General features: G+C 28.7%; 7 protein-coding genes and 1 long non-coding RNA gene across 13 annotated transcripts; 3 read left to right on the forward strand and 5 right to left on the reverse strand.

Moving 5' to 3' along the window:
- The first annotated feature begins 20,498 nt into the window (after nt 1–20,498).
- Nucleotides 20,499–33,129, forward strand: LOC114187802 (probable LRR receptor-like serine/threonine-protein kinase At1g06840). 2 transcript variants are annotated; one of them, XM_028076175.1, is made up of 22 exons: nt 20,504–20,655; nt 20,748–20,767; nt 20,971–21,144; nt 21,808–21,958; nt 22,566–22,637; nt 22,817–22,888; nt 23,151–23,294; nt 23,440–23,511; nt 23,631–23,702; nt 24,380–24,454; nt 25,567–25,635; nt 25,769–25,837; nt 25,980–26,051; nt 26,555–26,641; nt 26,782–26,850; nt 27,071–27,558; nt 29,187–29,345; nt 29,879–30,162; nt 30,626–30,677; nt 30,886–31,136; nt 31,763–31,897; nt 32,429–33,129. In XM_028076175.1, exons 3-22 carry the CDS (start codon nt 21,039–21,041, stop codon nt 32,780–32,782), a joined length of 2,853 nt encoding a protein of 950 aa, XP_027931976.1. In that variant the 5' UTR covers nt 20,504–20,655; nt 20,748–20,767; nt 20,971–21,038; the 3' UTR covers nt 32,783–33,129. The 2 variants fall into 2 exon arrangements, with proteins under 2 accessions (XP_027931977.1, XP_027931976.1); XM_028076176.1 differs by lacking the exon at nt 20,748–20,767 and having other exon boundaries at nt 20,499–20,655.
- An 878-nt stretch (nt 33,130–34,007) lies between these two features.
- On the forward strand, nt 34,008–40,830 carry LOC114188040 (60S ribosomal protein L10-like). Its single transcript, XM_028076526.1, has 5 exons — nt 34,008–34,115; nt 34,714–34,851; nt 39,407–39,770; nt 40,308–40,389; nt 40,535–40,830. The coding sequence occupies exons 1-5, from the start codon at nt 34,106–34,108 to the stop codon at nt 40,601–40,603; spliced, it is 663 nt and encodes a 220-aa protein (XP_027932327.1). The 5' UTR covers nt 34,008–34,105; the 3' UTR covers nt 40,604–40,830.
- Nucleotides 40,831–40,947: 117 nt separating this feature from the next.
- Nucleotides 40,948–45,543, reverse strand: LOC114188039 (metal tolerance protein 4-like). The gene is made up of 7 exons (XM_028076525.1): nt 45,168–45,543; nt 44,434–44,603; nt 43,843–44,041; nt 42,924–43,102; nt 42,693–42,843; nt 42,272–42,402; nt 40,948–41,310 (listed from the first exon to the last, which is right to left on the reverse strand). The coding sequence occupies exons 1-7, from the start codon at nt 45,397–45,399 to the stop codon at nt 41,131–41,133; spliced, it is 1,242 nt and encodes a 413-aa protein (XP_027932326.1). The 5' UTR covers nt 45,400–45,543; the 3' UTR covers nt 40,948–41,130.
- Nucleotides 45,544–51,677: 6,134 nt separating this feature from the next.
- On the reverse strand, nt 51,678–55,483 carry LOC114188667 (KH domain-containing protein SPIN1-like). Of its 4 annotated transcripts, XM_028077249.1 has the most exons (9): nt 55,271–55,483; nt 55,031–55,157; nt 54,681–54,884; nt 54,477–54,565; nt 53,412–53,557; nt 53,005–53,121; nt 52,586–52,702; nt 52,307–52,450; nt 51,678–52,135 (listed from the first exon to the last, which is right to left on the reverse strand). In XM_028077249.1, the coding sequence occupies exons 3-9, from the start codon at nt 54,770–54,772 to the stop codon at nt 51,989–51,991; spliced, it is 852 nt and encodes a 283-aa protein (XP_027933050.1). In that variant the 5' UTR covers nt 54,773–54,884; nt 55,031–55,157; nt 55,271–55,483; the 3' UTR covers nt 51,678–51,988. The 4 variants fall into 4 exon arrangements, with proteins under 4 accessions (XP_027933050.1, XP_027933053.1, XP_027933051.1 ...); XM_028077252.1 differs by lacking the exons at nt 55,031–55,157; nt 55,271–55,483 and having other exon boundaries at nt 51,680–52,135; nt 54,477–54,561; XM_028077250.1 differs by lacking the exons at nt 54,681–54,884; nt 55,031–55,157; nt 55,271–55,483 and having other exon boundaries at nt 51,680–52,135; nt 53,412–54,288.
- Nucleotides 55,484–62,084: 6,601 nt separating this feature from the next.
- On the reverse strand, nt 62,085–63,913 carry LOC114186993. 2 transcript variants are annotated; one of them, XM_028075088.1, is made up of 2 exons: nt 63,802–63,913; nt 62,085–63,650 (listed from the first exon to the last, which is right to left on the reverse strand). In XM_028075088.1, exon 2 carries the CDS (start codon nt 63,256–63,258, stop codon nt 62,326–62,328), a length of 933 nt encoding a protein of 310 aa, XP_027930889.1. In that variant the 5' UTR covers nt 63,259–63,650; nt 63,802–63,913; the 3' UTR covers nt 62,085–62,325. The 2 variants fall into 2 exon arrangements, with proteins under 2 accessions (XP_027930889.1, XP_027930891.1); XM_028075090.1 differs by having other exon boundaries at nt 62,085–63,195; nt 63,404–63,893.
- Nucleotides 63,914–65,838: 1,925 nt separating this feature from the next.
- On the reverse strand, nt 65,839–74,419 carry LOC114188051. The gene is made up of 6 exons (XM_028076546.1): nt 74,144–74,419; nt 73,537–73,713; nt 71,481–71,606; nt 70,933–71,133; nt 68,974–69,141; nt 65,839–66,485 (listed from the first exon to the last, which is right to left on the reverse strand). The coding sequence occupies exons 1-6, from the start codon at nt 74,417–74,419 to the stop codon at nt 66,093–66,095; spliced, it is 1,341 nt and encodes a 446-aa protein (XP_027932347.1). The 3' UTR covers nt 65,839–66,092.
- A 3,778-nt stretch (nt 74,420–78,197) lies between these two features.
- On the reverse strand, nt 78,198–82,698 carry LOC114189233. The gene is made up of 4 exons (XR_003605582.1): nt 82,399–82,698; nt 81,903–82,053; nt 81,456–81,520; nt 78,198–78,955 (listed from the first exon to the last, which is right to left on the reverse strand). It is a non-coding gene; the product is annotated as an uncharacterized LOC114189233 (long non-coding RNA).
- An 18,664-nt stretch (nt 82,699–101,362) lies between these two features.
- On the forward strand, nt 101,363–103,132 carry LOC114189245. The gene is made up of 3 exons (XM_028077967.1): nt 101,363–101,433; nt 101,820–102,639; nt 102,733–103,132. The coding sequence occupies exons 1-3, from the start codon at nt 101,419–101,421 to the stop codon at nt 102,972–102,974; spliced, it is 1,077 nt and encodes a 358-aa protein (XP_027933768.1). The 5' UTR covers nt 101,363–101,418; the 3' UTR covers nt 102,975–103,132.
- Nucleotides 103,133–111,279: the final 8,147 nt, after the last annotated feature.

Raw genomic sequence — 111,279 nt, forward strand, 5'->3', positions numbered from 1 at the left:
TAGAAGTCATATAAATGTTCCATATGAGTTTTATAAGATTTCTTTTAGTTGGATATAATGTAATATTTAAGATCATGTATATAATATAAAAATGTATAATTGTCAATTCTTTTAATAATTCAATAAATGAAGCGATGATTACAAAAGTGATTTAGCGATATATTTAATATTTGTAGATGATGCTGAACTTTTACAATATTTTCTATGTACAACTTTCAGAGTACTAAACCTTTCATAATTAGGTAAAATACAATTATTAGTCCATCTCATTTAATAGTTTAAACTACTAAATAAAATATTAAATATTTCATACAATAAAACAGATAGTAGAAGAAAAATATTAAATATTAATACAGTTATCCATCAATAACCATAGTAATATAAATATTCACAAAACCAAGCAAAAAGAGTCTAAGAGTTTTCAACTAAGCAGACATGGCTGCCTTACAACTAACGACCCTACTAGGCTACTTCATTGCTATCCATCAGAGATGTATCCTCACTTGCATCCTTTTTTACTCACACAATTGAGTGATCAATGGAAAAGAAATAATCAAGCACAAGCACACAAATACATAACCAAGTAAGCTAATGTGAATAAGGAGTATTCATATACAATCAAAATCAAGTTACAAACCTCATACCACAAGTCCATTTATACACAAAAATACAACTTACACTAAACTCAATTATCTGAATACATGCACTTGACATTGGATTCACTAGATGTGTGCACTAGTGATAGTTTCCAAACTCTGTAAAGTTTGACCTCAAGGGGTTATCATCTAATCACTCACAAGGTAAATTTCTTTTGCATCTAGGACTTGATCAAGTAGTGACAAGGACCTCCTTCTTATCTTCACTACATAACCTACTCTACTTCACTTGAGTTGACTAGTTATTTAGAGAAAGGATACCTCTATATTGGATCTTTATTTTAATGCATGCACTAAATACCACTATCATAGAATTTCTCCTTCAAATCCTCACAACCTCGTCATTTATCATATCCACAATCATATAATAATTCTCAAATCAATCACATAGACCAACCATTATTTAATTAACAGCCCCAGACTCTGGTGAATTTGCTCAACAAGACCATCCATTCATTAGGCGTAAAGTGCACAAAAGTTTAGTCGTCCAGCAACCAGGTGGCTTACCTAGCGAGTGAATCACTATAACTCTCAGAGGTAAATTCCTCCAAATTTTTCGTTGGCTTTTCTTACCTAAATGATGACTCAAAATGCTCAAAGAGTATCAAATTCTCCCTTCAAGCTATCCTACCACACATACACAACCTAGGATAACACACCAGAGCATATCATTAACACCATTGATTAGTAGAGACTCACTAGAAGAACTCAGAAGTCACATTCGGGCTAAATTTCTCACATGCATGTCTAAGAACCACTAACTCAAAGAAAATGAGTTGAAAACTAACTTACTCAATTAAAGAAACTAATCAGACATAAGTGGAGATCTCACCACAAGGATGACTCTAGCTATCTCTAGTCTTCAAATAGGATGAGAAACTTTAAACAGAAGGGAGAGAGTTTTTAGAAAGGTGTTTTGAAAGAGATAAATTGTGTTTTAAATAATGAGATCCTATTATAAAAATTCTATTATACTTAAACTTTTTATTATTAAAATAATAAAATTTTATTCTTTTAAAACACATTCTTAAAACATAATTTTCTAGATCATCAGAATTATCATAAAATATATAAGAAAAAACCTACAAATAATTTTTTTTTTCTAAATATAGAAGAAGAATTAAAAAATCATCAGATGATCAATATAATTCATAGAATTAAAAAATATATTGGAAGAAATAGTGTTTGATGTGCATTCCAAAAGTTGAGTGTATAAATAGAAGAGGAGAACCGTGAACAAATAGAGAAATGGATAAACTTTCTGTTACCACCCATTACAATTTGTTTTATATTTTCACTTGAACTTTTTGAGTCTTCTATATCTCTTTAACTCTCTAGGTGGTGATGGAGACATGTGTCCACCAAACATTTAATCACTGTTCAAGTGCATTGTTCACAATAAGATGTCTACCAATAAGATCGGTAACCTGTCCACGTGACATTTGACCAGGGAAGGTTCTTGTTGTTGAAATGACAGAGAAAAATAGAAAACACAATTACACAACATAGTAAAGTAAAATATAGTGTACAGTAAAACGTATAAGAATTACATCTATGGTGTTTTTGCTGTAAATAATTAGCATTTTTCTTTTCAGCAAAAACAATAAACTCTTGATCAAGAAATGGTTGTACAGACTCTATGTTAAATGTGTTTTGTTAACCAATAGTCCCGAAAGATATTTTGGTGTCAAGTAGGTTCCAAGTTTTAGTGTACACAAGAAACAACTGAGAGGTGTATAAAAAATATCTGCCTTTCCTTTTCTTTAAAAGAAGATAAATCATTACTATAATAAATGCTTAAGTTAAGCACAAGTTGTGACCAACTCAATGCACCAGACATTCTTGTAGTACCAAAAAAATATCTGACATAGTCTGAGTTTCTCAATAAATAAAGATCCAACAAAGTAAATGTATCTTTTAAGATCTATGCACTTGTTTGTGTTTGCTTGCATATTTGTGGTTGCTATGTATATGTTTTTTCCTTTCATGATCCCAATCACTGAAATGAAAATACCAACTTGTTTCTCCAAATTTAAAAGATCAACAAAAAATATCTATAAAAAATCAGACAACTAAAGTCAGATCTTCAGTTTAAATTCTGTGAATCAAAATAAAATAATTAAAAGAAAATGTCATTAGAAATAGTCAATTGGACTTCTCAAGAAAAATGAATAAATCTGATATATGCAGTATACAAAAAACTAGAAGTAAGATATGGAGGCATACCAACTTACTTAAGAGAGGACACATCATCTCTAAGTAAACAATAAATGATATAAAGATCACTTAACAGTTCAACTCACATATTACTATGGTGCTCAATTTTTTTATATTTTATTCAATGTGTGAATTTAACTTTTATTTTGATTCTCAACACTAATATACTACGAGTTGTAAAAACAGTGATTTTAATATATTGTAAAATATATGATATGCTGGAGTGTCTTTATCACTTGCATCAAATTTTGATTTTGACTATTAGCTTTTTGTACAGCAGTTGCTTTTGTTTTATGAACATCTTTTGACTGCGGAGTTACTGCTGGAGAGTTATTGTGAAACTGTAATTATCATTATTGGTCATGGAATTTTTTTAGTTCATAACAACCCTCATTTGCACCTATGAACAGGTGGTCTAGTACTCTTCTAAGAGTCATTTCTTAATTCTCTTAGTTCTTCTTTTATTTTCTTCTACTATTCTGGATCATTTATAAAAAAATATATTTCTTGCTAGTAGTTCTGAGATTCTCTGTAAAATTTCTTGTTGTGTCAGGAAGGGCTCTTTTAATCGAATTTTCAATGATTACCCGTCGCTATAAACACTGTAGTGGTAAAATTGAAAAAGCACGAGAGTTCTTCCACTGACACTTAAGACATATAAAATTGTTTTGATGCGTTTGAAAATGGACGAAAGAAGTTATAAGTTCAATCTCTCCTAACAAATACTAACAATTAATATTGTGGAAAAAAAAGAAGAAAAATATAAACAATAAACAGATTTACTTTCGTTACTGATTAATGTGATTTGCACGCTTTGCAAACACTCCATATGCAGATGCAGATGGCGAAAGGGAGAAACATACAAATGAATGTTGGTGGTTGTTTTCACGAGGAATCCGGGTAATGTAAAATTGTGGGTGTCCAGTGCCGCAGACTATGAAGAAAATAGGTTGGTCCCAACCCTGAATTGAGGAGTGATTTTGTGGACAAAATGAGTGACACTGACCCAAATTGAAGGTCCAAAGCAAAGCCTATATTTTACTGGTCAAACTCAGCATTGATTGTAGAGACACCGGCCACCCACACCGTTTCCCTGCTCTGAATTAGGCATAACTGTATACAGTGACACTTGGTAGCAACTTTATAACTTACGCTGTATTCAACTGTCTTGGAGAAAATTATTAGCGTGCAGTGTGGTAAAAGCATTGAGATAAGATGACCCTAGAAAAAGCGACTTTTGGATTCATCTCATTGGATCGCACTCTTCTATAATTGCGAAAACACGTACAAAGAATCATAACTTCACTGATATAATCAGTTTTATATCCAAACAATGTATTCAAACATTATGACATATGAAAATACATGTTTGGTGGGGTTCCTATGTTTCAGATAATGTAGGGCATTGTTTTCTATTATTATCATTTTATTTTGTCCATAATTTGACTCAAAACACAACCAAGTCTCTCACCCCAACTTGCACCTTATTTGCTGATTTTTACACACAAATGTGGCTACCATTTTTTTTGCCTCTTCTTTCATATATATTCTACTCACAATATTTTGACAATTAAATTTTAATAATTTTTTCTTTTAATCTGAAATTACATTTTTAAGTGATTTAAAAAAAAATCATTCAAAAAAATGTTGCTACATATTATAAGATAAAGTTATCAAAATTTAATTGTTAAAAAATTATTTTTTTTATAACAAAAGAAATATAATACAGATGAAAAGGATGAAGTAGGTATGATTTAAAATTTATTCCTACTTAAAATAGTCCGTAGTTCCAAAATTGCTTTGTAAGTGTTTACATATTTTATATATATATATATATATATATATATATATATATATATATATATATATATATATATATATATATATATATATATATATATATAAAAGTTGGGCATATGTAAAATAAAAAAATTATTATTAATGTAATATATCTTTTATATCATGCATTTAGTTATTTTTGTAAAAATACATATTATATCAATTTTATTCTTAATTAATATGATATATTATGTTATTTTTTTAAATTATAATATGATTTATACGTACATCAACATGCAATTGTAAATAAATAGCAATGAACTATACCAAGTCATCAAAATTAAAATTTAATATTAGTTCAAACTAATATAAGATTCTACTTAAACATTAACATCAAAATTATCATAAACTTAATTATATGTAAACTAATCATAATTATTAATAAAAAAATAAATTAACTAGATAAAACACAAAATTATATCGTCTAAATACTACAATATAACATAATAAATACCGATTACTAATATGTAAAAGGTTTAAGGTTTAATTAGTCGGATGGTATCCACTTTTGTTTACATGTGTCAGTTTGGTACCCACTCTAAAAAAAGTGTCAAATGAGTCTCAATTTTTGAAAAAATGTTTCAATTAGGTCCATTTCAAAAAAAAAGTTATTAACATTGTTAACGGTATTGTATTGGTATTTAAAATGTCTTACAAAATTAAGTATTAATATTTATATTAAAATTTAGTGGTAAAAGTCATGAATAAAGTTAACGACATTAATATTTTTTTGCTAAAATGAACTTAATTAAGTCACTTTTTCAAAAGTTGAGACTCGATTGACACATTTTAAAAAGAATGTACCAAATTGACATATCTAAACCTAAACGAAAATAGGTACTATCCGACTAATTAAACCTATATAAAAAATAACTTATCAATTTGTAACAAATGTTTTCAATTGCAAATGTGCTCAATAATTCATCATAATAAGAAATAAATACAATAGCATATATGAAATCATAATATGAGTTTTCTATAATACTTGAAGTAGTTTATTAAATATTTCCAATAATTAACAATATTATATAAGGTATAAAGTATTGTTCCAAATAATGTTATATTAGACATCCCTATAAACTTTAACATAGTAGTTATGTTCACACTTCAAAGTTCATATATCATTTGTCATCAAATGAAAATTTTATTAAAAAAAAAAGAATACAAAGCATGCAACGACCATACAAGATCCATGATAAAATTTATACTTCACAAAAATAGGCAAATTATACATATTATGAAACAAATTTAAATAAATACATGGAGGTAAAATATTAAACCACATTTTTATTATTCTGTATGATTAGCCAACTTATCAGCACAATATTTTTCTAACAAAAAACATGAAAAATTTTGAATTGTATATGCTTACAAAATTGTAAGTATCAACTCCCTTTAAGAATCCAAAAAACTACTTTTTGATCCAAAGAATCATGACAAACTAAAAAAAAAATCATTATTCAACCAAAGTGTTTAAAAGTCTTCCCTTCAAAAGCATAAATAATGTCATAAACCCAACATAAATAGTAGTTTTCTATCGATAAAAAATTGAAAAACTATTCACATATTCATCTCAACATCCTCCAAAAATACCACATGTGTATAAGTTATAATTCATATAATGCATGTTGTAGTTGTCATTCTCTAAACTTTCTTTTTGTTTGTTGCTCTAATTAATACATAAAAGTTAACTATGTTAATTTATGAAAACATAATAAAGTGATCATAGTAGTTTCAATACAACATTAAATATTTTAGGATAAATCCAATGCAAGCTATAAAAAAATTTAGAATTGCTATTTAAGACATTACATATACTATTAAAATTAAAACAAAAAGTTACTAACACTAGTACAAATATATAAATTAATTACACATATTAACTACGACTATAAGGATATGCTGATCCGAAGACATTTTTTTAAAATATTGTTAAAATATAAGGTATGATTCATATCATATATCATATTATAACTGTAGTATATACTAGTATATTCGGTACCTTAGAAGAAGTGTAGCCTAAACTACGGTTATTAATAAAAATTATCAGGTCATCACCGATTCAACCAATTTCACTTCTAAAGCTGCTTCCAGTGGTAATGAAAATATAAAATTAGACAAGATACATATTTTTCTAAAAATAAAAAAATTTATAACATATAAATGGATTCAAATTTTATCTTACAAATTAATTTTTTAAAATTAAATTGAACTTAACTTATATTTTTAACTTTTAACTTGACATCAGAGCTATTTTTATAGATAATAAAATTATGTATTTTGTTTACCACTTTAAAAAAGTGAAGTGCATTTTTATTTGACTTGTTTTTCTATTATTCATGTTTGATTTCTTGTAAATATTGATTTAATAAATTAAGGGTTTTAAAATTAACTTTCATTTTGTTGGTGATGTGACAAATTAAAAAATTAATCTAATATAATGGATATTTATCAGTTCACATTGCATTATTCTGAACAACGCTGTCATAAAGTTTGAAAAGGAGTTTGAGCAAAAGAAAAGAGGCTTTGATTTTAATAAACAATTTTCTAATACGCTTCTGAATTCGTTAATTTACAATGAATTGTGATTGGGAATGTTGCATCCTCTTTATTTTCTATAATATTTTGTAGATGATAATCCTTCTTATGTGGACTCCAAACTCAATTAATATCATTAATTCAAAGATTATATATTTTCAACTGCTATATTGACAAGGCCTACAATAAATTAATAAAGGTTCCTCTTTATTTATATTTTTAGTTTCATTTTTGTAAGATGTGTTTCCTTTTTAACAATGAATTTTATATTGAAAATTTGTTTTTTCATGTTGTAGATCCTTCATGGTAACATTTTCTTTATTTTGTAATCGTTTTAACTTTCCTTTCACTCTAACTTTTTGGATAGCATTTATGTTTTCTTCATATTACAAAATTCTTTTTGTTGCTAAAGAAAAAACTGTCTTATGCTGGACAAAAGTTTAAGGAGTTTATAGCCTCTTTCAACAAAATTTATGACATAAAAAATAACATTATTTTTTTCTTTTGATAATCTCATTTTCTAAATAATTGTACGTAACACCCTCCACTCAAATTTAGGTGCTTAAAGCAGACTTATTGGCACTTGTGCATCTTGACAAATTATTTTAAAATACAAAATAACTCGTTCAAATTAAATGTAATTTTAATATTACACTTAGGTATGGATTCTTTAAAAAAAAAGGGTCGATTTGACTCATTTATTATAAAAGTATATTAGTTTACTAATTAATTATAGGCAGAGAAAATTTATTAATGATTTGATTAGTATTTTCAAAAAAATGGGTTATTTTGATTTATTTATATAAAATGTAATAATAAAATTTAATATAAAATATAAAATTTTATTTATATAAAATTGTAAATTTTAATATAAAATGTAATAATAAAATTTAAAATATTAAGTTTTAAAATATCAAAATTTTAATAAAATTTTATTTAAAATATTTTTAATCAAATTATTAAAATTTATTTTTAAAAAAATATATAATAAAACTTTAGAAATTATATAAAAGTTAAAAAAAAGTCTAATCATTAGTAAACTAATCATGTCATGTAATTAATTGATAAACTGGCCAATTTTTGTAATAAATGGATAAAAACAACCCATTTTTATAAAAGAACCTTTAGTTATGATAAAAAGATGTATATCAGATAATGGAAAAAATATTCATATATCTGAGTATATGCTGATAAAATTCGTGACAAATATCTTAATACTCATTTATAAAAGAGTTGTGTGCGGCTAGCTATTATACTATCTACTCGCATATATATGTTATATGAAAAAATTAAAATTAAAATTAATTTATATTTTATTAAGTTAAATTTAATTTACATTAAAATTTAATTTATATTTTATTAGTTTAAATTTAATTAAAACTAAATTTATATTTATATTTTAATCTATTTTATTTTTAAATTTTAATTAATATATTTAAAAATTTTATAAATATTATTTTTAAATATTCACAAATACCCACGAGAACTCACAAATTTCAATAAATTTGCATGTATTTTTTAAATGGAAAATGATATTTTAAAAACTAAATTTTGACAACTTTCTCTTACAACTTGATGTGTTATTTTTTAAGGAGTTTCTCATCTTTCATTTTTTTCATTTTTTCTATATTTTTAAACCAATTAGAAGATATCACTTCTGATTGTTAGAAAAAAGTTATTAAAATTTGATTGTCAACATATTATTGTCCTTTTTAAATAGGTACGTGTACAAATAAAAATATGGATAATAGATAAATTTTTTTATTACATATCAATTTACAAATAAGCATTGTCCATATCCGACTCGTGACGTGTTGCATTCCCTAAAACACTCATCTTACATTGGAGAAGATTTTCACTTTCTGAAGTCTTGCTTTTGATTTAATTTATTTGTTGGTGACAACTATGATAGACAATAATTTCACAATTCTAGATCTTTGCTTTTGTTAATGGATTTTAAATGGGGTTTCAGAAACAACCCACTTTCTTTATTGCATGCTCAGAAGCAGGAAACATGGAAGCGAATTTCCGAAGAGTGTTGAAGACACTGTTGGAAGAAAAAGACACAAGCAAGAGCAATGAGAATGTTGTAAAACTTTTTTTTAAATAAAAAAAACTAAAAGGAAAAGGAATGAGTTGTTATGTTTTCCATGTTTTAAAAGCCATAAATGCGTAACCCAGAGACTCAATCACAGAAACAAATCACTACAATAATATTGCTGTCATTAATTTAATAAAAAAATTACATTGGTAATACTAGGAAAAAAAATATTAAAATTAACTTTTCTAAAAAAAATACCCTTAAATAAAAAAAATTCAATTAAAAGGAATTAAACCAAAATGGACTGATATTAATTTCAACCAATCAATTATCGTTCCAAAATCCAAGTGATAGATTTTGTTCCTATCTCCTTTGCTTCTTTTGTTTTAAATTTATTTAAATTTAATTTAAATATCTCTAATTTTAGATTGTTGAATGTGACTGAAACATGAATGCACATAACTTTTAATTATAAAACTCCAATAATGAAATGTGTGGACGATATAAAAAATAATTTTGATATAAACTTCCGCAAGAGCATTTTTTTTTTTGTGGTCTTCCGCAAGTGCAAACACGTCTTGTTCATTGGTAGAGTAATTGGGCCCATTCTTAATTTAGAAGCCCACCATTTATATGAATGGATAGAGAGAGAGGACAGAAAGCTATGTGGCCCTCGCTATCCAAATCTAACAGCTGGGCATTGTTGGGCCATCTTGATAAAAAAAGAAAAAAAAAGTGACCACTAGAAAATGGCCTAAATAAATTTTTATTTTTCTTTTGAGTTAAATCCTCTTTGATAATGATGTTAGTTTTGGCAGGGATATCCCTTTTATTGAATCCTCTTAGTTATAATTCTATTGCTTTAACTTAATACTGTGTTTGGTTTCGTATCTTACATGGAACTAAATTAAATAATTGAAAAAGGATTTGAGTGCACCAAAACAAAATTTATTTAAATTAATTTGATTCTAAATGAATTCAAATCTATACAAAGGTTCAAAATGTTTTTTTTTTTTGTGGTCCGTGAAATCAACTCTACAAATCTTAAAATAAAAGTCCACTTAGGACACGAATGGATGCTGGGCTTTTATTGGGCCATGATAGCAGCAAAGCCCATCCACAAACGTTATCGATCTCGTATTCGTGTTGTCCGCTTATTGTTCTTGCCTTATGATTGCAATAGAAACGGAAAGCAACATATTAATCTCTCTGTGTAGTCAATTTCATTTAGTTATCATTTTTTTTAAATATTTATTATTTTGAGAGCTTAAAAGAATATTAATCATTCTTTGGGTAATTATATTGTCATTTTTACATGATTTTTATTGTGATATAAAAATGAAAAAATAAAAATCTCTCATAATTATTTTATTAAGACTAGCGAAGATTCAAACGCCATTATACCACTGTGTTTACATTTTTTAAGTTTTAAAAATAATCTGAATCATTAATAAATTTTGTAATTAAAAGGATAATAAAAAAACAAATTAGATTTGTTTTCTTTATTAATTCTATGTGTGAATATGTAATAAAATAAAAGTTATATGTAACATTGCTTAACATTTCTATATCTTATAAATAGAGAAAATAAATATATTTAAAGATTATTCAAAAAAAAAGTGTAAATTAGATAAAAAAAAATTATTATTTTATATTACTAGCGGGAAAGAAATATCTTTGTTTATTTGTAAAGTTAATAATGATTATTATATAAAAACAATGGATAATTAGTCATTTGTGATGTTTTTGTTATCGGCACTCATAACGCATTGTGTTGTTAAAGTGTGTGAAGTTACTTTAACATTTTGATAGTCTGTTTTTATTTTTATTAATTTTTAAATTAAAAATATAGTTAATAATAAGTAAGATTATAACATATGAATACTAAAAATGAATTTATAATATATAAATAAATATAATTTTCATTTCATAAACTAATTATTATAAACATAAAAACAATTCTTTATTTTTATAATATATATTTTTTAATATATTTATTTTCTTAAAAATATATATTTCGAATATAAAATTAAATATTAATAAATTACGATGACTTTGAATAACTCTGTCTTTAATATATATCACTTTATTTTTAATAAATATAATTTTATTTAATATATTAATTTAATAATATTATAATATCATTACATACTAATATAATATTATATATATTTAAAAAAATATATACACATGCCTGTATTTATGATAATTGTGGATTAAGAAAATTCTTAGATACCTTGAAAAACATTATGGAAGGTGACAATTTTAATGGTGGCGGTTGGTAGGGACCACAACATTGAGTTTGAATAAACGTATGAAATTGAAGAGAGTTACGTGAATTTGGCTGCATCCAAGTTTGAAATCAACGACCACACTTAAAACCACTTTAATTTTGTTTGAAATTCAAACTTTGTCATCAGTGTAATTGTGACATGTAACCGATTGGGGAACCAGAAAATTTTCAAATGTAATCATAATTCAAAATTATTTCTCATTCTTCATAATAGAGATCATTAATCCATTCTTTGAATTGAATATATAATTTTCTTTTATGAGCTGGTTTTTAATTGAATATTCGTGTGGGGAATGTTGAATTTTCTGGAAGAGCCGGCTATGAATATGTTTATTATAAGTATTTTGTGATGATGGCAACAAATAAATTATAATATATATTTCTTTTGATGAAGTAATAGTGTAGAAGCTCAAATTATGATTTTCATTGTACACCTTATATATGTGTATTTAATATGTGGACCTATGTGTATATATTCCAAATAATGTGTTGTGAATTATTTATAAAGTATTGATGTTTGATTTGTATTGATAATAGTTTATGTAACAAAGAGGGCAATCATGAATTAATGTATAGAGTGATAGAAAGTTTCCAAAATTTAATTGCTCAAACTTTATTTTATCTGATTTTGAAAAACAAAAATGTTGTAAATCTAGTTATAAGTTTTTATCAATATTTTCCCCTTTGTTTTTCGTTTTTACTTTCGGTATTTTTGGATAAAAATTTTCACGAATGATAAAATAAAAATGAAACAGATTTTTTCGTAATTTCAGTTGAGGTGCGAGTTTAAGAAAAAAATTTAAAGAAGTTATTGTAACATTTTTTACAAAATTAATTCATGCAAAATATAGTTTTACCTTTTTGAGAAACTTATTTGGTGTTTTCCTTTTGTTTTTCCGTCTTAAATTGTTTTAATTTTTTTTTTCAAACGTACCCTTTAATTTATTTTATGTGAATTAACTTCACTCAAATATAATGATAAACCATAAGATTTAAACTTTAATCTAAAGTGTAATCAAATTACTATCTTTTAGCACCGTTTTGTCATATCAAAATTCAGGTTAAACACATAAAAAAATATAAAAAATAAGATGTTTAACGATTTTATTGAGTTCATAAATAATCCAACATGAAAATTCTCGATAAATTACAAAATTAGGCTTTAAAATTATGAGTAAGAATCACATTTATTTTTAAGTTTTTTTTATCGTAACTCAATCTTGACTCCCTATAAAAATAAAGAAGTTATAGAAAGTTATATACTAAATTTAATCTATATATGAAATTATTAAATAATTTCAAATTTAAATTTTAAGAAGAGAGAATTGAATTAATATCATATCTCTCTCTGTCTAACTCTCTCGTTACAAACTGATTATGCGCAAAATATGAATAATAATAATAATATATTAACCATTAAAATTACATTTCTTCAATAATAACGTATAAAGATAGATCTATCCACTTACATATTCTTTACACATGTAAAACACCATATAATTCATTAGATATTATTATCAATTTCTCTTACCTATAGTTAAGGGTGATAAAAGGAACTAGTCCGGCCAATTTTGACTTCTCTCGTCCTTGACTTGTCAAAAAAGATGGATCAGCTGGTTTGTCATTGAAAATTTGGTTAAAAACTTTAACAAGCATCATCGTAGGGGTGGACTTATGGGCTCTCCCACCGCTTGTTTTTTATATTTTATATTTTATATTTTTTAAATTTTATTTAATCATATAAATATTTTTTAAGCTTTTAATTGATCAATTCATATCTATAATTGGATAAATTAAAATAATTATTATATTTACATGCTAAACTACTCTATTATAATTAATAATTTGAACTTAATTTGTAAGTGTCAATTATTTAAATTAGGGTTAAACATGTTTTTTATCCTTTAAATTTCATCAAAAATTAGAATTAGTCTCTTTTGAAAGTTTTGGTCCAATTTAGTTTTCAAGCTTTATAAATGCGTGAATTTAATTTTTTAAACCAAATTTTATTAAGTTTATTTCACGTTTCAAACGTGTTTCATGATAGTATAGGTTGTTTACACTGTTTGACACATATTTGCTTCAATATTAACTAACAAATATGTTTGAAACGTCAAATAAACTTAATAAAATTTGCTTTAAATGACTAAATTCACGCAATTTAACAAGTGAAACTAAATTGGTTCAAAGTTTTAAAGAGGAACTAATTCCAATATTTACTAAAAATTAAGAGACAAAAAACATATTTAAATCTTTAAATTATAATAGTATTACATATTTACATTTATATAAAAGTAAAATATAGAACAAATTTATATTTTGTTATTTTTAAAATAATAAATAAATAAAAACAGACCGTATGTCAGGGACAAACTAACTTGCCTTCTGACCTACACCAACATTTTAAGTTTGGTGAGCTACATATAGGACCTGCACTGAAATACTTGTTTACAGATAATAATTGAAATATAACTTTTAAACACAGTTTAGGTGTAAAAGAAATAAAGAGAAAATTCAATCTACGCTAAACCAAACATGTAAATAAAGAAGTAAGTAAAAGTGCAAAGTTGATTAAACGTTAAATTATGCCAAATCACACAGGATTGTCACAACCATTTTATGAATCATGTAGGTTTGCAAGATGAGACCTTGACGGAACTTTATACAAAATATCGAGGGTTGATAAATTAATTTTTTTTATATATAAATTACTTTTTTTAATTAAAAAAATATTTGTATTTTTTAGTTTATTCAAAATAAATATATATAACGGTGGAATTAAAAAATATGATTATATTTTATTATTATATCATAAAATAATGATAAAAAATTATTTTTTAGCGTAAAAAATTACTTGAAATTAAGTAAATTGAAATAGTTGAAATAATCTTAAAAATAAATTTTTAATATATTTTAAAATTACATTTATAAATAATATAATAATATATTAATTTAATTTTAAAAATATATAAAAAGTAACATGAAAATTTTTTGGAGATTTGTGGCTTCCGTGTCATAACCAAGGTCGAGGAGACATTAGCACACGTTGAGAAATAAAGTTGTGAAGGAGCATGTGTGCATGCAATGAAGAGGAGGACAAGAAGAATATACTACAAAAAAAAATTGATTGAGAAAGATAAAACATATGAAAAATAATAATCAATAAAAAAACTAATTGATTTTGGAGACATTATTCAATAAAAAACATTACACAATAAACTTTCTAATTAAGAAAAATCATCAAATAATAATCCATTTCAAAGACAAAATATAATGAATCATGACTAATTTATATATCAATTTATAAACTAAAGATTAATTGTATATAAAAGAATCTCTATTATAAATAAAAATTATAATTGATTTGTAAATTAGAGTCTAAATTGATATATTGTTTTCTAACATTAGTTGCTATTTAATGATTTTCTAGTATTGTATACATAGAAAATGTATAAAATTTTTTACATTTTTCAATATAGTATTTGCTCTTTAATATTTTTGTTAATTGTGTGATGTATGTTATTTTATCTCGTCATCTTACTTTTTTATGTCTTATATTGTCCTACAAAAACTGCTATTTCAAGTTGGGTCCTCATCTCACTTATATGTTGTGAATTGACTTTATCTATAGTCGATGTGAGACTTTCATAACACCCCACCGAGGTATATTCATCTTGTGTGTGGATTAGAAATTAGTGGGTGGTCCGATAGCGGGTGAAACAAAATGTCAAAGAAAGTTTGTTATAATAGACTCTAACTTGACTCTGATACCATGTTAGAAGTAAAATTTAAGCCTAACTCAACCCCAAAAAATCAGCTTGTAAGGTGATAATTGCACCCATTTATATATTGTAAATTAGTCTTATCTCTATTCTCGACCTGGGACTTTCAACAGATGGATATATCATATATTTTATATTCTTGTATTATTAACAAATATTAATGTACTATAATGATATATTAAGTTTTATTGTTTTCCTTATATTATGAAATATTGTACTCTATATATCGAACACGTTTTCAATAGATCAATCTGAAAATTATATTTTAGTTCCTTTTCATCATACACCACTTAGGAATATTTTCCTTTTCTTATACATATCTAACCGATTTTTGTGATTAATATAAAATAATATTAAAATAATAAAAGTCTCACTTGTTTTTACGCTAACAATAATATAATTTTATTAATCAGAAAACCTTATGATAATATTGGTTTTTCATTTTATAGGTAGTGTTTGGGTGGACTACTTATAACACAAAGTGTCTATAACTTTAACTTCATCGGTTTCAGTTCCAATTTTAATTAGTGGACTTTGGGTAGCCCACACTATTAGTGTCAACTAACTAATCCACACTCCATTTAAATATTTTAAAATATTTTTTATACTTAATGTCAGTCACCCTACACATCATACAAATAGGTTATGAATTGCATAAATAATCTCCTCATCCTATAATCGTAATTCACATCAACTAAAAAAAGCTTTGTAACATTTGGATAGTTAGGTAATTAAGTAGAAACCTAATCCGATGTATGAGTTGGATATTTGTAAGTTCAAACATTGGATTTTATCAACTACTTTCAAACTACCTGCTACAACTCCATCAATATCATCAAACTTGACTTTTGTGCTTGATGTGATGCCTCTTACTTCAATCTCTAAATCTCAATTATGCATCAAACGTTTTCCATTTTGAAAGAGACAGCTACAGATACATAATCAAAACTCCAAACCCTAGTTAGTTCACTAGTACTTGGCTACAAATAAATCTCATCTTCAACTTTTGGGAACAAAAATTAAAACATAAATTATATTTTCTTAAAATTAACTTCTTTTTTGTTATTGCAAATAAAATAAATTTTTATTACCTATTTTCTTCATTTTATCCGAACATATATAATTTTAGAATGTATGGTACACACCATTTTGGTCAATAAATCAGACCGATTAGTGAGTCGATTGTCTTGATCAACTAACGAATTGATTTGTACATATTTGGGTCAATTATCCTGATCAATTAACGGGCTGATCACTCTGATTGACTGGCGAGCCAACCCACACACCCTTAGGTCGATTACCCTGATCGACTGGTGGGCCTATCATCCTGACTCATTGGCAAGTCGACCAACACACCTTGATAGGAATCTATAGACTGACTATTGCAAAATAAATGTCATATTAACACTAAGTCAATGATAATAACGAATCAACCAACTAATGTTAATATATGATTGAGCCATGATTAGGCCATCAAAAAGGTAAAAGTTCATAACAACTACTATAAATAAAAGAATAAAAGATTAAGGTATGGTTGTCGTGACAGATGCATTACAACATTTAATTCTCATTTACTCATACCTTATTTGACTTGAGTGTTGAAGTTTCCTTTGCAAGTACCTTGCAAATAGTGTGAACGATCAACAAAACATAAAACTTGAAGAGCACTTAAAACAAGGAATGTCTAATGAACTTTCAAGGATCAATAGAAAATAGATCATTCGACTTTACATAAACATAAAGTAATTGTCTTTCATTTTAACAAACAAATTTAAAAATTTATTTTTTTCATGATTATTTATATTAAATATAGATATGTTTAGAAATACATAATTTGACTAGCTATTTGTAATAAAAGAAAACTTCAATGGCGTGTCATAGTTTTTTTTTGTACACCCAATTGTTCGTCTTAATGGTTCCCTGGTAGTGCAACGAATTAAACATTTACTCATAAAAAAAAGGTATATTTAGATATTTTTTTCGTGCAATCTTATGCAAAAAATAAATATTAGTATAATGTACTATTGGTAGTTTAATAATTATAATAATCCTTTAAAAAAATATTTCGTTTGACTTGTTCTATTTGGTTTCTTAATTTCATATTTCAACTTGACTCATGTATCACACTCATGAATTCTGAACTGTGTGTTGACTCTTGCTATAGATAATGAGTTAGTGTACAAAAGCCACCATGCCAGAAACATGCACACCTTAGATTATTCAAACAATACAATTCTTCAAAATTAAGATCTGCAACTAATACTGTGGAAAAAAAAATGCAAGTATTGCATATATATATATATATATATATATATATTTTACAAATGTGTGTCTGTGTGTGAATGTGGAAACAGAACTTTAGCATATGTCAATTGGAATATTGTTGCTAATTTGTATACTAAAAAAATGATAAGTGAAAAAAATAACTATTCTATTATTATATAATAATAATAACTACTACGACAATTAATTATTAATGCCGTGTTCATAATATTTAATGCATCTAACTTACACTAACTTTATTAAAAATGGATATGTTAAATAGCAACTATTATGTAGCCTGTAATAAACAAATGTTGGACTAATGTTTTTATTCAATAACAAAATAACTTTGACAGATCGAGGGATTTAAGTTTTAAATATATTTAATGAAAATTTTCTATATGTAATTATATTCAGCAGAAACTACATGATCAATACACGTCTATTTATCGTTTAATTATATAGTTCATATTTGCATTTTTATTTAATACTGATTATGTAAATGTAAAAAAAAAAAACTATATTGATAATATACATGAAATATACACTATAAATTATTGTTGGTATATTTTTCAATAGAATAATTATACAAGTCACTAAATAAACTAACAATTAAACGCCTTCATTAATTTTGGTCCGAAATTTAATAATCTTATATAACTTTTAATGGTAGAACTGAAGTAACACTTATATAAAGTCGATGTCATAATTATGTGATACATTAAACTGACATGCAAAAACTAGGAAATAAATTAACAATTAAATTAATTAAAATTTAGAAGTGAGAGAAGGTGTTTAATTTTTACCAAAATTTTAAATATTCATAAACTTTTGCATCTCAATTACAATGGACACTCAAAATTCATTTATCACTAATTTTTATTCTTGCATATTTTTTAATATCTACGGATATTCACAAATATCTGCAAGTAGTTACAAAAAAATAAAAAAATATTTAACAACATATTTTAATTGTAAATTCAAATAAAATACAATACATAATATTCATAAATTTTAACCAAAGTTCAAATAATCCATTTAATTAGTGTTGAATGACAGTTTACAAATAATTTTTTTTTAAAGTAATTGATAAGAAAATAACTCATTCAAAATCAATATGTTAATATTTTAATTATATATATATATATATATATATATATAAATTTAAATTATAGTATAACGGGTATGAGTATCCACAGGTATGAGTATTCACTGGTACGGATACTATGATACCCGTACCTGTCTCATTAACATGCGAGTATTAAAAATACTAAAAACACCCGTATCCGTTACCTGCAGATATCTATTTATAATATACATTTCTTACCTGTTGCAGATTTCATTCACAGAGACCCGTATATACACATTATTTTTTACATCCCTATTCCCGACGTATTATAGCTTTTTACCTAGACGGAATTTTACACCATCATTTCACATTCAAGTTGCATTATTGTATCTCTATTAGGTTAGTTATCACATCATCCAAACAACATTTTCCATTCAACTTTTATACGAACTATTCAATAAAATCAACAACTTTATAATCAAAAGACAAACATTAAAATAATAAAATATTTCTATATACTTTCTTCACAAGCAAATCATTTAAAACCATCAAGCTAAAAAAATAAAATAAAAAAGCACAATTGCACAATCTGAGACGAAGAAAAAAAAATTCCAAAACTAATGGTTAATAAATAGATTTTAAGCTTAACTTAATTCTACAAAACCAATTTATACAATAAAATTACTTTATCTTTAATCGATGTAGTATTTCTAATAACAATTATATATTCCGAGAGTATTAGTGGGATTATCTTAACTTTATGTATATATTAATCAAAGTTTAACCAATAGTTTGAAGCTTCTAAAAAATATATAGTGGCATTTGGTATACTTTCTCTTTCTGCAATTGCACATGTTTGACAAAGGTGCGAATTTAACAAAAAAGAGTAACATTAAAAAGGAAAGACTAACATAATCTAATTTGTATTAGTTTCGTATAGTAATTACTTATGGTTGCTTTCTACACAAGTAGTAGAATAATTTTAGGTTTGCCTAATCCCAACTATTGGTTCACCTATTTCACATTATTTTCTTTTCAGACTAAGTAAAATATCCACCAATTTCATACGATTAGGTCGTAATCCAAAGTGTGAAACAATATGAACACTTTCAACGAGGAATCTAGAAAGTTGATTCAGTGATTCATGTGTTTTCATCAATTACTTTCATCAAACTAAGGTGTTTTTTTTTTTAAAATGATAAATTTAAAGAATAATAAGGTTTTCAACTTTGCTACGTTTTTATATTTACATGTATTTTTTTGAATGACACTAGTGAAATTATTTTTTCGTTTCAATTTTCAACTTTGCTGTATTGACATCAACACGTTTACTTTTTTTTTTCTTTTCTTTCTAACAACAACAATTAGTCAATATTTGTCATGTACATTAAAACAACGACACAATATATACAAAATAATTGCCAATATTTTATACGAGTGTTAATTTGGTTTTTTAATATCCTGTATAAGGAATATAATTTCAAATATAATATTTAAACTCTCTTATTTTCTTAGCTTAAGAAAATTTAAAGAGATAAAAAATGTTTTGTTGGTGAAACAACGACATTTTTCAAAAATTAATATTTAAGTGAAACAAAAATAAAAGAAAAAAATATATTTAAAATTTTTCAAGCAAAATCGAATAATGATTGAATATCTGGGTGGTAGTTGGTTGTTGTCTCTTGCGAGAGGCATTTTCATGGTGATTTTGGGTGTAGTGAATGTCTCCTTCATGTATCCTAAAAGTCAAATTCGCCCACCCTCTCATTTCAGAGCTTCTTTATTCGTTTTTTCTTTCATCAATTTTTTAATGCATTTGGTTCAAATCCACAGTTGTGAAAAGCATGGCCTTCTCACATTTTCTGCTGCATTTCTTCTTGTGGCGACCTGGTCTCCCAGACAAGACAATACCCACGAACCATCCAATACTGTGACGCCCTTTCACTTTCACCTTCCCGGTACTTAACATGTCGCACACCCATCTGTTACTTTTTTATTCTAATTTATGTATTTGTTTCAAAGTTTGAGTCTTTTAGTATTTTGGTTTCAGTTTTGCTTCTCTTGTCTCAGGTATTCTCCTCTACTTTCAAAGGGTTGTTTCTGAATTTGGTTTTGCTTTAGTGTAATAGCATGTTTCTTACTTGGAATGAGATAATTGTGGTATAGATGTAGTGTCAGTCTATACTAATGGACATTAATCCTTTATTTTAACTTATCAATGAAAAGTAGAGATTCTTCTCTCGATTTTTCACAACATGGTTTGTTGTTATCAGGGAGAGAAAAGTACACTGCTTAGTTCATGAGAGATATTTGAGAGTTGTAGTGCTTTTGCATTCTTGGGATGTATCTTTCAAAGAGTTTCAAGCATGAAGTCGTTGTCATCCTGTGGTTTTGCTGCTATTTGCTACATGCTTCTGGGCAGAATAACATCACTAGTTATGTTGAAGGTATGTTTTTCCTTCTTTTTTTTTTTTTTTTTTTTTCTGTTAGGCATGCACTGATGTTTTTGGCTAGTTGGTTCATGACATTATGTAAGAGTCTCTACAATTAAATTATTTAGTCTAGAGTCTTATTCTTGTCTTCTTTATTCCTCTACATGATTAAAAAGTGCAGTTTAAGCACAGGGTAGCTGGACTTGTGCACTAACCATTCTTTAATCTCAAAGGACCCTTGTATGAAGGGGCGTGCCAGGGATGTACTATTAAAAAAACCCATTTATTTTCACCAAACAACTTAAGATTTTGAGATACTTGATTCGTGATCGCTTCTCTTTGATGGTATACAAGTGTTTGTGGAAGCGGTAGCTCTTATCTTGCAGAGTGATTTTTGTAATATGTCATAGCATATGCTATTGTTCCTATTATAACTATCATCTGAAAGATCACGTGTGAAATTGCTATAAAATATGAAAATGTGATATGTAAGTGTCTCTTACAACAATAATACCCAGATTTTTTTTTTTTAAAATAAGAAGAAATGAGAACAGAGAATCCATAATTTCAATAAAAGAAAAAAAAACTAGGTAGTAGCTGTGAAGTGTTGCTTGTAATGTGTACTGTATTTGTTGGTTCTATTGATGATATGATGTTCGCATTTGAATTAATGTGCAGTTGAAGCATTGAGAGCCATTAAGAGTAGTTTGATTGATCCTAATGGAAATTTGAGCAATTGGCATCATGGAGACCCATGTACATCAGGGTGGAAAGGAGTTTTGTGCTTCAATGAAACACAAGAGGATGGCTATCTGCATGTTCAAGAATTGTATGAATTCTATCTTGTACTCGGCATTTCTTTTTCATAATTGATATTAGCATTTCCTTTGTCATTCTTTTACAAGAAAAGTGCTTACGGCACTCTCTTTCTCTTCTAAGATTCTCTCCATTACTGACTATAATTTAATGGAAATCGCAAATTTTGGTGGGTCATCTTTTTAACGAGTCCCGTTCTTGATTTAGATTTGGAATCACCAAAATTAGTGATTTTCAACAAATTTCAGCAGAGGAGTGTACAGTGTTGCTAGTCTTTCTCCTTTGTTGTTCTCTCTAACTCTCCTTCATAGGTTGCAAATAGATTCAGTCGTTATTGTGGGTCAAAAACCCTTCTACTCTATAGTTTGTACGCTGTCCTCTAGAAATCAGTATAATCACCTAAACAGGATGAGAACTTGGGACACAATAAGTGAACACTTCTTTATGATGATCTTTTCAGCATATTTCGATGAATTTACATGTCTTGATCAATAATCAATTTCCTTTTATTTCTAACATCAATAATTCAATACTTATAATGCATATCTATCAATGTGTGTGAGAATTGAGAGCTTTCTTCTCACTTCTACTCTATTAAGTTTGTTTTTTCTTGTCTGTAGGCAATTACTGAGTTTGCAACTGTCTGGAACCTTGGCACCAGATCTTGGCAAATTAACATACATGCAAAGATTGTAAGAAAATATTTGATCTGATGTTTGAAAGGACAAATATTCTGAACAATATTCAGTTTAGCATTTGCTTGATACTATTTTCACTTGAGTAGGGGATTTCGCTCGTTTGAGTTTTTTACCCCTTTGTAGCTTTTAGTTACCTACTTCCTCTGATACATGTTTTTCTTTGTATTCTAAAGGAACTTTATGTGGAACAACATAAGTGGCAGTATTCCGAAGGAAGTTGGCAATATCAAATCCTTGGAACTTTTGTAAGTTGTGCCCTTTAGGCATGTATGTTAGTCATCAAATTGATTGAACAATTGGATTGTTTTATTACATTTTAGACATATTAATGCATAAACATCCTTGTCATTGCTTGAATTCAGAGTTGATATAAATAAATTGAATTTTAAATATTGTTTCCTTAAGGGGTAAAAGATAAGTTTGAATGGTTGTATGAATAAAGGTGTAGTAGCTTAACAAGAGTTGCATAATTTCTGCATTATTTATCATTAAATGTGTTTTTTGCAGGCTCCTGAATGGAAATAATTTAACAGGTCCGCTACCAGAGGAGATTGGCTATCTTCCAAACCTGGATAGAATACAAATCGACCAGAACCATATATCAGGACCTATACCTACGTCATTTGCAAATCTGAACAAGACAAAGCATTTGTAAGTTTTTGACAACAAAAATGTAGTTCAAGAATGACCATCCTTTATCTTTTTACATTAACTCTTTTATTTCTCAACATTTGTTATCATGACCTAAAAAATAGAAAGAAAATAATGTTTAATCCCCATCCCCTCAATGGAGCAGTCACATGAACAACAACTCACTCAGCGGACAAATTCCACCGGAGCTTTCCCAGTTACCAAATCTTGTTCACCTGTAAGTTGGTAATTGGATATCATTGACATCTGTAGCTACTAAAATTTTTCTCGTGTTTTTATAGTTCTTAATGGTCCTGCCTTATATCTTGCTCAAAAGATGCATCTCTGTTTCTGCAGTCTTCTCGACAATAACAACTTATCTGGTTTTCTCCCCCCTGAGCTGTACAAGATGCCAAAGTTACTTATCATGTAGGTTTCTTATTGTTTAAGTAATATATATATCTAAGCATGTATAGTTTTATTTAATTATTTATTTATTTATTTTTGGATGGAAAAACGCATTGAGCTAGTTTCAAGGGACATCTTGTAAGATTTCAGAGAAAAAACAGAATGTGTATTGTATTGATTTTAGTCAAAATGTACAAGATGATCTAGTTACTGGCATACAGCACTATACATACTAGTCAGGACTAGGTATCAGTTATAATTGTCTGACTGCTACAGTTGTAACTTACTGTGACAGCTAAGCAACGAAAAGGAGAAAAAAGGTCCTATTATTCTTTAAAAAGGAAGAATTTAGAATACTTGTGAAAGCACAAGGAAAATGATCATGATATGAACACCTTGTACCAAGTAGAGAAATGAAATTTTGTTTCAATGCCTTTTGATGGTTTAGTTTTGATCAATCTTAGGTTATTAGAAGTGAAATTGCTAGGCAAGTAGTGGAAAACAGGGCTGGCTACTTTGCCAGCTATGTCATCTATCATAGATTTTGTTACATCAATATTTGAAATTTGCTACATTTGTCACTGTAGAACTTTTAATCCTTTTCTGATGTGTCTACTTTTCAATTGTTGTTTGTTTTAATAAATATTCCTTGATGTTTAATTAGATTTTTAAAGTGGTTCTTTATCTTGTTTTTGCAGTCAACTTGATAACAATAACTTTGAAGGAAATAGTATTCCTGATACGTATGGCAACATGTCAAAGTTGTTGAAGATGTAAGTGAATTCTGTAATTCCTTGTTCTTTAGTGGGTTTTGCAAGTTCAGGTGCCCGAGTCTTTATTTTAAATGTTACTGGTGAAGGACCAATTTGAGATACTATAACCTTTATGATTGATTTCTTATAGTAGGAGTGACAATCATACAAAAGGGAGAAGTCTTAGACATGATATGTAAGCACAGGGAAAAAAAATGTTTAAAAAAGAAGTGCTTGTGGAAATCATATTTAGACGTTTGAATCCTTGGTAGAGCACCATTTATTGTTATGCACATATAGCATTATGAATTTATGACTCAATGAGTTTGACACGAACTAATGTTCTTTCCCTCAAATGAGTATGGTCTAACTCTATAATATTCACTAGCAATGATGCTCTGTTACTAATTCTTATGTGTGATGTTCTCATTGTTCAGAAAGTTTCTTTTGGTTCCATTCTCTGTTGTCTTTATTTGGAAGGATTTCTGTAGTTGACTAAAGAAAAAGCTTTTGGTATCAGTTCTAGAATAATATAAAGACCATACTTACCCACCCAGTCTTCGTTGTTTGGATCAGTTTAGATATTTTGGTTTTTTGTCTCTTTTTTTATAAAAAAATTGAAAAGAGTATATTCAGTCACCAATCAAATGAAATTGCATTAAATATATATTAAGTGTAGAGCCCCAAAGCGATGCATGGATTTCTATGACGCCTATTCTTTCATTTATGGGCAACTCTTATCAGATAAAAAGTCAAATACATAATAAAATTCCTTTTTATTACTGAAACATAATAGAATTTCTAGAAGTTTAAGAGTATAATATGGAAACCACTAAGTTTAGTATGTCTGTGGTTCGGTTTTGAACATGAGAACCAAAAGCAAAACTTCACTGTCAGTTTTTCAGTTAAGGGTTTGTTCAATATTTGGTTCTTTAGATTTGTTTTACGGTTTGGAATGATTTGAATTGGCTCTTGCACACTATTGGAGGAGAACACCCAATCACTATATATTTCTTCTATCCTCTGCTCAATAAATTTCTCACCAGAGAAGAAAATTTAATTTGGTCAAGACGAAGGGCTTGATATCAAGATTGACTGTCTAAATCTTGTTAATGGTTTATTGGTATTATTAGGAGCCTTAGGAATTGCAGTTTGACAGGACCAGTTCCTGACTTAAGCAGGATACCTCACCTTCTTTATCTGTAAGTTCAGTTATCTGTAATAAGAGAAGTTTCTTTTCCTGAAAAAATTAAGGTTCTAATATACATGTCTGGAAAAGAAAATTTCTAGTGCAGTTTGTAACTGTGGTTATTCTATTATTTGTGTAAATTTCAGTGACCTCAGTTTCAACCAGTTGAACGAATCGATTCCTGCCAATAAGCTTTCTGAAAATATCACAACCATGTGAGAGTCTATCATTTTGTCTGTTGTTTGATTTTATGTTTAATTATTTGGATTCCATGTCATTTTTTGCCCATATTTGCCAAATATGTTTTTTGGTAATACGATCATATTGTTAGTTCTTGACCTCTTGAGATATGTGCAGTGATTTATCAAACAACCGCCTAACTGGAAATATTCCATCTTACTTTGATGATCTTCCAAGTCTTCAAAAGTTGTAAGTTGTTTTCTGTTTTGTCCTCTTTTCTTCTACATCAAGCAATATTACATTGTACATTCTATAAGCCAGAAAAGAGTTACTACTGTCTCCCGCCTTATGTCACTTACAGATCATATATTGGATTACTAATGACTCTTACAAAAGGAATTCTCAAATGGAAAAAAATGAGTTTTGTCTATTTCTTTCAATTGCACAAAGTGTTCGTAATACATCCACTGGCACTTCGAGGGTCTAGCAACCTTCCCCCATACGAAAACTCCTATTTATACACAACCTCCCTTCAACCCACAACTTAACTGTTAACAAATTTTACACCTGTTTTAATTAAAATAAACAGCTGCATTTTCCTTTTTCCTTGTTTCTTCTTTAATAGACCTTTGTAATAAGAGGTTGTGTCCTAACAGATGTTTTATATCCAAGTATTAAACGTTTATATTTCTTATTTAATCAATCATGTTATAAAAATTGTTTTTTTCTTCTAATATCATTCTATTGGGCAGGTCACTTGCAAACAATTCATTGAATGGAAGTGTTTCTTCCTCTATTTGGACGAATAAGACTTCAAATGGAACAGAAAACTTTCTTGTGTAAGATCATAAGTGATAAATTCCCCAATTTTTGGGAATTTCACCATGCTAATATCATTTGTTTATCTGTATGTCCCTCTGTGTAGTAGATGCTACTCAATACATTCTGGTTTGCTGAGCATTGGTTTCTGATCATGCAGGGAGTTGCAAAATAATAACCTTACAGTCATATCAGGAACTACTGATCTTCCTCCAAACGTCACAGTTGTGTACGGTTCTAAACTTATCAGCTATTATTGTCAGTTTGTTCTTAAATCATTGTGGTGTAGACTGGAGATTTTAATAGTTTTTCTCCTTGTTATGTATGTTCTAATCTAAAGATTACAGTCACTAGGCCTAAGGTCAAGAATATTGGCATTGGATTTAGCATCATCCCGTCTTTTTTAAATATCTTCACATTTCATTATTTGAAAAAAAAATGTATTTCAGGCTTGATGGGAATCCCCTTTGCCCAAACATAACCCTTGCTAAGTTCTGTGGATCTGAAGGTGCTACTGTAACAAATGGCTCATTCACTACAAACTCCATTTCATGTCAACCTCAAGCATGTCCTCCTCCTTATGAGTACTCTGTTGATTGTTTCTGTGCACTTCCATTGCTTGTTGCCTATCGGCTGAAAAGTCCTGGATTTTCCGACTTTATTCCGTATTTGGATGATTTTGAGACCTACATGACTACTGGTCTTCAATTATCTACTGATCAGCTAGAATATACTTTTTATTGGCAAGCAGGACCTCGATTGAGAATGGACTTGAAATTTTTTCCTCTATATGTTAATAACACTAGCAATCATACTTTCAATAGAAGTGAGCTCCTACGGATCACAAGCATGTTCACAGGATGGCTAATTCAAGACAGTGATCTGTTTGGACCTTATGAACTGCTTGGCTTCGATCTTTTGGGTCCTTACAAGGATGGTAAGTCTTGAAACTACTTAGGATCTGCTAGAGTGCTTTGATGGAATAAGGATTGATGCATACTTTTAATAAAACTACTTGTTTCATGTTTGATTTTATACATACTGTGCGTTAGGACAAAACAGAACAAGATAAAAGTTTAAAAGTTATGTCGAATCTGGTAGATGAATCTGTTCCTGCTGTTAGGATTAAGTTTAAAGGACCAAATATGAACCAAATCAGACTGGATATTTTTAGGAAGTTTTCTATCGTTGTCTTGTTTCCTTTTTCCCTTCCTATTCATGAATGTAGGGGATATGTCTCCTTAGTTCAAAGTCCCGAACTATCTCTGATGGGGTGTTTATTGGGTCGGATAATCCGTGGTCCTAATCTAATCCAAACAGGTTGTGTTTTGTTTTTTTGTGATTGAATCAAACCTAATCCAACCCCATCCAAACTGACCCAATTTCTTACGGTTAGGTGACAAGTTTAAACTTGAGACCCAACCCAACTCAATCTGACCAAAGTTATTAAATAATGTTAATAGCTGTAGTTCTGTAGTTATTTAAATATTAAATAATATAGTCTTCTTTTTAAAATATGTAACAAAAAGTGTTTTGAAATTACAAAATTTAGCAAAAAAAATATTTTAAAACCTGTGACCCAATTAATGGACTTGATCTAATTCAACTCGAAGAAGGGTGAGTTAAGTTAGATTGAGTCTAATAAAAAATGTCAAAACCTGACCCAACTCCATATATATTTTTGGATGTGTAATGGGTTTGTCCAAACACAACCTAACCCGATAGAAACTCAACTAAAATTCCTTCCCTTTCACACAGGTTTTGCATTGAATTAGCCAATAAAATTTTCTCTAGACACTATTTCAGTACAATCAATAGTTTAACATTTATCGGAGTTGAAGCAATGGCAAGGATTGAAAAAAAGAAAGTGTATTTAAATTGCTTTTAACTTTGATTTCTAAGTGATGTGAGACTATTGGATGTACGATACAAAAGAAACGCTATTAATTGAGAGGAGTCAATTCCTACCAAACAAGATTTCATGAATCAGAGCTTTAAACAAGAACCCAAGAAAAGTTGGGGTTGAAAAGTGTGAAACTGAAAGTTCCTAGAGCACAACAAGAAATTTAGGTTTTAGTTAAAACACTTGTATCATATCAAATATGTCTGAATAATACATGACTAATTTATAGCTATTCAAATCTGTCAATTAATGAAAGAAAACAGAAAATATTGTAGGGAAATTATAGAGGAATAAAAAAGGAAGAAATAAATCAAGGATTTAGCTAGTCCTTCAACCCACCAACTCCATAAATTCTTGTCCTTTAAATAGTTGCATTTCCTGCTCCTCCTTGTTGTCCTAGTGTATCTATGAAGAAGATGAAGTGCCACTTTCTACCAATACCCTAATGCATCATTTTTTCTAACTCCTGACAGCTTCCACATGGCCTTTCCGTTTTAGGTAATTGGAGTATTAGGAGTCAAAAGGAGAGGATCTTGTATCACACACATTATGTCCTCTTTTCCAATTTTGTTTGGACAAATATGTGCCGCACTTCCAAATGTTGAATATCATATTTGATAACTGTCACAGGTCTGTCTTCATAATGCTCATTGTTGTTGCAGAAATTGGCAAGGATTCAAAATCAGGAATAAGCACAGGTGCACTGGTTGGCATAGTTGTAGGGGCAATTGCCTGTGCAGTGACATTATCAGCAATTGTTACCCTTCTTATATTGAGAATCAAAATGAGAGGTTATCATACTGTTTCCAAGCGGCGTCAGGGTGAGTTCTGTAACATGAATTAGCGGCTGTATTGCTATTTTTCTCTTTAAATTGTTTTAAGTGCTCTTCCTCTTCAACATGAGAAGTATTGGTGTTATTATTTTTGCCTGAACCATATCTGAAATCTAGTTTCTTTTAATGTCATATTTACCTTTGGGATGGCTTCTGTCGACATGTCATAATAAATTGATTTCCTGACATAATTCTAAGATGTTCTGTCTCTTTTCGTTGCATTCATTGATAAATGTCCTTGGATATTTTTCTTGGATTTTGTTTTGATAAGAGAAAATTGATTAAATACAAAAGAGAGAAAATACACTGTAAAATTACTAATATTTTAAGTTTTTCCCATCAGAACTTCAATATTCTTTGTGGAATTATATCCATTTTTCTTCCTGTTTGAACTTGGTATGCATGGAATCAAAAAAATTATGTGGTACTATGTATGTACTACAAACCATATCTGATTGGTTACAATGAATGGTTTATTAATAAAGTCTTCTCTATTCATATTGACTTACGTTTATTTGCAGCATCTAAGATATCTATAAAAATTGATGGTGTAAGGGACTTTACTTATGGAGAATTGTCCTCCGCCACAAACAATTTCAGCACTTCTGCTCAAGTTGGACAAGGTGGCTATGGGAAGGTTTATAAAGGGACTCTTTCTGATGGCACAGTTGTTGCCATAAAACGCGCACAAGAGGGATCTCTGCAAGGTGAGAAGGAGTTCCTTACAGAAATATCATTACTATCAAGGTTACATCATCGCAACCTTGTTTCTCTGCTTGGATACTGTGACGAAGAAGGTGAACAGGTAATTCTTTTTCCAAATTCATAAAATTTAACACTACAATATTTTACTTTAGTAATCTTAATGATTATCTTGATTCGTGATGTCCTTTGTGGAAGTTTAAATATCCAATAATCCCATAGATTTGTACCCCCCTTTTTAACTCGAAGAGGATGTTATTTGTACAAAAATTAAGAAACAAGCCCTCACCAGCTTGGCTAGAACCACTTTAAACAAAAACAAGGAAGTTATTTATATGTAGGTTGTAACACACATCCAGTTGTTATTGAAATTTGGATTTTGATATTCATGTACGACTTAAACTTTCTTTAGCTGCTAACCTAGAGAGGATGTGTTATCCTTGTCCTTATTCTTTTTCTTCTTGTCCTTTAAGGAAATTTTGGCTTTATAAACTCCCTTTCATTCTTCTTTCTTTCTCTGACTATATTGAATTCCTTCCATTTGGCTTGCTGCTTCATGCTTGCAGATGCTGGTTTATGAATTTATGTCTAATGGCACATTGAGGGATCACCTTTCTGGTATGCATTATGTTCTTATTTTCTAATATTCTGAAATATAGTTAAGATTTTGGTTTCATTGCGTTGCTCTGATGAATGAGTAGCCACATATGCTGTGAACATTTTCCTTGTCTCAAAGCCCAACAACATATATCATTCTTTTTATGCAGTTGTGTGCCTAATTTCCTTTCTACGTTGTCTCTCTTAAGAGTATGCCTATTGTTTACAGTTACAGCGAAAGAACCCCTGAGTTTTGCCATGAGATTGAAGATTGCACTAGGGGCAGCTAAAGGTCTCGTGTATCTACACACAGAAGCTGATCCTCCAATATTTCACCGAGATGTAAAGGCCAGCAACATTTTGTTAGACTCTAAACTTTCAGCGAAAGTGGCTGATTTTGGACTTTCTCGTCTTGCCCCAGTTCCAGATATGGAAGGAGTTGTGCCTGGTCATGTATCTACGGTGGTAAAGGGGACCCCGGTAAGGATTTCATGTTTGGATTTGGTTTTGCTAAATAGTGAATATGTATAATAAATACAAGATTAGAAATCATTTGTTGCATTACTAATCTATCTTGGGCACTTGCATAATACTATTAATGTAAACTGTAATGGATAAAGAAGTCTAGGGATAGCAGATCAATGATCTCGTAGCAACTATCTGTGTACTGTATTATTAACAAGCCAAATTCATGCCATGGAAAAGGCTACTGGCATCGAGCAGTAGTATACAGAGCATATAGAAATGAACAATAGGAAATAATGGTTTTGTGAAAACTATAGAGGCTGACCTAGTTATGGCCAATGTTAGGAGTGTTTCTTTTTGAGAAAATAACAGGTATTAAAACTTCAAAAGTATCAGAGCTTGCTGCTATAGCACCAAGTCGTACATTGATTGGAGATTATATAATGGTATATAACTTATAAGGATGACTAATTTAGAAAGATGGGTTAACATGTTAGGTTATATCATGCTTCATTCATGCAGTTGTCTCGGTCCAATTAAGCTTCAGTAATGAAATAGTACCTCAGCATGGTTTTTGGAAGGTTGACTTTTATTTACTTGGTGAGTTTTAATCTATTTTTCTCACTGATTTGAATATGCAGGGTTACCTTGATCCAGAGTACTTCTTAACGCACAAGTTGACTGACAAGAGTGATGTTTATAGTCTTGGTGTTGTGTTTCTGGAACTTTTGACTGGGATGCATCCTATCTCACATGGAAAAAATATTGTTAGAGAGGTATTTGCTTATCGTAGGACCTGTTTTCTCTCCCTTTTCCCTACTGATAACAGCTGGAACTTTTTCTGCCGTCTCATTATATTTCGCCCTCATATAGTTTGATTGTTGTTTGTAATTGAATCATGTCACCTCAATACAAAGACAGAGAGAGCCCTTTCTCTCCACATAAATTATTTGATTCTTTCTGTCTTCTCGTCAACACAGGTTCTGTTTTTTGTTGTCAAATCTTTACCTGGATCTTTTTTTTGGTTATTGATGTCCAATTATTATTCCCTTAATAGAAGATTTTGGGTGGACAGCATAACTAAGTATTTCACAACATCATAGGTTGAATCAAATTAAACAATTTTCAAATAATGTCTGTCTATCCTATGCCTTAAGATATCAAATAATAGAGAGTTTGACAACTTACCTTTCTAAATATTTCAGTCTTCTAAATTAATCTGAGTCCTTGGTGAGATCAGTCTCTAGCTTTCGTCTTGGGGATACCTCAAATTCACCTTGACACTCGCTTTTCTGAACCCTTTTCAGGTTAATATTGCGTACCAATCAGGTGTAATATTTTCAATTATTGATGGACGCATGGGGTCTTATCCATCTGAGCATGTGGAGAAATTTTTGACATTGGCCTTGAAGTGTTGCGAAGATGAACCAGAGGCACGACCTAGAATGGCAGAAGTGGTTAGAGAGCTTGAAAACATATGGTCTACAATGCCAGAATCAGATACCAAGAAAGCTGAATTTATGTCCAGTGATTCTGGCAAAACAGACAGTCACAGTATACCATCTTCATCCTCTTCTGCTATGAAGACTCCTTTTGTATCAGGAGATGTGTCTGGTAGTGACCTTGTTAGTGGAGTAATACCAAGCATCAAGCCAAGATAGAAACTATACAAGTTAAAAATGATTACCTTCTGCAATCATCCTGTGCATTAAATAATGTGGCCATATGGTTACTACTTTTCATTTTCACCCTTTAAATTTTCTTCTCTGTATAATATGATAGACTGATAGAGCTCTAGCTGGTAAATAACATCGATTTTGTACACCATTATATGCTGACTGGTTGTTTGTATGTAGTGCTAGATAAGTACTAGGGAGTTGAATTCTGTTTTGAAGTAGCTTGTTCAAATCTTTGTAGTGCTCTCTCTTTATTTCGGGTGAGTTTTGTATTGATACTGGATTATAAAGATTTTATTTTATACTATAAATTGGAACGATTTAAAAGTTGAGATTTGTTTTCAAAATAAAAAAGAATTCCACTGCTGTTTAAAAAGTTCATAAGGTATATTGATCTGAGAATATTTGCTATTATAAATTATTTATAAACTAACTTCAAATGATAAACAATTATTTATCTTTTCCTAGAATAGTTATGGAAGAGTATGCCAGAATATATTTCAAGATAATTTTTTATGACAACTAGCACCAGGGTATTTCAGTCCTACAAACAATTTTAATACATCGGTGTCTGTGTTGTGTTGTGGATGCGTGCTACAGTTAACTAAATTTTTAGAAATTACATTATTTTGAAATGTTTTGTATAAAATTGTTGCAGGTTTTTTTTTATATCTTTTTTTTGTTATTTTATTATATTTGTAGTTTCTACCTTAAGACATTTTACTACTCTAATTATTTTTCTCTTAATCAATATATATATATATATATATATATTATTAACTTATAATATAATAAAATAATTTTAAAAAGTGTAAACAGGCGGGTACTGTCACGTTTGTGTTTACGGTAATCTAGTATTTATAGAAATTAATTGTAATTACATTTTTTCTGAAACTATTGAATAATTTCTCAGAATACTAAAATTTTGTCAACAGATCAGTGGTTAAAAATGTCTAATAACACTTTATTAATAAGCAATAACACATTTGAAAATCAACCTTATTCAAATGGAGATTAATAACCTTTTTATTCTTTTCTAAATTTTTACCAAATCATTTTAAGTCGGTGGAAATTAAAAGGCTTGCCTGAGAGTGGTAGTTTTGGGCCTCAATGACGGGTCCAAAAAGCTAACCTCTTCTCGAACATTCTGGGCCGACACGCAAAACGGGCCCCCGCCAGAAAACATGACGCACGCCCATACGCACACCAACACAAACCGCGTCCGCCTCCGAAGAGTATAAAAGACCACCATCTTCTCTCCCTCCTTCTTCAACTCTTCGACTATTTCATCAACCCAACGCAAACATAATGGGAAGAAGTAAGCCACAACAATCTCTCTTTTCTTTCTTTCGGTTCCTTCTGAATGTTAAACCTGCTTCTTAAATGTATTACGCCAAACATATTATCATTGAATAGTGTAGAAATCAAGTAGAAGTAGTTAGCTGGTCATATTTAGATAAATTTTTTGATGATTTAATTCATTTATGTGGTAGCATAGAATATTCATCCTTTATGTTCTGATTCAGTAAATTTTCTTACATTTCGTCTTTAGATATAACCCTATTTTTGTGACAGTTATATAATTAGAAACTAATAACAGGCCTAGAACTTTTTGAAGTATAATATGAAGCGATTAGTTAAACTAGTTTTCCATCAACTTTAGTTTAACTTTAGGGTTTAGGTATGATTTGATTTTACATTTAAAGAAAAATTCAAATGTTATAGGTGTGTAGAATTTAATAATTTTACGCTGTGTATTAAAACTTGTAAACAGTTTGGTTAATAGAAATGATTGTTCAAACGTACCATATGATATGATATGATATGATATGAGCGAATCAATAGTTAATGACCGAAAGAGAATGAGAAGTTGCGTTACCAATTTCTGTTAACGGTGAGCGTGTGATGTGGTTCAGGACCGGCGCGTTGTTACCGTCAGATAAAGAACAAGCCGTATCCGAAGTCGCGGTTCTGCCGCGGCGTTCCGGATCCGAAGATCCGAATATACGACGTGGGGATGAAGAAGAAAGGCGTGGACGAGTTTCCCTTCTGCGTGCACTGTTGGAACTGTCTAACACTACAGGTCACGCACACACACAATATGCAGAGAAAAACAGGATAAAAATTTTCTTATTAACTGCAACAGCAATACACAAATTATATAAACTGTCAGGATGACAGTTATTACAATCACACACGAAATATTATAGTTATTGCAACTATAAAAGAAACAAACAACTCTTTGATTAATTTCAACACTCCCTCTTAATCAAAGAGTCCAAACACCTTACACCCAAGAACTCTCTCAATCTTTCAAACCTCGTCTGTTTGAAAGATTTTGTGAAAATATCAGCAACCTGTTCTTCAGTACCACAATGCACCAGTTCAATTCTACCTTTGCTGACTTGATCTCTCAAAAAATGAAATTTGGTCTCAATATGTTTACTTCTGCCATGGAAAACTGGATTCTTGGAAAGACATATTGCAGATTTGTTATCTACAAACAACTGCACAGGTCTTGCACACTTCACCTTAAGTTCATCCAGTAAATTTTCCAACCACAAGCACTGACTAGCAGCCTCTGCAGCTGCTATATATTCAGCCTCACAGGATGACAAAGCCACCACGTTTTGCTTCCTAGAGCACCAAGAGATTGGTGCATTTGCATATCTGAACAAATAACCATAGGTGCTCTTTCTCTCAACCTTATCTCCACACCAATCAGAGTCAGAAAAAGCTTCCAGATTAACTAAAGTGCTTTTATCCCCTTTAGGAAACAGTAGACCATATCCCATTGTACCCTTTAAATACCTTAGTATATGTTTAGCTACAGCCATATGTGGCACTCTCGGATTGTGCATGAATCTGCTAACAAGACCAACTCCATAATTGATATCCGGTCTACTGTTGCATAGGAATCGAAGAGATCCCACAATTTGCTTGAATAGAGTTACATCTACTGGTTTTGCACCTCGCTCCTCAGTCAGCTTCAAGCCTGCCATGACTGGTGTGCATGTAGGGTTACAATCCTCCATGCCAAACCTTTTTAGAATCTCACAAGTGTATCTCTTCTGGTGCAAAAATATCCCTTCACGACAGTGTACAAATTCAAGACCGAGAAAATAATTCAGAGTGCCTAGATCTGTCATTTCAAACTGTGATTTCATGTCTCTCTTGAAATTTTCAATGTCTGCCACCAAATTCCCAGTAACAACCAAATCATCTACATAGAGGCAAACCAGTAAAAGATTTTGTAGTTGCGTTACCTTCACATAGACTCCAAATTCCACTGTGCACTTGGTAAAACCTTCCTTGAATAGAAAAGAATCAATTAGTTTGTTCCAAGCTCTAGGGGCTTGCTTAAGACCGTATAATGCTTTCCTTAGCCTGTAAACTTGTGATTCATGACCCTTTATTTCAAATCCAGGTGGCTGCTTGATGTAGACTTCCTCCTCCAAAGGGCCATTAAGAAAGGCTGATTTCACGTCAAGTTGACATACTCTCCAGTTGTTAAGGCTAGCCATAGCAATCACCAAGCGTACAGTCTCCATTCTAGCTACTGGTGCGTACACATCAGTGTAGTCAATACCAGGCCTTTGAAGGAACCCCTTTGCAACAAGTCTAGCCTTGTGTTTGGCTATAGATCCATCTGGCATAAATTTAACTTTAAACACCCATTTAACATCAATAGGATGTTTGTTGAGAGGTAAGTTTGAAAGCTCCCAGGTTTTGTTTCTCTCGATAGCTTCAATTTCTTCAAGCATCGCACTCCTCCATTCTTTGATGTTAATAGCCTGCTTCCAATCCAATGGTTCAGCACCCGCCATAAAAGCAAAATGGGCCATTTCTCCATTATCTGCTATCTCAGAATCATTGTAGACTTCATAATCAGAAAGTCTGGATGAAGGAAATCGTGTTCGATGGGATCTTCTAGTGTCATCAGCTACAATATCACCACTAATAAAATCACCAGCAGTATTAGGTTCTAAAGTCACCACTTTGTCTTCCAGAACACAAGGAATGTGTAGGACTGCATCAGTTTCCCAACTCCAAGCTGCTGCCTCGTCCACAACTACGTCCCTGCTTATCACTACCTGTTGTTTCCTTGGGTCATATAACTTGTAGGCTCCTGTTGGGTGATAGCCAATCAAGATAAGAGACTCACTCTTGTCATCTAATTTCTTCCTCCTTTCATCCGGAATGTGCCTGTAACAGATTGACCCAAAGACCTTCAAGTGTTGGACAGATGGCTTGATTCCAGACCATGCTCCCTCTGGTGTCATAGTTTTCATTTTCTTCGTGGGACACCTGTTCAAGAGATAGGCAGCGGTGCTTACTGCCTCACCCCAGTAGCAGTGTGGGAGTTTTTTTGCTTTTAGCATGCATCTAGTCATGTCTAGTAGGGTCCTATTTCTTCTCTCTGCCAGACCATTATGTTGTGGTGTGTAGGGTGCAGTTATCTCATGTACTATTCCCTTTTCTGTACAAAAGTCACAAAAATCCTTGGAGTTGTATTCACCTCCACCGTCTGTCCTAAGGATCTTTAATTTCTTTTCTGCCTGTCTTTCAACCAGTGAACAAAATTTTACAAAAATTTGGAACACTTCACGTTTTTCTCTTATCACATATAACCAGATCTTCCTTGTGAATTCATCAACAAAGGTGACAAAATATCTGCTACCACTGAACGAAGGTGTATCCAAGGGCCCACATACATCAGAATAAACCACTTCAAGTGGTTGTCGTGATCGGTGTTGAGCAACAGTTTTAAAATTCTTCCTTGGTTGTTTACCTACTAAACATCCCTCACACGGTTTCGTGGGAGAACGTAATGATGGCATACCACACACCATCTGACTGTTGCTTAACTTGTTCAGACTTTTGAAATTAAGGTGGCCAAACCTATAATGCCACAACCAACTCTCCTCCTCAACATTAGTGGCAGCCAAACATTGAATTGCTGTAGCATTGAGGTGCACTTTAAACGTTCTATTTCGGGACAATGGTGCCTTGATCACCAGTCTCTGCTTAGAATCATAAATATCTATATGATTTTGCTGCATGTTCATCACATACCCCTTTTCCAGCAATTGTCCTAAACTAATAAGATTATTCTTCATGTTTGGGACATATAACACGTCACTCATATACGCTGTTTTCCCATCATTCCGAGTAATCACAACCTTGCCAATCCCTTCAGCAATTATAGTGCTGTTGTCTGCAAACCGAACACTATTTTTCACATGTGGATTAAGATCAATTAACCAGTCACGATTCCCAGTCATATGATTGGAGCATCCTGTATCAAGATACCAGGATGTGCAATCTTCATCATTGTCTGTGGTTGCCATTAGCAAGACTGGATCTGAATCAGACCCTTCTTCCTCTTGCACCAAATTTGCCTCTTCAGTCTTCTTCCCTTTCTTGTTATCATTATCTTGCCAACACTCAAAAGAGTAGTGACCCCATTTCTCACAATTGTAGCACTGGATTCTCCTCTTGTCTACAATCTTCTTGTTATCTCTTCCTCTTCCTCTATATTGAGTGCCTCCTCTCCTGTCACTGCTAATGTGAGAGGAACGGGAAGTAGAATCATGATTTCTGTCTCCACTTCTGCCTCCTCTCGATCTCCATCGACCTCTTCGAGTCCAACCACCACGACCTCTGGTATTTTGGCCAATTTTGGCCTGTAACGCCTGTTCGACTACTTTCTCATTATTCTTCCTGTCAACAACTCTGTGTTCGTGTGCTTCCAATGAGTTTTGTAATTCTTCAATCGACATTGCCTCTAGATCCTTGGATTCTTCGATGGCCACAATAATGTGATCAAACCTTGGGGTTAGAGTTCGGAGAACCTTCTCTATGAGTTGAATGTCCGTTACATTGTCATCGCAAACACGCATAGAATTCACAATGGTTTGGATCTTGTTGAAATATTCCGCAATTGAGTCTTGATCAGTCATAGAAAGGAGTTCAAACTGTCTTCGCAACGATTGCAAACGCACCTTCTTAGTTTTCCCTGCGTTGCCATATGCTTGTTTCAACACATCCCAAATCTGCTTTGCTGTGGTGGCCTTGGAGATTTTCTGGAAAATGTTCATGGAAACGCATTGATGTAAGAGAACTCTCGCTTTGCAGTCCAACTTCTTGTTCATTTTGTATGCGTATGTTTGATCGTCCGTTGCATTTTTAGGGAGTTCTTGAAAGCCCTCTTTTACAATCTCCTCAACTTCTTGAAAGCCAAAAATCGCTTCCATTTTCACACACCAATCTTCATATCCCTGCCCATCAAACACAGGCAAGTTCCCTGGTATGATACCTGCAGTGGTCATGGCTGCACACTCTAACAATTATGCGCCCTTCTCTTCTTTCACAACAAGGTTCGTAATAACCGTGCTCTGATACCACTATGTTGGAACTGTCTAACACTACAGGTCACGCACACACACAATATGCAGAGAAAAACAGGATAAAAATTTTCTTATTAACTGCAACAGCAATACACAAATTATATAAACTGTCAGGATGACAGTTATTACAATCACACACGAAATATTATAGTTATTGCAACTATAAAAGAAACAAACAACTCTTTGATTAATTTCAACATGCACCTCGTCTCCTGGGAGAAGGAGAACGTGTCCAGCGAGGCCTTGGAGGCGGCGCGCATCGCCTGCAACAAGTACATGGCGAAGTTCGCGGGGAAGGACGCGTTCCACCTGCGGGTGAGGGTGCACCCCTTCCACGTGCTCCGTATCAACAAGATGCTATCGTGCGCCGGGGCGGACAGGCTCCAGACCGGGATGAGGGGGGCGTTCGGGAAGCCGCAGGGGACGTGCGCGAGAGTGAGTATTGGACAGGTGCTGCTCTCCGTTCGATGTAAGGATGGGAATGGTCAGCACGCTCAGGAGGCTCTTCGCCGCGCCAAGTTCAAGTTCCCTGGCCGTCAGAAGATTATTGTCAGCAGAAAGTGGTTAGTTATTTTGGTTTCATATATTCACATATCAGTTTTTGAATTCTCTTATAACAAATTCGTTGGATTGGTTGAAATCGATAAACATCACTAGTAAATCGTTGAGAAAATTGAAATATTAAAAATATTGACAATGATATTTTCATTACTAAATTTTGATAATTTTTTTTACAATAAAAAATACATTTTTTAAGAAATTTTAAAATATTAAGAAAGAAAAAATTAAAAAATGAAAATCAATAAAATTATCAAAATTTAGCAGTCATAAAATATTTTCCTCAAAATATATAGTGGAAGTTGCAATAATTTGGAAAATTTTAACAGTTGCGCGAAAAACGTGGTGGCAGATTAGTTATTAAAACTAGTATTTGCAAATTGAGTTGTAGTGCTTTTACATTGTCTTAAAACTTAAAAGGCATACATGAGTTGTATTTCATTGGAGAATAGTTTTCTTTTATGTGGATGATACTAGGGATTTAAATATGGTTAATTCAGTGGTAGTGGCCGTTTATTTAGTAGTTTTCTTTAAATTTTCAGGGGATTTACAAAACTAAGTCGAAGTGAGTATTTGAAGTTGAAGTCTGAAAACAGAATTGTGCCGGATGGGGTCAATGCCAAGGTTTGTCCTTAGACCATGACAATGTGTTTTTGAAAAGTATTGTGCAATGTGATTCACTATTCTTGAATACATCCCTTACTTACAAGGGAACTTGGTAATTTAGATTTGACTTTAATATTGACTATTTGATTTTGTCCTTTTTCAGGTTCTTGGGTGTCACGGACCTTTGGCAAATCGTGCGCCCGGAAGAGCTTTCTTACCAGCTACTGCTTAGGTCATTTAGCAGTAGGAAATTCAGTGAATCTATGGCTTTTCTTTTCACCTGGTGAATTCATTTGTTACCTGTTCATTATAGTCTGAGCTGTAACTATAAATCATGTATCTATCTGTCTTCCAAATGTCATGGGAGCTTGAAAGACGCACATTTGTTGTATTGAAATCTCATTATTCTGTCACACTTTAAACAGAATAGAAATAAATAAATATGGTCTGTGTTGTGTATATTGTTTCTGAGCTGTGGTGATTTACCCTTGACGTTCTGAATTAGTAAAAAATATGACAAAAAAAAGAGGTCGAGGTCTGTGTTTTTTAGCGTATTACGCCTTTTCCAGAAAAGTCTTCTGAACTAAATAACACTTCCATTAAAAGGAAAATTTTGCGTACATAATGGTTGCCGTTTCACACATACAAACAGTTGGATCCTTCTCTACTAATGAAAGTTTCGTTCTTCGTGAAGAAGTTATTTGCCATAGACTCTACAACAGAGGTTGGGAATTTTACACATATACCTGAAAAATGTGCTTAAGACTGATTGTTGGGCAGTTTGACGAGAACTGAGTGCTCTGGTTTATGATCACATTCGAAGTCTAAATGAACAAATGCCCGCTCAACTTCTGGGAGTTTCTCGAGCTTTATCTGTAGGCTCTCTCCAATGGCGTGTGCTTCTTTTAAGGGTAAATCTTCTGGCAGTTCAATGTCAACCTGTCACCAACCAAATCCAAATGAAGAGTCTAATCGTACTGAAATATGACTTCTTAAATTTTCTTAGTGATTTAAAAAATATCATGCAATCAGCAAAATCAGATAGAAGAAATATAGTTTATCTGTGCTACCAGAGAATCGCATCCATTTCATACATGCACACAGTGTATCTCTCAATAATTCGAGCATGGATTAATGCGAACCATTACGAAAAAAAAGTTATATAGTCTAAACCATGTGCAAGTATCGATATTCTGAATATAAGTGCTAATAAAACTCAAGCCTTCGGTCGTCACAAATATGTTCATAGTGTTAAGTACATAGAAGAAAGAAACTACTATAAACTAAGGGGAAGCCTGAACGGAAAACATTTTTTTGTATAACAACAATAATGACCAGGTTTTATCTAAATATGATCAACTGCAAAGTTTAAAACGATTCTATTGGTCTATCCAAAACTAAATTTTCATAAAGTAGTAAACTCCTCTTTTATGTTAAATTTAGATGCCATATGACACCTGTAAGATTTTCTGGAGAAAAATTGCATGCAAAATCGCTTCTGATAGTCTGTGCTCCATAAATTCAAGCGGACCTGGATTTAGTTTCAAGTTATAATTTCTAAGATTTAACTAATTGAACTCAATTGGAGAGAGAAATCGATTGCCATAACTTGCTCAGTGTGAATGTTATTGTGTGAAAATGAGTTGGACCTAGACAATAACTTTTCTGACATTATTATATAATAAAAAGGAATAGAACAGGGCTATTTGTTGGTTGCTTTTTTCTTTTGTGATAATGAGTTAGACCTAGACAATAACTTCCCTAACATTATTTGTTCGTTGCTAATATTGAATGCTAAAATTAGCAAATAGGACTAGTCATTTGCAGTTTAATTTTTGGCAGACAGGGTTAGTCTTGTAGTAGAGTTCTTATAAATTGATTTTGTATTAATACAGCATACCTCCACAAAATACAGAACCCCAAATGTATATGCGCGAACAGTATCAATGCGCTTGACTCTAGGGTGCCTTATAACGAGATATGTGAGCTTCTGCAAAACTTCAGGAGGTGCAGATTGTCCCACCAGTGAAACTACATAGAAAGATATCCAGAATCAGAATTAGTAGAGTTTTGATAGACACCAGGACTAGAGAGAAAAGTGGTGGTGGAAGCAGTAAGAGCGAGATGTAAAAAAATCTACTTCTAGAATTGACGACATCTGTGCTTAGTGGAGAACCCTGATTTAATATCCCGTTTCCCAACACGGGACACGAGTAGTAGTAAATGTAGCTAATAAGTTACCGATGTTCGTTTATAGTTTTCTCTAATGGACACGTACACTCGCTAAAATTTGTCTGTTCAGAACACTGATAAGGATATACCTGCATTTTCCATGACGGTGCGTGACCAATTTGTAATAGTGTAAATTGCAAGCATAATAGCACCAATCGGGTCGATCCACCAGTAATATTTATCACCAAGTACGGCTGCGACTAATCCAACCACGTTTGTTACAACATCAAATTTATGATCCTGCAAGTTGGCATTTCTGAGATTGTTCAGTTGTAGTTTAACTTCATTCATAAAGAAACATCAGAAGAGAACCACCATACATCTGCATAGGCACGGACAATCCTGTTTGCCGATTTTCTGCAGTAAAACCAGAGCACAAGCTTCACTGCTGTTGCAAATAGCATAATAGAGTACAACCATATTAACTGTTCCGCGGACAAGCTTTCACCAGGACTGTTTTGTATTAGTTTTTGTAAAGCTGTGATTAATACCTGAAAGCCTATAGTGAATTGAATTAGTTCAATGCATCATGTACTCTTTTGTTTGTTAATATACGAATGCATTTCAGTACTTTTAATAACACAAGTCTGTGAAAACTGTAGAGTACTAAATATGTAAATTTAAAAAGCAGTAGAATTACAACCATTAACATTTGAACGTATAAACTAAAAGAATTAATTTAAAGACTTTGATTCTAGTAGAAGCTGTATGTTGTAAAATCTGGGGTTTAAAAGCTTGGGGATGTACCGCCTGCAGCATTGTTTCTCATTCCAGGACCTTTTTGATTTATGGTCGAATGAAAAAAATATGATTCTAAACCTATCTGTCATCATACTGGAAATTCTGTAAACAACCTGTTATCAGCTATAACCTAAAGCTGAACTGAATCCTTTTCTTTAATTAGGTAGATAAGAAAGCCATTAAGAATTTTGTTCTATTGTTTGGGAAACAGTATTGTCTCTTTAAGTTCACCATAGACATTAGAACTTCAAGCAGTTTCTACAGACAAGAGCAAAAGTAAAGAAATTTGATTCCTTCGTATTGGTTTGCATTAAGCATGAGTTGATGCACATCCAGATTGGAATCTGAATCAGAAGTCTTTAACTTATCTGAACTTAATTTAAATAAAACGGATATTGTAGCATGCAACTCTCAAGAGAAGGAAACACTTTTGAATAAAAATATAAGAGCATAATGGACAGTGAGAAAACAGGAATAGCTCAATTCAGTTTGACCCACCAAGTGTAGCCATGACTGCTGCAAAGATAATAATGCCAACAGGCTGAACTCTTAACTTTCCAATTGGGTATTTGTAGATATTTATGTTCTTCATTGCGAGGTGAGTGAACCAAAGTATGCCACCAGCCATGAGATCAAGCAGAGAATCCAAAGTTGATGCAGCAATAGCTATTGATCCACTCCTTATGGTGGCATAACTCTAGACCAAGATATGTATGTATTGTTATTTTTCAGAAAAACTATTAGGAATTGCAGTAGAAAAAACAAACAATTAAGGAGTTAATTATGATTAAACAAGTTTAAACAATCAATTAAGCTTCACCCACAAGTCCAAATAAGCTTATGTGATTGTTAATACGTAAAAGTTCTTTAATTTAGTTTCTTCAAAAACTGTTTTTAACTTATATATATATAATTTCAAGCTTAATCTTACTTTTTCTACACTGTGAAGAGATTTATCCAACAGGATCTAAGCTAGTTCAAAAAATCAATTCTCTTCTAAAAACTGGAGAGAATCCTTCATGACTTGGTCGCTACTTCAGATACACTACATGCATTCTAGACAGACACACAAATTGACATATCTATTACCTTTAATATTAACAATGCTATGTTTGCATAATTGGAAATCCTCATTGCTCTTTCTTGTTGAGCTAGTTCAGCACTGTCTTCCTCATCAATGCAATCAGATGACACCACGGAGTCCACTTCCTCAAACGATTTCAGAGTCGCTAATTGTCTTTCATAGTATTCTATTTCCCCTGTAAAACTCAACCAAGTTCAAAGTTAAGAAAAAAAACGTCAAACGATTTATTTCATCCTATAGTCATCTTGTTCTAAGTTCTAAACCAAAACACAGGATTTATTTCATCCTACAGTCATCTCAATCTAAGTTCTAAACCAAAACATCATATTCCGCGACGTTTACAAGATAACAGAATCTTTAACAGTTTAAAATCACCACAGAAACATCCCGACAGTTATAAATTGTTATCTAGAAGTATGTAGAGGCTATACATTATAAAATGAGAAACTAGGCGTATAGTTAGCAAAAAAAAAAGGAGAAAGAAAAAGGAAAAACACTATTCAAGAACTTCAAAGAAAGAAAGCAAGATTACGTATCACAGCCTTCAACAACTTCTCTGATTACATTTCACTTTCATATAACACAAAATTCACCGGCGTAATATATGCATAACACGAATATCAACTTAATCATACATTTTGTGAACAGTTATTCAATACAATATTAAACACCAAACATATCTATATACAAATGTTCATTAAACTTATATTCACATATATATAGAGAGAGAGAGAGATACCTTTGCTTAAGGCGGTGGTGGAGGAGATGTTAATGCCGTCGTAAGGAGACTCGGAGTCGAGGCCAGAACGGACTTTATCGGGAAGCTTAGAGAAGAAGAAGGTTCTGATCGAGTTGACGGAGTTCCGACGAGTGAGTCGGTCACTCCGGTCACCGCTTTTGGCGGAGTTGTTCTCATAATTGTCCTTTTGCAGAAGCGGAAGCGTCGGATCCAAACCCGTACTTGTTTCCATGACGATTGATGAACCTACTAAGGACAAAGGTCGTGACACATGCAAGCCTCACAGAAATTCTGAAAATGAACCGCAACTAACAAAAATATCATTTCCATAGCCTTCCACACAGATCATATATAACTACAATTAAAACTATGGCTTAAAACAAAATCAATTGAATTTTAATATATTGTGCAATAGTTTAATGTGTATCACATCAGTGTATTATTCTCTTTTATTGCGCGCTAGACTTCTAACAAAAAAATATCTATGTACTATACCCCTAGAAAGTGATAATAAATGGTTCCTTTTTCTTTCCAAATTTTTAATTTTGAGAAATGTCATGAAATTGGAAATGTAGAAAATCTGACACAATTATTTAGTACAAATTTAACTTACCAAAAATGTATCATGTGTTCTTAACTTTCTTTTTAAATGTAATAGTAGATTTTTGTATGAGAAAATCTTTATTTAATTTATTAATAATGTTATGAGTGAGAATTAACTAGTTAATATAATTAGAATTAAATTTGAGATTGTTATTATTATTAGTATTGAAATTATTTTGGTGTTGGTTAATCTTTGTAAGTTATAATAAAAGTATTTTATGTTCTTAATGCTAGATTTAGATCGTATTTAAAACTAAAAGGTGGAGTGTAGATGTGAAGGAAGAAAAGTTGGTATGAATAATTAAGGGTGAAGAAGGAATGAGCTATATGGGTTTTGAAGAAGTGTATTGAATGTGAAAAACATGTATTCTTATATTGAATTTTCCCGTATAAATATTTTTAAAAGAAATTATATATTAAAATTAAATAATGTAGGAATTAAAATTTATCCTATAAAAAGTTAATATAAATAATCTCTATAGTAAATAGGTTATTTTTAATTTATAGAAAAAGTTTAGTTTTTTTTAAAAAAAATTTTATTGGAATGGGGTCTATATACTATTAAAAAAGGCCGACATTGTTACCAACATATCTGACAAGAATACCCTACTTAATAAATTGGGTGCATATGCTGTTTTCTGGAAAAAGAAATTAATAAAGCAAAAATGTATGAAAGGAAGGTGTAAGATTCGATGCTATTAAATTTAATTAATGTCATAAATGTATTAAAATATTAATTAATTTTCAATCCTACAATATATCAAAAATTAATTACTTTTGTGTGGTAACATGATAAATTTAAAATTTATTTCATTGTAGAATTAGATTATTTTAGTGATAATTATGTTCACTAAGACGGTTCGTAATTTATAATTTCTCAACATTTTATACAAAAATGAAAAAAGGAGTGAATAACTTCTTAATAGATTTTATGTAGAAGGTTAAAGTAAATGGAACCGTACTAGTTAATATATTTGAAAGAAATGTTGTATTTTTTTTATATATAATTAAAAATAGGGAAGTGTTATCATTTTCTTAAAAAAAACCCGGGTAATTTAGATAAATAACAAAAAAAGTTTTGGAGGTGCCCTTTAAGATTCGTTTGAAGAAAGTAAGAAGTGTAATATTCTTTTTATTTTAAGAAAATATTTATAAAATTTATAATATGTAAACAAAGTAGAAATTAGAAGAAGAGTAAAATTATAAAGAAGGAAAGAGCAATTACTATTATTTTAAACATTGAAATTACATTTAATCTAAAAAGAAAGTTTCCAGAAATACGAAATTTTAAAAGGAAGTTTGAAGAAGCATTTTGATGCGTGAGTTTCCTTTGATGACATGTGTGAAATGTCGTTACATGATGCGTATCTAACTTTGGACCAATTCAACGTACTATATGCTTATAAAATCCAAATTTAAAATTTCGTAAAACTTGTTGTTGTTAAAATATGACTCAACCACGCTGTCAATTATATTTAGTACTCACGTTACTTCTATCTTATTATACTTAGAGGAGATTATTATGCTAATATGAAAAGAGAAGTGCACTTTATGAAAACCTCAAGAAATATATCTGTAATTTACTCAATTATGAAGTATTCAATAAATTACTTTAATGACTTATTAATATTTGATGTAGTTTATTTTAGTGATCATAATTAATATCATTAAAAATGTTGACAATCAAACATTGTTTATTTTTCTAGAAAAATACACCTGTCTTGCCAATATTATTTATAAAGAAATATTTTACAGTAAACTCTAAACTTCTAAACTAATAAAACAATAGTTTAAAAAAAATCCAATGGATTAAGTTATATATTATATTCAATTATAATCTTACAACGTATGGGTATAATATGAGAACCTAGAAAATAGGGTACTCGAGGATTGACAGATCATTTAAGATAATGAATATTTAATTATTTTAATATTAAAAAGTTAAAGTATAAATAAAAATTTTATAAAGGAATTTCATTATTTATAAACATATTATCTTTCTAAAAAAAAAAATGAGTTTTTTTCTCTTATCTCTAAATTTCTCATTCTTGTGTTCATTTTTTTAAAGATCGGAGACTGAGTAAGTTGACTTTCTGTCTTTTTTCTTGGTCTGATATTAATCTCTGTGCATGTGATGTGAGTGATATTGGCTCACATGTGGTTTCTAATTCCTCGTGAGTTTCTGCTAATCAGTATTTATAATGATGTTTCCTAATCAAGCTTGTGATGTTCTTAAGTTGAGTAATGTGTCTCGATACTAGAAGGGAGATTTGATACTTCTTTAGTGATTCGAGTCATCTTACAGGTGAGGGAAGCCAATTTATGTGTTTTTTAGTTGTAGAAATATTGAATTGATATATTGTATTCTTGGTATGTTTGATATGTGGAATGATACATAGTTGTGTGAAATTGATGTTTTAAACTTGAGGTTGTTACACGTGAGTAACATTTGGATTGGTTTTGTATTTGAGAGTTTTTTACACTCATGTTGTGGTTGATTTAAGTTTGGTATGTGTTTGGCATCTGTGAAGATTCTTGAGTTGCTTAGACTTGATTGGGAAGGCATAATTATGCAGAATCATGTTTTGAAGAATTATGCAGATTTGTTGGTCGAGGAATAACTCGCGTAGAGAATCCAAAGTCAAAGGTTCAATGACTTGGGAGTCGTTGAGCGAACCTAAAGTTAGGGGCTCAGTGACTTAAGAGTCACTAATTGAGTACCTACTCGCTTAGCGAATACAAAGTCAGAGAGTTCACTGACTTTGTAGTCGTTGATCGATAGCACCCTCGCTAAGCGAATTTTAGAAGGATTTTCCTCCTGGAGTTCCAGGGATACACTTGTTGGGCGAGCACGAGTGAACATTTGTGCATTTTTCGCCTAGTGGGGATATGGTTTCGATGAGCGAGTAGCAGTTGTTATATGATCAATTATAGAGGCTTTGTGATTTATATGAATGATTGTTTGAGAAATGATTGGTATGTGAGATGTAATTGAGATTTGTTGATACTAATTCAAGGAGAATTAATAGTGAATATTAGTAATATATGCATTGATGTAGGGGTTCAGTTGGAAGTTATTCTGACGCTCTAATAACCATTCAATTCTCAAGTAGTGGATAATGAGGTATGTGGTGAGAGGAGTAGGAGGTCCTAGTCTAGGAGTTTTACCTCTACCAAAGACGTTAATGGACCCTTGTGGATGGTAAAGTATAACTCTTTGTTTATGGCTTTGCAGAGACCGGATATCACTACAAGTACGAGGGTCCAATGGGTCCAATATCAATGCATGTATCCAGGTAATTGAGTCATAACCTTAGGTCTTTGTATGAAATAGGATGATTGATTATGTATGACTTAAGTAATTGAATTCTTGAATGATTAAATCTTTTTATACATTAATTACCATTTTCTCTATGTCTTGTTTGTCTGGTTTTGATTTCTTTTGCAATGATCACCTAATTGGTATGAGCAGATGAGAAAGTCATGGCTGGACCAGTTCAAAGAGATGATAATACAACTATCTAAATGATGTATATGGCTCTTGTGTATAGATATTTTTGAAACACTCCAAACTCTTATATAAATTTGTATTTCAGCTTATCTTATAGATGACTGTAATATGATAAACACATTTTAGTATTCTATACTTTGTGATTATCCTTTATGAAACATCTTGTTTAATGATTTTAGACTATTAAATGAAATGTTACATGTAACCTTTAGTTAATATAACCTTTTAATTAATTAAAACTGATAAGAAAACTAATTGACATAATCATATTAAATTGTGTAAGTTTTATTTTTATTTAAAAAAATTGACATGAAATAACAAATATATAATAATAAATAGACTTAATTGCAATTTTTTATCCTTCAGATATTATAATTATACAAATTTAATTGTTCAAAAATTTCTATTAAATGAATTAGGAATATATAAATATATATATTATCGGGATCAAATAAAAAATATTTATGTGATTTACTTACAATTCTGGTAATTACATTGCAATCAATCTCAGAATACATGTGTCAAATAACATAATAACTAACTCTATGTTATATTATAATTTACTTACACATTCAGAAAATCACTCACAACAAAAAAATAATGATGATAAGAATCACACAATTATAATTTATAAAATAAATTACAATGAAATTCCACGAAGTTTTCTTAAATTTTAGTTTTGTATATATAATGTGTTTAAAATTTAAGAGATACACATGTAATATTATTAAAACTTAAGATGGATGACATGTGCAATACAAAAAGAGCGGAACAATTTAATCTTTAAAAAAAAGTTTAAATATATTTTTTATTCTTCAATTTTTAATAAAAATTAAAATTAGTTTTTTTTTTGAAAATTTTGAATTAATTTAGTTTTTTATTTTTAAAATTTAATTAATTAATATCGAAATGAACATGTGTTAAACAGTGTAATAAACTAAAATATTATAATAAAATAGGTCTGAGTCATCAAATAAATTTAATAAAATTTGAAATTTGGTTAAAAATATAAAAACTAGACATTTACGAATTTACAATTAGATTAATTTAACATTTTCAAGAGAGTTCACTAAAAATTGAAGGAAAAAAACATATTTAACAAAAAAAATTGTATAACATTAAAAGAATGCATTATCAACGTAATTTTTTAAAATCTAAAGAGAGTATTTGTGTAATTTTTGCAATAGAAATCTAAAAGACCAAAATCACACAAATGTAATACAAAAGCGTGAAATTAAGCTTAATAAACAAATATTGAAAATAATATATTCAGTAATTATTAATGGACTTGTCATCTTTCCTCTCTTTTTTTTTTTCGGTAGAAAGTTATTAAATATTTTTAAATATGTAACTTTATAGCCTATATTCTTAAATTTTAAAAAGATATTATAACTTAAAGATAAAATTAATTGATGAAATATCAAATAATCTTTAAACTTTTAATAGTTTAGCAAGTTTAATTTAATTTAGACAGTGAGAAGAACTCTCAATCTAACAGTTGAATTAATATATTCAATGTATAAAAAATCATTAAGCAAAATAGGTTATTTAGAAATATGAAAAACTCTTCCCAAGTACAATTGTTTCCCAAATTCAACTTTATTTTGAACACACACAATAGTCAAATATTTATTTAAACACACTCTTTTGCTCTTTATAATGAAAAATGGACTTCTAAAAGCCTATTTCTGTTCTTCAATCTCAACATCAGTGACTGGAAAACAGGTTTGAAATCCATTTAGTAGAAACTGATTTCTGACCTAATTTATAATGATACAATGATTTAGTAGAAAAGCATGTTTGAGTTCATCTTTATTCCCATGGAAGAAAAAGTTGATCTTTATGGGGTGTAAAGGAGGTTCATAAAGGGTTGAAGAAAGCAAGTGATGGCCATGGTGAAATGATTGCTGCATGCATGGTGGACAAGTGAAATCTAGAATATCCCTCACTTTACACATGACAATGATCTATGAGTCAACCTACAAGAAGGTTAGTTTGTCTTTTTAGTCTCTCACCATAGTCATGGTCAATAACATCAACATCAACAATAAATTCTAACGCCCCCACCATTGATGTTAACCCTAAAAGACATGATTTTGTGCTACAAAAGGGGTTTCTTAAAAAGTGCATATAGCACAATTGTTTCTGCTTGGTGCTCATGTGGCCAAACTTTGTCTCAAAGAAGTGGCCATGATGATATTCAGAACAAGTGGTGCAAAGCTTTTTATGCTCAGTAAGGTGTTCATATGCCAAACTTTGTCACATGATATTCAGAAATTATTGTGCTTTGTAGATAGATAAACAGTACACTGTTGCAAACATGCATGTTATCAGGATTTGAGTGAAGTCAATTTTTTAGATTAATATAAGTGCAACTCAACTAGAAAAATTGCAGATATAAGAAAAAATTGAAGTACATCTGATATCTGATATGGAAACATATCTTTCCAATACTACAAATAAACAGTTTAAGAATCTAAAAAATATCATTTATGATAATGGGGCCATAAATAGGTCAAAATGTAGTTGAATAGTTTTTCTTCTTGTCTAGTGACAATGAATACTATGTTGTTTGTCTCCTTTATTTTGTTCTTCAAATCAGCAGCATCAAATCAGCAAGGTTGGTCTTTCCATTGCAGCTTTACAAAATTTAGTTACAGGAAGCGTTGACCATTCAAGGAATGCAACAATTCTCAACATATAATCCCTATTGATCAGTTTTGACCCGTTTTATTTCATTAGAAGTGAATGGAGAGATGCTACCACTCAGTTGAGGGCTCTCTTCTCTGAAGTTGGAATTAAGCATAGCAAGTTCTCTTAGTTGTTGTCTTTTGTAAATGTCCTGTGACTCATCCTGCACATCAAAGAGGGAAAAAAGTTGGAAAAAATCTATCATCACATTTTCTGGTTTCAGTTTAGTCCTCACTTTAAAACATTTCACTTTTTTCAATTAAAATCTCTCATCTCATTAACTAAAGAAAAAGTTGTAATCTCTGTAACAATAGTTGGAAAGGAAGAGAAATACCACTGGTTTAAGTAGTTCTTGTATGATTTCCTGTGCTTGCCTCAACCTTACATCAACAACACTGGCAGGTAGTTCAGCTTCAATTAAAATGTGAAGTGGATCATTCAGGTGCTCATAGCCAGGCCTTCCTCTTAACAACTCTTCCTTTAGAGTGAAAAAAAAAAAAGCAGAACAAATTTAGAGCTTACAAATAACATTGATGTGGAAACAACAAAAGTAGTCAACAAATTCAAAGGAGAAACTATGAAAAATTGATGACAATAAACCAGAGGATGTTACCTTGTCTAAGTCTTTAATTGAACCTTTCCCTCTGATAAATACTCGGCACCCTGTAGTAGCTTCCACTCGCTTCAGTGAATTACCCCTAGGGCCAAGAAGCCGGCCAACAAAATTAAACTGAAAATTAAAATAGCCTTATTAACCCAAAGGTTAACAGAATATAAAACTAAATAGTTCAGGCATCCATTATATTGTCATCATCAATCACAAATCTTCATATGTAGCAAGTTTGTTTATTTTAGAACAATTACATGGAAGCATACTAGTCATAGCCATGATATTTGATTCATTGACAGTGTAAAACTTGTACACTGACAATGCATAGAAGTTGAAGTCTTAAAACTATAAAAATATCATAAGAATAAGCATGATTTATTGTTTATAGTGTAAAATGCTATGAAGCATGTTTCAAATCTTACATTTGGATAGCTATCCTTAGGAATATCCAAGCGCAATATTTTCTTCACAATGGGAGAACTTGGAACAACGGGTGAAGTTTGCCACTCCATGTTTAGTCCCTGCATGCCAGCTAACCTCTGATGTATAACAAGTATAAAAAATCAGTAAAAGAAACTAGAAATTATAATGAAATACTGAAACAGATACATAAGAGGAATGCTGGTACATGATAGAAAGAAATCAAACTTTGATATAGAACAAAGATCAGAGCATATACAAATTTCAGATACAGAGGCAATGTTGCCACCTTGGACATAAAGGAGAAGATGGAATTTAGTGTCGGAACTGGACAGGTTAAGAATAAAATGTTTTACAACAATACATAAATGATATACACTGAATAGAACATTAAAACTGAGGTACTTACTTCATGTGACAGGCTGTTCCAGGCAGTAAAGTTTGATGTTGAGTTTGGAGAAGCCATATGACTTGGATTTATGAATCGCATTCTGTCAAAGTCACCAAATCCTTGGTTATGCACCAATTCATTCTTTCCAGTAACCCTTGAAATCTCTGATAATAAAAATGTAATACTGAATATAAGAACTTGTAGAGAGATTAGTGAATCAAAGAACATAAATGGTATTAATGCAACCTTTCTGATAGTAAGCTAACAGTAAATTATGCATAGGAACTAGGAAGTGTAGTGAATGCCATCTATATGAACATCTTGATTATCAAAAGTGAATGACATTAAGAATTAAAGTGATCATTTGAAGATTTGTTCTACTCATGCAAAAGACAACGCCTATTTTTCTTTTCTTAGACTATATGAAGCCTCAAAGCCAGAAAGATTCTTGCATTTCTGTGAAAGGAGGTAATGACTAAATTGCCACCATCTTTTGGTACCATATATTCTTTTTGTGGGACACCCAAAAAGCATCATTCTAAGATGTTTCCTTTTCTTGATTGATCAAGAGATACAAATTCTAGATAGCTTTGCAAAAGAAGAGTGTAATTCTGTTGCTTGTTTTTCAAAACATGCATGTTTAAACTTCTAATTCCTTAGGCATTTAGTAACCATGATTCATTCTCAAGCATTAACTGGTTCAGGCTGGTGAAGAAGGTCAGAAATTGACAATTCAGTGCATTTTAAAGAACATTAAATAAAGGTTTCAATAAACAGTCCCTGGCTGCAATTCCACCCGCAATGTCAAGGTTGTTGGAATCTCTACAACCACAATTGTGGATGCATCGGTCGCATTTGTCCGCAATTTCTCACAATATTGAGGAATGTAACGAAACTGCGACCACAATTCAAAACCTTTGAAGAGAACAAACAGTGAAAAACTAGTACAAGTAAACAAGTAACCAGAAAGCTAATTTTTGTCATGGCATGGCCTAATTCAAACGAAACAATAGAGATCAGTTGAAAAAAGAGGAGAAAATCCACAGAAGAATACTTGAAAACATGGATATGAAATAAACGGACCTTGATTAAGGAGTCTGGTGCATAAGGGTAGAACTTGCATGAAAGGTCCAAGCTTTTGGCGTTCTGCCAGCAGCTCCGCTAAGTACTGACTAGAACAAAGGTAAATAAGAACATATTCAAAGAAATTAATATACACGTGTGTGTAAAGGGAAACCAAAAGTTCCAGAATTAACAGCATAATCATCATCATCATCATCTACATACCTATCAACATCAAAACTGGTTCTGATGTTTATGTTTGGCGAATTGGCCCTTTGGGATGAAGGCAATGAAATCTGATTGTACATGTTAGACATGAATTGTACAAGGATGTGGGTTGGTTGGTTGCAAGGATTAGGCTTTTGAGAAAATTGAGAGGCAACAAGAGGGGAGAAGAAAGAGTTGATCGATGCGAATGAACAGAATCACCTAACATATGAGTTAGAAAGACAAGAGAGAAAAATGGTCAGGGAAAAAAAACAATAAAGGAAGGTACAAAGCTACAAATAAAAAGGAGGGCCACTTCTGTAGTAGCTCAGTAGTTAAAGCAAGCCTTAAAGGGTGTCACTCTGTACCTCTCTGGGTGTGTTTTAATTGATGTTTTGTTGGCTTGTGTTGCATATGCAAGAAGACTTTATATCATGTTTCTGTGTTTTCCTAATTCCTTAACAAACACAAACAGGTGGTGGGTTTTGTGGTTTGCTACAAAACAAAACACAAAACTCTCTAATCAAACATGTATTAGGGATTCAAGAGATGATGGATGAAAAAACCAAACAGTCAAAACCACAAGAGAAATCTCATCAGATATTCACTTGAATTCATAACCAGATTGCAGAAGATAAATTATAAATGCTAAAGCAATCATGCAGGCTCCAAAACATGGATTTTGTCCGATCAATCACAAAGAAGAAGCTTTCCAATGACCAATGAGGGTCACTAGTTCTCTGTCACCAGATCATGAACATGTAGATTGAAACCAATCGCTATCATGCTTCACGCATATGAATTATATTTAATATATGTTTATGTTTATATATTTATACATAATAGCATATCAGTATCTATATATTGTTAATACTAATAACGAAATGGTATAAAATATTTTTCTTCTTGTGAAGTCTCTGGAAGTTTTACTTAGTCATAAACAGCAACAACAGAAACACAGAAAAATATCTTCTAACTGCCTTCAAATCAATCAAAATTTGTAACTTCATTTCCCTACTTTGGTGCTTAGCATATCAAATCTCATAAAGAAGGGGAAAATATCAAGCTATTATTTATTATTATTATATTGCTATTAATTTTGACAGCTTAATAGCCGCTATTATTGATTACTATAATCAACTTGCTTACATTTTGTTTCAAATCTGGTTAGTATTAATGTTATGCTATTTGTTTTTTAAACACCTGTCACCCTATTCTTGTCTTACTCCAACCTACCTACCATAAAAATTCTGCTTTCATTGGAATTTTCATAGCCCTCATTACTAAGGAATCACCCAAACATCAATATTATTATTAGTAATAATAAAAATCATTTTTTTTTCACATTGTCATTATTACTATTACTAAGGAAAATGAGTCACTTCACACCTTTCTATGTGTGTTTTTTCAAAAAAGAAAGAAAGAAAATATGAATGAAGTCAATTAATTCATGCTGGTTATTATTTAAAATTAAGAATACAAAAAAAAATCCCATTAAAATAGTTATAAAGTATTAAATAGTATAAAATTGGAATAACACGTATCACATGCACAAAGTTTGAAACACTATAATACAATACCTTTCCATGTCAAAACATGTATATTAAATGAGTTCCTAATATTGTTTATTCGGTAATCAATTAGATGGGCATAAAATATAATGTGAAAGTACTCTTACCATTATAAAAAGATATAAACTTTTTGTCACCAAAGATGTAATGTGAGAAATTGAAAATGCCCATTAATTTATTTATGAAAAAAAAAATCATCTTTTTGATATTGAATCAATGAAGCCTGGTGTAATTGTGTCAGATTCCTTAAGGGGGTTATTCCTCTATTTGTTGGCATCTATGCATGAGTTGCAAAATGACAGAAATAGAAAGAAATGTTGTTTCTTTTTTTGCCATTTTTTTAATGGGGAGAGAAAGATGAAGAAAATGAAAGAATAGAATGAAAGATTGAAGGGAAAAGAAGAAGAAGAAGAAGAAGAAGAAGAAAGCTAGGTGGTAGCATAGGATTCCTAGAAGAAGTAGAAGAGATTGGAAGAAATAAAAAAGTAAATAAAATAAATGATAATGTGCAATGTTGGGCCAGTGACAAGAACGTGTGGAGCAAATAAGCCACAAGATAGGTGACAATTATGATACTCATGCACACCCTACAATGCTATTTTGTATTTATTTTTTGGCAAGTTAGTAATCTTCAAAAATCTCATGCAATGTTGTCGATGATGCATCACATCTCATTGCAATAAATTTTCAAAACAAATAAACATGCAATGGTTCATCATTTTTAATGTCACTTGGATCTTACTTTCTTCATCCCAAGATCACTACAATGTATTTTTCTAAAATCAAATTGGCCCAAGTTTTCATTTTCTTTTTATGGAGAATGTGAGGTTATTTTGGTGTATTCATTTTAAAATAGTATATTATGGAAAATCTAAAATTACGGGTTGGCTCATAATAGGTTGAGCTAAAAAATGGTCTCCTCAACCTGACTCACTTTTTGGTGAATTATAAATTTTACAATCCGATCCAATTTATTATGGGTTGGTGGGTTAGTGGGTTGATTCACTTATGAATATTTTTTTTTTTGCAATTTATTCTATATATTTATTGTATTACAATAAAAGTGAATTGACTCGATTTATTTTTTATAATAGTAGAATAAAATGTTCATCTAATTCTCAAAATATTATTATAAGATATAGTTAAAGATTAAAGTATCAATATATTTAACTTGAGAAACAAATAAATCAAATATTCAAACAATTCAAATATTATTGAACAACATTATAGTATTTTAAAATATCAAATTGTGAACCTATATATAATTAGAAGTAGTCGATAATTGTAATAAAAAAAATTTAAAAATTATAAAGAAAATATTGTTGTTGTTGATGGGTGTGGATCAACTCACATTTAACCCGACTTGAAACCGTTTAACTTATGGGTTAAGTCGGTTAGATTCAGTTCAATCCACTTTTAAAAAATTAATAAATTTTTTCAATCCAACATGACTCAAACTCGTAATGAGCCGAATTAATTCATAAATTAAAATTCATTTTAACATCTCTACATTACCTTGCATTTACCTAAACCCGTGTGGGAATGAGGTCTTTATATTTATAATAAAAGTGACAAAATGTATCATTTTCTGTTTTCTCCTTTAGTTTAAAACATTTTTTTTAATTTTGAATCCTTCTTCAAGATAATTATAGATTCCATAACATACTATAAACATTGAGCTTACATAATAACTTTTCTTAAAATAAATAAAACATAAAACTTCTCTGTTATTTTGAATTATTATCTCCATATGATATGTTTTTGTAACGATTTCCATTATATCTGTTATTATGAAATAAAATAAAAATAAAGATAAAGTAATTTTAAGAAAATTTTTAAATATAAAATAAAAATAAGGATAAACTAATTTTAAATATAAATACAAAATACATTTACAATTTATAATATTATTCTCTCATATTATAACATCAAACATATTTATTATAATTATTATTATAATTCACGTCATAACTTATAAAATTTAAGGAATTACATTAATCATATAAAATACTCATGAATAAGTCTTTTGGTATAACAACATCATATAAATGAATTAAAAGCAACTCCACCTTTTCTGATAGATGTATCACAAAAGATAAAAAAAAAAAAAACTAAAACTTAATACATAACAAATGGTTTTTAGTATAAGAACATGGTTTAACAAAGTTATGTCGCTTAAGCAATTCACCATTGTTTGAACGACATTCTTCAATATATATATATATATATATATATATATATATATATATATATATATATATATATATAAAATTAAAAAAGATAATTGTGTTCGCATCTCTCTCACAAAAAAAAAAAAAAACTACTTCAAATTATTAATTATTACTTGAGAAATAAGTTATATTTTTTAAATGATCAGTTGTATGTTTAAGCAATAGCACTCAAACAAGAGTAATTTATACATATATTTAATATATTTAGTGTCATTTCTTAAGCGCGATATAAAAAATATAAGTAAATGACAATCCAACATAAAAAAAAAATTAAACATATTTTAAATAATTTTTAAGACTATTTTTCTCCACTTAAACCTATTAGCTTCGTTTTAAATACCAAAATACACAGTCTAAATAAACATTTCAAAGGTTTTTGTATAAACCTTTTGTTTCTTATTCACAATTCCTACCGATCAGTGGCCGAGCTGGGTGGAGAATGGAAAAGACCTTGGCCCCAATTTTTTTTTTTTATATATATTAGTTAATTATATAATTTTTTAAAATTTGATATATTTTTAATATACTTGACATTCTAAAAAATTTAATATATCTATATAAAAATGTTGATTTTTTTCGTAATCAATTTTTAACTGTGCCTTAATTATCATAAATTTTTTTTCTAATAATTACATCTTGTAATTTTTTATTAGATTATATTAAATTATTTTTTAGTTTTAAACTTTGGTTTAAATAGGTATATTAGTGAATAATAAGAGAATAAATTATTTTTTTAGAAGTGATAAAAAAGAAATTACAAGTAAAGATGAAACTATAGTACTATGGTAAAGTTTGTGAAAACTTGTTGAATCAATCTATCACGTCAACAAAAAGATATGAATTTCTTGCCAACAACATAATTAAAATAGTTGAAAAATTTAATTCTAATTCAATTATTAATTAATTAAAAAATTTAAAGAAATGAAGAACAATTCTTTAAATATGTATAATCTTTTTTATAGTTGCAATTTTATTAAAATATGTATTCATTTTTATTGTATTAGTAAAGGTAATTATGCAAATTTTGAGTATTTCCTTACTGATAACATTTTGTTAATCTAAATGCAATTTTTTTGAAAATTTTTTATCATAATCATTTTAAACTAAGGTTGTGAATATCAATTTTAGTGCTATTCAACCAAAAGTTGTTGATAGTTTCCATTATTTAGAGGAAGTTTGTTATGGAAGAAAAGTAACTTCCAAAATCATAAAACTTGTACAATGCAGAAACTTTCAAATAACTTCCAGAGTACACATTAAAAAACCAAAATAACGCCATTGTTTAATCTAAAAACAAAGTTTATATTTCTCAGTAGATCAAACATGTGGATTACACAACCCCACGTGTGCTAGAAAATAGAAAAAAGAAGGATTAACTATAGAATAAGAAAAAACTTACCCAAATAAAAATTATGATAAAACGCTTAATCAAAAATTTTCAACCTTTAAATATTTGATATGTGATCGCGAAAATGATAGAATATTAATCTAGAAACCTATAGAGAATATAGAATATTTATACTTTTAAAGAGACGATGAAAGTTTATAATAAATGCAAAATGAACTCCAATAAGTTGAAGCTTACATTATCAAACATAATTTCAAATTTAAAAAAAATAATTTCGTAATTAAGAATTGCAATATTTTATAAAATTTTAAATCCTTCCTTTTTCAAAAAATAAAATAAAATAAAAAATAATCATTTAAAATGTAAATCTCTCCTTTTTATAAAAATAGAAAATACCCTTTTCAATTTTAAATCTTTACTTTTTCATAAACAAAAAATATTTTTCAAATTTAAAGTGTCCCATTTTATAAAAAGAATTCAATATTTCTTTTAATGAAAAATATGTTCAAATTATGACTCGTTCCTTTTCATCAAACTTTTAAGATTTTTTTAGTGAAAGTATTGTATAACAGATTTTTTTTTTTTTAGTGTTTATGAGAAAGAAGATTTTAAAGTTAATGATATTTCTTTATCATAGGAAATAATGAAAATATTTGTCATGAGAAAGGAAGAAAATCAAAATATTAAAAGATTCATCCTAATCTAAAGCTTCAATTATAAGAAAACTAGCATTTTGACCACTGCGAATGCACGGGTTTATTGAAATAAAATTTTATTAAATATTTATAATAATATATTTTATTATATATGAAAGTAATAATAAAATTTATAACATATTTATTTAAAATTATAATTAATTAAAATAGTAAATGACAAAAAGTTATCATAATTTTGTTAATAATAATATAAATTATTTTTAAATATTGTGATTTATTACGGGAGATATGTTAAGTTTAAAACAAATTGAATAATAAAATATATGTATGTGTGAAAAGGTATTTGGACTATAAATAAACAATTATAATAATTATCTGATCTTAATTATTTTTTCTTTATTTTTTTTCAATAAAAAAAATAAACTTAAATTGTTTTAAATTGATGGTATATATATATATATATATATATATATATATATATATATATATATTAAAGTTGTTATTGACATTTATAATTTAAAATATTCCCACTTAATGAGTTTAATTTTAATGAATCAATTAAAATCACTTAAACTAATATAAAATAATTTATATATTTTTTCTTTTAATATAAAAACATTTATAAATAATTGACCACGTATGCATGCACTATGAATGTAATAAGTCCAATTTAAGAAATTGATTTATTTTCAATCTTTGCCTTAAAGGTTATTTGTTTACCAATTTATGTGTTATTTTATAATATTAGTAACGTTTTCCGACTTATGTCAAACATAATTATTTACTGTTATAACATCAACATATATTATTTTTATTAAATATCAATCAGTTATTTCTCAATCAACATTAATATGTTATTTTTTTTAAGCGTATGTCAAATTAGGGTTTTTTATTGATGTCAATAAAAATATTTTTTGATTGATAAGTAAGAGTGTTTTGTTTAATTTTGATATAAATTATTCATTGGTTTATATTGTAAAGATTATTTCTTCACTAACACAAGATAGAAGTTTTCGATGTTGCAACCTGGTTTTTTTATTATGTCTCTAACGACTAAATTTTTATTCATGTTTTCAAGGTTGAAACTGCAAGTTTTATATTTGTTTGTAATTAAAAGGTTTTATTCAAATAAAAAAGTTAAAAAAAAACTCTTAAGAATTTAATTAATTTAAAATTAAAGTAATTTAAATTCAATATATTTAAATTTCATACAAATTATAATTCTTTATCTAAATATAAGGTTAAGTTGAAGGAGTTATCATAAACATCAACAATCTATAAATGAAATACGGAAAGACTTTTTACTCATTGGAATCAAACAATCTAATTTGACTTTGGCTTAGATTTTGTGTTAGATTTTCTAAAATAAGCTCACAAACAAAGGCACTGCTATAAATTTAGACAAACAAAAAATTCACCCTCTTAACCAAAAGAAAGAAAAAGAAAAAACTTGGTCTAAACATAATTTTGTTCACTCACTTTATATTTACTATTTCTTGCTTCCTAGTTTGTAACTTAAAAGAAAAGAAAAAGTAGAGATCCTTAAAAAAAAAATTTAATCAATTGTTTTAAGTTCATCTTCCTGAATTCTACTATTCAATGAGTCCACAAACAGCTAAATCAACACACTTGCTAAAATAAAACATCAAAGATGAGAGAATGAAGGTTCTATTCTACCAAAAAACCAGAGAAGCCAATGAGATTCATGGAAATCATACCAAACTAAACCAAGAAGCCTGAATTTCTTATCATGGCCATTAGTTAGGGAAACTAAAGCATCATTTTTTCACTCATTATGAACACAAAAATTCCAAAAAGCAGGGGAAAAAAAAGTTGATCCAACAATAATCCTGAAATCTAAGGCACGTAATCATTTTCAATTGTTGGTCTGGTGCGAGTCCCCACTGCAAGTGGTGCTTTGGTGCCTCCAATGGATGCCATATGCAAAGTTTCATTGCTCTCAGCTACCCATTCCAGCTGCTGAATCTTCATCCCTTGTTTGGTTCTTCTCACTTTAACAATCAATAGACTCAACAAGATCACCAACACGCATCCACCAAGAAATGATGCAACAATTATCCACACCCTGTGCTTGTTCTTAGAACCTCCTTTTCCAACATCAGCAGCAACAGCAACAGCAGCAGGTGCTGGAGATGGGGCATTAGACTCCACAACAATAGAGAAGTGTCCTTGTTGGACTGTTGAACATACGTTACCATGTACTAGGATGTCAAATTGCACAGAACCATGTAGATCAAAGAACACACACTTTGGCACTGACCCTGATGGTGGTGGTTTTACATGAGGGAACTTGATCAAAATTGGGTTATCAGAAGCTCTAATCTCTAATTCAGGCAACTCAGAAGCATTCAGAGTGGCACCACTGTATGACATTAGACCCAAAACAGGAGCCAGATAAGAGTAACCAGGTAAAGGGTAAAACTTTTCAGACCAGTTGCCTAAGTTGTGATACACCAGAACAAGCCTCTCTACATAAGGTTGCTCAAACACCCCAATTGGGATCTGAAACTCTTTGTATCTTTCAACACCTCTGGTCCTCAAACTACCACTCCTGAGCCTCATTGCTGAAACTCTAATCCCGGTTAGGTTTCTGGGCACTTGGGCATCGTAGGGTACCCCAGTTTTTGGCCTCAGAAATGCCTTAAAGGCGCAATCTTGAAGAATGGCATCGAGGGTTCGGGATGACATTGCAGTGTCAGGTGGGAGCTGAGCGATTGAAAGCGGCAGAGAAAGAAGTAATGGCAACAAAAAAATGGTTCCAACCCTCATCAAGATCTCATTCGTTCGGTCAAAATCAAATTAAAACCACCAATTTCTAACAATGGAAGAAACAGCCACAGACTAAGACACGCAAAGAATGCAACACAGAGACAGAAAACAGAGAGAGAGTGAGAGAGATAGAGAGAGAGTTTACAGTTTAAAGCACACGAGGTGACCAAAAAGTGTTGTTGACCATTCTGTTTGTGCAATCTTCAGACACCAACGGTGAAAGGAAAAACGGCAGAAACCCCACCCCCCAAGAACGAAAAATCAGATCTTTCATGGGACCAAGTGACGTGATGTGGTGGTTTGTGGGGAAAATCTTGAAATTCTCGACAAAGATTCAGTCTGGTGTTTCAGATTCAAGGAAGCAGCAAATGGGCAAGGCCTTGCTCCAGAATCTGGTTGAAGAAGGAAAATGGTGGGGAGAGAGAAAGAGAAAAATGGGTTGAGGAAAGAAAGAAAATTAATAAATTGAAACAAAAATCAAGAATCAGAATATGTAAGAAGGGGGAAGCTTTGCCGTTTGAGATTGGTAACGGAGATACTCACACTCACACTGATGAACATGTTAATGTGCTACTGCATGCAAATTCCTCCTTCTGTTGTTCTGTTTTGTTGTGTTGTGTTGAATTGTGTTTCATGGGACCCTAATTTACCAAATTTAGATTTTACTTGGATTGTATTTCTGCCTATCTATATTTTCTAGTACATTTTTATCTGATTACCAATCCGTGCTGTAAAAATCTTTATTGTTTCTAAAATTAAATTATAATCTTTCTCTATCTGAAGAAGAATCATTAGATTTCATTAATTAGATATTTTCCAGAATTATAGAGTTAAGATATTTTTAAAGATTCTGAGTTAAATAATCCAGAGAGAATAATGGTTTATAAAAAGATAGTGAAAAATCCTTGGAGGAAAAGTAGGGGAAAAAGGTGAAAAACATTGCAAAATTGGGGTGTCAAATCAAGTAGGTACCAACAAGCATGTGAAGTGTGTACTAAAAAGGAGCATGTGAACTTGTTACATAGGTAGAGAGGTGGATAAAAAATAGGTGGTAATTGCAACTGTAATTTAATAATAGCATTATTATTAAGGCACATATTTAATAGTCAATGCCACAACTAACTTCCTGTCTCAGTGGCTTCTTCAACTGCCTAATTAGGAAAGAAAGGATATGAAAAGAGCATAGTAATTGGATGAGAGCTTTTGATAACTATTGAACATTGATAAAAAGTTAATATGGAATTTAATTTTAAAGTCAAAAGACAGTTATCATGAACAGCAAGAATGCTAGTACCTTGTGAAATCACTTTTTCCTTTTATTAAAAAAAAAATTGACATGTTGATTATTTATTATATGTTCTGTTTTTCTTTTTTTTCTTGGTTGCTGAATGGACGTGAAACTTGCCAAGGATTCCTATTTATAAATCGTAGTTTGAAAAGATTGTCATCCATAATCAATCAAGTTGCGTCATGGATCTCTTTTTCTTTTTTTCCGTGGCGTCATCACTTTTCATAATCCCTGTCGTAAGTAGTTTTTTTTTTTTTTTTAAATAGTAAATACCGGTAAAAGAATTATATTTCCATCTCAATATTTTAATGATAAGGATCAAAATTAAATTTTTACTACAAAACTTGTATTTTCTAATCAAACAAATTATTCTTCTATAAAACTCTTAATAAATATTTTTTTTACTGTAATTGTCATAATAGATGTATTGAGAAGAACTCATTATTTCTATGAAAATGGAAAATGATTGGGGATCATCATTACATAAATACTAAATGAAAGAATAAGTAAGTAAGTAAGTAAGTAATAATAATAATAATAATAATAATAATTTGGAATAAGTTAAATTAGGTGACAATGAAAGAGGGTGTGAAACTGTAAATTGGAAAGGAAGAGACGTGAATCTGTGTGATAACTAAAATTTCAGTAAAAATCAGAGAAAAGCGAACGAAACTCGATCCTTGTCTATCGGATGAGCATCTTTTAGCAGACGCTTCTCTGTACACCCTCATCATATCATATCATATCACGGATTCCACTTCTGAAACAAAGCTTTGTCCATTTTCACGCCTCACCTTTTTTTCTTTTTAAATATATATTCAATTAAAAATCGTGTTAAAGTCGCAATGGTTACAAATACAAAAAGTGTATGTAATTAACCGGATTTGTTTATTCTGGGGAAGCTATAACTCGGTACATATTTTCTGATTTGGATCTGTTTTGCATTGATGTACATCCTAATGAAAAAGCAATCCACAGAAAGCATTTTTTTTCAAATATTATAAGCTTTTACTGAAGGTTAAAGTTTATGCTTTCGGTTAAACTTCAAACCCTCTAAACAAAAAGAATTTTGTGTATTAACGAAAATTTATTATGGTCGAGGTTTACCTTCATTGGTGATTAGATTACTTGTTTATGGCAATTATGTAGAGAAGCTATTTACGTGGCACACGCTGTTTTAGGGGTATTTGGTCTCTAAATAAAAGAAGAAGTAATGTGAATGTGATAGATAAAATTAATTATAATTGAATTCGACGTATAGTATCAATTAATATAAGTATTAAATGAGTTGATGACAATAGAAGAAATAAAATTAGACATGTTATACACCATGATACAGGAATTTGTTCATGTATTGCTGCTTTGACATAAGTAGCGTATGCTGATATAATGAAAAAATAAAAAAATAAAACCCAAAGTTACACAATATAAGGTTAAGGTATAAAATTACATCAAGGTAATGTCACCCACCAGCAGCATATAAATAATAACAAATAAAAGAAGTATAAAAAGTGGTGCACCACCATTTCAAGAGACGCGTTTCATGTTATTTTGCATCATGTCCTGTGATGGAAGAGATGCTTCTAGTGGCTTCAGAATTCCATGAATCCTTTACGATTTTAACATCCTTTGCAGATATAGTAGATGGGATGCCTCTGGTTAATTCTGAACTGATACCAAGGTTGGGATCTGGAGACTGTGATGAGGGGGTTGTGGGTGTAGTAAAAGAATCCAGGGATATATTAGGCACTTGGGGAAGGTTAAGAGGGTTAACTTCAGTGACTTCTTCAGTACTCTCGTCGAAGTAGACAACATCCTGCATTGTAAGTTGGTGGTATTCAACAACCTCCCTTAGAAAGCGATTCTCACGGGCATAAACTGAGTTTTCGTGCGCCAGGCGAGCTTTTTCAGCAAGCAGAGATTCAAGTTGCAGTCGTATCTGTAATGAGAATTAGAAAAGTATGTTCACAACACAATTTCCGTGAGGACTCAATGTGAGTTAAATCCGATAATCCAATCAATTGGGTGTTTTTGGTTCCTTTTTCTGAATGACATTGGGAAGTGGGCGAGTGACACAAGTGTTTTGAAAAAACGCAAACAATAGAGAAGAGGAAAAGTACAAGGGGAAGGATAACATGGTTTGGGGTCCATATACAATAGATGAGCTTATAAACTAACACTGTTTAATAAAAGTCAAACAAAATGATAACTATCAAATCATATAGTAACTATCAAAATATTAACCCAACCATCAAATCATATGATAACTATCTTGATAACCAGGAATAAAATAGAACATGTAGTCAAATGGTCAACAAATACTTATATTATGCATTATAAAAGAATGTGACAAAGTATTTGTTGGATATCACATCAATAAGAAAATATGGTAAAATTATTATAGTCTATAAGGGAGTGAGTGCATAAGCTGATAGTCTAATTACTATAGTATATAGTCAAATTTTTTGGTTCCTTTTTCTGAATGACATTGGGAAGTAGAGCGAGTGATAGAAGTTTTTTGAAAAAACACAAACAATAGAGAAGAGGAAAAGAACTAGGGGAAGGATAACATGGGTTGGGTCCATATATACAATAAGTGACCTTAGAAACTTACACTGTTTAAATAAAGTCAAATAAATTGTGAACTAACCCAACTATCAAATCATATGATAACTATCTTGATAACCAGGAATAAAATAGAACATGTCAAATGGTCAACAAATACTCTTATATTATGCATCATAAAAGGGTGTGACAAAGTATCAGTTGGATATCACATATCAACAAGAAAATAGTCAAATTATTATAGTATATAACGGAGTGCATAAGCCGAACCCGAACCCATCAAACTAACATGCTGATGGGTTTAGTCATTTTGTAGGATTGAGTTGGCCGAAGAGTTAGATGTATTGGAGATTTCATATGATCTAGTGATATGACGATTATGACATGATGCTTCATAATGGAATGCGCAAGGTTAAACTATCTATGACACGTCATAGACCATTCATCAACCCCACATGTTGGTTTGATGGGTTCAGTCACTTCAATAACACAACTATTTTAAAAATTAAAAAATAAAATCTATTCTTTTAACTTAAACAGGTTAGCCTGCCTGATTGTTCCCATGGAGCCAACTCAACTTAGATGAAAACATAAATAGGCTTGGGCACCTGGCCCTAATTGTTGTAAGCAAATTATACATAGGCCAACCAGCATTAGCCACCTCAGCTTAAGTTTAAATTAGATGGGCTCGTAGAAAAAAAAAAGTGTTAAAAACATAATTAAGAAACTTTTTCATAGGAATTTGAAGGAAAAAAGTAAAAATGAAATAAAATTCTACATTAGCTAGAATTAGTTTATATACAAGTTAAAAAATAAAAAATATGGAAAAATTAAGATTGTCTCTACATATTAATTTATGCCTAAGCTAATTTTAATTAACGAAAAAATTGATTTTATGCTTTGTTTTTTTTTTCAATAAGTGCTTATGGAGAAATTTGTTCAAATAGATCATAAAGGGTTTTACCTTTTGATGTTGTTCGATTGAGAGAATGGGGGAGATGGAAATAAAATAGAATGTTTGGTGAGAGAAGAAAAGTAAAGAAATAATTTTAAAAATGGTGGAACTCATCAATTATTTCTAACCTACTTTTATTCTCTCCATCTCTTCTCTATTCCTTTTCAATCAAAACACATTTAATTTCTACATTATTTCTCATCTAGTTCTACTCTGGCAACTTATGTTTTTCTCTCTCTTTAATTCCTATCCTCTCTACCCAACAAAACATTAGCATTAATGTGCTAAATATAAGACATGTGAGCTCCACAGGGATGCACAATGTCAGCTTCTAATATCTTTACAGTTGATCCATAAAGAGTCAAGTTAAACTTAAACTTTAAAAAGAAGAAAACTTGAAGTCTAGCAAGTAAAAGGGTCAACCATCCAAGAATAATTCTAAAATTGTAACGAAAATGACAACCAGAAAATAAGCAGGCTGCAATGTTATTAAAGTACTACTATCATACATTATAAGTTTAAACCCCTGAATGCGTAGCATAAAATTAAAAATAGCTAGCCAGTGCACAAGGCTTCCACCTATATAGGGTTTGAAGCGCGTTAAACATAAGTGGCTTTATCATTAGGTGCCGTGAATTTAAAGATCAATAAACACCACGTCATAAAACGCATAAAATAATTCATAACTGAAACAAAAGTAATGGCCAACTGTGCTCAAAATATTAGATTGGAAAAGGGGACATGTGAAATCAAATATGTGAAAACAATATCAAATATGCGGAGAAATCAAATATGTGAAAAGAATATCAGATGATAACCTTCTCTATGCCACTGAAATATGCATAAAAGGGGAACTAATGAAATTGAAAAACCAAAAGGATAAAAAAGGACAATGAGACATGCATACCAAATCATCATCATCATCTTGGTTGCCACCCCTTTCACGATTCTCACGGAGGATTTTATTTTCTTCCTCTAGCTGAGCGCATCGATCCTTTGCAAAAGCTAGATCAGCTTTGACAGTCTTCAACTCCCGAAGAAGTAGTTTTGCTTTGGCAGCCATTGCCATTGAAACCTGTGACAAACAAAAATGCAAACAACGCATCTTATGAAGAAAATCACGATATATCACAGAAGCTGGTAAATGATATCAACTTGGTACCATGCTAGGAATAATTCAGTCATAAACTTTAATAATGATCATGAAACAAACATACTGAAAATCAACTTTTTTTCCATTGGAGAAAGGGGAATATAGAAAGCAGGAATATTAAACATGATCTTTTATCTAAAGAAACACGCGCAAAAAGGAAATACAAAAATATTCATGCATTAGTGATGGTATCAATCCAACACACAGTATATAAGAATAGTAAAGGCAAAATAATGAGTTGAGAGAAACCTGAAAAGTAACACCAAAGTATTAATTTGGCATTACTCTTACTTCAGCGGTAGAGTCCACAAGATTGACCTAGGATAATTATGGCTATGGCTATGTGCAAGATTTAGGGCCACAGTTTTTATAAATAGCTACAGGTTTGCAAATTAATTTTGTGAAGATCAAATTAGTGGTTAAATTTAGAAGGTGAGAAGAGATATATTCAATGGAAACTAGGGACATAAGCATCACTATGAATTTGATTATCAATATTCAACATAGCAAATGATGATTATCCAGATAGGCGGGCAGGTAGGGTTCCATATTATCAATTATGGGAGATTTAAGGTTTAATTAAAAAAACATGGTTAGTTGAAGAGTGCTAAAGAGATAATGCAACTTTAACTCTATCATCCTTTTAAGTTTCAACATCAAGGCTGCCCCTTCAATAGAAATATAGAAATATCATTTCCTTTTATATCTTTTTAGCTGAAGATTTCACAAAAACAAGTTCATCTGTGAGAAACATGAAACTGTCGGTGAAAAATAATTTTGAAGAAAAACTAGCTAATGCACTACTGAATCTTTCTTCAAACTGAACAATAATCATTGAAATTTTTAAAAATTCTTACACATCTATTCAAATTTCGAGTGTTATAAACTCCATAAATTTAAAATAAAAAAAAATATATTGACTTATAAAAATGTAATTAATTGATAACAAAAAAAAAACATTTTAAGGTTTGACAGTCCAACATTCAAATACAGATGTGTGATCCAGACTCTAAATACAAATAAAGAAAAATGATTGCTTTCTTTAAGCTCGCTTACACCCATTAACTGCGAAGGTCAGACAACAATCTCTTACCATCTATCAATGCATATTGGACCAATACATATTCTACCTTGAAACAAACACAAGACAATATACAAAAGGATAGTGTTATAAATAAGGGAATTGGATTTGTTTGATACGGTTATAATTATGCTGTATGTATATGAGCACAGGTACCTATGTGATTTGACTGAGATGGCTACTCCACACAACACATCCGATTTGTAATTTTAGAATTTAAAAAATTAAAAGAAATTCATTGCGTAAAAAAATGTGTGTTTATTTCATATACTTTGATTCGAATTTGATGAGTGACTGTTTTTGTATTATGTAAATTATCAAATTGTATCTTCACATCCCATGTATTGATTACCATGAATCCTAAGATATAAGCTTCAATAAATAGACACATTCAAAATTGTCCACCTTTAATCATATATCTATTATTTAATTAACTGAATCTGAGAAAGCAAGATATTTACAGCACAAACAAATATTAATTCAGTATATTTTAAGAGCATGAACTAAAAACGAAAGAAAAATGTAAAAAGAAAAAACATGGACCTAGAATATTGAGCAATATTGATGTTGCACAAGTTAACCACACATGTATTTCTACCACAATAAAAAGTGATACACAGTTGCCACCTTACGTCGCGTGATGCTTTCAGTTGAAGTTCTTGGTCTGTTTGCTTAGGTGACATCTGGTTTCGCAATTGGGATTGTTGATGAACTGTATTAGAATGGTTTCTCTCCTGATTTTGTCCTTCAAAGCTACCAGGCTTCTTCCTGATATGCCTACGAGTTTCGTGAATGATATCTGAAGTCCGGTTCTCAACAATTGTTAAACCTTCCTACACAAATGAATTAGCACAGGTGCTAAGAAATCACAACACATACTTTTTGGAAGGAAAAGAAGTTTGAAATTTGTATTTGAAGCCTGACAAGAAATAATATAACCAACAACCTACTACAATAACATTCTCATCCCTATCTACATAAGCCCACAAGGCAAATGCATAGTAAAAAATCTAACATAGAAATAAAAGGACACATGCCATCCTCACCATAACCAAGAATTCTAATATAGATCTAAATGTCTAATACATTTGAAAGATTGAAGACACCAAGTAAAGAACATGCTTATAATTAGACAAGAGAAATTTAATACGTAAGCAAAAATGTTCACATCAAACCTCACCTCCAAAGATTTACCAATGGTACCACCAATATGAGTAAGAGATGATGTGATAGCATCTAATCCCTTCATAAATGCTGGACTGTCCCTTCTGAGATTGTTCTCCTCTGGGTGATTTGGATTTTGGAACTACAAAGAGAATGACAATAGCATCTAATTTTAAAGTTCAAAAAATAATGAACAATCAACTATACAAGCCCACCAAAAGAATATCACAACAATTCAAATTCAGAAATTGGAAGTGTTATGATATTTATTGCCCTCCTCAGTGTTCTGTAAATAGTTATTTGTTATATCAGTAGAGTTACCATTTCAAACAAGGACACAGATTGGCCGCAGTTTTGCAGCAATCTTTTTTTGTCTCTGATGCACCTAACAGGTTTCTTAATCCATCTTTTATATGTACTTCACTTCACCTTCTTCCATTTAATCTGATATCGATAAACCTTATTTTCTACTAAAAAAGAAAATAAATACTTTGATAAAAGCACGTTTACTATCTGGCGGGTTAGCCTTTTACATTTTAGTGGAAGAAATCCATAGCTGTCAATCACACATAACATCAGCTGACGGCAAAAAATGCCACAGGGAAAAAGTGAAAACAGGGAATAATCACCATTTTGATGTTGTGATGTTCGTTAGATGTATTTTAATGTTCTTAAACTCGAGGATCAGAAGGAAACAAAAGTTCATGACTTGACCTGTAAGAGTTATGCGTATGCAAAAAACTATATCCTGTGCATACATTAAAAATAATACAGAAAAGAAAAATAACTCAAGAAATCATATATGTTAAGATCCAATACATAAACACAACTCAAAATAGGTTAACAAGTGATAAATTTACTCACAATAACAAACAAATTCATAATTACTTAAAATACAAACAAACTATCCAAGGACATCATTCATGTCAAAATTACGTTAGTACATGATCTACCTCATTCTATGAAGCACAGACACAACTCTTCAATATTGTGTCTTGGTGTGAAACGTATCGAACACTCACAACATCCATATGACACATGTCAGACAATCCACTAAAGTGTCGAACTAAAAAAAGGTTTCTTGCGATTTAAACACTTCCAGATGCATCTCCAACACAACTTTTAGTGGGGAAACACATATGCAACTTCAACATGAAAATTTTAGAAGACAGATTTTTTAATTTCAGAAGTTGGAGAACTAGAAAGTTATTGAGTAAGCTTCTACTTCCCCTATTTCCTTCCATCTGGTGCTGCTCATTCACGACTTCCATTGCTTGCAACTTCTCTCAACACTTATTCCCACTTCTTGACTTCCATAATTCCTACAGGCTTCTTCATTTTTTTGAATCACAACACTTCTATTGCTTGCAAAAGGAGTGGCTAGCTTTTCACTTAAATTTCTTTATTTCATGTACGTGGCTTCATTTCTTTCATACTACTGACAGAAGTATTGAGGACTTAAAAAAATCATATGCGAAGGAATGGCCAGAACAGTAACAAGCAAGCTCGCTCGTAAATGGCCAAAAAATGTTATGTGATTGATGCCAGAAGTTTAGCAGGAGAAAGGTAGGTCTTTGTCAGTAGATATGCAAGTGAAGGGGAAGATACCTTTTCTGATTTGATTCTATGAAAAGGGGGGCAAATTTCCAAGATTGTTGCCTTAAAAGAGCATCAAATGATACATTCCAGAACCAAAAAAGGGGTTTTCACTCATGAATACTAAATTGGAAGATATGGCCAAATTTCATGCAAAAGCAGCTGCAATTCAGCTATACAAAACAGCACCACAACAGGCCACACATGCAAAACTGCTATAGAAGCGTTATGGCTATCACACATGATTATGTGTGTATCCCTACAAAATAAAATTCACCTTTTCTTTTGTGAAGAACAAACTACAAAATTAAACTATGATATGATTGTTTACAATGATTAAATACAAGATCCTTCCATAATCTTGACCCCCTTCAAAACCTCAGCTTCAAATCAGTGAAATCATATTTAACTGACTTCCAGACATAAAATACAAAGCAGCATCTCTGGAGAGAATTAAGATATAATTCCAAACTCACCTTGCCCCTAGATGCTGCACCAGGCAATTGTGACCTTCCCACTCCAGCCATTTCAGATTGCTGGGGTACATTATCATCCTCGATAATCGATTTGGCTTTTCTGGCTAGAACACCCCAAAATCCATTCTTGGATTCGTTCATGTTCTTCATAGATGTATATTCATAGGGTCTTGAATCCTATATATACAGCACCACATTTAGAAAAATGACTACAATTTTGAATCAACACAATGATACATATTAAAAGGCTACATATTAAAAGAGACGGAGAAAGTAGCATATCTACAAAAGAATTTCCAACCTTAAACGCATTCACTCATAAGAAAATAAAATAAAACCATACTTTTAACAGGATTTCTTTAACAAATTCACTGATGCAGAGATTTTACGAAGCTCTTTCAAACTAAACTATTCTATTTCCCTTTGCCTATTCTCCATTTAAGAAGATTTCTCTAATTTTCTTCTCGGTTCATAAACAAATATTCAATAAACCCTATCCAGCAGAAACCTCATAAGCAATAACACACAACGCACAAATTGAAATCAAACAAGTACAGTCACACTTAGCGTACATCGGAATTTTCATATTTTATAGAGAGGAGTGGACCTTGGAAGAAGGAGGAGGAGTTGGAATGGGTTCAGAAGGAGCTGTCGGAGAAGAAGTGGAGGAGAGACCATAGAGAGAGGACAGCGAAGAGTCGCGACGCGCCGAAGAAGCTCTGATAGCTTTCGCAGCAAGAGAAGACGAAGAGGACGACGAAGCTGAACTTTCAACGAAGTCGTTTGACGGCGGAAAGGAGTTAGGGTTTCGAGTGTTTTCGTCTTCGAAGGTCGAAAACGAAGGTCTCGAAAACCCTTGCTGCTGTCTCCGTCTATACGCCATGGAATCAATCCACCAAGATTTTCTGGATCAAACGAATCAATCACAGCAAAGAAAAAACACCGAAAGGATTCGCACTAGAAACAAACGGAACTGGCGCCACCGCCAGTGCCACCGTATCGGAGCTACCGGAAACAGCTTCCGCCCTCGAATCCGGATCCGATCGCGAACCACCGTCCGAAGACTGTGTATGTGCGCCACTGACAGAGTTTATCAAAATAAATTTATTTTTCAATGTAATATAAAATTGGGATATCAGTCAGTGTCTGAGTCTACCTCTTTCCTTGTCTCTACTGCTTCAACTAATAATCACTGCATAGTTTATTCTTTTATGATTTGAGAGCTGTTTTAGTGGGAAAAACTAAATGCAAAATAAATAAATAAATAAAATAAAGGGAAGAAAAATAGTATAAAAAATATGTATGTGTCATTGGTGTCTTTTTCTTTTTTAAATATTATTTGATAATCTGTATAATAAATAAACTTATTTAAATGCTGTGTAAATTTTATTTAAAAATAAAATAAAATAAAATTCATATAGTTCAGGAGAATAAAAAACATGAAACATCTTATTATTTTTATTTTGATCGGTTACATTTGTTACGTTCATGTTAAATGTAAGAAAAATTTTAATGTAAATAAATTTTAAAAATTTACCGTAGATATTTATTTATATTTTAGACAAAATTTTATTATAAATAATTATTTTAATCTAAAAGTTCAAATTAAAAAATAGTTAAGTTTAAAAACATGGGACTTAAAGATAAAACTCATAAAATAATTATTTTAGTTTAAAATTTATTATTTAAAAAATAAAATTAAAAAAAGTGTACAGCAAAAATAAGAATATAGATCAAATATTAGAGCTTTTTTTAAACTTAACTATTTTTTAATTTTAATTTGTAAATTAAAATAATTATTTATAATAAAAGAAATTCTAAAAAATAAATAAAAATTATCTACAATAAATTTGTAAAATTTATTTATATTTAAAAAATAAAAATAAGGAAATAAGGATAAGAGAAAAAGAGAAAAAATGGAAAAAAAAAATCTAATTGTTATAACTTATTTAGGAAGTGATGAAACTCATCCTTCAAGGTGCAAATGGAATTCATGTTTCTAACATTTATTAGACGTGATAAAAAGAAAATATTATTTTACGACAAAAACCACAATTACAATCGGAAGAATGTAAAAATCGCACATATACTTCTCAAAACGACTAATTTATTCCGATCAAGCTCCGATTTATTACAGGTTGATGATTTAATGAGTTAATTTAATTCGATTCTCTTTTTAGCGAGAAAAAAATTTGAATCTGGTCCAGTCCACCACGTATTGGTAGGTTAAAAGGGTTAGTTCATGGGTTCACTTAATTAAATAAAATATAATTTTTTTATTTTGTTTTCTCAAAACTAAATTATAATTCTAATTAAAATCTAAATAAACTTTAATACAATCCAAATACAAACCAAAATAAAAAAAAATACAAATTATTTGTGTTAGTTAAAAAAAAAAAAACTAACATAACCCAAATGTAAAACTCTACTTAATAAAAAATACTTATGTGACCTTTTTATCTGCGGATCGATGAGCCAACCTAGTTCACCACGGATTCAACCCATATGAGTTGAATTCTAGATGAGTCAGGTAAAAAATTAACCCGTATTAAAATTTGTAAAAGAATTTCACCCTTTGTATTATTTCAATTTTAAATCAATTTTTGATATAAGTTTTGTTATTAGAGGATTTATTATTTGTAGTAACATTTTTGTAGTTATATTTATTAAAAATGTTACTGTATCTATATTATAGTTATATTTTTTTAAAAGTGTTAATATAAATACTATTTTCAGTAATATCGTAACATTTTAAAAATATTATCATAGATAAATTTATTTATTATCTAATATTATTTTAATAATATGTTATTAACACTATAAAGAAGTGATTCAATATAAACTTATTTTAAAACTAATTTTAACTAATTATTTCCTATGTCATTTGCTACTTCTAATATATCTTTCTAATTACATTTAAAATGTTATACTACCTTCCTAAATTGTCATTCAGATTATTATATATATTATTACAATTATTATTATTATTATTATTATTATGATTATTACTACTATAATTATTATTTATTATTATTACAATTATTATAATTATTATTACTAACTTAAATACATATGTTATTTGCATTTTTTAAATATTTATAAATTATTTAAATTTTAAAAGTAGTAATAAGAGGATAAAATTAAAAAAAAAACATATATAATTATAAATGTAACAATAAATAATTATAAACATATATTATTATTATTATCACTATTACTATAGAATTATCATTATTATTACTACTATCACTACTATCACTGTCACTATTATTATTATTATTATTATTATTATTATTATTATCACCATTATTATTATTATTTTATTATTATATTATTATTATTATCACTATTACTATTACTATTACTATTGTTATTACTATTATGGTTATTATTATTACTATTACTATTGTTATTACTATTACGGTTATTATTATTACTATCACTATTGTTATCACTATTATTATACTATTATCATTATTACTATTATTATTTTTAGAGTCATCAAAATGAATTATAACCCGCGAGCTAACTCGACTCATCACAGGTTCAGGTCGGGTTGGATAGAAAAATAAATTATAAATTTCAGTACAAGTTAAAAATGAACCCAACCCACTAAGAACCCGACTCATTCGGGTTGAAGCCGTGATGAGCCGGAATGGCTCACAAACCCGCCAATAAATTTTAAATATTAAATTAATATATATATATATATATATATATATATGTATATATATTATATATGTATATATTATATATGTATATATTATATATATATATATATTATATGTATATATTATATATATTATATGTATATATTATATATATTATATACGTATACATTAAATATATTATATATGCATAATATAATATAATATTAAAAAAATAAAACTTAAACTTAAATGTTATTCTTTTTAATTTATCATTGTATCTTTTTGTTTGTGGTTATCACCTTGAATCTGCTTTTTTCAAATTTCACATTATTTGATTGTTCATCATTTTCATGGTTGTAATTTCTATCTTTCATCTTTTTTCTTTACTTTTACTTTATATTTTATTCATTCAAGATTCTAATACTATAGTTTGATAAGTGACAAGTATGATTTGATGTTAGATAGTAATTTATATTTTTGTGATTTTGGTTTGTATTTGAAGTTTAACATAATTTGGGATTTTATTTGGATTGTATTGAAATTTATTTAGATTTTAATCGAAATTATAATTTAGTTTTCTTGAGATTGAAGAAAAAAATTGTGCTTTTTTTTTTAAATAAGTGAGTCAGTGAGCCAACCCGTGGTGGGTTGAGTCGGGTTCTAATTTTGTTGCCTCGTTAATAAGTGAGCCAGGTTGGGTTGACCCACTATATGGCCAACACGTCGTGGACCGAGCCGAGTTGGGTCAGGTTATCCGTTTTGACAGCTCTAATTATTCTTACTATTGTTATTATTATGCTATTATTATCACTATTATTATTAATATTAATATTAATATTAATATTAATATTATTAATATTAATATTATTATTATTGTTATTATTATTAATAATAATATTATTATTATAATAATATTATTAATATTATTATTGTTATTATTGTTATTATTATTTTTATTGTATATGATTGGTACTATTTTAGTACGAAACTAGACGATTTTAAGAACCCTCTCTGTGTCAAAGCTCCTTCTATTCCTCTCTGGACTTCTCTTAGATCTGCTTGCTGTATGAACTCTAAGGGTGGGGTTACCTGTAGTCACTTTGACACTCAAGTCAAATAGTGATTTGATATGAGGTGTATGTAGTTAAGTGAGAAAACATACCTTTACGTGTTCACTAAACCATAATTTATAATAATCTCTTGATGAACCTGTTATTATTATTTGCGGGCCGTTTGTATTCGAGGATCAACTCTTACCTTTCTGACTAAGGTTGTACGCGTCGATTCTTTTCTTATTGACTGAGATTATGTGCCTGGCCTGCATTTTGTCAAAGATCAACTCTTTCCTTTTTGGCTAAGATTTGTTCGTCTATACTTCGCCCAACATCAACTCTTTCCTTTTTGGCTGAGATTTGTTTGAATGTACGTCGACAAACATCAACTCTTTCCTTTTTTGCTGAGATTTGTTCGTTTGTACCCTGTCAAGGATTAGTTCTTTCTTTACTTAATGAGTTTGCGCGCTGCTCCTCTGTACCTCTGCAAAATGGTCCCATTTTCCATCCATCACACTATTAGGCCGGGATATACATGACCAAAAGGGCTGAGATATATCCAGCCTTCTTTGCCTTCCCATGTCCCTTTTGCGCTCTATGTTTTGTTGTACCTGAAAAATGGGGCACCCCAGCAACTGAGCCAAGGCGAAACCGGACCCTGCTTGGGCCGAGATGATCCCAACCATCTATCCTCCACGGTTGGGCCGAGATAAACATCTGAAATATGCATTGGGAATAAAAGCAATTTTATAAGGTTTTCAAATATTGGAGGCACAATATCAAACAAAGTTAAAAGACTTTAAAAATTAGAGACACTATACCATCTCAAATTATTGGACTTTCAAAATTAAAGGAACAACAGTTACCCGTGATCAATACCAAAAGTTTGATGAAACATTTCAAAGGGAAAACTTAGATACCCACCTAACCGAATTTCATTTGACTTTCTAACCAATACCAAATATCAAAAGTTGAAGTACAATCTCAACTCAATTAAACTAGATAGAAAAAATAAATTGAATTCAGTAAATTCAGTAAAGAGGTCAAAACCAACGTTTTATCCCTCATTGGACAAAAATATCATATTACCAGATTACAGAGATACCTTAGATATAGTTATCCTAAATTTTCAAAAACAATAAAAAACTGTCAATTACATTTAGAATGCACTTGTAACTCATACTTACAAAATGAATAAATATGAAGTAAGATTATAATCTAGAATCATTCCACTTTGGGCCAACAACGCATCAAAAGATAGCTAAAGAGTTCATCAACAGTTTGAATAATAAGAGGTAACTCAAAAGCAATAACACTACATGAATAACACGGCATCAAAATTTTCTCAAAATTTACAATAAAAAATCAATTTTATAATTTATTTATATATTTAACAAAACATGGTATATAAAAATAAAAACTACATGATTAAGAATTGTAAATCATATATAATACATAGTATTTGATGAATTCAAGGATAAAAAAAACGGAACTTGTGGTGACCAAATTAGCCTAGTTTCACTACTTTAGGGACAAGGCTTCCTCTAAATCCAATCAATTAAAGTCTTTCCTTCCCTCTGTGATTTGAGTTTCTTCATTTATATAAAAGAATTATGTAAATTTTACTATAAATGTGGATGCACCTTTATATAATATTGACTTTTAAAAAGAAGTCGTAGATCATTAATAATCTGTTTTCTCAAATGTATATTATTCAATAATTTAGTAATTATATTTAATTAAAAATACAATATATATTATAAATAATAATTGTAATTAGATGCTTTAATTATATATTTAATAATCACATTAAATAATTTAATTATTTTTTATATTTTAATTAATTATATTATTTCTCAATGGTATTTTAAATATATTAGTCAGGTATAACATTTAATTAAATTAAAATGTAATTTTCTTAAAATTGAAGAATGAATCAAAATTGTAAATTTTAAAAAATAAAGACTAAAAAATAAAAGAGAGACCAAAATTAAAATTTAATCATCAAAACTATTTATAATGTGTGTGCATAATAAATAAATAAATAAATATATATATATATATATATATATATATACTAACGAACACATATGCACGATAATGTTTGTTTTGATATTTTAATTTTTCAAAAATTTAAGTTAAGATCAATAATAAATATATAATTAATTTTTAAATAGAAATTATGAGAAACAAAATCAAATATAAACATTTAAAATATGCATTGGGAATAAATGCAATTTTATAGGGTTTTCAAATATTGGAGACACAATATCAAACAAAGTTAAAGAACTTTAAAAATTGGAGGCACTATACCATCTCAAGTTATTGGAAATGCTATATTAATAAACCCAAATAAAGAGTTAGAAAGTCAATAAATTAGAATGAATAATTCAAAAAATTTCTAACAATGTAATAAATATTTATCATCTCGTTAAATTGATGGAAGCAACATAATATTAACATCAAACAATTATATAGAAACATAAACATGTTTTAAAAATTAACGTACCTGAAGAATACAATTATTTGTTTCCCTTTTTTTTTATTCCTCTCACCACAATGATTATTCTCAATAACACAATCCTAAGTTCAAAAATTCATAACTAATTTATCAAAAATCTTACACTAAAAATTCAGCATATATTATGAGGGGCAACTTTGATATACTCATACAAAAATTTTAAACATAAGCAAAAACTCTAATTGTATTCTACCAATTACACTTAAAATGAGCACCTTGCCCATATTCGCAAAATAAATAAATATGAAGTTAAATTATAATCCGAAAATTTTCTACTTTGGCCCAAAAAACCGTTCACTTGTGAAACAAAATAATGGAAGGCAAACAAAAGAGTATGAATGTGTGAGCATAATGACCATAATTATTAATGAACATAATCAAGCTACAGCTGCTGGAGGTTGATCCTCTTCCTAATAATTATTTCCCATATAGACAGAATAGTGTGTCATATATAGTGATTTCTGAACCATTGGACAAGTTTTTGTAGAATGACGTAGGGAAATTATTTGTTATACACTAGTTTGGTTTGGTACTACTATTTTATGAAAAGAATTAAAAAAAAACACTATAAAAAGAATAACAGCTACAATTCATTTATTGACCAGAAAACAGTGAGAAATTTTTAGTAAAAGCAAAAGTAAGCATTTTTTTTTTCAGACCGAAAGAACTAAAAGTTGCTTTCTAAGATTCACGCACCTTAGAACTTCCTGATGGTTGCCTTCCTTCTATGAGAAGTCATATTTGATCTACCATATGTGTACCTTTGGTAAAAAAAAAAACAGAAGAGAAACAACAATAACAAATGAAAAACATGGGTCATTTGTAAAGAAATGATAGAATAATAGAATGTTGTACCAAAACAAAACAAAATTTGTGGAATCGAAAGCAGCTTCAGTGTCTGTCCAAATTATTAGTAAATTTTAGTTGCGCTTTACCACCATCAGAAAGTTTTATAGCGGTTTTACAGTTTACACTACTAGAAACTCTTCTATGTGGTATTAGCACCAGAGACCAAAATTTAACTTCATTGTATGTTTATGAACTAAATTGACAATTTTTTCGGAAGAGAACTAAAACTTTAAATAGAGACAACTATAGCAACCAAACAAATATATAGTTTAACCTTCAAGAATAGGTGTTTACCTTGTATACAACTATGTCTATGTGAAAGATGTCAAGATATCTGAGTAATAAGCATGTACAAGAAAAATCCATCCACTGTAGCAACATCAGAAAGAGGGGAGCCAAATGGTTGTAAGCAAATTTCATTTGGAGAAGAGTGTCACCCTTGGTCCTGGTTATTTCAACAGCCAAAGGATTCGTTTTTCATCAAAGGAAATAAGTTAATGTATGTCCAAGAGGTTGTTAACTGAACATTGTCACATTAACACCATAGCAACACTTATCATAAATAATCAGACAATGTTTGATAAAGAAATAAGCATCTCAACAAAGAAAGGTTACATAATAATGTCCCATTTTATAAACTTCCAAATAAAGAAAAAGAAAATCAATGAAAATTTTCCCAACCAATCAATTAATATAATAACATAATGTAGATAATACATTAACATACACAGAGGTAAAAGCACACCAATGAGGTTTCTTTTAAAGCAAGAACAGCAAGAACAACACTCACCCGTAGGTACTCCCTCCAAGACTGCCTCTTGCATTTTCTTTCAGAAATAACACTCTCATTTGCGAAAGATTACGGTAACGGATATGTGGAATATGGAGAAAACAAAAAGAAAACGAATATACCAGGTGGTGACGGAGGTGACGCACGTGGTGGCGACGGCGGAAAGAATCGGTGGATTGGAGTTTTGTGTCGAACCTATATCGGGAATCACGATTCAGTGTTCCTGTTTTGAGGAGCGAATGAAGATTGATGAAGAGATGGAGAAAAAGGAAAGGGAGAGAAAGAAGGGTGAGTGCAAGAAACCTGAAATTCAAAAGCCCTATAAAATGAATGTTATAAAGTATAATATAGGTAAAGTTTAAACCGACCGTAAATATTGTATACTTTTTTTTTTTTAATTATTGCCATTTTATTGTAACCGCAAGACACTTACTAGTGAGTGCTCTCAATAACAATAATTAAAAGAATTTAGTGAATTCAGTGGAGTTTGAATGACTAATATAAAAAACCATTTTAAAAATAGTTAATGGTATATTTTTATTCTTGAAAATGCCCCGGAAACGTAAAAAATAACTCAACTCTCTTTTTTATTTTACAGATTACCCTATCATTAATTCTTTTAAAATTGATTTATTCGAGTCTTCGATCACTCGATGTATGTTCATATTTTTAAAGTAAAAATTTACTTTCATCTCTTTATTTCATATTTAATAGATATACAAATTTCGTCATCGTTCCATAAAACATGAGTATATATATAATGGTGACTTTACTCTTCCCTTTACTTTTTCAGATATTAATAAAATAGATTCAAATAATATTCATGCTAACAAGTTCATTAGTCATCCTCACAAGCAACACTCAAACACCATCCAACATAACTAGAACGATGTTTGTATTCCTTTCAAAAAATAATAATTTTTGAGTTATAAAAATAAAACATGTATACCCGCTTTAATACTTCATTTGTTACAAATAGCGGAAAAAAAGGAAATTGATTTTTTTTTTTACACTTGACAATCCTATTTCATGAATAATATAGTATTAAAAAAATATAATTTTGTATTTATAAAAAATAAAAAATAAAACAATAAATATAAAGTAGATGTAAAATTTTATTGGATATTAATCCGAAAAAGATATAAAGTCCTCATAAGTGTGGAAATAATTGATGTTTCAAAGAGAAGCCTTATTAATCGGATAGTAATAAAATAATGAGTAATGATACTTCACATACAAAATTTTACAAAACTTTTTTGGACGCATTTAATTTTATTTTTAACTATTTTTACTTTTATATATATATATATATATATATTTATTTATTTTTATGACTATTTTATTCTTATCTTATATTGTTCGGTTGAGAATGTGTGTTAAAATATTATTAGCGGGAATTGACTTGAAAATAACTGTCTAAAATAATTAGTCTAATCTGTGTTAATCATTACAATAATATTGTTAATGAAAACATTACTCATACTTGTTACAGCTTAATAAATTGATGTGTCAATGTATCAGCACGTCATATACAATAACATCGGATTATTAAATAAATAATATATAATTGTTCATGAAATATTATAAATAAATAAATATATATATATATATATATATATATATATATATATATAGTATTATGAGTTTTATGTTAGAATAAGTCACAAATTTTCATAAAAATTTGAAGAAATCAAAATAATATATTCAAATTTTATATTTAATTATTATTACTAATATATATATATATATATAAAATTTAATTTGGAAAAATGAAAGTAATATATTCAAATTTTATATATTTAATTATTATTATTAATATAATAAAATATATATATATATATATATATATATATATATTTTTTAAATGTATAGTTTTGAAATTATATTTGATATGAAATTCATTTTAAATAATTTTTTCTAATTTCATTTCTTTTCTGTATATTCTCATATTTTAGAATGCTTTTTTATAATAAGTTTTTAATAATTAATATGAAATATTATGTCTATAATTCAAAAGAATTAGTATAAAACTTCTCCGTTATAATTATTTGAATCTTAAAAATTGATTATCTAATTTAACAATTGAATTCTTAGTGTCATGTTTGAAAAAGGTGAAGAAGTAAATTTGTATTGTTTTCATCTTCAAGGTATCTTCCATTCTATCAATTTAAAACAAATGAATCTATTATTTTATTTTTCATTAATATACTTATTTTAAAAAATTAAGACTATTTAAAAAATAATTTATCAAAATTTGAGAGACGTAATTACTAAAAAAATGATAATCATGTAACATTTAAGAAATGGTTATGAAAAAACATATAGTATATAACTTTTCTTTTTATATTCATAAAAAAATAAATATACAAAAAACTCAAACGATGAAAAAAAACAATTAAATATCAAACTAATATTTTCCTGTAAAGAGAAAGGAGATAGTTACTTTTGTTTATCTTGAAAGAGAACGGATAAAAACAAAAAAAAAGATATGCAAGAGTAATAAATGAATTTATTATGTTTAATTTTTTATTTAATTATTTATTAATATTAAATATTATAAAAAAATAAAATAAATCTAAAAATATTTAAAAATATTTAAAAAAAATAAAAAAAATCTTGGGAGGCCATGTATCTCTAGACACCTTCTAAGGTGCCACATATTATAATAAAAGATTATCTATATTTTTAATATATATGAATATAAATTATCCACGAATTTAATTTTCTGAAAATTCTTCAAATATCTCGAATGACTTCTATCGGGGAGGTTCCTCAAGTACATATGAAAGATTACACCTCATGTAATGTTAAAATAGGTATACATATTAAAAGCAACTTTGTGACGGTTATACTACTAAGATTTTGTTTTTTAGAAAGAAATAAGAAAAAAAACATATACAAAGATGTTTGTAAAATAAAATTTTAAATTTATGAAACGAAAATTTTCTTTGCACTTGAAAAATTATAATTTAAAAAAAAAAAAAATATATATATATATATATATATCTATTTCATACATACAATTGTTTTATGCAATTATTTTTTTTACATTCAAACAAATTGTTTACATTGGCATTTCAACTCGTTACTCAAACAAAAATAAGTTATAATAACAATAATAATAATAATAATTCATTACAAAAGTAATCAATGATTAAAATAATGTAATTCTTATTAGAAAAACTAAGTTTGAAAATTAATTGGGTCCAAGTTGGGTTAGTCAGACTCTAATGACAAGTTAAAATTGTTTGGTAATTAAATTTATGGTGAACAAGGACCTCTAGAGATCACGGAACTCTCAGTAAGTGGTCAGGAACTTTCTCTCAACGGAGACGAGGGATCCCACAACAAGTGACAAGTGACCTTTCAGCAAGTGACAAGAGACTTCTCAATTGAGACAAGTGACCTCTTAGTTGATACCAGGGACCTCTCAACAAGTAACCAAGGACCTCTCAGCAAGTAACCATGGACCTCTCAGCATTGTGGACCTTTGCTATGACCAAGGGGGCCATGGCCCCCCCAAATTTTTTTATGTTTATATAATTTTATATATATTTTTAAAAATTTTAATATTTTTAATATATTTTATGTATGATTATTTTTAAATTTTATACATCTATATTTATATATATAAGGACATTTTTTTTCACATCTATTTTTCCATTTTACCTTATAAATATTTTTGAAATAAAAATAATTATTTTATTAATATTATCTTTTAATGATCATTTGTTTAATTTAGCATTTTTTTATTTGATTATTTTTAAACTTAATCATTATAAATGAAAATTAATTATAGTAAAATTATAAAAATTATTTATATTTAACTTTGTAATTATAATAATAACAATAATTAAAATTTTATTATTTTTTATTATCATAAAAAGTAAATACAATGTTTTTACTAGTTAATATAAAAATTTTGGGATTACTCTTTTGGTTTTTTTTTTTTTTCAAAATATCAAGTTGGTCCTCCACTTTTTTTAGTTTCAATTTGGTCCCGATTTTTGAAAAAATAATGTAATTTGGCCCTTCTTTTGTTAAATTTCTTGAATCAGATAAGGACGGTTTCTTTTGTTGGAGTAATTGATATAATCCTAATGTCAATTTTGATGAAAAATCTTTGCTCCACTTCAAGAAATTTAACAAAAAGGATTAAATTGCATCAATTTTTAAAAAATTGGGACCAAATTAAGACTAAAAATATAGAGGACCAACTTCAATTTTTTGGATGAAAAAATTGACCAAAAGAGTAATTTAACCAAAATTTTGGCATCCCCAAAATATTGGCCGAAGATCCATCACTGTCTCTCAACAAGTGTCCAGGGACCTCTATACAGGTGACCAGGGACCTCTCAGCAAGTGTCTAGGGACCTCTCAACAATTGTCCATGGACCTCTCAATAAGTGACCAACAACCTCTCAGCAAGTGACCAAGGACCTCTAATCAAATACCAGAGACCTCTCAGCAAGTGACCAGAGACCTCTCAGCAAGTGACCAAAGACCTCTCAGCAAGTGACCAGAGACCTCTCAACAAGTGACCAGGGACCTCTCAACAAGTGCCTAGGGACCTCTCAGCAAGTGTCCATGGACGTCTCAAGAGGTGACTATAAACCTCTCAGCAAGTGATCAAAAACACCAGGAACCTCGTAGCAAGTGACCAGAGATCTCTAAGCAAGTGATCAGGGACCTCTCAACAGTGACCAGGGACCTCTCAACAAGTGACCAGAGACCTCTCAACGAGTGACCATGGACCTTTTAACACGTGATCAGAGACTTCTCAACAAGTGATCAAGGACTTCTCAACAAGTGATCAAGGACCTCTAAGTAAGTGACCAGGGACCTCTCAACAAGTGTCCTGGGACCTCAATAGAATAAGATAGCAATTATATCTTCGTAATAATGAAAAAAATATATATTATTTAATTGAGAAATATAAAAATTAGTTAAAAATAAATAAAATTTACTCAAAAATTAATTAAATTTATTTTATTTCATTATATTTTATTAATCTAAAATTGATATTTTAATTTATAAATTTTCTTTTTTAGTTTTTTCCTTCGAACTTTAATATTTTGGATGAATATAAAGATATACCTGAATATTCAGTGACTAAAGCAAGTATTTTCAACTATGAAAATTACAAAATATAAATTAAATTTAAGAAAAAAATAATAAGGTGTTTAAACTTAATTAATATAAGTTTGTTCTTGGTGCATAGAGAAGTAATAAGAGTAAAGCATAATTTTTTTTATTTCGTACATCTATACAAATCCGTGTTCCGCGTACAGTTGCTTTCCCACAGGGCTTATGTCCATATTTAATGAAAAATATTAAGATATTCATTAAAATAATAAAGTTTTTGTTGAATTTAACAAATTAATATATTGTAAAAAGAATTAATTAATGATATACTATTTATAAACATATAACATCTTTTATCAGCAAGTAAATGATATATTAATGAACTCTCATTAAAAAAATTTGAAAAACTAACTCTATAATTAAAATTCGACAAAGTTATAGGTTTGAAAGAGAATTCAAGTCTTTTTAAATTATAATTAGTTTTATTTTTAATTTTAACAAACTGAAAGCTAGTTTTACGAGTAATAATCAAGTAAGTTCTAACCTACTTATTTCCTCCTTAAATTCTCCAACTCTTTAAACTAATCAAAAATAAGTTCTAACCTTCTAATTTAAAATACTCTCATATTCTCCTATACTTCTCTTAATCTTAAAATTAAGTCTACTTCTCTTAAAACTAAAACACATATCAATAAGTAATTTCACATCTCCTAATGTTCTCCTATACTTCTCTTAAAATTAAGTCTACTTCTCTTAAAACTAAAACACATATCAATAAGTGATTTCACATATGTAATTTTTGTTGCAACCTAAATCGTGACGGGATGACGAACTAAAAAAAAAATTCATTTAGAAAAACAAGATTTAAAGTCGTCACCATAGTTTATTGCGAAAAACCATAAAAATAAAATAAAGTCTACGAAAATCAAATTTAGGGCCCGGGAGTCGCTTACATACAGGGAAGTTATTAGCACTCTACAACGTCCGCCAAAAGACGGTACCTTTAATTAAACTTGCAAAATATATGTATTTATTTTATAATATTTATTTTTCCAAAAAAAAAGAAAATAAATTGAACAAATATATTTTTTTCAGTGAAAAGGACGCTTAGTCATACGTATTCTCATTAAAAAACGAGAGATCATACGTAGTTCTTTTCAAAAAAAGATGGATCAAATTTTTTAATTTTTGGAAGTTGTCTTTTGACATTTTTGTAAAATGAATGTCATGCGACGCGTCGGCTGAGTTGACACCAAAAACATTTCTCATATTTTATTTTTAAAAATGAGTATCGTGCGACGTGAGCGGTCGATTAGACACCAAAACATTTATATGATTTCTCATTTTCAAAAAGAGTGTCGTGGGATGTGAGCAGTCGATTAGACACCAAAATTATTTTTATAATTTTTGTATTTTGAAGAAGAAGTATCATGCGATGCGAGCGGTCGATTAGACACTAAAAGAAAAAATAAATAAGATAATTTTAAATTTTCATTTATTCTTATTTTTATCAATTTTTTTAAATTTTTTTAAATTTAAAATACTTTTATTATTTTAGAAAATTATGTGATTGAAATATGATATCTAAATTAGAAATTAGTAAAATTGAAAATAGAAAATGGAAGTGCATAAGTGACTATGTGGGTGTAATGAGAAAAACTACACACGAAAATGAGGTGCATAAAGAGAAACGCGTGGTGCATAAAGTTTGATTTCACACTTATGATCTTGGAACAATATATCCCAAGGTCACAAGAATTGCACTATATGATAAAAGAAGTTGTTGGGAGAATATTTTTCTCAATCGATCCCACAAATATTGATGACAATATCATAAGGAAAATAAGAAAAAATAATTTATACAGAGAATTATATTTTAACAAAGTTTTGTTAACAAACTTTTGATAATACACAAGTCACAACACTCTAATAGATGAATGAAAGATTTTATGTGACTTAGAAAAAGAAGAAAAATGTTTAGTATGTTGAAAAGTAAATTTTGTAAAAAAAAATTGTCAAAATATCATAGTCTTAATAATATAATAATTTATTGAAGAAGGGTAACTTGAAAATATTTGACTACCATTTCATAACTATTATATAAGTAAAATAGTCTTAATAAAATATAATTTTTTATATTTCTAAAAAACGGTAAAAATAGATAATGACGACTTGTCCTAATTTATTATATGTATTCTTGTAAGGATTTTACGATATAAAGTCATAAATATATTATTTATATGCTTATATAGGGTAGATTCCTCTATATATTTTTCTTATAGTACTAATTAATATATTTATAGGACATTATAATTGAGATTTTTATAAAAATAAAAGTAATTATTTCAAATTTTAAAGAAATAAAAAATAAAAATAAAAGTTCACTTTTACTAACATTAATATATTTAAGTTTTAAAACTTTTGATACCTAAACTAATAAATTATAAATTAAATATCACTTAATAATTTTTGTTTGATTCATGTTTATTAATTAAAATGAATATAAATTATATAATAATTGCAAAAAAATAATTAATCATATATTTAATAATTACATTGAATTCATTAATTGTACATTTTTAAATTATACAGTTACTTTAATATAACTCTCACTACAAATTTGCTTTAAGACAGTTAGTTTCACTAACCCTTGCAAAGGGACAAGAATCCTTTGAAAAGAGATTAATTCGATTTAGTCCATCTTAAAATTCAGTCATGTCTAGCTTATCTATCATTTAGTCTTAAAAATATCTGTTTAATGGTTAGTGAGTTAAACATGTTAATACACCTTAAATTGAAATAATTATTTTTTACAGTAAAAAATAACTTTTATAATTTATTTATATATTTAACAAAACATGGTATATAAAAAATAAGAATTGTAAATCATATATAATACATAGTATTTAATGAATTCAAGGATAAAAAAAAGGAACTTGTGGTGACCAAATTAGCCCAGTTTCAATACTTTAGGGACAAGGCTTCCTCTAAATCCAATCAATTAAAGTATTCCCTTCGCACTGTGATTTGAGTTTCTTCATTTATATAAAAGAATTATGTAAATTTTACTATAAATGTGGATGCACCTTTATATAATATTGACTTTTAGAAAGAAGTCGTAGATCATTAATAATCTGTTTTCTCAAATGCATATTATTCAATAATTTAGTAATTATATTTAATTAACAATACAATATATATTATAAATAATAATTGTAATTAGATTCTTTAATTATATATTTAATAATCACGTTAAATTTAATTATTTTTTATATTTTAATTAATTATATTATTTCTTAATGGTCTTTTAAATATATAAGTCAGGTATAACATTTAATTAAATTAAAATGTAATTTTTTTAAAATTGAAGATCGAATTGTAAATTTTAAAAGATAAAGAATAAACTTTCACAAAAGAAAAGCAAAAATCGTTAATGAAAATAGAAGAGAGACCTAAATTAAAATTTAATCATCAAAACTATTTATAATGTGTGTGCATAATATATATATATATAATTTTTTTTTCATATTATCATTTAATTATACACAAAATTTATTTATTTTTAATAATTATCTGCAGTTATATATAATGAAAATTCTTTTGTGTACACATTTTACATGTCTATATTTTATTTAGTTATGTTATATATGCAATGCATACATGAAGAAAAAAAGTTATATAAACTAAGGCAGATGATAACTACACACTTTTCAACTATTCTAGAAAAATAAAGTTAATCTTATTTTCTTTTCTTTTACTTCCTTACAAAATTAGTAATTTATATTTCTCTTTTCATTCAAATTATAGATTACACGCATCAAATAAAGAAAATAATAATATCAATGATGCATTTAAATAAATTTATGAATTAATATAAATATGACATTTTAAGTTATTAAAATAAAATACCATAATAAAAAAATATGTAAACATAAGCCGATAGTACACCTGTTTTCATTAGTATCTCTAGTTATTTTTATTTGATTGAGAATTAAAAAGAAATACTCAACTTATAAAAATTGAACTTATATGATTAAAAGGTAAAATTTTTATTTTCACTTCATATAGGGAAAAGTTTCACTTATGAATGCAAAATGATAGATTTTACTAAATCATCCTTTATTTTCTTTTAATTCACAAACTTTTTTTGAAACATCTTCTATATATACAAATTCTCTCTTCCTTTTGGACTCTTTGTTCTTTATTGGTAGTGTTTCTTCACTGCTGCATAATCCAAAAGGTGCGTTCTCTATCTTAATTTTGCTTTATATTCTTTTGAATGTTCTCTGTTGATGATGTTCTTCTTCTTTATTATAAGCAAACGTGATTTTTTTTTTTATAATTTTCATACGAATTGATGTTACAAGACTTATTAGATGGTAACAAGGTATGTTAGTAAACATGGTGCAATGATTATGTTAGAGATTGTGATCATATATGGTTGAAGTGAAATTGAGAGTTATCTTAGTTATTTTTTTCTTATATCTTAATCACGTTTTTTCAATTCATATTATTAAGTATAATGGGATCCCCAAATTTAAAATACGTAGGACATGTCATATAAACTTTGTCTTTTGAAAAAAAAAATGAAGTAACTGATTAGAATTATGTGAAATGATAAATAATTTCTTACATGTAACTAAAGTTTGAAATTTCGTTTTAGTACTTTCAAAAACTTGAATAAAACTGATTTTTGATATTCACAATTTATCTAGACACGTATAAAGGTTAAGAAAAAACAAATACTTAGCTCTCAAATTAGATGTAGTCTTTGTACATTTGACAAAATTATTGACCAGTTAGATGTCGGAAATAGTCAAAGTTACACATTGGATATAATAAAGTCAAAGTTAAACACTATATAAGATGAAAAATTCATAATTTCATTGTCCTTGAGAGGACATTGTTGGAAATGGTTCAAGTGTAAGTTAAAGTTTCACATTTAATAGAAAAGATAAAATTAAACATGATATAAGATGAAAGGTCTATAACCTCATTGCTTTGAGGTTTTGGGTTAAAAGTGGTGTTAAATGACTTATATGTGTAAGACCAATGTCATATATATCTAAAACCACTACAACAACCACCATATGAAATAAATAAGGTTAAATATGTTTTTGTCCCTCAAATTTCAGTTAAATTTGGAATCAGTCTCTTTTTGAAACTTTTAACCCATTTAGTTTTTTATCTTTAGAAATACATGGATTTAGTCATTTTAACCAAATTTTATTAAGCTTATCTAAAATTTCAAGTACGTTTCATGATAATATTTGTTCAAAACTTTTTTATCAATTTAGTCTTTCATCTTTAGAAGTGCGTAAATTTAATCATTTTAACTAAATTTTGTTAAATTTATTTAACGTTTCAAACCCGTTTCATGATACTATTTATGACTAATTTCAATTTTCACAAGTTAAGAGACTAAAAACATATTTTACTCGAAATAAATATATAAACCCATCAATAGATAGTTAATTTGGTTCCTAAATATGTGAGATATTGCCTTTAATTCATCAATGAATATTATTTTTATTTTAAATATATGAAAAATTAAATATAAATTTTATTATTTTTTATAGTGAATCATTCTTCTTTTTGTAAATTAATCACTTAATTTTTATTTATTTTAATTTGTATATTTATTTATTAGTTAAAATGAAATGTTATAAAATTAACTTTGCATTTATGAAATCATTACTTCTAATTACTATTATTCATGAATATATTTGAAAGTAATTAATTTATTCATTGAGTATTAGCATTAATATAATACTTACAAGCATTAATATAATACTTAATATTATAATTAATATTAGTTTATCAAAATTTTATAATAAATAACACTGGTATAGAAAATTAACTCTTCATTAAAAGCAATCAAGTTCATTAAATTTAATCACATACCATCATGTGAAACTATTGGAAAGTTGAATATCGATACCAACCAATTCTAGTTCACTTTATTATATATTATCAAATTGTTACTTCAAGTAATACTAAACTCAATTTTATACCAAGTAAGATTTTGAATTCAATAATACAAATTATCTAATAAGTTTTCTGAAAGATATTATGTTCGCAAAATATTAATTTATAGCGTTAGAAATAATATGGTGTATATTCATTGTTTGTTGTCATTTTTGTGATTGAATTATTATTGATTATATCATATATTACTATTTTGTGTATTTATAGCGTTAGAAATTATTGTTGATTATAATAATTATTATTGATTTTATTAATTTATATGTTACAAGAATATCTCTTACTATTTAATAAAATTATTAAAACAAATAAAGAAAATACAAAAAAAAAAACTTAAATAGTAAAAGGATTTAGTTGAGAACGTGAATATTGAGAGAAGAACAATTGAATTAATTATTTAAAAAGACAAAAAAAAAATATTTATTTTACTAAATTATTATAGACGAATATTTTACAACAAAAAAAATGTTAGTTACTAAAATTATCATTACTAAACTATCTTAATAGTAAATCCGTAAATTATTAGTTTGTTCTAAGCTATTTTTTTTTAACTAGAATTGAAAACATACATATTTTGTTGTTAAAAGTTGAAATTTAATTGTTATAGAATGATACATTTGCTTCAAATATTTAAGTTTAAGCAAATATTTGTGTTTGTGGGGGTCTCTTATGTGTTTTTGGTCTTACATGTGAGAATGATTGACTTTTAACAAAATCAAACAAAACGTCTTATATTAAATATTTTATATTTTTTTATCATAATTCATTTAATTTTATGATATTAACATAAAAAAATTAAGAAAGTTTTCTAGAAATTAAATGTAAATGTTTTTGACACAATATTCAATGAAGCATTTAATTATTGACCATGTGTGAAATTTACGTTACTGTTTGTTAATAAACTTGTGCATTTTCCAATGTTCATATGTTAGCAGCTAAATGTGATAATATCCTAGAGTCTTTAGTGGAGACAAAGACTTTGCAGAACTTGGAAAATCTCTAGCTTTGAAGAGGTTTCTTCTTCTAACTTTTTTTTTTTATGAATGTTTCCATTTTACCATTTTTTGTGTCTTGTAGATTAGTGATACAACTCTTTATGGGAGAACTCATGAACTTTCTTGTTCAAATTTTTACACAGGTTGATGTCGTTTCACTGTTTAGGTATGTTCCTTTGACCAATTTTTCATCAATGAATAACATATATAATTCATGGTTGAGTTATTTATTTTGTGACCATTTACCATGGTTTCATTTTGTCTCCCAACATGAACTATGTCCATGATTAGACTTGTTTAAAGTTCTCTTGAATCACATTCCTAATTATTTTTTTTAAATATATTTTTGGTCCTTTAACTCTTAGTGAAAATTGGAATTAGTCAATTTTTGAAACTTTGACCTAATTTAGTCCTCTAACTTTAGAAATATGTGAATCTGAACATTTTAACTAAATTTTGTTATGTTTATTTCACGTTTCAAACACATTTCATAATCATACGGGAGTTAACATTGAAGTGAAAACATGTCAAACAATGTTAACAACTTTAATATATCATGAAATGCGCTTGAAATGTCATATAAACTTAATAAAATCTGGTTAGAAGACTAAATCTACGCATTTATAAAGATGAATGACTAAATTAGTCAAAAGTTTCAAAAAGAAACTAATTTTATTTTTCACTAAAATTTGAGGGGCAAAAAACATATTTGATTTTTTTTTTTTTTTATGTATCCTTCACTCTCATGTTTAATCAACTTCTCACTTGATCTCCTTTCAATATGTTCTTGAATTGAGTTAGTGATTAATTTCTTTTCAATGTGTTCTTGAATGACTTAATTTGGATTAACATCAATTCCTTCATACCATAACCTTCTCTCATTTCATGTGACTTTTTATGTCGCTAACACGGTGATGACTAAAAGTTTGAATTCACTTAGTGATTAGTAAGTCAATTGATTTATTTCAAATCTCATCAAAATGATTTTTTTAGTAATTTAAACTACCATTTAGATTTATTAATTTTATTATCTTTAGTAATTTCATAGAACCCTAATCAACCCAAGTTCATATTAGTATAGAAAATAATGTTGTGTAATTTTATAGTCTTATATATTTTTTGTTTTGTAATTCAATAATTCTTAAATTAAAAAATATTCACAGGGTTAATTAAGTTGTAAAAGAAAACTTTACATTGATTGGTTTTAACAAAATACACAAATTGGTTTACATTGAAACAACTAATCATGAACGCATTATCCTTTGGTAAATATGTAATTGAAGTGATAGATGTATCATTTTATAATTGGGCATTCTTTATTTATTTCCCAAATTTATTTTGACCAATGTCATAACTTATATTACCAATTTGTAGGACTAAGAAGGTGTTAAATTGAGCTCAATCAAACTTGAGTTGTAACCTACTGAAAACTAATTTAGCTTGAGTTTAGCTCAAATTTTAAATAATTCTTTTTTAATTTTAAATCACTAGACTTTAGTTGAGTGAAATAATCACATTCATGCAACACATTCACACATAAGATAAAATAGTTCAACCCAATAATTTTATGGCATAATCACATTCTGCTAATTTACTCCTTTCTTACAACAAATGGGTATAATTTAACTCCAATTATGCTTAGGAAGCATCTATTAACCAATTTGATACACCCAAAAGGAGATTTATCTATCATACAACAAACTCATACATTATTTCAATATTTCACAAACCAACCAAACACAAATTTTAGTTTTAATCAAACCAAATGTATACATTTACTCAAGCTCAATCAATCACATTATACCACACAAGCAAAATCATACATATAAAATTACTAAAGTTTCTAGTTCTCACATGATACCCTAATTACATAATAAAACCCAAAATTGGAGATTTGAGAACATCTTTATGATCAAAGACAAATAAAGATTCACTTTAAACTATTTTGAGTCATGTCCATTGGATCGGAGGCCACATGCACTTCAAAATGTTCATAGACTTCAAAAAATAGCAAAAAGTGAACTTAGTTATTTTAAAAATTAATTATTTTATAAATAATTTTAGTAATGGTATATGTATGATTGTGCTTGTGTGGTATAATGTGATTGATTGAGCTTGAGTAAATGTATACATTCTGATCGGTTGAATGTGCAGAGTTTTCCACAAGAATTTTTCCTATGATTTATGATCTTCAGATAGATGAAGGATGGAGTCAGAAATATAGAAAGATGACTGAGAGATATGTCTACTTGTGTGCATGTATATAATATCATGTGCTCATATACATGCACTATTCTACAACACAACACTTTATATAAGCTAACAAAATTGTTCAAACATAATTTTAGTGTTTGAAAATTTTGAATGATTTTTTTTTCATTTAACAATTTCATTGAAATGAATAAAAATATAGGCACCTACATATTATAAACTCTTTATTGTTACTTATAACTTTTCTTAAATCTTTTTTTACATTACACAATGAAATTGATCATACCCACTTTTATTCTCTTACCTTGTTAAATAGTACATTCATCGTATTTCTTGATTGAAATTAATACATGTTATGTGACATTATTATTAGCTTTACCTGTTTAAATGAAAATATGGAAAATAATATGTGAAATAATTATAACAAATCAATTTTTAAAGAAACACAATTAAAGATAAATTGAATTCACACATTTCAATTTTTTATATCAAAATTAATTAAAGAAAAAAAAAATAACATCTTCAAAGTCAATGACATAAATAGAATGTAGAATGCAAAGTTTAACCTTTTAAATGTATGTGTTATGCATAAAGGGGTTAAAGGAAAACAAATGAGATCAGAAGATGAAATAGAATATAGAGACAAAAGAAGAAGTAGTAGAATTATTGCTTTAGAGGAAAAGAAGAGACAAGAAAGAGAAAGAGAACTAGAATTGGAATCACAAAGGAAAGACACTTCAATCAACCATGACACTAGAAACAAAGGAAAAGGAAAAGCAACAATGGAGGAACATGGTGACTTGTGTGATAATATTAATGAAGATGAAGAGAGATCAACCAAGAAGAGACGCAAGAGCAAAGAATTTTATCAACTTATCTCTTCAATCAAGGTGTGTCTTTATAATTTTGAGCATTTTAACTTGGTAAAGCATAAATTAGAAATGTTATTCCTAAAATACAAGTATTGCATACACAAAAACATATAATGTTGTTGATTTGATTATTTAATTGATTTTATAGCAATTATGATTGTACATTTAGCATCTTGAATTCATTGTTAACAATATTCTAAGTTGAGGTACATAACTTACAAATATAACATTTTTTTTATTTAAAAACAAACCATTCATAACTAATTAAAATGATCATTAATTTTCTCTATCTCTACTACATTCAAGTTCATCTATTCTCATCTTAAAATGCAATCATAGCATAATTACAAAATTAAACTTAAACAAAAATAGTAAGCAAATGTTTAAATTAACACATGATGCAATCAAATACAAATAATTCCAACAATTGTTTATAAAGGTCACATAAAAAAATTCTCATAAAATAAATAACCACAAATTGCTTTCAAAAATATAGCAACAAGTTGATTTCTACATTTCTAGTTGAATATTGATGACTCTTTTCTTTAATTTAATGTATGAAACCTCAATCAATTTTTTTTTCACCATATGATAACTTTGTCTATCAAACTCTGTGTATAATTGGAGTTTAAATATTTCATCAAATCACCTAACTTAATATTTATGTCACATCTCAATAATACTTCTTGGTAACCATTGACACTCATAAAATTAATAGAAAATTAACAAAAACCATTTTTATATTCAATTTGAAAAATGATATTAACATTATATTAAAAAAATATGAAAATGTGAGTGATAAGTCATGAAATGAAATTGATTGTCAAAAATTACACCAATAATATCAATTTTGAGTTTTTATAACTCAAAATTTCAAAAAATTCTCACAAAGAAAAAACTCAATATTCTATAAAAAATCATGTATATGATTGCATTACAAGTACATCATTACTCCCTAAATTTTATAAATGTTCTCACTAAGTATTTAATATCTACTAGTGCTACCATTATTATTATTTCCTCCACATGCATCATTATTTTCCACATGGAGATTTAATAACTATTAAACTTAATTAAAAACATAATTAAAATTACAAAGAAAAGTCAAAATTATATTGACCTCTGAATTTCATATCATAAAATCATTACAACAATACCACTTTAGTGATATTAAGACAAAAAAAAAATGAGTTAAACTTTCATAGACACTTTAGTAATCTCTTAGTTTTGCCATTGACACCCAAATTTTTTGTCATAAAAAATAAGAAAATTTTGAATCCTCTAATGTTAGCTACCTGGTGCGAAATAGGTGTTATACGAAAGAAAATGACAATGTTTAATCACAAGAAAAACACAAGATCTTAATAAGATGAAAGTTGAAAATTAAAGTACATAACTCAAGATCAAGAAAATTGTAATCGATGCTTGTAAAATAAAGAACAAAAGAGTTGTGATACACACAAAAAAGCGCTAGATGATTTTGTCAAGTATGAATGAATAGAAGACTTCATTAACAAAAACATATATTTAGAGATGAAGGTACTAAGACTTGGTAGTACTTAAAATTTTGGTTTTATTCATTTTTCTAATTGGTGTGCCTTAATTCTTTTTTAATATGTTTAGTTACTAAATATCAAATTTTAAAATTATAGTGAATTTTCAAAACTGTTTTTAGTTCCTAAAGTTTACATTTACGAAGTTAAAAATTGCATGTTTTTCAAATTATTGGGACAAAAATTATTTTTACCTTTTAAAGCTTTTAATATTAAAGTCAAATTCACTCTTAGAGACTAAAACACAACTAATTCTAAATATATTGTAACTATTTTGCTTTTGTTTTTGTCTCAACCATTTAACAAAACTTAAGTGAGGGCAATTGTTTCTCTAAAGCAACAAAATGATCATGCTTTTGGTTAATTTATTTGTCTCCTTTTATGCATCTATATATTTTTCTCAAAAAAAAAACACCTTTGACATTATTCACTTCTTTCATACCAAATATCAGTTCAATACAATTTCATCTGCAAACCTTTTAGTTAATCTGTGATATACTAAGTTAGAGTTTCCTTTACAAGTTTCTGATAAGCTTTTATCAATTTTTCTGCCACTTCAAATTCATTACAGGAATTGGGAAGACAATCCACTTCAAGAACAAATGGTATGCTTCTAACTATCTCAAAAAGTATAAGTATTTTTTGCAGTTGCTCTTGTAAAATGTTATGCTTCTAATAACAATCATCTTGCTTTTTACTTTTACATGCAGAATCATCATTGAATGGTATCCCATTGAAGAACACCCTTGAGATTATTATCGATTTTTTACAAAGGTGAAGAAAAGCTTATATTATGTTCCATTACAAAGATTTCACTGAAACTTATTCATTGTAAATAATTATAAAGTTGTTTGAATGTGTAGGAAGGACCCAGATGAGCTATTTGCTGAACCAATCAATCCTGATGTGGTTTGTTGTTTTTCACTAATTTTGAAGATTTAATTAGTTAGTTCTTTTTGTGTTTGATAATTGAGTTTTAGTAATCACATATATTTAACATACTTGCTCTGAAGGTGAAGAATTACAATGAAATTGTGAAGCAGCCAATGGATTTTGCCACAATGAGAGCCAAGCTTCATGAGAATATGTATACAGACCTCAACCTCTTCAAGGTTTGAAAACCATTTGTTTTCATAGTTTCTCAATTTTTTGTTTTTTACAAACTCTAGATAGGAATAGTGTAAACAAATATTCTTTATGTTTAATTACTCTTTTAGTTCCTGTTTTTGTCCAAAAGTGTCAAATTAATCTTTTAGTTTTTTTAAGTTTCAATTTGGTTCCGATTTTTAAAAAATTGATGCAATTTGGTCTTTTTTGTTAAATTTTTTTAAGCGAATCCATGGTTTTTTATCAAAATTGACACTATCATTATGTTAATTACATCAATAAAGCAAATTATATTATTAACAACTTCAATTTTGATGAAAAATTCTTGATCTGTTTCAAGAAATTTAACGAAAAGAATCACTTTACATCAATTTTTCAAAATTTGGGACCAAATTGAAACTTAAAAAAGCCGGAGGACCAATTTGACACTTTTGATCAAAAATAGGGACCAAAAGAGTAATTAAACTTATTTTGTTACTCTTTATTTAGTTGAGAACAATTTCCCTCGATACCAAACTAATGATTTATTTTATTTCAATGATTTACAGCTTGATATCCTTCTAATATGCTCAAATGCAAAGAATGTTCATCCCAAAACCTCAATATATCATGCAGTGGTATGACCAAAGTAGAAAGCTTTTTTGAGCTATTCAAGTTATTATTCACTGTAAAGTTTTAAACTGCCTTTGTTCAACTAATATCTTTCAGGCTGAAGACATTAGTAGGCATGCTAAGTTCATTTTTGAGGCTCTAGATGTTGTTCCTCAACATCTTGATTTGGACTCTTCCCTTATGAAGAGACGCCCAGGTAGAAAGCCAAAAAATTGGGAACAAAAGACCTCACAGAGGGATTCTACTGGTATGAAAACCTGCTCCTCAATTCATGTAGATGTAATCTTAACCACTGTTATATATTCCTCTTTCTTAGAAAATAACTTATTGCTCTCCTTCTTCTGATAACAAATGTGTGATAAACATCATTTTCATAATCCTTAATACTAAAGTTTCATGATCATACATAGTTAAAGAGCAATATGTGAGCAAAGATAACAAAATTGATAGTTTCAGTTATTATTATGAAAATTAGTAGTTGATATTCCAACAGATCAAGGCTTTGTTAATACAGGGAGACAAAATTTTGCTTATCTTACAGAAGTTGGAAAGAGGGACACGTATAAGCCGCTGGTTTCAGAAGTCCTGTGTGGTGGTAATATGCCTAACTTTCAAGTAAGTTCTGTTTTTCTCCCAAACAATTACATGAGTTAGTGATCTATAAACAATAATAGAAGTTGATTGTAACTGAGTAATATTTGGGAGAAGTATAACACAAAACATTGAATATGGAGTAAAGTAGAACAAAATATGAGGTCATATTTGCACATAAACTTCCTTATTAGAACATTTCATTCTAAACACTTAAAATTTGATTTGATGATGGCTATAAATCAGACAAAATGGACATGTGATATAATACAACTTTCACATACAACTTTTCAAACTAGTATTACTTCCATGTAGTTGTTATTTCAATTCTTCACCACTTGCCTTAAAACCAACTTCAGAATTTGGGCTAAAAAAACTATTACCATTCATAATGCATGCTGCTATTTTAGGTGAATGAAAACCAATTGATGTACAAAGAAAGTCTACTGCAGTTTGTGAAGGATTTGGGACCAATCGTTCAAAGGGTTGCGGCCAAAAAACTTGAACCACTTCAGCATCAACAACTTTGCTTTAGTAGCACTTCATCCCAGAACCTCCTGGCAAATGCTTCTGGTTCTCAAATTAGGCATCAACCAACTCCACAGATACCAACACAACAAGACACTCTCAATGCTCAGACATTTCCTCTTGCCCTTCCCTTTCTCAATAGGTCACTTACTATTCCTGGTTCTGCAACTCCAAAAAACAACATTCTTAATAACACCAGGAACTTCAGGGGCATCTCAAAGGGCAAACTGGATTCTCCGGTTGACCATGCTTCTTCTTCTGTTGGACCTATTCAAGAGGAAACTAACCGAATCCACTTTGGAGTTAACAAAACAAGCAACAACACTAGAGAGTGGAATACCTCAACTGGTGTTCCATACATGTTAGCCAATGGAAGCAGCACCAGCACCAACAATGTGTTTTCTCCTCACCATCCAACAAGCATAATCTCAGGGTTATCAGGCAACAGAAATAGCATTTCGGGGCAACCACTCATGCCAAGCATTTTGTTAGAAGACACCATGTCTTGCATGAGAAGCAACATCATTGAGTCATCTCTTGTGAATCAACCAAGGCCGAGAGTCTCGATGTATGACATGCCTAGACACAATCTTGCAGAGTTGTCTCTGGTGAATCAGCCATGGAAAACAAACGCCATGTTTAGCATGATTCCCTCAAGGGTAACCCCTTGGTCTCAACCAATGCAAGGAGGCTCAATTCCAGGTGAGAACCGCTCAATCATAACTATATTTTTTTTTTCCTTCTTTAGTAGCTGCCAACATTCTAATCATTCAAACACTTCATGGTATGGTTTAGGCACCTCATTTCAAGCCTTGTTGAATTCACCAGACTTCAACAACAGCAGTTACACAATGCAGGCAAATCTCGGTCAGGTCATGCACCAAACACCTAACATGCAAATGCAGTTAAGGCAGGAATCTGTTCCTCCACAGGTACCAAATTCATCATCAGCATCAACATCATCTGTACAAGAGGCTTCTTCAGAACTTCTTGGGGATACTAATTATAAACAAGTTAACTTAGATCTTCATCTCTAAGTGTGGAAACTAATGGATTCGATTCATAATATTAGTTTTGTCACAGTACAACATGCGACATATCTTTGGTGCTTTTGTACTACTGGTTTGTTCAAGTAACAGCATTGTAAATTTTGCAGATTTGATTTTTTTATTCTACCATTCCCAAATTGACTTGTTATTGAGACTAAATATGGAACATGTTGGATGAAATTTTCGGAAGTTCTTTTATTTGGTTTCTTGGAACTGTTTTAGTTTTTGCAAGAATTTAAGTTTAAAATATAACGTCAAAAATTTTGTTTATGCTTGAAAGTAATATTTCAAAAGTTAAGAAATAAATTTTAGGTTTAATTATATCTCTAATAAATTTGGAACTTTAAATCGAGTCTTAATAAATTTATAAATTTTTGTGGTGGATTAGTACTCAATAAACCTATTATTTTCAATTGAGTCATTACTGTTAACTTTTTACTCATTAGAGTGGTGTGACTCTAACCCGATTATTATTTTGCAATATTATTTTGCAGGTCACCTCGTCACATATCATACTTTATAATTTTATATTTTATAATTTCAATATTTTAATTTAAAATTGTATAATTATAAAATATGATTTTGTGAAATATATAATTATGATATATTTTAGACTTTCATTCAAATAATCAAATAATAAAATCATAATTTTATAATTATACAATTTTAAATTAAAATAATAAAACTATAATTGTTTAAATATCACTATTTTAAAAACCGTTACTTTTCAGAAGATTTATTAAAAAATTTAAACATAATAATTAAAATTATAAATTTCAAAATAAATAAATGTAAATTATAAAAATATTAAATGTATAAATACAAAATTATGAAATATAAAATTATGACATATGAAACTATAAAGTTACACAAAAATCAAAATTAATAATTTTATAATTTTATAATTTCATATTTTTTATTTTTATAATTTTATAATTTCATAAAAATAAAAAAAAATTATAAAATTATAAAAATAATATGTGGCAATGATTAAACAAAGTGACTTGACAAAATAATAACCATGTCACCCAGTCATATCACCGGCTTAATCAAAGAAGTTAACTGTCAGAATTCAATTCAAAAAAATATATTTATTGAGTACTCAATAGACCACAAATATTTATTAGTGACTCAATTGAAAATTCTCAAATTTATTAGAAATTCAAAACATAAGTTAAGTTAATTAAGTATAGTTTAAGTTCCACCAATTTTTTACAAGAATATTCACTTCATCTATGAAAATAATACTACCTCAATTGTAATATATGAAAAACTATATATGTTAAAATGGATTTCAACTCGTGAGTCAATCCGACTCACCACGGGTTCGAGTCGGGTTGGGTTGAGAAAAATTTAAACCTTTTAAAGGTGGGTTGAACTACACCCGCCTCACTTAACCCACGAGTTCAAACCGGGTTGAAGGTGGATTGACCCACTTAACACACCAACATTTTTTTACAATTTTTTTTAATTTTTTTAATAATTATTTACTACTCCTAATTATATAGGTTAACAATATCATATTTTTAAATGCTATAATGTTATTTTGTAATATTTAAATAGTTTGAACATTTTATTTATTTGTTTGTGAATTATATACGTTGATACTTTAATATTTAACTACTATCTTTATAATAATACTTAGAGAATTAAGTGAACACTTCGATTTCACTATCATACAACATAAATTGAGTTAATTTGCTCTTATTATAATACAATAAACATATAAAATAAATTGTAAAAAAAATCAAAAGTGAGTCAACCCACCAACCCATGGTGGGTTAGGTCAGGTGAAAATATTTATAGCTCACCAAAAAAGTGAGTTGGATTGAAGTGATCTTTGTTTAGCTCGACCCGTAGTGAGTTAATCCGTGTTGACTCATTTTAACATCCCTAATTAAATTAATTTTTTAAACACAAAATGAGACTTAATTGAAGAAATAAATAAGAACACCAAATAAAAGTAAAATATAAAAGTATATTAACCTTTAGAATATGTTAACTTACTCTAATTTTTTGAAATTGTGACAGAACATTATATATATATATATATATATATATATATATATATATATATATATATATATATATATATATATATATATATAACTTATTCTATAAAAATATCCCATTAACTTTCACGTACTCATGAGCTATTAATTAATTTATTAATCAATATAATTATGACAATAAATGAATTATTAAATGTTTGAGAAAATATAAGAAAACGTATCTTCTTTACGTGGTGGAAAGTTTAAACAAACCTGTTGAAACGGCTACCCATTGTTTCAATGTAACGGTACCGTTTGTTTCACGAATTTTTAGCATTATGCCCAATTCAATGAAATTCAAAACCTGATCTACGCAATAAATATCACATTGATTTCTTGCACATAAACGTTAAAGTTAATTAATAAATAATTTCACTAAGAGCCATGTTACGCATAAATTCATTGAATACACTATTAATGAATAATTTAAATTTGCATTAATATTCCAGCTGCTATGCCAGACAAAGTATAGTTGTAATGAATATTAAAATTTCACCATAAATTTCTTCTAAATATTAAGGATGAGTATTTGGGATTTATTCCCGGTTTGTTAGAAAAATGTTAAGTATATTTTAGTGCTTTTGAAGTAAAATTAAATTTTTTTTTTCTGAAATTTTGATTTTTTTTTAAATTTTATAGTATTTTTAATTCAATTATATTATATTCGTGTCAAGTATGTTTTATAGAATGATTTGAGTTATTTAAACAATTTAACACAAATTTCTTCTTTAATATTTACTAAAAAATATATTTGACACATCATATACACTTAACATAATTAAATTAGAAAAAACTATATTCATTAACTTTTAAAATTTAAAAACTAAAATATATTAGAATTTTGAAAAACAACAAATTCCAATATGACATCAAAATCAGAACTAAAAACATCGGTCTAAACCCTAAATCACCATTAATAATAAAAATAAGAATAATAAACCTCTATTTTTATAAGATTATCAACAGATTAAAATATATAACCCACATTTTAGATTTTTTTTATCCATATTTTTAATTTATATCAGTTGATACACAAATTTGGAGTTACAGCCAAATGTGAACAGATCAATCATTGAAATATTGTAACATCATTATTTTCGTTTCTCTAGGTCTATGATCAACGCAAATAACATTATTTCAAATAATTACTTCCAAAATAAGATTGTCATCTTTTTATTAAAATTCAGATCAAAAGAAAATTCACTTATTGCATTAGGGTGTCAACACAGTAGATATGGTTTGGATAGTAGTTTCCTCGTATCCTATTCATTGGATAAATATTGACTTCATATACATCTCCATATTCATGCAAGTATTCGTTACCCGCATGATTTTTTAATATCCACGAGTATCCACTAATATTTACAAAAAAAATAATATTTAACAACATATTGTAACCATAAATTCAAATAAAATATAATAAAAATCATTTATAAATTTCAAACAAAGTCCAAATAACTCATTTAAATAATGTTAAATGTCAGTTTTCAAAGAAATGGAGATTTATTAAAATCAATAGATAAAAAATAACTCATTCAAAATCAATGTGTTAATACTTTAATCATGTTTTTTTTTTTAATTTAAATTATAGTATAATGAGTACGGGTATCATGGGTGAAGGGCGACTCAAGAGTTTGGAAAGCCTAAAACAAACTTAAAACATGAGACTTTTTATTTAAAATTTATTTTTTTAGTTTTTTTAATGCAAAATTATTTATTAAATTGTCATAATTAATTTCATTTAACATTTGTTTTTCGACAGATAATAAGGCTAACTCATGGTTCACACTAGAATACATAATTCTCATTATTCTATAAGTTATATATATATATATATATATATATATATATATATATATATATATATTCCGAAAAGAATATAATCTTTTTATATAGTTAAGAATGTCAATCGATATATCATTGTCCAAACCTATAATTTCTCTTAAGATATTTAATTATGAAAATAAATCAAATCCATCATTATACAACAAATTATATTTTTTTTAAGATTTTTCAAGGTTTAAATATTGTTCTTTAAAAAATATACAATCTAATGACTTTAATTTTTTAACACTACGTAAAAAAAAATATCTTCATATATTTTAAATTGTTCAAATATACTATGAAGTCACAAAGAGATATTAAGATAAAAGAAGGAAATATAATTATAAGAGAATAAAAATAACTGATTATTATCTCCTTAGTAAACAAAATTATAATGTACTAAATAAAAATTTTAAATCATTAATTATCATTTTTTAATACCAATCAAAATTAACATACACTAATGATAATTTAATTAAATTTTATTCTCAAAGATAAACTTATAATTATTGTAATAGAGATATATTAGTAATAAAATTTTCTTTTGAGGTCTTTTTTATCTTAAACATAATCTTATAATTAATTTAATTGAGGTATATTAGTATAAAAAATATTTTTTTGAGGTTTTTTTCTTAAAAATAATTTTATAATTAATTAATTAATAAGGAAATATTAATAGTAATTTTTTTAAGCCTTCTTTTGTCAGAGGTATAAAGCAAAGCAAGTGGCTTTACTTGTTTTACCATTGAGTCTGTCTACGGATACTATGATATTCGTACTCGCTCCATTAACATACGGGTATGAAAAATACTCATACTCGTTATCCGTGGGTATTCATTTACAATATTCGTTCTCTATCTTATTCATTGCAACTTTTATCCGTGGATAAGGTACAAATTTTCTTGACATTCCTATCTTGCATTTTGGTGCTTTATAACAATTAAATCAAATTTTAAGACTACCCACACAATCTACTAACCGTGCCCAACTTTCATTTTTTACTATTGTGTATGATGTTTTTTTTTTTAAGAGGAGTTCGTTAAGGAGAAATTATTCTGAGTTAAGTCTAACCCATATGTGAGATATAGACTCATTTAAATTATCCTTTGCTCCTCTTGTGTAAAATACACTATCATCCCAGTAAAATAACTAACAAACAAACATAAAGGTAAATTAACATAATAGAGTAAAAACTTCAATTGTAAAAGTAATTGGCAAAATGTTTAAAATTTCAAAACATTTAAAAAATAAATTTTCTAAAAGTATTCTTTTTTCATTAAAAATAAACAAGTACACTCCTTGAAAAAAAATGAGTCACAAGAACAAATTTAAAAACATATTATGATACTACGGTATTATAGTATCCATACTCAACACATTTCATACTAGAAGAGCAAAATATTTTAACATCTCAATGTCATCTAAAATCCAATTAAGCACATCCTCATCCTCATTATCAAAAAAGGAGAAAAACTAAGAATTATTTCAATCATTAGATTAATATTGGGTTAAATATGTTTTTAGTTCCTAAACTTAGACATAAAATTAGGATTTGTCTCTTTTTCAAACTTTGATACAATTTGGTCCATGAATGAATATAGTCATTTTAATCAAACGACATTAATTTTTTGGACTTCTTAAACAATGTTCTAAACTGACATTTGAGCTGAAACGTGTTAAACGCTGTAAATAATTCAAACTCCAACATGAAACGATCTTGACACGCAAACAAATTTAACACAATTGGATTAAAATAACTATATCCACTCATTTTTAAAATTTAGAGACAAAAATATATCAAAATTTGGGAGTGACAGATTTCAATTTTACGTTCAAGTTTAGGAACTAAAAACATGTTTAACCCATTAATATTTAAATTATATATTATTTGTTATAATTATTTATTTTATATCTAATTAAAAATCAAAATTGTTCTAGTCATCATTTTTATATATTTAAAATGTAAATAAAATTTCAATTATTCTAAATCTTTAAGTTTTAATTAAAATTAACGACACCGCATAATTAAATCATGGAAATGGTAATATAAAAATAATTGAAAAAGTTATTTCTAAATCAAAAAAATTAGAGAATTTTAGTCTAATAGTAATGTTAACTTTATTTGTTATTGAACCCATTCTTATTCATTCTTATAATATAAAGGATAATCGAGTGTATATTGTGCATGAGTATCCTTACTTACCCTTACTTGAATACATAATATAATACATGAATGAAGACAATTAAAATTTACTATATCATATCGTTAATGTTCTTTCCTTAGTTTTTATTATTGACTATAACACTAACTTAATTCCAAAACAGTAAAATATTAATTAAAAAGTTAAATGTTTACTATTTTATAAATAAGATAATGAATGAATTATTATTATTAATTTTAAAATTAATATAAACAATAAATTTTATAATTTTCAAATATTATTTACTTTTTATTTATAAATATTATTCAATTTACTTTTTAATATAAATTTTATCCTGATATGTTCTCTTGTAGTTTTAAAGTGGAATATTATTTATTTTTTTCTTAACATTTTTTTTTAGAAATTAGTGTTGCTCATTCTTATAAAATATATGTAAATTTTAATTAAGTTATAGGTATTTTGTAAATTTAAGTATTTTTAATCGTCTTCCTATCAACATTTTTTTATTGAATGTTTAAAACATTTTTCATTTTCATTTAAGTTTTGTACTATTTTATTTTAATTGTCACCTTTTCTATCAAAGAGTAAGTTGATTAACACTTAAATTAGTTAAAAAAGATGCAAATTGATCATCAAGTTAAAAATAAAAAGACAAAAATTACCATCTGTCATCTCATTGACGACAAAAATAAAATGACAAAGTATTTAGATAGAAATAACAAATATTTTGAATAATCAATAGGACAACATTTTTTAATAATAAACTCAAATTAATAAAGTACTTAGAACTTAATTAAGTAGTTATTTGATAATACTATTACAAAGGAAATAAAATGCAAGTTTATTTATTTCTTTTATTATACATGATAATTTGTTGAGAATTTAGATATGAGTATAAGTTTGATATTTAAGATGAGAAAGCCAATCATTATAAAAAAAGAAAATATTTATAAACTCATTACTTAAGATTTTGTTAATCTCTTGTATGGATTAGTAATATTATAATTGATAATTTGTCTTTAAGAAAAACTCAATCATGTAATGAAAATACAAGTGTAAGTAGAGTATCATATAAAAAACAAAATTTATTATTTTAAGATTTTAAAGTAAAGATGGTATTAATTAATAAATAAAGTTAATATATTTCTCTGTTATATACATGCATACTTAATAGGAAATGAACTTTCAATAAGTGAATTAACTCACTTCTTTCTAGTACTTATGTCATAAATTGTACTAGAAAAAAAATACAAATTAATATAACAAAATCTTCTTACAATAAAAAATTTTCAATTGGAGATTGATATTTTCGATCTCAAAATTAAAAAAATATATATATTGTTATCGACATTAACAACTGAATTAATATATTTTTTTCATGTTATTGGTGACTTATTTATATTCGATGTTAATTTGAATTTTCAACTTACTGACTGAAATTTTCAGTGGCAAAAAACTTATTTTTCTATAACAAAATAATTAGTAAAAGAATGTTTTCACTTGTATAAAAAATTATATGATATAGTCACAGATTTAGTGATCGTTAAATGTAGTTAAACTGTAATGGTGACTAAAATTTGGTTCAAACACCGATTTGATAGTCAAAGACCACCAATTACCGTCGATTATTAAATTCATAGATTATTAGAGTTTTTTTTTTCACCTATGAAAAAATTATTTTTAATAAATAATTTATATTAAAAAATATCGGTTGCTAAAATCAACATTGTTAAATTTTATTTTACTAATTTTAATGGTGAAAACTTGTCCAATTTTTGTTCTAGCTAGAATTAATACATACACATGTATAACAAGTACAATAAAATCCCTAAATAATGATTAATTTTAATGAAAACAATAATTAATTATTATAGTGATCAATTTAAATATCAATTTATAAATTAAAAGTTATTGGTTATTAAAATAGTTTCTAAATTGGTCATTATATATGATGTACAAATACCTAAATACGTCGATATGTTCATCTTGAAAATAATATGATACGATACGTGATATATGCATATTAAAAATATGTAATAATTCTTAAAACATGATAAATATATGATTTTTATTGTGTGAATCCAAATTAAAATCATATGTATCAAAGTTGTCAACATAAAGTTATAAATTATTGTTATCATAAAAATACTACTACTTTATAGACTATATACTTCATTGATCAATCTCAACAAAATATCCTAAAGTATTAAATACGGATACATAATCCAAATTAAAGTATTTGTACATCATAGGTCA

The sequence above is a fragment of the Vigna unguiculata genome, chromosome 6 (assembly GCF_004118075.2).
Source record: "Vigna unguiculata cultivar IT97K-499-35 chromosome 6, ASM411807v1, whole genome shotgun sequence".
In the NCBI taxonomy this organism is placed as follows: domain Eukaryota; kingdom Viridiplantae; phylum Streptophyta; class Magnoliopsida; order Fabales; family Fabaceae; genus Vigna; species Vigna unguiculata.

Coding starts and splice junctions, on each gene's coding strand:
- LOC114187802 (XM_028076176.1), top strand. CDS start 21,039: ATGTATCTTTCAAAGAGTTTCAAGCATGAAGTCGTTGTCATCCTGTGG. Junction 21,145..21,807: donor CATCACTAGTTATGTTGAAG/GTATGTTTTTCC, acceptor ATTAATGTGCAG/TTGAAGCATTGAGAGCCATT. Junction 31,137..31,762: donor CGGTGGTAAAGGGGACCCCG/GTAAGGATTTCA, acceptor TTGAATATGCAG/GGTTACCTTGATCCAGAGTA.
- LOC114188040 (XM_028076526.1), top strand. Junction 34,852..39,406: donor GGACGAGTTTCCCTTCTGCG/TGCACTGTTGGA, acceptor TTAATTTCAACA/TGCACCTCGTCTCCTGGGAG. Junction 40,390..40,534: donor CGGATGGGGTCAATGCCAAG/GTTTGTCCTTAG, acceptor GTCCTTTTTCAG/GTTCTTGGGTGTCACGGACC.
- LOC114188039 (XM_028076525.1), bottom strand. CDS start 45,399: ATGGAAACAAGTACGGGTTTGGATCCGACGCTTCCGCTTCTGCAAAAG. Junction 44,604..45,167: donor CACCACCGCCTTAAGCAAAG/GTATCTCTCTCT, acceptor TGAGTTTTACAG/GGGAAATAGAATACTATGAA. Junction 44,042..44,433: donor TAGCATTGTTAATATTAAAG/GTAATAGATATG, acceptor ATCTTGGTCTAG/AGTTATGCCACCATAAGGAG.
- LOC114188667 (XM_028077249.1), bottom strand. CDS start 54,772: ATGTCTAACATGTACAATCAGATTTCATTGCCTTCATCCCAAAGGGCC. Junction 52,703..53,004: donor CTAAGGATAGCTATCCAAAT/GTAAGATTTGAA, acceptor TTTAATTTTCAG/TTTAATTTTGTTGGCCGGCT. Junction 52,136..52,306: donor AAGAACTACTTAAACCAGTG/GTATTTCTCTTC, acceptor TTTGATGTGCAG/GATGAGTCACAGGACATTTA.
- LOC114186993 (XM_028075088.1), bottom strand. CDS start 63,258: ATGAGGGTTGGAACCATTTTTTTGTTGCCATTACTTCTTTCTCTGCCG.
- LOC114188051 (XM_028076546.1), bottom strand. CDS start 74,419: ATGGCGTATAGACGGAGACAGCAGCAAGGGTTTTCGAGACCTTCGTTT. Junction 69,142..70,932: donor AACTGAAAGCATCACGCGAC/GTAAGGTGGCAA, acceptor TGTTTGTCACAG/GTTTCAATGGCAATGGCTGC. Junction 66,486..68,973: donor AAGATGATGATGATGATTTG/GTATGCATGTCT, acceptor TTCTCATTACAG/ATACGACTGCAACTTGAATC.
- LOC114189245 (XM_028077967.1), top strand. Junction 102,640..102,732: donor GCAAGGAGGCTCAATTCCAG/GTGAGAACCGCT, acceptor GGTATGGTTTAG/GCACCTCATTTCAAGCCTTG.